Raw genomic sequence first — 121,896 nt, forward strand, 5'->3', positions numbered from 1 at the left:
AAAATGCATCATGTATTATTATTTTGAATTTTAAGTATTCTATGCTTCTACATCCCTTGTTGACTAGATAATAATAGAAAAAAAAAGCATGTGTCAACTTTGTGTCGACCTCGTGATGTTGTGTAGATTCTAATATACTCTTCTCACATAATAAATAATGGAATCTACATTAACATTTTCTCTCTTATTCTACCTTCTAACCATGTGAGTCTTGATGAGGCATAAAACACCCCACCTATCAGAGGCTGCCACGTGGCCGACCCGACCTCAGTCCGAGAATCGAGTTGGGCCGAGCATGAAATTGGGCCGACCCCATCTCCGATAAGTCACCTGACAAAGCCTGGTTTGGGCGAGCTGGCCGGTGGCTGAGGCCGAGATTATACGGGTCAGCCATAGACTCCTAGCCGAACTCGCGGCCGAGACCTCCTCCCGGGCCGACCTCCATTGCCGACCCCACGGGCCGACCTCGTAGGCCGAGCCCTCCTCCATTGAGGCTCTCATAGCACCCCACCGGGGATCTCCAGGCCCCGTCAGCACATCCAGAGAATCATGGGATAAGGACCGAGCCACGATCCCAGCGCAACACGGAATCACACTCTACATGGACTCTTACCTTAATAAGAGTCCGACCCCGAAAATAACTCTCCACTCCGCTCCACGCGAGAGAACCTTCCGAAAGAAGAACTCCTACCATACTAAGACTCTTCCAACCGTCTCATCCCCTCCTTACTCTATAAATACCCAGGTATGGAGTACTATTCCTCAGCTGGCTTTTTACTACACAGTTACGCTGTCGCGTTGAAGACCTGACTTGAGCATCAGAGAGTCTTAGGCCGGAGCCACACCGGCCCTCTTGCGCTCATTACTTGGTTTTTACAGGTTCATCCACGGGCGAACCAAGTACCGGAGGTTTTCACACGCAACAAGTCTCATATGGATCCATATGGATAATATCATTTTCCAAACCCTCATTGATGTACCCCTGATAATAATTAGTCAAGGACTCATGGTTGCAGGTATAGGACCGGTTGTTCTCAGGTCTTAATCTTAAAATGGTGGAACAATTAAAATCCGGACACATTGACACCTGTAATTATATTTTTTATTTTAAATTATTAAATTAAGAAAAAGAGGATTTGGAGGAAGCTTGCGGATCATATCCACGCGTAGTTTAAGGTACATTCCGGTTTTAAAATATAATAAAAAAAAGTACCCCTTCGACACTTGTTTTTTTTTTTTTGTTTTCTTCTTCAACCTTCTCTTCTTTTCTTTTTCCTTGTGGGATTTGAGAGAATAAAAAATCTAGTAAATCGTATACCATCAGTACAAGTTAGCAAATACAGTGAACTATAAGTAAATAATCTTCTTTTATTTGATTTCTGGGGAGGACCGAAGGACGTTGCGATGAAGGAGGACAGGCTCCTAATCCACGTCATTTTTCGACACGTGTACCTCAAACAATGTGACCAGACCCTCAGATATTTGCAAGCGTCAACGATTTAGACATGCGGGGCCGAACGTGTCGAAATCTGCCACCGTTACGTAGACGCTTTCAATTGGACAGCTGTAACGGAGTGGAATAAAGACAGAATAGTTAAATCGTATCGTAGATCCTCCCTAATACCATGATCTTGCATTTTATATTATAATACAATTGGAACAAAAAAAGCCCGCGAAAAAGCGAATTCCTGGAGAGGAGGGTTACCTAGAACCACATGCGTGTTAGAAAAGGAAGGTCCTTTCTTCTCGTCGTGTTGGATTGTGATTGGTCCACGTCTAAACGGTAAGAAATGAAAGCGAGATATATACGTGTTGTGCTATTATGTTGGAGAGAAGTGAGATGGACGGTGGAGATGAACTTGAGTAGGCGGAGAAACACTACGTCACACCGACTGTACCTGTCGAGCTGCCCGTGATGGTCACGGGTAGCTGCCCGTTTCTGGTTGGGGCCCAGTAGAAAGAGAAAGACCTTCTGCGTTGGAGACCCCATGGAGGTCCCCTCTCTGTAAAAGGTGCCCATGGGAGGTTCTTAAGGGGGTCCATATGAGCTTTTGATCGAAGAGAATTTCCATATAATCTCTTATTTTTAGGGATTCTTATTTCTTATTGTTTTCTCTGAATATGTTTTAGATTTCATATCGAGTTCGATTTCTTCTTTGCGCTTCGATTGTTGGAGGATCAGACGAGGGGAGAGATAGCAGTAATGGCGGAAATTTGTTGTGGAGTTGTCAGTGGGAGTGCTTCGGCAACGTCGTGTGAGCCAAGTTCACGAGCGGCGAGGCGACGGAGAATGGAGATTCGTAGGTTCAAGTATATCGCCGGCGTGGCTTTGCCGCAGGAAGATGGACGGAAACGTTTGAAGCTAGAGGTTTATCCGGATTTATCACCGCGTGAGTGCGAGAACGCTGTTGAGAACTGTGGTGGTGCTGTGGAGGTTCCGCAACATCGTTTGGATTTAGAGACGGAAGAAGAATCATCGGAAGCGAACGAGCTCTCCAATTCGATTACGAATGTGTCGCCGTCTCGGTCGATCTCAAGCCCTTGTAGTCCCCCGTCTACGGCCCCGATCGAGTCGGTAATGTTTGACCAGTGCCCCAAGTACGGCATCACATCCGTGTGTGGCCGGAGAAGAGATATGGAAGATGCAGTGGCAATTCACCCCTCATTTTGCCCGCGAGATAGCCTTAATCCGTCTGGATTGCATTTCTTCGGCGTTTACGATGGCCACGGATGTTCTCATGTATGCTTATTTCCTCTCTCTTGAACATGAACTATCTCTTTTTCTCTCTTGAACGTGAACTCTGTCTTTCTCTCTTGAACGTGAACTGACCTGATGGTATGCGGCTTTGGTTCTAGGTGGCGAAATCTTGTAAAGAGCGGCTGCATCAGATAGTGAAAGAAGAGCTGGAGAATCGGGCAATCACAACAACAGAGTGGAAGGAAACGATGGAGCGAAGCTTCTCTCACATGGACAAGGAGGTGTCGAAATGGAGTAACGGTTTACAGAGCACGAACTGCAGGTGCGAGCTCCAGACGCAAAAGTGCGACGCCGTTGGGTCAACCGCAGTGGTTGCCATCGTAACCCCGGACAAGATCATTGTCGCCAACTGTGGTGATTCCCGCGCCGTACTCAGCCGTGGTGGGAAGGCCGTTCCGCTCTCCAATGATCATAAGGTGAGAATCAAGATTTATGGAAGTTTATCGTAAAATCTCTTCATTCAATATCAATCAGAACTTAAAAGGCCACTATATAAAACTGAAAACAAACAGGATGAAGTGATTCCATGATTTAATGTGTAAGATTACTTGAGTTCAAACTTTAAACCGTCTTGATTCTCAAAACAAACCAGAAAAAAATATGGATTTGGTCGCCTATTTTTGTTCTGGATTTTTCATTTTCCTGAAATTGGGTTTTTTTGTGTGTGGTTTCACAGCCTGATCGGCCGGACGAGTTGGCACGGATACAGGAAGCCGGTGGGAGGGTGATATACTGGGACGGACCAAGGGTTCTGGGAGTTCTGGCCATGTCAAGGGCAATCGGAGATGATTACTTGAAGCCGTACGTGATATCGGAACCGGAGGTGACGATAACTGATCGGACGGAAGAAGATGAGTGCCTGATACTGGCGAGCGATGGGTTATGGGATGTTGTGTCCAACGACACCGCCTGTAGTATTGCACGGATGTGCCTTTCTGGCCAAGCTCCGTCACCTCCTTTGTCGCCGGAGAACTGTGTCGCCGGCGAGAATTCGTCTGACGCTTCCATGTTACTGACGAAAGTAGCCCTGGCTAGACATAGCACGGACAACGTTAGTGTAGTCGTTATCAATCTCAAGAAAGACACGTAGATTCTTCAGATCATCTCTGGCGTTTTTGTTTTTTTTTTAAAACTTTAATTTAATACCGGGTGAGGGCATTTTGTTTTCTTCACCAGTCTTATAGTTTAGGACTTTAGGGTTGTTTTTTTTTTTTATAAGTATTTCATTTTGGCATTCCTTCTGGTCTGGAATCTGGATTGAAAACTTGAGAAACTCCTCCGGGGAGAAAAAGTGGTTAAATTGTAATTTTGCAATAGAGAGATTTCAAATGGACAAAATCCATGGAAATAGAAATGAAATAGTGGAAAAAATAAACCTCTTATTATCTTATTGGTTTCTTATTATGTGGAAATTATGAATTAATTTACTTTTATAAAGTGTATTATTTGGCGGATTAGGTGGGAGTCAAACTCTTATTATTAGAGAACAGATCGTGGAACGTGAGTATATTAGGATTATATTCCAAAAATTAAAAAAGTATGTTAGGATTATAGTTCATAAATCATAACTAACCTTTTATTGTAGTTATTTTTAAAAAAAGTATTAATATGGTTAATTCTAGGTCACAATATGCCTATTGAGTGAAGTAACGGAATTTTTATCTGCTGCTGTAACTAGAGCATTGTTGTGTGCATTGTGTGGCGTAGCAATGGCCATGTGTGTATAACGGGTTCCATTATGCGTACATGGCCGTTGTTGTGTCGTATGATGCGCATAGCAATGCTCCAGTTACAGCAACGGCTAAAGATCAAAAGTAACGTTTCACTATTTGTCAAGTAACGCTTCACTATTTGTCATTTAGATTAGTGCGTGATAGAGGATCTTACATAATGGCTAAATTTTATCCTAAGTAATCAAGGAAAAGAAAGTTGTTCAATTTCTTATTTAAAGTTTTAGTAAATTTATCAAAGTCCAATCTAATGAACATGAATATGAAATATTATATCTTTACCAAAAAAAAAAAAAAAAGAATATGAAATATTATATTTGTGATTTTAGCTATTTTTTCTACTCATTTTAATCTTTAATTGTACCAATGAAATACTTGTTTGTCATAACTGTACGTGAACGTAGGAGAAAGACTCACAACTGTTAAGATGGAATCCACCCTATGGGACCCACATGGGGTGGATTCCATTTGAACGGTTGTGAATCGTTTTCGTACGTGATTGTGAGCCCAACTCATCTGCCATGGGGTAAATAATGAAGTCTTATAATTAAGAAAATCTTATTATTATCATGTGTTGGCATATGTACACGAGTGGGGCCAATGAGAGAGTGTGTTGGCAACATGCGATTTTTGTATTTTATGGGTGTGGGAGGGTCATTTTGACTCCTCCATGTCTAGGTGTGGGCGATACACTTATCCTATAAAAAACTTTTATTATGGGAAAAGAATGTTATTTGGTCGCGTGCGGCATGCAACTCCTATGCCTAGGCACAGGATAGTGTATAATGACCGTCGCACCCCCATGAAAAAGCGGAAATCTTTAAGGGTATGGTGGTCATTTTGTATGATCTTGTGTCTAGACGTAGGAGTTACGTGCCGCACACGACCAGGTAGCGTTTTCTTTCTCCCATTATTATTAAGTAATTTATATTTTATATTCATGTTCACCTGTGAAATTATCAAAACCACCCTTGTTTTTTTGTTGGACTGAACCCTCTAGCTCCCGCCACGACTGTAGAAGAACCACATTGCAATAATTAGGATATCAGGTATTGTACTGATACCGGGCCAATTTAAGATTAAAAAAAAAAAGTTACTTTTTGAATGAAAAAGATATTCATTTTTTGTTTGTATTCATATTGATATGAAATGGCATGAATTACTCTCATTTATTGAGAAAAAAAATATATGTTAAATTAAAAAGGGAAAAAACAAGGTTACATTTTGTTTTTTCTTTCACTAACCTTGATTACCACAAGAATTGCTTTAAAATATGCATAAAATACGCATAGTATGGTTGGATTATATTATGTTGTTTTATATACATATTATTTAACTACGATGTATGGAAAGTATATCTATTTTTTAATTCCACAAAAACATCATTCTAGAAAATTAAGTAATAGAATAATATAAAAATAAAGTTAAAACATCGTTTTAAAAAATATTTATAAAATAAATACAGGGCTCAAAATAAATCCCTTGGAAGTCTCTTTCACATTTTCATTCCAATGTAGGATTAAAATCAAAGTAAACTAAAAAACATGTAAAAAAAATTCGAATCAAAAGTTGAAAGAAAATGATGGATAACTTTAAAACTTGAACTGAATTAAGCCAAACCTACTTTAAAAGGAAAATTTATAGTTTTGAATCTGAAAAATACTAATAAAACATAATAAATATGTGCATTTACCTTTTTTATTTCATGGTTTTTTCAACCCCAAACCTTTAAAATTGTATTATTGTTTTCGATTGTATTTGTCTCTTTCGGAGTTTTTGTTCAAATTTTGGACCATTAAGTGCAAGTTCAAATCCGTTTTAAATCAATTGTATGAGTTCATTAAACCAAAATTACGGATAATAATAACTTAATGTTGAGACTAATTTTTTTTCTTCTAATTTTGTAATTTTCATCTTAATTATGAATTATATGAAAATAAGAATAAAACTATTTAAAGTGGGTCATGAATCGAATCAAGGGCAAAAATATGAGTAAGGCTAAGGCCTAAGGCCCCCCAAATCTCATATTTATTTGGCTGCCTGATTATGTTTGCTGATTTGGGGGAATTGGGAAGGGAATAAAAGAGGGCAGATGGCAAACCTTGATCAGATTTGAGAGGGCAATTATGTGTGCATGTTTCTAGTAAGTAGAGTGATTCATGACTTGTTAGTGGTCCACTTGGATTATATCTCATTTTGTTAGATGTGTATGAAACACCACCATTTTGTAAGCAATCAGGCATGGAATGGAATGGAATAGAAGCATTCAAGGCAATAACAACTCTCTATTTCCCCAATAAGCTAAGCCGCTTACAATTAAGTAGGATGGAGCTCTAGATGGGATTCACACTTAGCTTTGAATTGTTTATTTACCCACTATGATGGCATAGAGAAGAATTGAGTTTCAAAATGTGTTCTAGACCCAAAATCTATTATAAGAATGCATACCAAAAACAACCTTAGAGATTGTAAATAATGAAAAGGATAAGTAATTCAATATAATAGACTCAGCTCAACTTAACTGAATTCCATTTTATCCCAATCAAGGTTTAAGTAATTGGTATCAGGGCTAATATCGATCCAAATCGTCCTGTATCGGTCTAGATCGATCAAATTTACTCTTACTTTCTTCAAAAACATTGATTTTTTTTTTTTACATTGTTAACCTTGCTCCGTAGCGATCCACTGATACGGGATCGGCTAGGAATTGATATCAGTCTCTACAAATACTGATAACAATACAAATCGACCAATCCGATACCGTTTCTTCAAACCATGATCACAACTGAGTGAAATCCACTATAGCACAATACTAAGGACACACCCACTAAATACTTTGCTAAGCCATGAGTTTCACCATCGAAGCTGCACCTTACAATAACAAACCTATCAGCTAAGAAGATAATAGAAATGCTAAAGTATCTTCAAGCATAAGATAACACTCAAGTAGAATCCCAAGTTATACAAAAGCCTCCTTTGTAACAAGGACTCGGTTGCCTTCACCCTTGTGAAGGGAGAATCACTTTAACTATGGGATTTGACCCTCTGATTGGACTCGGGAATAGGGATTCAGTTCACATATTTGACAAAATATTTGATCGTCGCCAACAATACCAATATGGATGGCCATATCAGATCGGATCATTTCCCCTCTCTAAATTTCCCGTTGTCTTATTTTTAAAAGTTATTTAATTTAATTTTTAAAAAAGTTAAGATTATATAATATTTATACAAATGACAGAATTTACCTTCATTAAAAAAAAAAAAATTTGTATTATCTTAAACGGCAAAAAAATGAGACTACAACTGTTTAATTCATTATTTTAAATTAAAATTTTTCACTTTCCTTCCCGTTAATTCTCCTTGCAATCAAACGAAGCCAAAGATAAATTTTAGCCATCCTTTTTGACCACTTTTTTAATCTAAACCATCTATTCCCACTCAAAGCTGAGAGAATGCATACTAATTTTTTATCACTTTCGTTCCCTTTAATTCTCCTTGCAACCAAACAGAGCCAAATATAAATTTTAGCCATCCTTTTTTACCACTTTTTTAATCTAATCCGTTTGTTCCCACTCAAAACTGAGAGAATGCATACTAATGTTTAGAGTACCGAAAAACATGTATCTACATACACCAAAAAAATAAAAGATACAAATGTATGTACATATATGAGATGTGAACCAATACAAAGGTGGTAGTTGATTGAATTAGACATTAAAATTTAATATGGAAGTAGTTTTTTGTCCGAGAATGTCGCCTATGCCAGCATTCCCATGTGTCTATCTCTCTCTCTCCTCTTCAAAACAAGGGGCCAGAGGTGTCTTTTCATATGAAGATGAGAGAGATAGACTCATGGGAGTGGTAGCATAAGCCACACTCTTGGAGAGAGAACTTTCTCCCAATTTAACATGTGGATATACTAGATCATGTCCTATCTATCCAATGATCGAAAAGGACATAACATCTGTCAAATAGAGACCTTGTGGCTTGTAACATTTGGACAAATAACAGATCTACCTAGAGAAAAATACATCAAAAGTAATTATTAATTCGAAATCTCGACAACTGTATCAATGTATCAGATCGGTGTTGGAGTCACCCAGAAACGAGCCTATCTAGACGCATTTACCTTTACTTTTTAATAATAAAAAAATAAATCAATTTTTATTACCTTTTTACCCTAGGCTGTATAAGTGAATTAGTATCGGATGGGGATTGGTTTCAGCCGATACCTATCAAATCTGGCCAATATCGGCTGATCTATCTGATACTACGGTCTACGAAACATTGCTTAGAAGAGTCTCCAACTTTCCATGATATATATAAATGAAGGGGAAAAGACTGCTACACTGTTTGTACAGATTACTTTATACATTCCTCACATAATAAATAATGGGACCCACACTGAAAGTAGTCTCATACCTTTCCAAAAAATAAAATAAAAAAATAAAACAATTTTTTTTTCAATAGGAATATTTTTGTGCGTAGCTTTTCAACACGGATTTTTCCTATGGGAATCTTTTCCAAGATTTTGATTCTTGCACGGTTGCGCCAAATCCCTTAAGTCTCATGAGTGGCTCTCATCTAGAATCCCACACACCCTCTTCTTCTTCCAACATCTTCGCAGCTAGCCATACAATAAAACAGAACCTACGTGTCTCACCCAAAGCCAACAGCTCCCCTAATATTATTCCATACCTATTCACTAGCCAAACCATGTTCGAAACAGAGCCTTCGGTTGTGGAATGCTGTGAAAGTTACATTTCTCTGATATCTCTAGCATCATATTCTTTTGGTCTCTATTCAGTCAACTGACCACACAAACTACTGACCTAATTAAACTTTTATTTCCATTAAAGACCTCGACAAATTTCTACATTTCAGTTCATGGAATGTCCTGATGAACTTGATTCAGAAAAATGCTTCCATTCATGCCATGGGCAGGAGCGAGTGATCACAACATATCGACAACAAATTCTTCTTAAGATTTCACATTGTAGCTCACCTAAAATTACAACCTGCCTTCTACCAACAGAAAAGCAAATATTGAGCATGATAGGTGAAGGAAACACATTTGAGATGCCCTTACCCTGAAAACCAATTCTCTGACATCAAACCAGTCAAGAATCTCTTTGCTACATTTGCTTATCGCCAGCTTCAGCTCCACTACTCTTGATTGCCTTTAATTTTCTGTAACCCTTGTCTGTACCAAATATCCTGACAGCATATTACAGGAGCACAAAGAACAAGTCAGCACGGAATAAACTTCTTAAAACTGTAGTGTGCTGTAAAGGATCTACGGTAGTCAGCATCGAAGTCCATGTTCTGATTCTTAACAAACCATATTCCTAATGTTTCTCAACCAATAACATGAAACAAATGAAATGTGTGGCACTGGACAGTAACAATTGACAGATGTTGACGGAACAAAGCATATGACATCAGATATGTGTTGAACCCAATTCTCTAATATGTATATGCTGAGATAGGTAGAAAAGGAGGTACTTTTCATCCATAAAAGCATATGCTGAAATAAATACAGTTAAATCAAAGGCAATTAGTTTTTTCCAATTTAACTATCCCCATTGTTTATAAGGGAATAAACAAAGAGAAATCCACAGAATCGGATTCTAGATATAAGCCTATAACAGGGAACAAAGAATTATTTGGTTACTTTCTAACATCAGCAGAAGGGAAAAACAGTGTCATAGTTTTTTAGCAAAGCTCTGAAGGCACAATGTAAATCACTACCCATTCTGCATCTTTCTCCAAATTGACAGTTCTGTGCAACAAGTCATAAAGAGCATACATAGAGAATTATCCAAAGCTAAAATCCTCTCTGCGTTTGTGGCCCCAGTTAATTCTGAACATTTTATCCCCAAAAGTATCATATCTTCATGGTTTGTAGGAATATATTAGTGTCATTAGATCACCAATTTAGCAGCCCATAAAAGAAGACTAGGTCACAGGTTGACCCATCAAAGTCCCATGATCTCATGAACAAATTTCAACAGATGTTTCACATGAATCAAAGAATCATAAAGTGAATTGGTTGAACAGGCCTCCAAGGAGCTCAAACAGTTTGAATCATCCAACCTGGAACGGCCAATAGAGTTCTAATTTGAGTCATATTTTCTTGTGAACAGTGATTGACACAGCTGGAATAGCCACTTGGTGGTAAGTGAAACAGGTCAACACAGCCATCTCAAGCTGGGTTTCAAACCTTGGGCCCACACGACAGAGCCATCCTATGCCTTAAAATCACAGGCAAGCCCAAGACCAAAGAAACTTGAAGCTGTTCGCCAAGGAACATCCAATTCGTTCATGTCCAACACAAATGGATCCTGCCACACATAATAATAAAGCCCATTCCTGCAGGCCCATTTTAAAAGATCAGTTGAAAGCTAGATGCTACCAACAAGATCCCTCCAAATATGTAGTATTTCCCCTCTCTTTGTAAATTTTCCATTAATTGTTGCACAAGTTGAGGTTGAAAAACAACAGTAGCAACTACAGAAGTCTTTATGCCCCATTTTTAAATAAAGCTTGAAGAATTTCTACCCATCCAAACTGGCTTCTTAAGATGTCATTTCTCTTTTAGGATGGAAACGCACTTGTCCCTTCCATAGGGTAGGTCAAATTCCCATACAAGGGTTGGGGCTGGGTAGTGAGAGACCAAACACCATCCTTGGCTGTCCTCCCCCCCCCCCCCCACCACTCCCGATGTAGGACAAAAGTTTTACTTCAGCCGGTCTGAATTTCCAAGTTACTTTCCTCATGGGTTTAATTCAGCAGTTAACTAAACCAAATCAATGAGTTGGTGATAAATGCAAGACATGAAAGTAGCTTTGTACAAAGCATACTGACAAGCGCATAACATAAAAACCTAAATGCCAACATTTAAACCCAAATAGACCTACATCTGAAAGTAATACGAAGATATTACTAAAGCATACTTCTCAAGTGTCAACTAATACTTACATTCTTCTCAGCCTTCCTTACACTCAGATTATCCCCCCCGCCAAATACATTCACACATACATAATGTATTTATCCATAGATTATCATTCTTAACTTGTCTCCACCCCCCCCCCCCCCCAACCCCCACCCCCCAAAACAAGCAAATAATAGGCTATGGATACCAAGACGAAGAGCAACAACAACATGGGTATAATAGCAGTCCACACAAACTATGCATAATTTGACTGCTCCCTACATCCACAATAGAACCTTCTTTGACTACAGCCCTTTCAAAGCCTAGTGAGTTGTCCAACTATAACTCATTGAGGCGTTTGCCAATACCTGAGGAATAAGAAAGAGAAAAAGCTATTGAAACATGCAAAACCCAAGATTACCCTTTTTTAAATAGCTAGCTAGGCATACATTTTACCTCATTTTTAACAAGTGTATTTAAAAAAAAAATGTATTAGGCAAGTTTATTCTAAAGCATCCTTTGATACCATTGTATTTACCAAATCCCGTGTGTATGTGTTTAGGCAGAAATGAGCATGTGTCCCTGAACTCAAAATGAGGAAGGCCATGCACACATATCAAAATGGGGAAGATATAGGAGGGGAGAGAGAGAGAGAGATAACGGATAGGAATGATACAAACAAACAGAAGTGGGGAAAGACAGAATAGGCAAACAGAAAGAGGAGAACAACAATTGAGTTCCTGAAAAAATTCATCTGTTGTGATAAGATGGTTTATACCGGGGAATACTCTCACTAAAATGTCACATAAAAGCATCTTTGATGAACATACCATTCCAAGAACTATTAATTCCACCTTACCGTACTTTTTTAACCTATACTAGAAGATTTCTATTTTCCTTCGTATATCTTCTTGCACTCACTTCCACAGACTTTGTCAACTACCCTGACTGAAGGTGAGGTGGGCTATGTTGCCCTCTTATAAGTTCTTTAGACCTTTTCTTCTCATTAAAAAAAATGACATCATCAATTAGAACAGGGGAGATCCTTAAAAATTAAATTTTCCTGTTCATATGATAGTTCTTGCCAAGAGTTCACACTGAATGACCAACAAGAAACAAGATCTAAGTACTCAACCATTAAGAAAGTTTCAGAACTAAAAGCAATATGACTATTTAGTCCACAGCTTGCTCAAAAATAGGAATTGTTGGGAACAATCCATATTGACTAACTCAGGGACCTTTTATGACTTCATACGCCAATTGGGCCTATCCACTTCATAGCTTAAGCTTTTGGATTAGATACTTCAATATGGCATCAGAGACACCAGGCCCACTATGTTAATGATACGTTTGTGTATGGTCACCCAAAAGAGGGGCAATAAATGACATGCATTGCCACCGAAGAAAGGGGGCAACACATGAGGAGATGTGTTGGAACTAATCCCACATCAACTAACTTTGGAACGTTAGATGACTTTATATGCCAGTTGAGCCTCTCCACTTAAGAGCTTAAGCTTTGCGGTTCTTCAACAGGGGAGACAAGAATTACCACAAAACATGATATTATAACAGTGTTAGAAACAATAAGACTATGTACATTTACATGTCTAAGGAAGTATCATAAAATCTTAATTGTGAACATCACTTTGTGGGTTAGGACAAGATTACACCGTTTAAAAAGCATCTCCTAGCACAAAGGAAAATATAAGAGTCTCCAATAACTTACCAGTCCATGTAAACAAAAGTTGATGAGTAGTTACCGGACTTGGTATAAAGTAAACGATGATGATAGTCATGAAAATCAGCACTGTAGAATTAGGAGAACATTTCAGGCACGGCACCAAAGATAAAATAAAGAAACAACTAGAATCCTCACTAGACAGCAAGCAGAAAACTCACCCCCCATACAAAGGAAACAAATTTGAGAGGCACCATGGGAAATGATACCCACAATGTGCCTCAACCGTCTCCAAGACCCTTAATACCATCCATAACCACAGAGTCAGCAGATGAGGACCAGTTATAGCAGGACCAACAATGGTAGCAAAGCCAAGGAACAATATCTCAGCAGGGTGAGCATATTCAGAAGTCAGTCCAAATGGAGTAGCATATCTGTGCATCACAAAAGATAGCCTATAAGGGCAGCAAAGAAAGAAGGAACTGAAATGAACCTTTAATTAAATTTAGTGGTTGAGTTCCCTGTCTGGCTATGTAGCGTACGCTAGTGCCTCCCTGTGTCTATCTCTCTCCTCCCACAATAGGGGGCAGCTATGTCATTTCATAGGAGGGATTGAGGAGAGAGAGAGGGATGCACTTGCGTACGCTACACAGTCTGGTTGCGTTATTTTCTCCTTAAATTTATTATATGCAAAAAAGCTGTGCTACTTACTCATGATGAACACTGTGGACACACTTGTACAACCATTTTGTATGCAGAATCCTGTGGCCCCAGTAGAACACAAAATCCTCGATAATGAAGTAGAATAGTATTTGCAGCAAAACTACTTTCCTAAAAGAAACATAAATTTCTATAATCACTTCAAGCACATTGCTGAACTAAAAGAAGTGGAGTATTGCAGATTTTATAAACACCAAAAAAAGAATTGATACAGCTTGTTCAGAAACAATAAAGCATAAGCTAGAGTCCAATGCTTGGAAATTAGAAGATTTAGCATCTAAAGAACCTGAAAATACCAGGACGGCAATGGTAGAGTACTTCGCATGCCCATGTATCTGAAGACAGGATAGGACAAAATCATAAGCGGCAAGTTCACACAGAAATGATACAACAAAAGGCGCACAATACATTTCTCCTGAGCAGCGGGGGTGTTATTTTTGGACTGCAGATAACCACAAATCACTAATCAGACCAGAAATGTGGTTCATGGATACTAATATATTTACATAAAGAAAATGAAAATAAAAATATATATATATATTTATTTTTATTTATGAATCATGATGATTAGAATCTTAACATTCACAAATTGAATCCCGCAATGCAATCCAACCCAATCTTAACCTAATGTATCTGAATCCTAGGCACAAATCCTTTAAATAACTATATCACAATTTGTGACTTGAATCGTAAGTCCTATCAAATTCCACAACTTGGGTTTCACTTTGTAAATCAAAACATTCATATTTTCTTACAAATAACAAACAATTAACATTACCACAGATCATTTAAGTTTGTGTACATACAAACAACAACAAACATAAACAAAATATGCCAACTAATTTCTGAAAAGGTACTTAGAGGCTATCTCTGCAGTCTGTACACAAGAACTCCAGAAGCAATCATTACATTCCTCCTCAAATTTTTATATTTTCCAATCAATGCAACTGATTATTACTATATGTTGGCATCATTCACATTACATAATGTACATAATGTACATAATGCAGGTTCAGTTGGGCATATAAATTCATTTATTTCTAGAAGAGAAACATGACTCAGATAAATGGGAAAAATCTGTCAACGAACATGTGATAAAAAAAATAACCATGTGAGAGTATAAAGAAAATACTAAGAGAGAAAGAGAGCTAAGGTCTAGTAATTGGAAGAGTAGAAAAATACAATAGGAGAAATCATCCAAACCACATACAAGATCATTATGTAACAATAGCCCCACTATTGGTGAAGAAAAAAAGGACATAGAGCATACAGTAAGGGGGTAGGTGAGCTAAGTAGCTAACCCTATTGGATAAAGTTGACCCAATTTTGTCATTTTGACCAAAAAATAAAAATACAAAAATTTTGGTACACATGTCTCAACCTGGCTTCCTGTAAGCCTTCTAGTCATTGGATAGAAAAATAATAAGCTTTCCAAGAATCAAACATTGAAATTCCCATAGTTCAAAATTTTGCTGAAACCTAGACGAAATTTCACTAGTTTCGACATGCCTAACACGAAATAGGAGGCGAACCCCAGAAGCAGCCTAATTTTGGTCAAAATTTCGCTAATTCGGTCACAAAAATGCATTGTTTTGTCAAATTTTCAATCATTTCAGTTGAAATTTTTGGTCATTTCGGCCGTTTGCCCCCAAATTTTTTTGGGAGGCGTGGGACTTTGGGTGTCTATGTTAACTGTGCTTTTTAGTTTGTACTATTTCATAAATAATTAATCAATTATCAATATTATGTTTCTTCATTCATGGTGCATAATTTACTTATTTTACTTGCCTATTCTGTCTTCTAGTATTAAAACAATATGTATAATTAGAATAGGCAATATTACATAAGGTATACAATAGGGTTCGACATTTACTGCCAACCAAGGGTATAAATCTAAAGCACAACTTTGTGTGACTTTTCTTGTAATGTGAAGGTTTACATACGTTCATATAGTCTAAAACAATGTTTCCCCGAAGTATCAGAGACTAGTATCCATTTGTCCACCGCAATGGCCAATCGAAACAGTGCCAAAAAAATACACTGTTTCGGTGAAATTTCACCGAAATTTTGGTATTTCTCTCATTTCGTTCTGACCAAAATGGGCTACCAAAACGAGTTTTCGAACTATGAAAATTCCACGAGTATGAGCAAGGGAAGGGCAATCATGAAGGAGAGATCAAAAAGTTACGTAATGCTTAGACTAGGAAGTTCTTCCTAGAAAGCATAGACACAATACATATCCAGTTGCTCATTGAAAGGTAAGTCAGACCAGACCACATTGTTTTCCCATTATTTATGATATTCTTTGCACGTAAATTCAGATCTAATATCATGAGGACTCTTATGGGCAAATCAACTGTTAAATGGGAAGGCCCCAACTTGGATTCGCCAAATGTCGAGTTTCATAATAGCACTTTAAACCTTGTGTTTTTAGCAGTTGAACCAAAGTGCCCCCAAAGTTTCCAAAATTGAAATTTTAACTGATTTTTGGATCTATATCTCCATGCAGGGAAATGATACTGGCTGAAACTTAACAAACTAATATTAAGATAGTGTGGACAAGTCCACAATATTTGGCCCCAAAAGAGCTACATTTGGCAGCATTTTGTAACAAAAGTACAAAACCAAGATCTGTAACCAGTACCTACAAAGTAGAATAGAGAGAGAGAGAACCACTATAAATTCAACTTACTCTATCATGGACTACTACCGTAATTTATAACAGTAAAACAAATAAACTCCTAGTAGGAGTACACATTGGACAAGCCTAAGACTAACTACCAACTAATAAGGAAACACAAAGAGACAAAAGCATATCACGATAGGGACACTCCCCCTATCATGGTCATCAACTAATCCTAATAGTAATAGAGTACCGCAACTTAAAAAGGGCTGTAAAGAAGAGATCTGTTACAAACCATAAATAAAAAGCTTGTCCATGTGAATGATGGCAAATTAAGTACATCTAGACCATCACTAGTATGTAAAAGTTTTTAGTTGCTATATGTTCTCAGTTTAATTGGTGAGTTACTCATGAGATCATTATGCAAAGCCTCTGACACACAGCAGTTCATGTATGAGTCAAAATGATTTCTCTTAGTTTTAGAATATATTGGAAGATATTAAGTTATAATAAAATAAAATAGAAAGGACAACTCAAAGCACAAACAAATGAAGCAATTAAAGACTTTCATTAGACTGGATCTTGATCTGGATTCAATCCGTATCTGTTGTTGATTTGATTATTTGGGATTCAGTATTGACCATATTTGACCGGATAACCATTCAGTCCAATTACCATGACATATAAAACCTCCCCTAATCTAAACACAAAAGAAAGATAAACGAACAAGCTGTCAATGTGATAGAATAATTTAGGTTTTTTTTAAGTTATATGCTACTGCTAGCATGGTCTGGTGATAGCCTAAACTGATCTTTTTTCTCTCTCCCACTGTTTAACTTCAGATTTGAATTTCGTGCCCAGATATGATCTTACTATATTCTCTCTTCTATATTCTTATTCTTTTCCTTCATTCCTGCAATAGATCTTTTCCATAGTGCCATCTAGTTTCTTCTCCTTTACTTGCTTGTTATTGCTTCTGAACTGCAAATCTAACCTTCTGAGTTATCAGAATAGTTTCAAATCTGTTATATAGATCTGATCAATTACTAACTGACATTTTCCTCAGTTATTGGTTTCTATTATTACCTATCTACTCCATCCATATTCTGGCCCCCAATTATTTCTATTGATCCTGGACTGTTGTGATTCCAGCAGATACTTCTAGATTCTTTCTAGAACTCTAAACCACACCCCCACTCCCTAATCCTGATAGAAACAGTACCACAAGAAGTATAGAACTGAAGCCACACTCACACAACAGTCATTATATGGGTCTGAGTGGAGAAGATCAATTCCTTTTCTAATTTTTTATGGAAGTATGCATTAGTTTGTATTGCATAGAGGAAGAAGTGTGGTATTCAAGAAAGATCAAAGCACTGTAAAATCTAAACACCTTCCATAAGCACCAGGCTCTTCTATTACATAGCAATACTAATATTAAAGTCATCATAAAAGGATATTCAACCAGAAAGTAACACTATAAAGCTTGATATACATATGCATAGTGTTGTCTGTATTTGACTACAGAAAAATATACTACTACAGAGAGCATCAATAACCAAGTACTTAAAGAAATAACAATAATGTGCAGCAAGCGGATGTTTGAAGAGTCACCAGCTCTCTTTGAGGCATCCCCTCAATACCCTCTTGGTCTGTTCATAGAGGGGGCCAAACAAACAACCTGCCAATGAGGTGAAAACCAAACCACAGCTGATAATGGCACTAATAGCAGAATCTATTTCCAACCAAGTCACTGTTGACTCACTACCACATCCCACGCATTCAAGGGATTTGAGGAATCCCTCAAACAGGACTGGTCAAGAAACCACTCTATTTTTTAAATCATTATTTAGATATTTAGAAATATGAGAAAAGATAAAGAACCTGAATCTTGTACTTGCTCAAATATCCTGCCCTTTCAAGAAATATGAAAGGAAGTCCCGACAAGAAAAAGACACTTTCGTGAAGAAAGAAACTTCCCAGAGAAGCCAGTTGAAAATCACTGAAATGAGTGATCAGGTACTGTAACATACAACAAAAAGTTAACAATCAGATAATAAATATATTTCGTGACAATTGAAGTCATCAAAATATTGTAAATAAAACACATGACACCTATATCGAACTCAATCATCACAGCAGAGTGCAGATCCGCAAACATAAACCACTTTTCACTTAGGATGATTCTAAAAAGATTAAAAAAAAAATCAGCACTAAAAGTTCAAAAGAAATATTCTCTTCATGCGTCATCCCACCGATAAAGGATTTAAGTAAATTCTGATAATTGAATCAAACATAATCAAGGAGGGAGCTACTTGCAAATATTCAGCAAGTATCAATATCCTACTCCAACAGAAATAAGAAAAACAAACACGGGGGGAAAAAAAAATGCAAAATTAAAACAAAAAAAAAAAGGAGTAATATAACTAATTATCACAGCATGCAGATTAACCTGAATGTGGATAAATAGGGAAAAATGTCTCAAACTCCAGAAGATATGTTACTCCCTCTACTACTTGAACATGAAAGAATAATCAAGCCAAAATGCAGTAATATAACTAATTATCACAACATGCAGATTAACCCGAATGTGGATAAAAATGGGGAAAATGTCTCAAATTCCAGACGTTATGTTACTCCGTCTGCTAGTTGAAGATGAAAGAATAATCAAGGCAACATTTGTCGATTCTAAACAGTCTTCCAGCGTGCATTTATATCGACTCCTCTTCCAGTTAACAGAAAAATGAAGGTAGGAGAAGATCTCAACCAGAAATAAAGCAGTCGAATTCCTCTAGTCATCGAGAACTCAATTTAACATCACCATTGAAGAACGATTCAAATCCAATCACTTAGAAAATAAAATAAAATACAGCATGCCGATAAAAACAAAGCTTCTTGAAAAAATTCCCGAACATTACGCTCCAAAGTATGCACGCCTCTAATCATAATTCATATTGCCAACGGAAAAAAAATTTTGCGAGAAAGATGGACTGAAATCAAAACAGCATTGGAATATATCAAGCAATCCAGCATTCATGAGGCAAGAAAAAGACAAGATGAAACATATCACAATACAATATTTTCCCCTCTTGATTCTTGAATGTTAGAGAAGACACCAAGAATCCGAAACAGAACAAGTAAATACCTATAAACATAAAACTGTAAAGCTGGAAAAAAAATGCAATCGAATGTACAAGTATCAGCTGTAGAGATAGAAGTAGGAATGGTACCAGCCAGCCAGATTCAAGAACGGACGCCATTAGAAGAGACGAGAAAAGCTCGATCGCAGGCGAGTGAGACAGAGAAGATTGGGATTGAGAGAGAGAGAGTGGTGGGTGAAGGAGGAAAGAGAAGAGAGCTCGTCCGTGAGGTGAGCCCTATTTGAGTCGAAGACAGGACACCGCCATTAGCGTTACTATGGCCATGACAGACTGTCCATGTGGGGAATCGAGTCTTACTTGCTTCCCTCCTTTTAAATATACAGAATATCCTTGCCTCCCTTGACCCTCGTCATCTCTGGCTCTAGGATTCGGGTCGGAATAGGTCCTGCCCCATCGGAGCGGGTTTTCAAAGGTTTTTCTTAACTCTAGGGTTGTGAGCGATGCCGGTGCCGATTTTGATCGCTCATCTCCAATCCTAAATTCCCTCCATCCCTCCCTCCCCAAGGTTTTAAAACACGGAGTTGGGACAGAATTGGCCCTAATCGATCCTCAAGAACCCGGTCCTTGGATCAAAAAATAAAGAATCTCTAGGGATTTTGGGTGTAAATCTACGATGTCTGATCGGTGGAAATCGAGATCAGTGGAAACTGCTTCTAATTCAAATTAACCGATCCATCGATCCGATTATCGATTCATAAGACCATACTCCCCTCCCCCATCCAAAAAAAACCAAGTCCTAAACTTTTCGAATCCACAACATCTAGGGTGTCGTTCTCGACCAAAGCTCGGATCGGGACTGGATTGGAACCATTCGATTAAAAATTGCACCTGATCAAAATTGATTATTAATAGGTCCCCTCTAGTCCTAAGGAGTGATTTATATTCTAGAATTAGAATTAAATCAATTAATCGTTTATATTATAGGGTTATTATAAATTTATGTCGTTGAATCCACTTGTTTTATATTTTATAAGTTTTTATCTAATCTCATCATAAATTGCCAATGGTCCCAATATATAAGTTATTGATTAGAATTTTAGTTTTTGAGTCGATTAAAACTAGAACCGTATCATCCCATTATTAATTGATATCAGTTTCAATGTTTGGAACTAATAATTAATAAGAACGATTCTAATTCCGATCCCAAAAACAAAAAAAACAAAAAAAGGCAAAACCGATTAAGTACCCGATCCGATTAACTATAACCAACCCAAATGACACCCCTAACATCGCCAAAATACCACTAAAATCTAACAACAGCGTAGCAATCAAATCTATGAGCCAAGGAAATAGTAAGGGGTGGTTAGGGGTAACCACCTCGTGTGTACTTTTTGCACACCTGTCGATTAGGCAAGAGGGATTAAAAATTTAAAATCCTCTTGCAATGCGGGCATCTGGTAGTGCAGTGCAGAGCGGCCAAAGGACTTGAGTGTTCGACATGTTGAAGAAGCTTCATTCAACAGTGTGAGCTCGATGCAAGGCAGTTTTTTCTTTCTTTTATCTTTTCTTTCTTTTTGAGCTCAGCACCGTTGGATGTCGCATCTTCCACGTGTTGATCTTTAGACCTGCATTGTAATGCACTGCCAGATTAGGGCACTGCATAAGATTTTTTTCCCAAGCACAGGGGGTGCTCGAAGCCGTTCAATTTTTTTGCAATTCTCGTACGACCAATCAACCATTATAACATAAAATATTTTCCTTTCTCAATTCTCATTTTTCCTTATTTTAATCTTACTGTTTGATGAATGATTTTCTTAGGTGGGAAGATTAGGATTTCATGGATTGGCAATGCATTTAAGCATTTATTTCTTACATTCCAAAATAAAGTCTTAGATATTTAGTAGATGTCTAGATGATAGCAAATGTTCCAAAATGAACCTACAATACACTCACCTCCCTGAGAAAAAATACGGCATCCATGCGAATATGGTGATGCGACTTGTGTAGCAAGCGGCTTTTCGCACTGGAACTATCAAGTTCAGTCTATGAATCCCCCTACTACCTAAAAGGGGCACTGCCGGGATTCACACTTCGACAGATCGATAGTGCAATTAAGCCCTATGAAATTCTTTCTAAATCTTTGCGATACGTTAGGTGCCGAAGATTCACTAGCTTGCTACTTGGGAAGCTCCCATGCTATTCCTTCCGCCTTGGTTCAAGGCTTACATAATAGTGACAATAAAAGCTTAAAATAACATATATGAATAATTATTGCATAAATCTTTTTATTTTTTGGGTAAGAATGTATACAATCTTCACCAAAAGAAAATTGTATACAATCAAAGTATCGAGTGAAACTGTTGGAGATTTTCAATATAATGAAAACCATGACCTTTGACAATCCAGGAAGCCCTATGCATAAACAGTAGGTGTCTCTCGACTTGAACCTCCACTTAGTGAGAACACATCAAAGCAAATCAGGATAGCATAGTAGATAAAACTTTGAACTAGCATTCTATAACGATTAGCAGGACATATTTCACACATATGACTTCGCCTCAAAAACTTTCCATAATAGCCGACACGTTAACGGCCATGTGTCTATATCCCGGTATCATGAGCGCTTTTAGAGTTAAGCCCTAAACTCACAAGAAGCGGCCCCACTTCTCACTCACTTAGGTAGACTTATCAAAGATGCCCTGTAAATAACATCTCAACAAAAACGGTTATAAGTCTATTAAGAGTATATAACTCATCATCCACCATTCATACTCATTACAGGTGCCAAGCACTCCTCATGGGATGGAATGAAAATCCTTTTAGTGCTTGCAAATCATATCTTATGAAATACTTTACTCATTGAACTCAAATTTGATATTTCAAGTATTGAGTTGAGGTTCTTTCATTAGTGACCATCAATAGTGGGCTTGAGACCCATCCCTTTAGATGTCTTATTCATCATTTTCCTTGCAAGGCTTTTTGTTAATGGATCAGCCAAGTTCTGACTCGATCTCACAAAATCAATGGTGATTATTCCATCACTTATTAACTGTCTCACATAGCTATGTCTTAGACCAATATGTCTAGACTTTCCATTATAAATATGACTATATGCTCTAGACAGCGTAGCTTCACTATCATAGTGTAGTGAAACTTGTAACATAGGCTTGGGCCATACAGGAATCTCTAACAACAAATTCCTTAGCCATTCTGCTTCCTTACTTTCGGAAGCTAATGCCACAAACTTTGCTGCCATTGTAGAATTAGCAATACAAGTTTGTTTCTTAGAGCCCCAAGATACAGCACCTTCACCAAGAGTGAATATCCAACCACTCGTGGATGAGTGATCTTCACTCTCTGTTATCCAACTAGCATCAGTGTATCCTTCTAGGACCACTGGATATCCAGTATAACATATGCCATAATCAATAGTTCTTTTAAGATATCTCAATACCCTAAAAACAGCTTTCCAATGTAGATTACTAGGATTACTAGTATATCTACTAAGCTTTCCAATTGCAAAAGCAATATCAGGTCGTGTGCCTGTCATGGCATACATCAAACAACCAATTACACTGGCATAATCTAACTGTGACACAGCTCTGCCATCATTCAGCATTAATTTAATGCTGGAATCAAACGGTGTACTCACAATGGCACAATCAAAATGATTAAATTTCTTGAGTACTTTCTCTATATAATGTGATTGGGTCAGCATAATACCATCACAAGTTTTAATTATTCTCATGCCCAAAATGACATCAGCAACACCCATATCTTTCATGTCAAAATTTGATGAAAGATATTTCTTAGTATTTTCTATTTGTTCCATATCAGTGCCAAAGATAAGCATATCATCAACATATAAACAGATGATAACTCCTTTTCCATTAGAAAATTTGCTATAAACGCATTTATTAGACTCATGTATCCTGAATCCATTTGATAAAATAACTTTATCAAATTTCTCATGCCATTGTTTTGGCGCTTGTTTAAGTCCATATAGTGACTTAATCAATTTGCAAACTTTATACTCTTGTCCCTTCATGACAAAACCTTCAGGTTGTTCCATATAGATTTCTTCATCTAATTCACCATTTAAAAAGGCTGTCTTAACATCCATTTGGTGAATTTCAAACTTGTATATGGATGCCAATGCAATTAGTACCCTGATTGTAGCGATTCTAGCCACCGGAGCATAAGTGTCGAAGTAATCAATCCCTTCTTTTTGTGTAAAGCCCTTGGCTACTAACCTTGCTTTAAATTTCTCAACAGTTCCATCAACTTTCATTTTCTTTTTGAAAATCCATTTACACCCTACTGTTTTAGAGCCAGGGGGTAAGTTAACCAATTTTCAGGTTTTATTACCCATGATGGAATCCATTTCATCATTTATTGCCTCTTTCCAAAAGGCAACATCTTGAGACTTCATTGCATCCTCATAAGTTTTAGGATCTGTCTCAATATTTAAAGCAACTAGTATTTGACCACTTTGACATTCTCTTGTACCTTCAACTAGGTACATAAAGAAATCTGGACCAAAATCCTTTACTGTTTTCTTCCTCTTGCTCCTTATAGACTCTTCATTTGGTACTTGAGTCAAATCACTGACCCCTCTTAAAGATCTAGATTCTTCAAAATTAGGAATTGAGGTGTACCTCCGTTCATAAAAAATGGCATCCCTTGATTCAATAATAGTGTTTAATTCTATTGAATCATTAGGTTCAACCACCATGAACCTATATGCCTTACTATGTAAAGCATATCCTAGGAAAATGCATTCAACACCTCTTTCTCCTAATTTCTTTCTTTTCGGTTCTGGGACTTTGACAATAGCCCTGTAGCCCCAAACCTTAAGATATGCCAAATTTGGTTTTCTCTTTTTCCAAAGTTCATATAGAGTTGTAGGGTTCTTTTTAGAAGGAACCCTATTTAAGATATGACAGGCTGTTAATAATGCTTAACCCAAAAAACCACTACTTAGTCCAGAATTGGACATCATAGCATTAACCATTTCCATTAAAGTCCTATTCTTCCTCTTAGCAATTCCATTTTGCTGAGGGGTATACGGTGCAGAGACTTCATGTATAATTCCTACAGTCTCAAAATATTATGGATCATAAAACTCACCTCCTCTGTCAGATCTAAGACATTTTATTGTAGTCTTACACAAATTCTGTACTTCACTTTTATAAGTTTTGAAGTATTTCAAAACTTCATCTTTTGTATTCAAAAGATAAACATAACAGAATCTTATATAATCCTCAATAAAGGTAACAAAATATTTCTTTCCTCCTCTTGTAGGAGTTCCATGGAGATCGCACACATCACTATGTACTAGATCCAGAATACTTGATGTTCTATTAATTTTAGGAAAAGGCACTCTGGTTATTTTAGTAAGCATACAAGTTCTGCACTTGTCTATATCCTTTTTAACCCTTGGAATTAAATCCAGATTAACCATGTCATGCATTCTTCGAAAATTAACATGTCCTAATCTACTATGCCATAAAGAAAATGAGTCAATCATATAAGCAGAAACTTCTGTCTTATTGATAATATTAGTAACAACATTCAACTTAAACATACCCTCATACAGATATCCCTTTCCCACAAAAATACCACCCTTAGTCAGAATAAACTTGTCTGACTCAAACACAAGTTTGAAACCAAACTTATTGAGAAGACCACCAGAAACAAGGTTCTTCCTAACTTCTGGAACATGATACACATCCGTCAAGGTAAGTGTTTTCCCAGAGGAGAACTCAAGATGAACTTTTCCTTTTCCTTTCACAGCAGCAGTTGAAGCATTTCCCATATAGAGAATACTTCCATTATCCTCTGGTGCATAATCAGAGAACAGACCTTTGTCTTTGCAGACATGTCTAGTTGCACCAGAGTCTATCCACCATGCAGTATCATCTCCGAGGAGATTTGCCTCAGAAATCATGGCAACAAACTTCTGCTTATCAGAACTTTCATTTGATTTCTTTTCATCAGACTTCTCAGACTTCTTTTTCAGATGTCTACATTCCTTCTTGAAATGTCCCATCTTGCCACAGAAATGACAAGGACCCTTCTTCTTCTTATACTGGTGGTACTTGGTGGAATCAGATTTTGAGTTCCACTTTCTCTTTCCTTTACCCTTTGCAGGATTATCATTCTGCTTAGAGTTTTGGCCTTCCTCTAATACCAGAACCTTAGAACCATCCATGCCTTCACGGCTTCTGTCATCATCTTCAATTTTCAGATGGCTTTCTAAGTCTGCAAGAGTAATTTCCTCTTTTTTGTGTTTAAGGCTCTTTCTGTAGTCTTTCCAGGAAGGAGGCAATTTATCTATAATGACCGAAACTATGATAGTTTCGTCCATTTTCATGTCATGTTGTTTGAATTGATTGAGAATCTGCTTAATCTCATAAAACTGCTCAATGACCTTCCTACTATCAACCATTGCATAACGAAAAAACTTACCTGCCAGGAATTTCTTACTGGTTGCATCCTCTACCATATATGTGGTCTCCAGTGCATCCCAAAACTTCTTTTGCAGACTGCGTGTCATGATACATGTCGAACAGAGTGTCGGACATTGAATTGCAAATATGACCCTTGCAGCAATAGTCATCTTGTTCCCATTTCTGCCTGGTATGACTTTCAGCAAGCATTTCATTTTCACGTTCTTCAGGCTTAGGAGTAGTGAGAACATAGACAACACTTAGTTGAGTCAACAGAAAGTGCAACTTCTTTTGCCAACGTTTAAAATTGTTTCCATCAAACCGTTCGAGTTTGGTAATGTCTGCAGCAAGCGCCTTGAGTGACTGTGCCATTTGAACAGCAATTTCATCTTAAGATTGTTAGAACAGGAATTGGCTTGAACCTTCAAGGCACGTTACAGAGTTGCTTTCCTTAAGACGAAATTCGTCCCTACTTCCAGATGCAAATAGGTTGCAGACGAATTGTCTCCCAGGATACAATGAAGCCTCAAACTGTGTTGTTTATCCTGGCTGCGTATTGCACAAACGAAGCCTGGAAACGGTTTCGAAAAGCCTTTTGAAAACAAGAAAGCCAGTAGCAGAGAAATCTGTTTCCTGCAGCAAAACAGACTCTCTGCAAGATCACTCTGAGAATGAGGAGAAGAAGAGAACGTTTTTGGGATCTTTTCAAATTTGAAAATCCTCTGAATATTAATAAGCCACTTGGCATGTGGTCTCCAGTGCATCCCAAACTTCTTTTGCAGACTGCTTGTCATGATACATGTCGAACAGAGTGTCGGACATAGAATTGCAAATATGACCCTTGCAGCAATAGTCATCTTGTTCCCATTTCTGCCTGGTACGACTTTCAGCAAGCGTTTCATTTTCACGTTCTTCAGGCTTAGGAGTAGTGAGAACATAGACAACACTTAGTTGAGTCAACAGAAAGTGCAACTTCTTTTTCTGCTTGGTACGACTTTTAGCAAGCGTTTCATTTTCACGTTCTTCAGGCTTAGGAGTAGTGAGAACATAGACAACACTTAGTTGAGTCAAAAGGCTTTCTGAAAACGTTTCCAGGCTTCGTTTGTGCAATACGCAGCCAGGATAATCAACACAGTTTGAGGCTTCATTGTATTCTGGGAGACAATTCGTCTACAGCCTATTTGCATCTGGAAGTAGGGACGAATTTCGTCTTAAGGAAAGCGACTCTGTAACGCGCCTTGAAGGTTCAAGCCAATTCCTGTTCTAACAGAAACTGATATACTTAATATTATAATATAAAATAGGGAAGTAGCTTGATTAGGTTGTTTTCTTGGTGTCCCCATGCAGATCTATATCAATCCCAAAGGATTAATTTGAAATTTACTCTCAATTTTATGAAGAGAAAAGGTTGCCACGACTCAAGTTTGCCCTTTTCCTCTCCTATGAATTTTTGCATTATTTTTCTCAAAGGTATGAAAGTGTGGGTCTCATAAAAATGATGATACCTTTTTCATGACATCCATTGGTGTGGTCCCTTCTCGCGTTGGTCGCATGGAGAATCCTCTCTCTTTTTAAAATAATATGCCATCATGTCCTAATTCTGGATTGGTCAATTATATGAAAATAATGGGGACTGATATAGATTAATGGGGCACCCACTTCACATTTAATTATATATTCTTATAATTGCCATCCTCATGTCATCAAGTTTTATGGGCCAATTGGACTTTTCCATGTGTGAAATTATATATTAAAATTACGGTTAGAAAAATCAATTTACTTTGAAAAAAAAATACATTAATATAATACAGGGAGAAGGTTCCTCACACTTAGTATGGGGAGGAATCTACACACCACATCAATGGTTGTTCTGAAAAAAAGTATGAAAGGAAAATTATACCATGGCATCATGGGGAAATTTTTTCCTAAATTATATAAGGGAAAAAGTTCTCTGAGCTGCCAGAGAGGGTATGCTAGCATCTCTCTTCATCTTTCTCCCTCTCACATGAAATGATAGCATCATTGCCCTCCTTTGTACAAAACCATTCCCTCACACCTCATTGATGTGCTCCCCTATGTCACTGCTGCTTTTGGTTTTTTATATGAAGTTTGGTGATTAGGTATCCATGGCACGTCCCAACTTTGTAGCAAACTTCAACTGTAAAAGCCATGATGATTTGAAGGTGGGGGGGGGGGAGGCTCCTCCCATTTTTTTTTTTTTAATAAAAGGATTGAGTTTAAAAAAAGAGAGAATAACTTAATCCACTGGATCTGACCTATCAATGTAGATAACCTTGGATGAAGAGATTCGCTTCATCTTGGGTGGTGAAAAACTTTCTTCCTAGCAAAATACAAAAAGCTTTCTTGGCTATTTTAAGAGGAATCCTTTTTTGTGTTGTATTGAAAAAAGATTTTCTTTTCGTTTTTTTTTTTTTTAATGAAATACAAGAAGTTTTCTTGGCAATCTTTGGAGGAATCCTTCTGGGTTGGATGAAGTTATAGTAATAATCTTTTTTTTGTTAAGATGAGAAGAATGGTTTAAGGTGCGCACATCTAAACCCCTTGAAGCAGTATAATTGAATAAAACAAGGGGTAAGAGATCATTGCCTAATCGTATGGCCTGCACCAACGTGGGCTAATTAATGAGAGTGTGCATGCTCAAGGACATCAATATGAATGAGATATTTTATTTTACGTGAAGACGAAAGGATAACTTTGCTTGCTCTTGTGTCTGGTGCAAGAGCCACGTGACAAGGCAATTTTTTTTTTCTATAAATAAGATAGGTAAAAGATCCCCACATCATCAATGTGAGGATTTCCTCCCATGCCCTCTTTCATCCTTGACACTCTCTCTCCTCTTTGATAATGTGGGTCTTTACTGAACAAATAGATTCCCATGTCTTGATTGACATGTTATAGTCGGAGATTCTCCTCATGTTGTAGGAATTGAAACCCTCTCCCAATAGGATAATTGTTTTCTCAAAAATCATCTACCATTAATTTATGAATTGCACACTTAATTTAGAAGGGTGATATGGCAATCTCGAATGTTGGATATGTAGATAATGATTTTGGTTGCCAATATATCAATTTTAGACTAAAGTACCTTATGGATTGACATTTTTCCAATGTATTTTTATTCATCTATTTATTCTCCCTTTTTTTCCCCCCTTTTATAAATTACATATTTTATTAAGAATCACGAAAGCATCAGCCATCATCAGGAGGGGACCATTGAGACTAAAGCCTCATTTAAGTTTTTTTTTTTTAAGTTTTTTTTTCCCCTTCTTTTGATAAATAACTTTCATCATCAGCAAGAAAAGCAAAAGTATAGCCAAATAGCCAATGTTTGAGGCAAAAATTTTGATATTATATTTGATAATAGGAGGAGACGGTGGTTGTTAACACTTTCCAATCATTTGGATTGATACACATTATGGAATAAGAACAATGTGGTAGACGATTAGAGTCCATAGAGAAACAATCCATGATATGATTGAGATTGAAAGGTAAGAAATCATAGCAAGTGGAGAGGATTATAAACTATATTTTATTGGGATCTTTAGACATGATAATCAAATTTAATCTGTTAATAAGAATAAGTTACTCTCGATGGTCAGTCCTAATAGGTTTGTTAGGGCAGCCTAAATTTTTCCATGTTGCAGATCAAATGGGATCCAAATTTTATAAGTAAATAGATTTTAACGCCTTCAGTCCATGCATCTAGTATCTGAAACTATTGGGATTATAAGGATGTGTGGGTATACGTGGATAGCTGAAAATTAGGATGCATCCCAATACATGGCAGGGCGTTTGATTAAATTGGGTCTCTCATGTTTAACATGTGGCTAATCTTCCCCTAGACTTATCCATTTAATAGTCAGAATTGCCACATCATCTTCTAAGTAATTAAAATTGGCGGATGTTGTAATTTTTATGATTTTAAATTTGATGGTTCAAAAATTGATTTCTTTTCATAAAATTTTTGTTAGAGGTTTTTTCTAATAGTGATTAATAGGTGTAACCATTAAAAAATGTTTGAATGATTAGGAGACATGCCGTATAGAAAAGACATGGTATTTGGGCATGTCTTTTGGAGACAACCATTGGTAGTGTTTCTTCCTCTCTCTTATTCATAGAGAAGAGGTTAAACTCATTTCTCTAACTGTTTTGAGAGACAATCCTAAATTTTGTTTTCTCTTGATCTTGGCTGTCACTACTCTTGATTTTGTTATGTCTATTTGAGCACAACTCTAAAGTGTCCTAACATGACCCAGTTAAAAAAATGCAGCAACAACTACTGAAAGACCCTACGAAGCTGTTTTATCTTGAAGGTCGATATGTAAAAACCCGATTTACACCATAGGGGGTGTATGCAATCTCCAAAAAAAAAAAAAAAAAAGCCATGGTGCTCATATTTGGCTGCTAAGTACCTCTCCAATGGCGAAAAAGGATTGACCAACCCACCTCTTAAATATCCTTAATCTAGAAAGGTATTATTTGGTACAGAGAGACTTTCAGGCAGAACTTGGGCGTCACTTTGGTTGGGCAATTGTAAGTTGATTCACTTCTGGGATGATGTTTGGTCGTGCCACTCTCCTCAGATATGCATGCCAGAATTTATATCAATTCACAAAGTTCTCATGACCTCAAAGTGATAGACTACATTCCATATGAAGGAGAAAGAATTCTGTCTCTCCCTATTCAACTGCCCATCCAAGAGCATTTGGCTTCAGAATACTTGTTTTTCTTTTTATTTTCTATGGACTACATAAATCTTCTAACCCATAAAAGTGAGGTTGCTTTTCAAAATCTCTTTTGACAGCTTAATCTTTACGGTCAAAATTATTCCAATTATGCCTAAAAATCTCTTCAGGTGATCAAGAGGTGGCATGACTCAACTCCACTAATTTCTTAAGTTTATCCATGTATTTTCAGATTCGCGATGTCGTATTTGATATTTATCATTGACATGACCAACTAGGATTTTCTACGATACAAGATAAGTACTCACTCCCCTATTAATATTTTGAAGGAGCAATTACTATTACTATCGTATATTTAGCCTATATTTACTAAAACTACCCTACCTTAATTTTTTTTCTAATACTACCCTGTTTTTAAACTTTTACATCTCCCTCTACCCTCATGTTATTAAATACCCAGATTGCCCTTCCTTTTCACCAAGTGACTTGCTAATCTATTTAACCTACCATTCTTCTTCTATTTTCTTTACTATTTTTGTCATTAAATAGTAAAAAATGAAAACACCCACCTGCTTCTTCTCTCTCCTATTTTTTACTCCATTCGTTTTTTTTTCTTCAATTTTTTTATTTAATTAGTTTTTTTTCAGCATTTCACCCTCATCGTTCTTCTTCGAACAGATCATGGTTCTGAGTATTGGTATCGTATCATCCGTACCAGTTTGGCTAGTCACCAATACCGATATCGTATCGGTAGCACAGTACAGACAAGGGGTTAAATGGTTAGAAAACTCATTTTTTAAGGAGATTCATGGGTAATTTTGTCTGATACAACCGATCTAGGCCGATACCATATCGGTAACGTATTGGTTTTGCAAGTTACCTATACCGTTTCGATACCATGCACTAAAACCATGGAACAGGTCGATTCTCTTCAATGCACCTGACTTCTTCTCTCTCTTCCTCTTTTTATTCAATTTACCCTTCCGTGTTTTTTATTTTTTATTAACCTACAACATGATTCTCGAGTCGTCACTCTTCTTCTCCCTCTTCAAACTCGTAGAAGCAGAAGGCAACCCTCCCACTCCATTACAATTGATCTCTACAAGACCATCTTCATCTCTCCTCAACATCGCAACCATGGGATAGAACGGCACAAGATCAATCATCGGATTGTCTCTGCCTTCTTATCAATAATTTTTTAAATAAAAAATTGAAAAAAAAAAAAAACCGGAATGTAATAAAAAACTAGAGAGAGAAGAAGTGGGTGGGTGCTTTCAATTTTTACTATTTTAATGACAAAAATAGTCAAAAATAGAAGAAGAATGGTAGGTTAAATAGATTAGCAGGTTACTAGGAGAAAAGGAAGGGCAATCTGGGTATTTAAAAACATGAGGGTAGGAGGAGATGTAAAAGTTTAAAGGGAAATTTACACATACCACCCCTGAGGTTTGACTAAATTAAGGATATTTTCACCCCCCAATTTTGGAAAATTCTGTGTACCCCCTGAGGTTTGCAAACGGTAACAAATAAGCCCATTCCGTCAGTTCATAACTAACACTGTTAAAAATTAGACTTGAACTGACGGAATTGCCCTTACAAGAAAAAAAAAAAAGAAAAAACACCTGCAACTCATCTTCCCCAATCGATTGGGGAAGATGAGTTGCAGTATCCTTAGTAGGGAACACCATGGATACCGAGATGAGTTGCCGAAAGAACACCTGAGAGAGAGACTGGTTAAGGTGAGTTACAGGAATGATAGAAGAGGGGAAAGGATGGAAGGACATGTTGTTCATCAAGTTGAGATTAGGGTTTCGGATCGGTTGATAGAAGAGTTGCAGGTTAGATGGAGCTAAGATGAAAATCTCTGGTTCAATCTGGAAGGAAGAACATCCATGACAACCTTGTACAAGTATAAATGCTATCGGATTTGTCAATATCCTCATCCCATTCTCATCCCAGAAGAATCGTCGACGTGGTGGCGAGGACGATGGGAAGCAGCAGAAGCAGAATCGTCATCGCAGGAGGATGCAGATCTAATGGAGGCATTCAAGGTGTTCGACGAGAACGACGATGGAAAGATGGATGCGAAGAGATTAGGACTGTTGTTTCCATCTCCGATTGGAAAGATGCGGTTGTTTGCCCTAAACCTCGGCGACTCAGTGGCTTCAACCATGTGGTTCATGGCCCTAGGCCGTTGAGATGGCAGTTGAGGTAATTTCTCCAACCTTTTTACATCTCTTCCTCTGTCTGATTCACAAAATCTTTTCAAAATTCTTTTTTTTCTCCGATGTTATTTTTTCGAGATATAAAGAGTCATTTGAATAGAAGCTTCCGTATATAGCTTCAGATTCATCTTCAAATTATCTTTTTTGAGAAGATGCCTTCAACCTCCGCGGCAGAGGCTGCAAAACCAGCATTAGAAGCACCAAAAACCCCTGTAGAAACAGTAGATGTGTCGTTGAGGTCGAATCAGATTGAGTTTAACTTTCTTGTGAAGACGGATTATGCTGAGGCGGTGAAGACAGCGGTTGCTGAGGCGGTAAAGGTGGCGGTGGAAGCTTCAAAGTCGATTGTGGAGGCTCCAAAGGATTTGGCAGAGGTGGCGAAGACGGAGACGGCGAGTGTAGTGGCTAAGTTGGCCAATGTGGAGGAGGAAACAACAAAACTGGCTAAGATGCTGACGAAGGTGGAGAAGGAGACGACCAAGATGGCGAAGATGGAGTCCAATATTGCCAAACTAGATGGCGAAGATGGAGTCCGGATCACAACTCTTGTTCCTTTCTTTAATTTCTTTGTTTTTCCCCATTTATCCATGAATTAAAAGATCTTTTTAAACTTATTCTCCATAAAACCTACAACTCATCTTCCCCAATCGATTTGGGGAAGATGAGTTGCAGGTGGTTTTTTTTTCTCTTTTAAGGGTAATTTCGTCATTTCACCTCTTATTTTTAACATTGTTAGTCATGAACTGGCGGAATGGGTTTATTTGTTACTGTTTGCAAACCTTAGGGGGATATGCAGAATTTTTCAAAACTGGGGGGTAAAATTATCCTTTCGTCAAACCTCAGGGGTGATATGTGTAAATTTCCCAAGTTTAAAAGCAGGGTAGTATTAGAAAAGAAATTTAAGGTAGGGTAGTATTAAAAAAGAAGTTTAAGGTAGGGTAGTTTTAGTAAATATAGGCTAAGTGTAGGGTAGTGATAGTAATTGGCCCTATTTTGAAATATTTCCAAACATTATTAAGACTGTATAATTGTTTAATTTTTTGCAATTTTGTTTACTTTAATAAACCTGTTAAAGGTTGATAGGTACTGGAAAGAGAGTGTTTCTCTCGCATGAAACTCAAACCATTCATTTATGTTTGTGCCTTTTGTTTTTCAGAGAAAATGAGTGGCATTGGTCCAACAGATCATTTCTTTTGAAAAGTAATGATAGGAGGCAAAGCCTTCTCTTTATGCGGAGACAAATTGGTTCTTTTCTATGTATGCTTTTGAGGGCCGAAATCGATGGATCTATCTGGTCTAAATGGGCATTACTCACCCATCACCAAGTATATGAATGTTGTAAACGGTTTGGGTTTTTTGTATTTTTCCTTGGAAAGATTGATGAGTTCAAATTGATTGCCAAAATTATTGAGATTTTGACTGTGAGTTTCTAGTTTATATGATGTGGATACAGTGTTGAGGGTTCCAATTGTTCTTTTGAGAAGGTTAATTGTAGAGAAGGATCTCTACTTTAAAGGTTTAATCGGTAACAATATTATTATCCATTGTGGAATTGTTTATATTATTTAGGATTGAGTTTCCCTGAACATAATTCTTTGTACCTCTCGTCATTGATGCAGTTTATTTGGCTTGGTTTTGGCTTTTCAATCCAAGTAGCATATATACTATTTAATGCTTGTTAATTGGACTTTAGTTCGACTTTATGAATATCTATCTATAAGTATGTATGCCCATATGAAATTGAGAAATGCATGAAACTATATGCATATAACTTTTGCGAAGGGGATTGCTATCGGGCTGTGTTGTCCTACGCCAATGCGAAGGGTAATTTTAAGGTAATGTTGCGGCAATTATGCATGTTGGATATCTATGAGGTGATCTAAATAAGTCACGTGTCAATGTTAGGTAGTGTATCCATCATTAGCAACACAATTTTTTTTCTTCTTTTAATCCTGGGATGCTATGTTACGGTCTGGAAAAAAATTTACCCGAACCCTAACCCGAATCCGAATATAGATCCGGAACCCAAAGTCGTGGCATCGTGTACGTTACAGAGTATTGATTTTATGTTTGAACGGGTAAAAGATGAAGAAGGAATCCCGGTGGTAACCCGTCGCTTGTTGGCAAAATGACAGATACCTCCCCCGTGCGATTGTGAAATCCACACGTAGATGTACAACTCCCGATAAGGAACCCCAACCTCGTATTAGGTGTTTTTAGTATTATAAATATGTCCGTGTGGGTCCGCTTGCGAAACGTTTTAACTTTTGAATGTTCCGACACGGAGAAAACAAAAAATTGGATTCTCAGGTTGGTGTACTAGTTGATTACTGCATCAACCAGATAATCGTACCATCGTGAATTTTTGCTCTTGGAAGTGCAGGACCCAGTGTTTTGAGTCGGGGATCTCATCGCCACACCCCGAACTGCTGGCTAGGGTTTTCCCCCACCATTTTGGATACATGGGGCCCACCAATTCGGCTACCTGTGCTTGTGTCGGATTAACACATAAACAAATACAAACCTATTACTAAATGACAAATATGGTTATTAGTGTTAGTATTTAATTAAAACATAACAAATACAAACCATCACTAACTGACAAATATTTTAATTAAGTGATAGTGTCGGCCTATCTTAAGTTACAAATATTTAAATAAGCAAGTTTATTTAAAACTCAAACCAACTAATAAGTAAAAGAATTAATTAAACAATAAGCACCTTTTGAAATTGGTGTGGGGTTTGTGTGATTACACGTGGGTTCATCCAAAAAAAAAAAAAAAAATAAATTAAATAATGAGCAATCCGTTAACCACCTAACTAAAATAAGAGTTAATTAAATACAAACCTATCTCTAAGAACCCGATCACTCATTCTTTAGAGAAACAAATTGAAAAAGAGGGAAAAGAAGGGAAAGGAAAAGAAGAGAAAGGGGAAGAAGAAGAAAGAAGGCCGATTGAGGGGCTGCTATCTTGATAAATCCCTATTTTTAGGTAAGATCGTTACCTTCATCACCTCTAATCACCTTTGGTTATCTTTTATCATCCTCTCATGTCATCCTTTGCTGAATCAAAGGGAAAAATCTTCAATTTTCGATCATTATTGATGAATCCATGGTTGGATTCATTCTCTTCTCAAATAGACAACCAACCACATGAAATCCTACTCTTATAACTCTTCTCTTTTGAATATACCAAATCAGTTTTTGAAATTAAACCATGAGATGGTTTCTCTACTAGTTTCCACAATTAATTGGTTTAGAAATTTCAGCAATTAAACCAATTACTCCATGCATGATCTAAATCTAAACCTTAGCCCTAGGTTAGCCTGTTTACTGCCTAGTTCACATATCTACTACTGAAATTGAAGCAATAGAAAATTGTTTCAGCCATATGTGACTGTTTTACAAATTTAAAACAAGGAATTACAATCATGGTTGTATCCATCCTTAAGAACCCTGCTTTCCCCTGTAATTGGATCGTAAGATGGGTCCGCATCATGGCAATAGACGTGTGAGCAATATTCCCTGACCAAATAGATGGAATTCCAACCAAAATCCCATCGAAACCATGCAATTCTGTAATTCTGGGCTGCTGTTGCATCTCTGGTTGATGTCCGGGTTGACTGCTGCATCAACCTGAGAATGTTATCTCAGTCTTTTAAACCACGGCCATCTCTGATCGATGTCCCAGTTGACTGGTTCATCAACCATAGAATAACTGTTTCAATTTTTAGCCACTGTCATCTCAGGTTGGTGTCCCGGTTGATTGCCTCATCAACCTGAGATGTCGTTTCACTTGTAAACACATCCTAGACCTTGCCTAACTTTACCACGGGGTAACCCTAGGACTCCATGCAAGTTCTTAATGCTTTCTAACATCGGATGTGATTAAACATTAGTAGGACATTACCGTTCGCTCGTCAAGTCGCGCTGACCACCGACACCGAACAAAATCCAACATCACTAGCTCGATCATAACAAGGTAAGTGGGGTTAGGCTTTGATTTTTTTTAAAAGTGTTTATTTCATTATTATATGTATTTGCTAGGAATCATTCGCATATTTAAATTTATGTTTTATTTATGATATTATTGATTTCATTGTTTATAACTTATGGTTGTGAATGATATGATGTGAAATGGTTGGCAATATGAATTCTTGTGATAGATTAGATGCTGTAGTCGGCTTGAAAACGAGGTATGGTGTACCGTAGTATGGGATGCGGGAGCACTGTATACCTTGTACTATGCCATTTAGCGCATATGGCTAGGAATGTCATTCCTTAGTACTACAACCCTTACCAACAGGGGTTCAGGTGTTGGGTGATCATAGCTCCCTGTCACTGAGGAGTGTAAAGGACACCGGGATGGGGGTCTGGCTATGATTATCGAAGTCTACCCATGGGAAGGTATAAAATACCAACGACCACTGTGGGCTCCATACAACAGTTGAGGTTACGTCTCGGGGAGGTTAAGAAGGAACCGAGAAGGTCTCTCGAGTTGTTGTCGTAGCACAGACCCGACTTAGGCTTTTGTTTGTTAGGTGGATTAATATTAAAATTGAACCCATGCATTTATGATGCATGCTTGTGTGTGTGTGGTAAACCTTTACTTGTTGGGCTTAGTGGAGCTCACCACTGTGGAATTTTCTCTTTTTAGATGATCCTGCAGGCGAATGCGTTTGTGGCAGAAAGGACTACTTGGAAAATATGAACTGTTGATGTGGCATTTTCTTTTTATTTTCTTTTGTTTAGTACTATCCTTTTTTGTGGATGAATTTTCATTGTTTATATTTTAAAATAGTGGTGTATCGGCTCGATGATCGTGAACTTGGGAACATCGAGCTGTTGGAACTTTCAATGTAAATAATATGTATAACACTTATAGTACTTTACTTTCCCTGCACTCTGATCAATGTAACACGTGTTATCTTGAAATTGTGTTGTGCTTGTGACGTGTAATTACTGCATCTGGATCCTGGTGGTCTTTGAATACGTCGGGTATTCGGGTCAACCGTCAAATCCTCCCAGGGGGTCGTTTCGGGGTGTGACATGCTAAACTTTTGCAAAATTTTACATTATCTACATTAACCATCGTGATGCCATAAACAAACCACATGCCAAGAGGTACAGAGTGGTGAGCACCAACCCATTGGATTGTATGCCAATAGGCCCAAATGCCACCATATGACCCAACCCAGCTTCATTTGAGTTACTCAAAAAACCACTTTTGACTTGGGCTTTATTTGTTTTTCCAATGTAAGATCTCCTCCTCGTAGATTTTTTTTTTTTGTTGAAAAAAAGAACCCCCACATAAGTTGAAAATAAAAAAGCACATCCATAATCTATACACAAAATATTTGCTATATGTCCTTTTTAAATAGTCATGTAGTAGGAATTTTTCATATATTTAAAAAGGTGAAAGTTTTTCTTCATTGTGAGTGAGGAGAGTTCCAATGCAATAATTAAGGGTGTTCAGTTTCGATTCGATTCAAAATACATGTTGAAATCGAAATCAAATTGAACCAAATAGGAACCTGTTCTTCAAACCAAAATTCGAACCAACTTGATTCAATTTTGGTTCCTTATTTGGTCCATATTCACTATTTGGTTTTTTATTTGGCTTGTATTCGGTTTGGGTCCTATTTTTAAGTGTTCGGGAAAAGTTTTTATATCTTCATCAACAAAAAAGAAAAACCCTTTGTTTGTTAGGGCCATAATGTACTAAATTTTTTCCAAACATTAAAAAAGAATAGCTCCACCACCGTGCGTGTTTCTCTGTCCGCCTCCGTGCGTGTTACTTTGTCCACCATCGTGCGTGTTAGTTTTTCCTCTTTTACCATTTCTTCCTTAGCCTTTCCACCATGACCATCGGAACCCCCAATGAAGAAGATGCCGATGACAACGACGATCATCGTCCTCTATGGTCATCTCCTCTCCGCTCTGCGCCCATCATCTGGCCTTTCATTTCTCCTATAAACCCCGGTGTATCGCACCCCAACTTGTGTCATGGGAACGTTTGGGTCTGTGGCTCCTGAATATGCTTGCACTGGTGAATTTGGTGGACTGGTTAAAGACTATGGTTGGAAATCAGAAATCAAAGGAAGTAGTGGATCCTAAATTTCCCGAAATGCCTTCTTCAAAGGCACTCAAGCGGGTTCTTCTGGTTGCTTTGCAATGTGTTGACCCTGATGCGTAAAAAAGACCAAAAATGGGGCATGTGATCCACATGCTTGAGGCGGATGATTTGCTATTCATGATGAACGTCAAATTAGACGAGAGGGTATGCGATCTCATTAGGAATATCAATCCACAAATCAAGTTGTACCTAGACTGGGTGATAAACATGTAACCAAGGTAACCTTTGATACAAGTGAAGGAGAAAGCAGCTGGCATCCACACCCTTTCTGCCTTACTCCCTCCATGGCTGCCACCACCACTATCTCCTGCCATACCCCTTCCCCTCCCCCTCCCCTCAAGCTCCTTGTTGTGTGGGTTATTGGGGCTTTCTGCCATTGTCTAAAAATAATCCCCGATTTTTTTTATTCTAATGACTGTATTAGTTATTGGGTTCTATGTGAACAACACCGAAGGGAACCCAGTAAGGGGAAAATTTTCTTTTCACTTTTTTTTGTGTGTGTACGGGTGATGCCAATTCTGGTGCCGATGGCACCGAGGTTATCGTCGGCTTAGATGTTCCAACGGTCGTTTAATCTTTACCAACCCTTTCCTGTCACCGAACGAAGCTCCACTCGCTGATCCATCAGATTCTTGCAATTCTATCTGAAGGTAGGCTGTGGCAGCCACTCTAGTGGTCTTCTTGCGGTTAATCGAAGCTCCACTCGTCGATCCATCAGACCATTGCCTATCTGGCAAGTCTATTTGAAAGTATGTTGTGGCAACGCGTTGGCACGCATGGTCAGTGTAGCATTGTATTATTCAGCACATATGGGGACCCTTTTATTGGCATGTATGTGCAAGCGCTTACACTAAGCTGTGTTTACAACTTGTCTTCTAGGGTAGTAGTAGTGAACCAACCCCTAGTCTAGAGACCCAGTCAATGGCATGTGAGAGTAGGTCGATTTACACTCCTTGGTTTTGGATACCGTATATCCATACCTCGCGTTTATCATGTGATCTATCAATGTTCTATTTTTTGTTCTCCTTTGTTTGGCGTTGGACGCACATGAATGAATAGCCTTCTTTCTACCAAAAAAATAATAATAATAGACGGTATCAGATGTCTGTATGTGTTTTTTCCTCTTCCTTGTGAGTGTTGTTTTTCTCCTCCTCATGAGTGATTCATCATGACCATTGGAAGTCACCCACACGAAGACGAAGACAAAAACAAAAACTGAAGACGACTTCGTGATAAGGGACGAATTTGTAGACAACACTATCATAGCTTGGAATAATAAGTTAGTGGGTTTTTTCTTCTTGTTTGCACTTAACGTTTCATCTGTGCTGGTTCATCTCAAAACTACAATCCTTATACAATGTATATATGCAGTTCAATTAACTTATACAATACATGTGATGCCAGATCTCTATTAATATAACGAAGCTTCTTCGAGCTTTATTTCCAATTCGCCACAATTCCGGAGTTTGTGTTGAACTTGTTATCAAATATGAGGGGTTACCTGTGTACTGCTATTGGTGTACTATGTTAGGCCATATGGAATTGAGATGTGCTGCTCTTTACCACATGCCTGAACACACGGAGGACCAACGGTTAGAAATGCTGCTCGACAAGGCAGGTCTGAGTTACATGGACAAGTGCTCAATATGAGCTTGATAAAGAAAGCTCAAACCCACTATATTGGTGAATATGGGTATTGCAAAAATCATGGAGATCCTTCTTCGGCATCTACGCCAATATTGAATAATTCAGTTGTAGTAACCATTTTCGGAGAAGACGATAGTGCAGGTATTTATGATTCAATTGTGGAATAGCTATCGCAAGAAGAATCACTTTCATCCCAACAACATCAATAGGTAAGGCAACAAGGAAGACCAATGGAAACTATTGTGGTCGGAGAAAATGATCATTTTTTTTTATTAAACACGTGGTGGTTTCGTATTGGGGGTAGAGAGTGCTTCATTTTAGCCATCACACCCAACTTTTTTGAGTAGCAATCCATTTACAATAGCAATAAATTCCTTTTTGCCAGACGTTTACTCACTTCAATGTCCATCAATGCTTACATGTGACAAGTGACAACCAATAACATCTCAAATCATGCAACTCAATACAAGAATGAATGCATTCAATTTCATACAGCTAGACTTCGCTATCTCTCATTGGTTACAATGTCTACATTTAGTGCTCCTCCAATGTCTACACTTTGTGCTCCACAAACGTCTACATTTAGTGTTTATCAATCACCAATTGTGGTCAGCGGTTACAATCCTTCTCATACTACGATTCTATGTGGCAGTGAAGCTCTACAATCTTCCCATATTTATCCACCTCTAATAATGGCCAGTGGTTACAAAATTTCACACCATGTAATTCCGCGTTCGAGTAAAGCTATATTGGTTATGTCATTTAAAGCGCATTAGGTGCACAGTGGTTACTATCAAACAAGGATTTTTCTATTTTACCACTATTCCAAACATTCTTTCTTTATGGGTTCGTCTGATTTCTTTAAGTACAGTCTGTGATTCCGATTGGTTAGTATTCAGTGATTTAAGTTCTTATCTATCATGGCAAGTAAAGAAAGGTGGCAAGAATAGCAGTGAAGCAAATGTGACGATCCAGATTGTCAAGCTCGCCCCTCCAATACCTACAGTGGCTCTACCAAGTGTGAAGAATAGGTTTAATATATCTTATTGTTTTGCTTGTTGGACTTTGAACTTCGTTTCTAGATAATGGTTGTGTCCATTCCCTAGCTTGAAAGTTTTCATCTATGACATGTACGATAAGGCCATATTCCACTTCTTGGTTTCTAAACCTAGATGTTTTTGAAACTTTGTGTAGCACATGTCTTCTAGAATTTCATCTAAACATCAAGACCCATAAAAGTGACCATGGGTGAAGGAAAACTCAGTCCTAGTAAAATGGCTCCTACACTCTTCTAATGTGAACTTTTTCTATATATTGATTATAAATATGCCATGTGGACAAATGATATGACTATTTTATCTATTCAATAGAGAAGTCATGGTCTAGAATAGCCATGTGTAAACCATCATACTCTCATAGCCTAATTTAGTCAAATACCCTCTTGTTTATTGGCATGTACTCACATGTATGACCATGCACATTTATGTTACTCCAATCACTAGTCATTCTCTCATAACGTTGGATTTTCAAAATCTATTTTACCACTTGGCAAACTTGGTTAAGGATAAAACTTGACACGAGAGCCCTTTGTTTTGGAGGAAGAGTAGGAAACAATAGGGGGGGTGCATATAGAGTGGTAATATCTCCAGTGAGCCCAAGGTCATCGAACGACTTACGTGGAGATCAAGTGGAGAGCTCGGGAGCGAAGGGACAAGGCTAGGAGAGATCAGGTACGAGATGATTCTCATACGTGAACCTAAGCTGATCTCTAGAGGGACTCAATATATTAATATATCAACGGAGATGGAAGCTATGAACATTTGGAGGGACAGATGGGTGTCGGGTCTTCCTTAGTATAAAGTGCAGAATTTTAAAGGCTATGTAGGGCCTATTCAGCAGGTCGCGAACCCTATTGATGGAGGGAACCGAAGATAGAAGATGGAGATCATGGATAATTTGTTCACTCAAGGCATTAAGGAGGCAATTCTCAAGATTCAGCTTCCACTATTCCCATTGGAGGATCAACTGATCTGGAGGGGCATCGAGAAATGGGAAGTTCTCCGTGAAATCGGCATACCAATTGCTAAGCAACAAGGAAAAGTAAGTTCTCATAAGGAAGCCTTCCTCTTCATCAAAAGGTTCTTGGGAGTCTGTCCGAAAAGTGTTTGGAAGGAAATCTGGAAGTGTCATACCCTCCCCAAGATTCGATCTCTTCTTTGGTGGGCTTGTGCAAATGATTTAGCAATAGGGGAAGGGCTGCAGCAACGCAAGTTTAAGATTGAGAACCAGTGTGTAAGGTGTGGAGCCAACATGGAAACAATAGATCATATTTTCTTGCTTTGTCAGTTTGCTCAATCAATATGGTTTGGCTCTCAATTCTCCTTTAAAAGCTCAGTTGATCCTAATCTGAAGTTTTCCCAATGGATTGCGACCTGGAGGACCTTATTGAGGTTGGGTAAGAACGAAGGAGGGAAGCTCTAAGCCTTATCAGCTTCATCCCCTGGTTTATTTGGAAATCTAGAAATGATCAAGTTTTTGGTCGGAAGACCTGGTCCCAATTGGAGTTTCTTGAAGCTGCTTCAAAGGCGCACAAGGAATTTCTTTTGGCTCAATCTCTGGCTACAAAAACTGCTTTTAGTAGCAAGGCTAATCGGACTGGCCCTCCATCGAAATGGCAACACCCCCTCCTCAAGGTGTTTTGAAGATGAACTGTGATGTTTCTAAAGATCCTTCTAGTCAGAGATGTGGGAGTGGTGTTGTTATCAGATCATTGGTTGGTATCCCTACCTTGGCTATTTCAGACACAAGTTCCTTTGATGATGTTACTTTGGGAGAAGCACTGGCAATTCGATATGGTATCCTGGAAGGCATCGCTCAAGCCGTGGATGATCCCATTGTTGAATCAAACAACTTGGAGGTCATCTCATACATTACTGATCCATCCAGAGCAGCCCCATCCTTCATTCAACCTGTTGTGGACGACATAAAATTTCTTGTCACTTGTTTAGCTTCATGTAACTTCGCTTACATCCCTAGAGAGGCAAATGTTACAGTAGACTCTAAATCGAAAGGCCCTGTCAATTCAATGTAAGACAGTGTGGCCGAACTCCACTCCGTGGCTGAAGGAATCCTGTATCCCCTCGGCTGCGAGCCCTTCACTAATTTCTGAATAAGATCTCCGTTTACCAAAAAAAAAAATGGAGATAAAAGATTTTATTTTAGAGAATTTGAAATTACCTTTTTACCATTGATTTTGAGCTGTTAAGTGCTCATCAAACTTTTTATCACATGAAGTCAATAACAATTTATGGACATAAATCACAATTAAATCTTTACTTATTTATAAGTTGTAATTTATATTGATATATATTTATTAAAATAAAGGTAAAAATGATGCCAAAGATTTTTGAATTTAAAGTGGAATATCATCACATGCCAACGATTATTGCATTTAAAGTGCGTATCTAAAGGAAAGATTTTCCAGTCACAACTCTTTTTTCTTTTTTTTTGGGTAGAAAGTGCATCTATTGATTGAACGGTTACACTCCTGAGGTCTGTATTACAAGGTACAGAAAAACAGGGATCATGTTAGGCCAAACAGTCCTACCCATCATGGACTGAGCCCTCTTGGCCAAGGTATTTGCCAACTCATTGACTGCCCTTAAAATATAATGAAATGAACATTCATCAAAATCGAAACAGATTAGATACCTTGTTTTAGTTCGCTACGGGCGGTCAAAGCCATTTTTTTGAAGTCAGCCCTTGTATTGATAAAAAATTAAAAAAAAAACATAAAGGGGGAGGTTTCATACACGTCTCTATATGGTCGTACTTTCGACTGTTGGATGGGCATGATCATGTAAAATACATGGTCCCTCATCCCATACAATGGTTGCAAGCACAGTCGTGCACAAACAATTTTGCTAATAAATAAATATAAAAAAATAAATAAATTTATAAAAATGATTTATACATATTAGTATTGGTTGATGCGTCCAACATGATACGATGATGATCCTTGTGTTGCATCCATAGCTGAATGGTTAAAGCACTCAACTCATAATTAGCAAATTCGTAAGTTCAATTCCTGCTAAATGCATGCCAATGAGAATGTTCAATGTGGTAAATCAATGTATCAAGATGTCAATCTGAGAATGATCTTATTCGAATACCAACGATATTGATAGTTTGATATCATATACGGCCGAAATGATCCTTGCAAAGGTTGCAGTCATTCTAGAGTCGCCACTCTCAAGCCTCTGAGGATTTTGGTGCTCTCGGAGCCGCATAGTGTTTTGGGGGACCATAGAGCATAGTTTGAGGAATTGATATCGGATCGGCCGATTCGTATCGATATTGGTAGAGATTGATATCGATTCTGGACTGATCCTGTATCGGTGGATTGATACAAACAGGAGTAAAAATGTATAAAAAAAATAAAAAATTTCAAAAGAAACATGGGTAAATCTATCCGCCGATACGGATCCGCGGATACCAAATACCAAACCCTGTCGTAGAGTAGAGCCTAGACCCTGGTGGACTACAAAGGCATGCCTAAGTCCACTTCCTCCTTTAACTGTAAGGCCGTAAGGTCCATATTGGTGTGAATGCATTAACTTTTAGAAGTCAAGATGACTCAGATCGACTTTCTTCCTCGTAGTCACTTGCTCACATTCCTTTCATCGTTCAAAAAAAATAAAAAGCGAGCGAAGCGTCGGGCGGGGCCTCCCTGTGAGCGTGCGAGTTTAAGGCAGCTGCTTCCCAACGAAGCAAACGAACCATTTCCTGAAGAAGAAGAAGATTTTGAGTAGCAGTAACAGGTATAGAATTGAACTCCTGATACTCCATCGATCTTTGAATTCTGAGAGAAGCTACTCTTTCTGGCTTTCTGTTACTCGCTGTCACTTTCTCATGATATCTCTTCTAACTGACTTCCTTATATTTTGCTTTTGAATTATAATCCTCTTTTTGTTTTCTGATAATTCTTGCGATCGATCGAATCAATATTTATAGGCTTTTTTTATCTTTCTTTTTCGGAGATTGAAGTTCATCTGCATTGCGATCTTACATGCAAGAAAATTTGCTAGTTCTAGCCCAATTAGCTAAACAATGTGGCATTTCAAGATAGTATCTAGAGACATACAGAAAATCAACAGATTTAAATACACTTTTGAGAAGTTTCTGTTCCATGCGAGTTTAATTGTTTGGTTTTTCAACTAGTCCTGCGAGTAGAAGATACTAAATTTTCTGTAGAATTTAACGTTACTGTAGCATTTGTTCCTCATTGCGTGGTGATCAGGGAGTGTCTCACAATCTTACCTAAATATATGGATTGGTGCGCACTTGAAAGGTTCAGCTAGAAATTAATGATGCGGAGGAAGAACACTGGTAGAAGCACTATTATTTTAAGTAATTTAAGTTCTCAAAAAGAGGGAAATTGAATCTACAGGAACCACTTGAGTTTAAGGCATGCAAAGTACTTATACTTCTCATTTTTCCAATATCGATGCTTGTTTAAGAAACCCTTTTTATACCCAGGACCTCTGTGTTTAAAAAGTTACCTATTCTTTAGAATGAGGGGTTAAATTCACAAATTAGAGGGAAGGAATGACCAAGCTGACAGTGTCCAAGAACAACAGAGTGCACAGCTAACTTTAAACTGGTCTGAAACTCAGAATACACCCCCTCTAATTACTAATGATGGTCTGGTGACACAAATTGGTATTAAGTGATTTTAGACATAGAGTACTCAATTGATTTTCATTAACTGATACTTTTCTTTTTGCAGTATTAATATAAATATACTAGGGTATGAATACATATGCAATGACATAATTTCTGTTAACTTTGAATACACTGAAATGACTGCTGTCACTCTTATTGAAACAATAGCAATTCAGACAAGCTAAAGCTTCTAACCAGAAAGACAATAATCTGGCCTAAGAGAGAACTTAAATACCCTGTTATTGACATTTTGTTAGAGTTTTTTATTGGTTTTATTTTTTCTTTCCTGCTTATTCTCTATCTTCTGTATGCACTTAAACTTATGAATCTTTCAGTTTATATTTGAGCCTGTCACCATTGTTTCTTTTATCGCATGTTGCTTGGAGTGCACAATGCGTAATGTATATAGAAACCTAAAACTTTGTCATATTCCCATGATCTTTTTTTTTCCCAGTGAGATTTTAGAATGAGCACCTCCTATGATCCATATAAGATGTTGGAGTTTATTCTAGAGGACATCCTTTCTGCAATCAAACCTTCACAAGAGGACTGGTTGGCACGATTTCATGTCATTAATGAATTCCGAGCTGTGGTTGAATCTGTGGAAAGTCTGCGAGGTACTTGGTGCTGTTCATTTTCTGATGCATTGTTGATCTTATGCTTTACCTTGTTATTTTAAGTTATGCACTGTGCTTAATGAAATTTCCTATTCTTGCTTGACATCAGTCTCTCCTCCCCCTCCCCTCCACTCTTTCTTTGTTTCTCTTTGTGTTTAAAGTTGGCAGTACCACTGGGGTCTATCAATTGGAAGGAGAAAAAGAATAAGTTTCAAGCCTAGGGCAAAAAGTAGAACTCTAATCACCATGAACAACATATTGGGTTTGACCTGCAAAGCCTTGGTAGAAGTGGTTTCACCCTTCTTTAGAAATCCTAGGAAGAGAGCCTTCTCATTCCGTACGTAAAACTTAATGAAGGAAAAGCTGAAAGGGGGGTATAAAGGCCAACATCTGAACTCTTATCTTATCTAGAACACTAATTCACTCAATGTTTGACTCCTAAGAGAAACATAATCTAACGTAATTTTCTCTCGATACGAAATTCATAAGAAGGTAAATTTACCTTATCCCTTGTAAACCACGGGAACAGATTTTATGTCAAACCCACACCATTAGCATGATATTATCCACTTTGGCCCATGGGCCTCACGGTTTTAAAAGGCCTCATACTAGGGTGGGGTGCTTGACGTTATCAATTAATGTAGTCCTAGATATATAGGAGACCTACTAGGAGCCAGACAACCAGGACCTGTAGAACTGCTGGTTCGATGGGGGGCAGAATTGAGGTTTTAGGTCAAATTTAGGGTTAGGGTAATGGGGATGAGTCTTATATGATAAAGCTAGGCAGGTTTAGGGGAGTCTAATGAACTAGGTTTGGTTTTGGAGGAGTAGAAGTAGTTTAGATGTAACTGGCCAGCAATTAGGGTTAAGGTTTTGGGAAATAGGGAAGTGATAGAATCTAGGGTTTAGAGGTGGAGTTAGGGCAAGGGCTTTAGGTCAAGTGTGGGTAGGGTGGAGGGGAATATATGCTGAAAGTTACAGCTAAATCAGATGGTTAAATCTGGAGTTGTGGAGGTTTCCTAGTAGAAGTAGGAGAGAGGGGTAAAACTATAATTTCAGACAATCGGCTGGGTGGATGGTGCTGAAATTTGAATAGAGTCTCTCTTAGGGTTTGAGGAAGATTCGATCTAATTTTTAGCAGGTTCTAACGGTTAGATTTGGCTGGGCAGAATTCTCGTTAAAATCACCTTGCATTGTGATCTTCTAGAAGGGGAGAAGAATAATTGCAGGTTTTAGGTTTTTAATGGTGGATAACAAGGGGAATCAATGGGGACAGATAGGTCTTAGGTTGGAGGATGAAAAGAAGAAGGTTGAATGCTGTAACAGTAAACTACTTACTTGAAAACTGATCTTCAATGGAAATAGCAGCTTTGAAGATGGATAAGAGAGCCTCCCGATCTTAACAGATGCAAGGAATCGATTGGAGATCCACCAATCCCTTATAACAGATCCTCCCGGTACTACCAGACGCAAGGAGTCAACTGGAGATCCACCAGTCCTTTCACCTTGATATAAGTCACAAGGCAACACTCAACAGAGCAGAGCAGCAGCTATGGCAGCAAACAAAAGCTTTTTTCATTAATCAAATTCGTGTTCAATACTCGGCCCCCTTACAACCTTAATAAAAGATTCAAAATTAGACTCCTACACCAAAAAGGAAAGGCCTGACCCAATCGTTGACCTATTAGCTAACTTAAATTTACTAGGAAATTGAAACAACAACAACAACCATAACCTTACTAGGAAATTGAAATAGACTCAAAATAGAGTCCTAATCCAGCCCAACTAAACAACTAAAAGAAAACTAATAAAATCACTTAAATTGAACTACTGGTTCAAACCAACTTTGGACCGATTCAATTTAAAACATTAAAAACATGAAAATAAACCAAGTATAGGGCTAATCCCGTATGCAACCTATGTACCCATACTTTAGGCCCATTAAAGTGGCCTATTATATAGAAAACCCATGGGATCAAAGGCCCAACATGTATATAATCCAACCCTAGACTTATTCCTAATAAATTAAGCTCATTTGGGTGATGAATCTGCATCATCAATTGATCAGGAACTTTCCCCCTAGGCGATGTGGGACTAAAGTTTGTCTCCCTCAACGATCTCCCAACCCCCTAGTACAATACCATTTCTTAGTGGGGACCCCTCAACGATCTCCCAGATTGGCCGGCACTATGCCGTCTCTTGGGTGTCACATTCTCCCCCCTTTCGGGGACAGGGTCCCCGCTGTGGCCCCACATGCTGTCAGGGTCTGCTCTAATACCATTTGTGACGCCCCAGACCCACAAGACTAGTATGCTATTATTCGCTTTGGACCATGGGCTTATGGTTATAAAAGGCCTCATACTAGGGTGGGGTGCTTGAGGTTGTCAATTAACATCTTATCCAAATAATAAATTATTCTGCCAATACGACTTAGCTATAGTCATTAAAAGAAAATTGGAATCAAGCTGAACTTCAATATCAAATCAATACTTCTAGTATATGGTAATTGAGAACTCCCATGTACAGAAAAAGTTCTACTTTGATAGTTTAATTTTTAAAAAATCAAATACACTGAAAACTGACAGGGATGCCCCTGCATTGGTTTCATATCATATCCCTTTTTCATTTCTATCAACAATGACAACAGAAAGGTTCTAGACCTTTTAAATACAAAACAGATACATTTGGAACATGATAATGATGCAGATCGACCAGCTTGTACCTGGTCCAAATTCTGGGTTTATAATCCATTGATTTTTCCCCCAAAGAGAGATGTTGTCCTGCAGAATGATAGTAGGAGATCGATCAGTTATAGTTGGGAGATTTAATTGCAATCAAGTTTGCTGATTTGTAGGGGGAATATTTTCCAGATGTAATCCCACTTTGTTTGGGCCCCAAGGCCAGCTGGATGAGATCAGTTTGAAGACTAAATTGCCAATACGTGGAGGACTCCTACAGCTGTTTTAGATGGGTTTCTAATTAGGATATAATTCAGTTATTTGATGTAATTAGAGTTAGAGATAATTTAGGATTATTTTCTTTATTGCGGTAAAGACTAAAGAGGAGGTATCTAGTATCTACCCAGATTTGGTGGGACCATGACAGCTTGCATGGAGTACTTGGAATTCAAGAAGGTCGCTGCCTTGCTTGGGGTTTTAGAAGTTTATTATTTTAGTTATTTTCTAGATTAGGAATAGAAGTTTTATTTTAATTAGGATTTTTGTTTCAAGATATTTCTAGAAAAACCTAGGATGTAATCAGTTGGAATTATAAATAAAGGAATAGGCTGATAACCAGCCAAGTCGAGTTTGAGAAAAAACACAAAGAGAGTTTTGGTTGTAAACCATGCTATGCTGTGAGATGCAGTGGTGAAGGGTGAGATGCCTGTACCTGTGAGTAGGTGAGACACCCAGGAGAGAGTGGGATAGTCGATCCAATCCTATCCTTCTGTATTTTCTATTTTTCTCTTTTTCAATTGATTTCATTGTGTGATCTACTACAAATTCATCAATTGTTGCCCAGTATTTGAAGACCAAAGCAGTATTAAACCTTGTTCAAGAAAATCCTGCCTGAGGCTAGGTCCTTCGTGATCCAGCCTTTCATTACGGGACGAAGAAGTGGAAGCCTTGAGCTGTTGAATACGTTGAAATAGTTGGTTATAGTCATCTTGAGACACGGAGCTGATGGACCACCTCCATAATTAGAATCAGAATTGGCATCATTTAGTGACACCACGTCAGAACTCCCATCAGTTACTGCTGAGCCCACTCAGGTTTACCATATTTTGCGCAACACTTATCAACAGTGTGATTGGGATTACCACATAACTAGAATCAGAATTGGGGTCATTTAATGACACCATGTTAGAACTCCCATCAGTTATTGTTGAATTAGCCAACTGCTGAGCCCACTATAGATTACCCTATTTTGCCCACCACTTATCAACAGTGTGATTGGGATTACCACAATGAGAATATTGGCGTAAAGGAAGATGAGGCTTCAATCCTCACCCTCCCCCTGAACCTACCTCGACCTCGACCAATAATACCTGAGTCTCGTTCATGACCATAGCTACTAGTAACAAATGCAGAGTTATCCTTGGTCAAAGAGGAGGTTTCAGATTTGACAATGGAAGAAGAGAATATTCGTTGGATATGATAGAAGACCTCATTCACAGTGGGAACTTTCTCTCCCGTAAGAAACTTGCTCTTAATAGGCTCCAATTCTGAATCCAAACCAGAGAGAAACTTAGAAACTTAGAATTCTGCATGCTGAGATTTTAATACTTCAAAATCACAGAGAGTGGTTGATAAACATTCAACTCTTCCCACATGCACTTGAGTAAAGAGCGCACCCAGTGCACAAGGCTCCCGCCACTACGGGGTCTGGGGAGAGTCATAATGTACGCAGCCTTACCCCACATGCACTTGTGTGCATTATAATATTCAGCCACAGATTTTTCATTCTATTTGGAAGAAAAGAAAATCTTTTCATAAGGTCATACACTTGGACATGTTCTTGTCTTGAAAAAAGCTCTCCTTTAAATCATCCCAGATACTTTAGTGGCCACTGACGGTTCCATGTTATTCCATAGCCAGACAAGTAAAGTATCATTCTCATGCATCGATTCTTTATGTCCTGTATCATTTGTGGATTGTGGAGATGATAATCATAGAACTAAAACTCGCGAGATCTCGAGTGAGATCTCGGTTTTTCCAGACCTCGAAACGAGATCTCATGCGATACGAAAAAGTACCCCAACTCGAGTGAGATCTCGACCCAAACTCCTTTATATGAGTGCTAGGTATCGATCTTGGTGGGAAATCTTAGTATACAAACAACTATCTATGCAAACCTTGGTATACAAACACTTATTTATGCCAGAAACCAGGACAAACACTTATTTATGCCTAATATCATTTAAGTAAATGTTTTTGTATTTGTCCTGATTTCTGGCATAAGTAAGTGTCTATCCTGGTTTCCCACTAAGTGAAACTCCTATTTGGACTTTGTTTTTGCAAAATTTGATAGTGCCATTGTGTTTAAATGACCTAAAATAGACTGAGTACCAAGTTTCAGACCCAAACTAGGTCTAAAAACCACCGAAACCAGCCTTCGAGTTGAAAAAAAAAAAAATACACCAAATTGACTGAGAACTCGCGAGATCTCGAATCAACTCGGTTTTTTCCAAGGTTGAAACCTGGTCGAGTTCCGAGTTTTAGTTCCATGATGACAATAGATATTCAAATTTATCTTTGGCATTACTATATACCTTGACAACCTGTGCCCAAAGCTGATAACTGGAAGGACCAGTCAACTTAATGGAAGTAATTTGGAAACATTAACACTCTCCATGAAGCAATCTGAAAATCCAGATTAAGGATCTCAGATGCAAGTAGGCCCAATAATCAAATCTGTATTCAAATCTGACATAAAGGAAGCAACTGCGTTGTCAAGGGACGAAATAAGATTGATGGAAGGGGAGGGAAGAGAGATGAGATCGATCTTCTTGGGAGAAAGAAGAAGAAAGAAGAGAACAAAAGAGAAGAGAAGAGAAGAAATCAGATTTGGGACACCAATCCCATATGCACTGCTCAACAGCACCAAAACTCTATAAAAAACTCATATTCGTTATTCAAATCATCTCTAATTGATGTGAGAGGGGGGGGGGGGGATGTATGGCAGATATATATATATAGACCTTCTAAAATTCCTAATTTGACTCATAAAAGGACTCCTAATCACTCTAATACACTCAATAAAGTAAATAAACTCAAAAACAGAATTCTATCTAGCTATTAAGTATCCTAATCAAACTCAAACACTCAATTTAACTACTAATCCCGTGTACTAATACTATCCCCACTTTATAGGCTTATAAATTAGGCCCATTACATCAATAAACCCAACTATAAGAAGCCTAAGCAACCATGGGCCAAAATAAAGTTTTCTGAGGCCCAATTGACCCCATTGGACAATCTTAATTGCATCAATTCTCCCGGTGTTGAGAAAAACTCAATCTCGAGTTTTATAGAATGAAAGGATCAACACCACTCGATCAACATCTTTGATGGGGCCATGATCCTGCGCATCTCATGATCAACTGTCACGATCTTTTGATAGCCATTAGCAAACGACATCTCTTTGATGGGATCTGAATGTGGGGTTTCACAACTAAAATCGGACTGTCAATTAGTTCTTCAATTGCAACATTGATCAGACTGTTCACTTTTGATTGATCGCCACTTTCGTTGTCGATATTTCCTATCACCATTGATCCGTCCTCTAAGGATCAGTGTTTGGTACTTTCTGTGAGCTCTTGAAAATCTGATCGAAGATCCCGAAATCCGATTTGATATCCAACAATCCATCCATTAACCGCTCCAAAAGATTAATAAATTCATGGATGATTCATGATTGTTATCGAAATTAAAGGATTTCGACTTTGATACCAATTGAAGCAATCAGAAAATCCTGATTAAGGATCCCAGATGCAAGTAGACCAGTAATCAAGTCTGAGATAAAGGAAGCAACTGCGTTGCCAAGGGAAGAAATAAGGTTGATAGAAGGGGAGGGAAGAGAGATGAGATCAGTTTTCTTGGGAGAAAGAAGAAAGAAGAAGAGAACAGAAGCAATCAGATTTGGGACACCAATCCCGTATGCACTGCTCAACAACACCAAAACTCTTTAAAAATAACTCATATCCTTTATTCAAATCATCTCTAATTGATGGGGGGATGTATTACATATATGTATACCTTCTAAAATTTCTAATTTGACTCATAAAAGGACTCCTAATCACTCTAATATACTCAATAAAGTAAATAAACTCAAAAAACAGAATTATATCTAGCTATGAAGTAGTAATCAAACTCAAACACTCAATTTAACTACTAATCTCGTGTACTAACACTATCCCCACTTTATAGGCTTATAAATTAGGCTCATTATATCAATAAACCCAAAAATAAGAAGCCTAAAGTCTATAGAACCCAACCATGGGCCAAAATAAAGTCTTCTGAGGCCCAATTGACCCGATTGAACAATCTTTACTGCATCACTCCAGTTTAGAGTCATCAGTTGTAGCAATAAAGATAGAAGATCAGCAACCAAATCAATCACAAAAGCTGACAAAATTGTAGCGGACAGAGAAAAACCCTCTGAATCGCAGGATATAGACCACAATAGCTCAGTCCACAGGCAAAACCAGTAGCAATAATAACTGTGATCTAATCAAATCAGATCAGAGATAAAAATATACTGCAGAAGAGAGGAAGTACCATGCACAGGTAACCAGAGAACTTAAAATCACAGGGGGTAAACAAAGTCTGATCTCCCTGAAATTTATACCACGTGTGCTTTTGATAATAGAGAAAACTTCTGCATAATTCCACTGGAGTCTAATAAGAGGAGAAGGGTTTCTTGAAAAAACCTTCTAAAATTAGGGTTTCTCAAGAAAGTGAAGAAAAATAATATGATGATCAAGAAAGTAGATGTCACTTCAATATACTGAACAAATCATCATATGTAATCCACAGGAGAAGAGAAATCCAACAACCACGTTAAATATCAGTCACAGGGAAAGAAAACCCATGTACATGGAGAGAAAACCTTCTGTGCAAGTTAAAGAATCTCTTGCATAGTAAGGGTTAGGTGTAGAAATCAATACTTAAGGGTAGGCAGTAGACATCAACAACGTACAAAACCCTGGTTATTCATATTCTCCTAACTTGGGTTTCAGGTAAGACATGGCAGCATTGGTTGCTGCAAACCACAACAAGAAGAAACCTAAAAAAAAAAAAAAAAAAAAAAAAACTTCAGAACAAAGAGAATAATGCAAGAGCAAGTTCTAAACTTGCTCTGATACCATGTGGCAATATCTAAGAGGAAAAACCAATGAAAGGGAGAGAAGAAGAAGACGAGAGAATGGGGAAAACAGAACTACAGATGGAGAGAATGGAATGACTTCTCTACCAGTAGTTGTAGGGGTTATGTGTCTTTATTTTAATTGTTAGGATAATTTTAGTTATTATTAATTATTTATTTATATATATCGTGGGAGGGAGTTAAGGGATAATTGGGTTGTGTTGTACGTGGGTCTTGTGGAGAAGTTATAGGAGTTATAACTACTTCTTAGCCTATATAATAGGTAGATATTAAATGAATGGATATGATTTGAATCCCCTAATTTATCTCTTAGAGATGAGGTATGCTTCCTCACCCAAGCCAAACGCCATTGCTTCATCTGTAAAGCATATTCTCTCTCTCTCTCTTCCTCTTTCTCTCCCTAATATCTCTCTCTTTTATTTTATTTTATTTTTAGATTACATTGCATGTAGCAGTAGGGTTTTTATTAATTCAAGAAAAAATATGAAATTACACTGCTGTCCTTACTTACAATATTAACCCATGATAGACAATTCTATCCCTACTTACTAAAAGAATACCAAGTGTACCCCTACCGGTACTACTTAACAACTTAACATTGTCAATTGTCAATGATATACAGAAGGGTAGTGACTGTGCATCAGAAGAGAAACGTCAGGGAAACAGAGTAAAATAATTAAAATAATGTTCAGTTTCCTAGTTTTAAATTTGATAAAAAGAATGCTGGAACCTACTAGGCCCAAGAACAGGACTGATGACTATCCTTGGATGTTTGGTCCTTCAGCTTCCTCAAAGACTGATATTTATAAAGCAACCATATTGCCACTTTATCATACCTGAAATAAACGTTAAGCAACTTTCAAGACCAAGGATGGGTTATATGCTTGTTGGGGATGGTATCTGGACTCTTCAATATACCTAAAACTTTAACATGTGTCAGGATGTGAAGAGAGTTTAAGCAGTGAAAAACTCCACATCAACTTGAAGAATTGTTCTTTTGTAGCACTGAGTTGTTTCTTGGCTTTACTTGGACTTCGCTTGTTGAGAAAAACTCAAGAGTTAAATATATTTCGGTTGGCCACTTTTTCTAGAGTTAGGACTTTCTACAGACTAGCTTCTTCTTATAAAAAAATCTGTTTGCAGTTTAGCACAATGAAGACTCTTATAACCAGTTGTATGAAGAGAGTCTATTTGTGTATACAAAGATGGAAAGAAGGGCATTTGAAGATATCAAACAGAAAATAAATGACATGCCTATTTTATAGCTTTTGCTGCTGGATTTTGTCGAAGTATTTGAGGCTGCTTTTTATGTCTCAGATATGTACATTGGGGTGATTTAAGCTGTTATAAAAAGGGCGTACCCAGTGCATGAGGCTCCTGCCACTGTGGGGTCTGGGAAGGGTCAAAATGTATGCAGCCTTACACTGCCCTTACCCCCATTTCGTGGAGAGGCTGTTTCCCGACTCGAACCTGGAGCAACCTTACCATTGCGCTGAGGTCCGCCCTCTGATACAAGTGGCCTGATATCTGGGTTTAGTGGTCTAAGCATTTGGATCATTCTGGCTCTAAAACTGTTGGTATGACTGAATATAGATAGATGCTAGCTTATAATAAACATAGTTGCTTGATTTTTGTACTTTTTCTAGAAGTTCCCTTATTTCCAGTGAGCAATTTTAAGCATAATAGTTCAAGAAAGACTTTTGTCAAGTTAAAACTGTACCACTATATGAACTTTTCATGTGACTAGGAAACTTGGGTACTGTCTATGGATGATTTTTGGGATGTGGTCCCGTCATTCCCAATGTTCCCAGTAATGGGGGACCCTTCCATTTGGAACAATTCCATACTAGACTTAATTTTAACTTTATTGCACCTATCTGTTTGGGTACTCACATTTTCTTTATTTCAAGAAAATTGAGAATATAGATTTTGGTTGACTGCTGTTTCAGCTGATCTTTGGTGTTGTAAAACTCCATCTTGTGGAGCTCCTTGGCAGGTTTAACCCAAACTTGAGGGATCCGAACTAGTAGGAACCAATAATTAATCTTTATGTTTTAGTGAATCATTTTTTTACCATTTATATGGAATACTGGAATAGATTTTTTTTTACTCCTACACCTAATAATGCTGCAGCTTTTAATTTCCTAATAGACACCATAACTCTGATACTCTCCTCATTTTCTTCTCTTCATATTAACTCTATTACCAAAACCATAGAGGAAAAAGTTTTCAATTGTTAGAATCTGAAACTCTTCAAGACTATCAACTCTCCTAAAACCCTTAAATACCCTACTCTAAAAGTCTCTTCAGATCTAGCCTCTGCTACTGTAAGTTTCAGGCCTTAACCCTAAAAAAGTTCCTTTAATCACACAGGCACAGCCTTATATCATTGAAAGATGGGTTTTACTTCCACTAGAATACTAGATTATCTATATTGTTTCTTTTTCCCATCAGTAATAAATGATATTTAACTAGCAAAAGTTAGCAAGCCATCTCAGGGAATTACAATGCCAACATGTCAGAGTATAATGTGCTTCTGTTTGCAACTTTGATATTGAACCTTGATCCTGGTATTGTCCTGAGCAAAGTGCTTATGATGTGTATTTGAGAAGCCTAGATTACACTAGACTTTGAAACAGGGAAACATTGCCTTCGGAAGCTAAAGCAATTATTCCATGTGTGAATAATTATAGAAATTTATAGTGGTACTTTCTCACCTAATTTAGAATATCTACTGGCTAAAAGGCCATTACCCAGTGCTGGTCCCCGCCCACGCAGGGTCCTGGGATGGGTGAGTTTTGGAGTCAGTCCTAGCCTTTGGCATTTTGCACCAAGTGGCCCTCCTCAAGACTCGAACCCGGGCATTTGCCCTGGCAGCTCAAACCCTTTACTTGCTGATGATGTCATATGGTGGAAACAGTGCTATGCTTAAGCAATTTTATGATTGTTTTCTGTATTTTTCTATGACTGTGATGCAAACAGGTGCCACTGTTGAGCCATTCGGTTCATTTGTTTCTCGTCTGTACTCAAAATGGAGTGACTTGGATATCTCTGTTGAGGTTCCCAGTGAATCATCTGTTCCCAATTTTGGGAAAAGACGTAAGTTGAACTTGCTAAAGGATATACGGCAAGCATTGAAGAAAAGAGGTATTATTTTATATAACTTTATTTTTCCACCATTTTTTTTGTTGCATAGTTCCTTTAGCTTGATGTAACTTGTGTCCTTGAAGCATATTCAATCTCTCTCTCTCTCTTTCTGTTTGTGTAATGTGCAAAGGTTTTTTCTCTCTTTATTGCCTCACATCCTCGTAATTTTTGTTATGCAATATAATTTGCATTCACATCCCTAGTACTGCATTTTAAGTTCATAAATGGTATGGCCTTCTAAAATTAGAGGATGGAAATAGTTATTGACTTATTGTTCCCACATGATAACATTGGATTATTGTTGGGAATAATCTCACATTGACTAATTCTGGGACCTTGCATTACTTCATATGCCAGTTGGGCCTCTCCCACCTAACAGCTTAAGCTTTTATGTTGGATATTCACCAGATATACTATGAATTGTATCATATCCTATGAATATGGCATGGGTGTATGTAACTGTATTATTGATGTAGGATTATAGAACTCATGACATATGTAGATATTGAATTGTATCAAAAAAGAGGGGTAGAGGATTGAAGGAAATCTGGATATGCCATAAGAGAATTCATAGAGCGGTTGTATCTAATTGAGTACTCCATGCACTAGAGGGAATACATGCAACATATTTCTACTGTAGTCTTGCTTTACTATGTTATTGATTTAGCTGTCCAATCAACTGCTTGCCTCTTTCAATTGCCTAATTTAGCTCTTGAATGAACCTAAACATTGTAACCTGTTTTAAACTGTCGACTTAGGTCCTGAAAAATCGGCCTTAAACCTTTTCTGTCCCTAAATGCTGATGTATGAGGCAGGATGTAGTTCATCTAATGTTTGATCTGGATCATTGAACTTGTGCACCTAGGGGATATGGGAACTTTAGGTGACAATTTATGGTCACTTGTCTGTCTCATGGTCTTCTCTTATCTAATTATTAGGCTTCTTTTGGCTGTTCAAACACAGGCTCCACTATTCCATATAGCAAATAGCTGGGTATTATTAATGGGAGGGGAATTGCTGCCAGGCTGCGTGGCCCCTGCACAGCACAGGGGCATCCAACAGTGGTGGAATTTTTCATTTCACAGGGAAGGGGAGCAGTCACTTCACCCTTCCTGTGTCTTGGCGCATGTGTCATGCAGCCTGGCAGCCTTCTTTTTCCCATTATTTATTTATTAAATAAAGTATTCCCAAATTCTGGAAACTTGGTTATGCAAATTGAGGGTTTCTGAACCTATTTTTTGAGCATAAGGTATTTTCTGTAAAATATTGATTATGTTACTAATGGGGTTGTTGCATCAGTTTTATCGATATTCCTCCTATTTCTATTTGCTTAGGTAGTTGATCTGATCTTATGTTTGTGGTGCGCATTTCATTCTAGAAAATAATTTGTTTCAGGTGATGCTCATAATTTGCAATTTATTCCCAATGCAAGAGTTCCCCTACTTATATACGAGAGAAACCACAACCACCAGAATATCTCCTGTGATATCTCAATCAATAATCTGCAGGGCGAAATCAAGTCTAAATTCTTGCTTTGGATCACTCGGATAGATGATCGCTTTCATGATATGGTTTTACTGGTATGTGTTTAATATCATATGAATTATTTCTGGCTGCAGTTGTCATGGCTTTACTGGTATCTTTTATTATCATATGGATTCTGTTGTTAATGGTGTGTTTTAGTTACTGTATTTTGTTTTTTGATTCTCACTCACAGGTCAAGGAATGGGCCAAAGCACAGAATATAAATGACCCAAAGACTGGAACTTTGAACTCATACTCCTTATGTTTGCTTGTTATCTTCCATCTTCAGGTCATCTTCTCAGTTGTTTTAACTTATTTCTGTTATTGGTTGTCTTGTAAGTCGTAACTGATTAGCACATAGTATAATGAGCACACATTAACCATGGCTGTGACTCGTCACATACTACTTGATGTGTCCAACTGTATATGTGGGAAATGATAATGTTCATCAAGGCTAGTGAAAGTAATGGTCACTAGTTTCCATGAGGTAGCAATTGTAGGCATGGGTGGGTCCATGTTCTAAAGCACTCCAGAGTCATCTCATCAAGTCAAGCTTCAGCCAATACAAGAGGTCAACTCAAAAATGACAACAGCAAAAGTGCCAAGATTGTCAAGTGGAGGACAGTGTGTATTCCTTGTAACCTTTTACAACCTTGGATGCAGCTTTGACCCATATGGTGTAATTCAGGACCGGTTTTGTTTGGGTTGCGTCTGGTTTGGTTCAAATTCTGGTTCAAATCATGGCCTTGGTTTAAGAGAGAGTTCAGATATGGTTTTGTGAACCAAGTAAGATTTATCCAATACATGGGGCCCAGGTGGAAGTTTCTGCATAGCTTGCGGTTCCAAGGATTCTAGATTTCCTAGAACCCTATCTTCCCCAAAACCATGGGGCTTAAATGGAGTCTTACCTTTATTTTGTCATTAAAAGTGATTGTAAGGGTCTGTTTGGCAACATTTCTGTTCCATATAAGTACTTTTTAGTTGGAAGTATTTATTTTGTTTTTGGTATTAAGTATTTCTGCAAGTTTGTAATGTGTTTTGTTAAAAAAAATCTTTCTTTGTCTTGCCCCAAGGCTCCCAACTCTACAACTCTCCCACCCCTGCACATTGATGGGATGATCTGTTTTCCATTAGTGTCGCCATCAGAGATTGTCTTTTCAGTGGTTAGGTATGGGAGGGTGAGAGCCAAATCCGTGCACAGATGGAGAACCAGCTGAAGGCCACATTGGCACTTGAAGGTTTGATCAAAGAGCATCTTAGGTGGTTTAGCTCCCCGCTTCCAACAGAGGCATGAGCCCTTCGAGGCTCAATGCCCCCAATGGAGATGGCCTCCCTGGCCTGGCTCGGAGATTGGCATCAGTCTGCAATTCTCCAACTCCTCTGCTCCCTCTCTCGTTCATCCTTCTGCTTCATGTTTGTTTGATCCAAGAAGCAATGAGTGATGGCTGTCTCAACTCATTCATGACACATGCATTGAAGAGGCTGTGCTGCCCTCGCTGCTACAAAGGCGTTGCTCCTTCACATCCCTTTCTTTGGCTCAACAGCTACAAACATAGGTGCTATGATACGTGATCTGTTGCAGAAAAGACAGAGAAGTGAATGAGCACTGCTTCAAGGGAGCGTCGACCTCCTATACGAGAGAGAATGAGAGGATAATGCGTTCTTGCTTTCATTGATATGGGGAGGATATTTATAATATTCTCTTACATTCTGTTATACGCTAGTCAGAGGTAATCATAACAAATCCTAACAGAATTACACGTAATCCTTCAAATTGCCAGGCCTTGTCTTCTGTCTCATGCCTCTCCGTAATAGTAATGTCGTTTTGGATTCCTCTTGCACGTTTGCCATGCTGTCACCCTTCTTAGTAACCACCTCATTAGCCATATCATTACCTCCCGCTTCACAAAGAACCTTGTCCTCAAGGTTCAACTCAGGATATAATTGTTGCATTTTTGACAGATCCTCCCAAGAACCTTCTTCCAGAGGTAATTCATCGCATTGAATCAAAGCCTGTGCTACCTGACGACCGTGGGGTTTCTGATGACAATGATTCAGCACAGCAGCTAGAGTGGGCTGGGTCGAGAGAACAGAATTTGGTAGTGGCAAGCTCCCTGGTTTTGCAGAGTGATCACCGATGCATTGCTTCAATGAGAGATGTGAAAAACAGGGTGAATACGAGCATTATTGGGTAACTCCAGTTTGTAATCCACGGAACCAATCCACTCAATAATTGGGAATGGACCAAAGAAGTGACATCCAAGTTTCTGGTTAGCGCGCAACGCGACGGACTGTTGGCGATATGGTTGGAGTTTGACATATACCCAATCGCCTGGTTTAAACTGTCTGTCCACTCGTCCCTTATCAGCCTGGCATTTCATACGAGATTGAGCTCTGGTCAGGTTCAACTTGAGAACTCGAAGAATGGCATCACGGTTCTGAAGCTCTTGTTCTACCAGATCATTTGGAGAAGAGCCTTGTTCATGTCGGATCAGATTTGGGGTGGACGTTCGTATAGCGCCTGGAAAGGAGGCATGCCTGCCTAAGTGTGGAACGTTGTGTTGTACCAATACTCTGCCCACGGTAGGTATTTTGCCCACTGGTTGGGTTCATCCATTACAAAGCTGCGGAGATACATTTCTAAGCAGCAATTGAAGACTTCACTTTGTCCATCCGTCTGTGGGTGGTAGGCGCTACTCATGGCGAGGGTTGTTCCCTGAAGCTTGAAGAGTTCCTGCCAAAATTTGCTTATGAAGAGTAGATCTCTATCACTCACTATAGAGCGAGGAAGACCATGGAGTTTAACAATATCGCTGGCAAACACTTCGGTGACCTTCCGACTGGTATAGTTTCTCTTCAATACGCAAAAATGGGCATATTTAGTGAGGCGGTCTACCACCACCAGAATTGCTGTCTTACCTGCGCAAGGAGGAAGTCCGGTGACAAATTCCATCGCGATATCCTCCCAGACTTGTTGTGGAATGGGCAGAGGTTGCAATAGGCCAGCAGGTGAGGTGGTTTGAGCCTTGATTTGTTGACACGTTTGACACTTGGCCACAATTTTTTTTATGTGGAAAAGCATTCCTTTCCAATAAAGCCCTCCTCTTCCCTTACTCTTCTCCTTCTTCCATCCTTCTTCTCCATTAATCAAGTGTTCTTCTGAATTTTTTGCAATTCTTAGTCTGATCTGGAATTCATAAGCAAGGGTATTATTGGCATGAATTACGCTTGAGGAAATCTGGCCATCAAATCATCCTCAAATTTTGGGAAGTTGTTCTTAAACCTAAAGGAAGCCTTTCGACCAGATTTTGACATAGATCAGACCTGCTGATCTGGATTTATACTGAAATCCCTATTCTGCCATTATCTCTTGAAGTAAAGTTTTGTCCTCTGATTACTGAATCGATTTCCTGGCCTATTGTGATGATATTTATATCATGTGCTGAGAATCGATTGTTCATTATGTTTCTATTATATGGTTTCTATTTGAGTGGTGAATTTATGGATATGCCCCTCTTCTGGTGCTACTTGGAGCGACTCCTAACTTCTGATCCTTCTACCCCTTGTTTGCTGAACTTGACCCGAATTTGGAGACCATCTGAGCTCTTGATTTTGATTTATGTGACCTCTCCCTAATCTGGTTTTATAATCTCTGGAATTTGATTATGTTTGGTACTGTTTTGATTATTCAATTACAGTATTACATTACAAACAGACCCTAATTGGCTGGATTAGGGACAATGAGTCCATCCATAATTGAAGCAGTTTTCTTTTATGGGAGAGCTTGGCTGTTATCAGTTGTCCTTGTTTTTGGGATGTTTAAGTCAATCAAGGACTCTCCCAACACAGCCTAAGGTTGGAGATTCCTAGTTTGTATTTTCTTCTTTTATTTATTTTATTTTTAGATAAGGTTAGTTTGATTCTTATTAATATATGTAAGGCTTAACAACCCTCCGTGATTTAATGATGGAATAGATTTTTTTTAAGTGAGATTGAGATCTTCTCTCTTACCCATGTTTCTCTTCTTTATCCATTCTCATCATTGTGATTCCCTTTCTTCCCTATCCTTACAGCTCCATTTCTAGCTGTCTCTTTCATTGTTTCTTAACAGAAAACCCACCGCAGCAGATCCATCAATTTGATCGGCATCATGGTGTGCTTATTCTGGGACGAATTTTGACCCATGAGATGGGTCTGGGTTCCTCTATAACATGCTAATATAGAAGCGGTTCAACTAAGAACCACTCTACAGTAGGATCGATGACAGGTTGCAGCAGAACGTCATAATAGCAATAAAACCAGAGTTAGTAACTTAGGAGGTAGGGATCAAACCAGCCTGTAGAACAGTGTCAAACTTAGGTCGAGTGAAGATGGAGGTGAAGGGATGCACTCCAAATTTCAGCCCATTCCGATGGCTAAAAACAGAGATACGAAGGTAACACAAAATTAAAAGGTTATGGAATATCGTGCAAACCAGCACTGGGCTTGGGCTCCAAAGTGGATCGAGTATCAGCCTTGATGAGATGAAGTTTTGCTGCAAGTTTGGTTCAGTTCTGATGGTCAGAAGTGGAGATCTGAGTTGGTCTTGAAAATAGAAGGTAGGACTCAGAATTAGAAGGTGATGGCCTGCAGAGCAATCCAGCCAACAGCAGGGGCTGGAATTGGGATCAAGTGGGGTGGTTGGTGGTGTGAATCTATGCTCCAAAACCCAGCAGGTTCTGGTGGTGGATCATGAATGGTGATGTTATGGAATTCAGAAGTTGCAGCAGTAATTCAACTTGCAGGAACAACAGCAATCTTCAATTGATAGCAGCCACAGTCTTGAAGTGTTTGGGATTGATTGTAGCCTTCGAAGGATTCTTCACAGCACTTGCATTGGTCAACAGAGAAACAGCAGCACAAAGGATCGATTGAAATAGAAGAGGAGATAAGAGAAGAATGAGGATATTGGGATTCGGTTCTCATAGCCAGGCTCCTAACAGCCCTTCATGTCACAGCCATTGGACAAGAGAATTTTTTGCTTTAAAGCAATTTTTTTTCATTCAACTATTGAAATTGCGGGGAGGCTTCTAAAAGCCTTTACAATATATAGAGGGTCATGCTTGCGCCTCAAGTAACAAAGAAATAGAAACTATATATTACATAAGAATAGAAACTTAATATGCTGCAGTTGGGTTCTTCTTCACGTGGACCCCACTTGATGTCCTTCAATTCGGTGGCTAAGTCATGTGGTCCCCACTAAGTTTCGGCCAGCACTTGAAGTCAAAATTCTGTCAGTAAAAAAATTGACAGTAATACCCTTCACTTAAAGACTTGATGTAACTAATTATTAAAGACTGATCTGGCCCCCACGATCTTCTAGGATTATTCCCACCAAGTCAAATTTGGGGCTGTGACACCGTTCACGTGAACAGTAATGTGAACAGTGTATTGGCCTCTTCTTCTTCATGTTTTGATCAACATCTCATGCACCTGTGTCTGCCATTATTATGTGATATTTTTTCCTGACCATATGAAGAATACCATCAATAATGGACCTAGGATCATTTGATTTGATTGATCAGGCCGGAAGGATTTTGAAGTTGATTATCGAGGGTCTAAGAGCAACTGTCATCTATGTCATGTGTCTTTTGTTTGGGGGGGGGGGTGTTGCTATGTGAATTCTTGAGGATGTGAATTTTGCCTCCCATCCTCAAATCCTTACTTAAGTCTTTGCTGTTATTTATTATTTTGGTTGCCTCCATAGATTGCCTTTTAGCTTTTGTAAATTTCTTGGAAGCTAATGATGTTCTCTTGATTTTCTAAGTAACATACAGAACCCCATTATTACTATTTTTCTTTGATTTTTTTTTTTTTTGGCAGACATGTGTACCTGCAATTTTACCACCACTGATGGAAATATATGCAGGGAATCTTGTTGATGATTTTACAGGTGCGTATATCTTAAGCTTAATCATCTCATGAGCATCATTCCGGATTCTGAATTCTTTGCAGTACCTTGTAGAACTCAAAATTAATGTAAGAAAGTTTAGTCCAGCCTTCACCGTGTGTATGAATTTTTTTATCCTTCACCGGACATTATTGTCCGACTACTTTAATCAAGTAAACCGCACTTGTATTGGATACCACATATAGGGATATTGTGGTAAAATGAGTTCCTTTTTGTTGGTTCTGGAATGGTGGTGGAGAAATATGAGTTGGTCAAAAACCAAAAGGTTTTGGTTGTCTGACTACTTAAAGACTCTGAATACCACCACTCTGCTCTCTATGTGGCACATATCCATTGTAAAATTTAATTACCACCTATTCATTTGGGTTTGATGGATAATTCATCAAATTGATAGGATAAAAATGGGCTAAAGGAGCAAGGTTAGGGTTTGCAGCCAAACAATCAACACATGTAGCATGCTCATAATATCATGCTAGCTTATTACATAGCAGACATGGAGATATGGGGGTAGGGCCTGACTCCCATTTCACCCAAAACAAGTGCAGAAAGTTGTTGAAAAATGATTTTATGGTTACATAAATCATGAAAAATCCATTTCATGGTAATGGAATCTAGTTGCTTTTTTGTAATTTTTGTCACTTTAGACTCACTTTTTAAACACTTTCTGGCTTGTTTGGGGCTGAAAGCCTGAAACTTTACCACTGAGATGGGTGTAGATTTCCCTACCAGATGGAGCACACATGGTTTTCCACGTGGCATTTGTGACAGATGGATTTGTCACAAAGAGTTGTGACAACTAGGGGAATATTAAAGAACACAAGCCATATGTATATCTATGTGTTTCTTTTCTTGTATTGAAATCAATGTGCTACGAAGGGGGCTGGAAGCACTAGGCCAAAGTTTGGCTTGTTAAGTGCCTGGAGTGACTCCCCCCACTACCCCACCCCAATAAATTAATTAATTAATTAATTAAAACTTAGGTTTGCCTAGCGTTTTCATTATGCTGTTCACCACCATAGGGAAATTTAATGTTGAGGTCGCTCAAGAATGATGAACTTTTTCAAATGCAAAAACAAACTTTCCACCTATGAAGAAACTTTCAAAGGGAATTTCCATTCCTGTGTCCCTATATTAAACAAAACATCCCTTTTGTTAATTGCAATGGTAATTTCCCCTTAGTATCAGTAACACCTTTCCCTAGTTCAGATTAGTGGTAAGATCTTCACTCCTCCTTTCTCTATTTAAAACTTAAAAGGGAAATAAAAGCACCTTGGGGTGTGTTGAGGATAAAAGGGAAATGCAAAAGCTGGCAGTTTTCTGGTAAACAGGATCACTACTTTGCAGGTTGAGATTTGCTAGACTTGATTCTTTTCTTTAAAGGAGAAGCTAAGGCCTTTCTATGAACTTCTAAAAGATCGTTATTTATATCTCTAGATGGTTTTCATATCCATTTTTTTATTGTTTTCTAATCAACTAGTGTCGTTTTTTTCCCATCATTCTTCTTTGGTATTTTTTTATTTCAATTTTTTTACACTCAGACTTTGCCTGTCTTCCTCCACAAAGATAAAATGAATCAGAAACAACAGTGTGTTCATGTCTCAGATAAAACAAGATTTCTTTTGTTTGGGTTGGGTGGGTGCATAAGTAGAAATATGTTGAAATATGATATCTTATAAAAGTCAACATGGCACTTTGTAGATGATCCATTCTAGCTTTGTCTGTTCCATTGGAAGTCAGGTTTTATTATTTGTTGGTGTCATCCTTTTGCAGATTCAAGTTGAAATTTTTTTTATGAGAAAGAATTAGGGGGAGGAGGTTGAAATAGTTAATTCGTTTTCATTTCTTTCAGTATCAGTGACGTACGCTTTCTATTTGCGAATATTTCAATGCCCTTGTGTTTCCATATTTCTGAGCTTTTTGTTACCTGCCCAGGCAGGGCATCCCAATCAGCATGTAGAATTTGAGGGTTAAGAATCAAATTCCTGCAATTTGGCTTGTTGATCAGCCACCTAAAAAAGTGCTTCTTGCAATCTTAAGGAGAAATGTAAACTTCCATGTTTTTTATCTTTGCATATAAGAGGTAAAGAAGGAGGTTTGAGAAACTGCAGTGGTGACTTTCTCGGGCATTCCTCATATTGCCTTTTTATATTAATGTAATATGTTTTTTTTTTTTTTTGGTAAATAATGTAATATGTTTTCAACAGCATTTCTGTATAATCTTGTCATGTACATGATTAAACCTGCATTCATCATATTCTTTATGTAGGTGAGAGCATCACTACAGAGAGACGTATACAAGATACATGTGATGCAAATATAGAAAGGTTTAGTTCACGGAGCCTCCGAAGAGTTGTTAATAGAAGTTCACTGTCTGAGCTTTTTGTTACATTCTTTGAGAAGGTAATTGTTGCTGTGGTCCATATTAACTACACTTTGTTTAAAATGTGCAATAAGGACACTGGTCTTTGACAATTTTTTGTGCGTGCTGTCAGGAAAATGTGTTTGACAATTTTGATTCTTTGCATGGCCTCCATATAGAGGCCCTCCTATGTGGTCCATTATGCCACATGGAAGGGTGATGAGACAACAATGACCATTGGATAAATAGGACATGTTCTGGATTGTCCATATGTCAAATTCAGAGGCAAACACAATCATACACCCCTCTATGTATAGGCATTTTCCCCTGTATTTTCAGCCGTCCATTTGTTTTCAACCATTTTTTAAAATATTTCTTTTCCTAATAGATTTTTTAAGCTTTATTTTGCCATTTGGCCAACTCCTTATGGGCTGAAACTAAACATGTGAGCAGGCAAAATTTGGGACCCACCTTATATTCCATGTGGCAAATAATATGACTATATAGGAAGTCCTTCCTAGGTGGGCCGTGCAGGAAACCAGTGCCCATGAAATAATTATGCTTTTCTTCTCTCTAACTATTTCTGTAATATTGAATTCTAGCTTGTCCCTTGTATTCCTTTGCTCGATTAAATCATAATTTTGTATAATAGCAGTTGTAAATGGTAGCAATAGTAAACATAGTAGAGGGTAATTATTATTTGTCCTCCTGCTTTTGATTGCTCTGCAGTTTTCTAGAATCAACTCAATGGCATCAGAGTATGCAATTTGTACGTATACAGGACGTTGGGAGCACAAAAGGAACAATAGTAAATGGATGGAAAAAAAATCCCCCCTTCTAGTAACTCTCTCTCTCTCTCTCTTGCATGTGCGTGCACACACACAGACAAGTATGCACGCACACACCCACGTGCACAAGCATGCACACATACATATGCACGCACGCCCACATGCACTATGTTAGTCATTTAAGGGATCTCTCTATGGAGACATCCAAAGTATTCCTAAATCAAATAATTATTATTTCCTGGTTAGATTGAGGATCCATTTGAGCAGTCAGATAATGCAGCCAGGGCTGTTAGCATGATTCAGCTAACCAAGATTTCCGATGCATTTGAAGTAACCCACCACAGGCTGATCTCAGCCAATCATGACAAAAGTTCTTTGATTGCAAGTTTGATCAGACCCCAAATCAGATCAAAATTAATTGAAAGGACATCCCAAGAAAATTCAAGTTCGCGGAGGGGACATTACTTGGGATCTCATCCACCAAGAGCCGCTGCAGTGCCATCACCGAGCCTTAATCAGTTCCAGAACAATCCACAGGAGGCCCGCCCTTCCATCATTTTACCACATAATCAGTTCCAGGTAAAGCCACAGGAGGCCCATCCTTCCAGCATTGCTGCCCAGAGAACCAGGCAGGCATTTCGCGGCCAAGGCAGGATGGAGTGGAGGCCAAGAGGGACCACAGATAATGGATTTTAAATAAGATTCTGGTCATCTGGCCTTGGAGGAAAGCTGGATGTGCCTTCTGTGTCGGCTATCTGCTTGCATAGTTTGAAGTCCACACTCGCAGATAAAGCTGTATGCCTTTGGCAGTGGATGGAGTTTCTCTCCTTTTGGTGTCAAGGTGCTCCGCGAGACCATTTTGAACCATCTGGAGGATAGGATTTTGGTTGTGTTTGACAATGCTAATTTCAGTCTCATTGCTGATACTGTTGTTTGGCGAGGGTTGATATCTCATCTTTGGATATGATATGGGCACAAGTTTAATGCATGCTTTGACTTGTTATGCAATCCTAATTATGTATTATATCATCTATATGTTTGGTGTTGCCTTTCGTTTCAAAATGAAGTTAGTTTTCATTCATTTATCAAACTGGTATATACATTAGTAATAACTTGTCTTGTGCTTCTTGTCTTGCCAAGGGCTTTGATGTTCCAGCTTCTTGAAATGTAGTATACATTTGGTGAGACATTATGATGTGAGCTCTATGTACATCATAGAAACAGTCCGAGACAATATGCAACTAATTCGTAACTTGATGCGATTGGGTGGTCTGGAGCACTAGACCACGGAAATCGAATACCCCCCACCCCACTATTTGACGAACGGTTGATTATGTTTTCTCCATATTTTCCGCTTAAATATCCATGATCTGCACTTTTTCCCATAAAATGTACGTGTCTATGACAAATATGTATATTTAGCCGTGGTTGAATAAGGAGAAGAATCCATCCATATAATGGGGTTCATCTCCTCGTTGGGTGGCAATTTTTTCAGAAATCAAGATAATCTTTTTTTTTTAAAAAAAACATTCACAAACTCTCTTGAGTTTGTGTTATACTTGAGTAAAATAATCTTCTTTTTACACTTTTGCTTGGATTCGACTCCTCTCCTGCGAGTCCAACATCCAAGGAGTGCCCAGGGAGGCATCCAACGGTGCTAGGCCCCATGCAGGCACACATGCCCGTGTACTCAGATGGTAACAATTTAAGCTAACAGGAGAACTATCAGGGAAATGTAAGAGATGGGTCAAATAAACCTCGTATATTAGGTGGTTCCCATATCATCCTTACAGGAAGGAAATATAACATGAAGCATTGGCTTTGACTGGTATATTTCTTGTTGTCAACCACCAACCACCTCCCCCCCCCCCCCCCCCCCCCAACCCAAAAAAAAAAATCTGGGTTCAAAATACCATTAAAAGGTTGTGATAGCATCTAACAAGTGCACTTTGATGAAAAGGACCCAGTCTAGTAAATGGGCAAAGCAGAGAGAGTTTTCCACTAGTTAGTAGTTACTCATATTGAGGATTGCAGCCACTACAACAGAAACCAGGAATATAGGACTCAGACTCAACCATTGTGCCGATCCCAATCCATCCTGAGTCAACTGTGCAACCTTTTGGCCAGTATCAGCCTAGTTCGGACATCAGAGGGATTAACAGGGCTGCGTTTGCACTTCCTCTGCGCCATTAAAACTCAGATTAGAACTGGCTGATCCGAACTCTAGTCCTAAATCCATGGCTGAAACGGATCATACAAGAGGTTGACATGCAGTTGTTTATGACCAATAACCAATAGAAACAAAGGGTGGCTTAAGGAGGAATTCTCAGGAATTATGAAATCAGGGGACCCAAAACTGCCAAAAGGAGTAAGCTAATTATTTCATATTTTTCAAATAGGTACTTGCTAAATTCTATTGGAGTTGTTCACAAAACTGGTGCAGAGAAGAATGGGAGAAACATTTTGCCTCCTAAGATTCTTGTCAGGATTTTATAATGTTGACCTCCAAGACCATTAGACAAGGGAAACTATGTTGTGATCCTCCATCTTCCTTATCCCTAACCCACCTACTATGCTTGCACTGAAATAACTAGATGATTTTTAATCACTTGCTTCACGCAGTTATTTTTATAATTGATGCATGCTTGTAGAATGTTTTGGGTTAAAGACTTTTAACAAATCACTGTTAGCTAAGAAAACTTTTCAGTTGTAGACCTTACTCTGTGTGTGTGTGTATCGATCAAACAGCCAACGCTTCTACCATGGATGGAGTCCGTACTGGCAACCAATGAAGCACTCATTAGAGCAACTCAAAATAGAAAAGGACAGACGGATTCAGTTCCATGTTTTTGGCATATGCCCCTTCAAGATTCTTCCTGAGCAGTGTACTCAGTCATGGAGATGTTCACTAGGGACTTAATGTATTTCCTTTTGAATTCATATACCATAGTACCAACTAGAGAGTAGACCTTAGTGCAATGGTAAGGTTGTTCCATTGTGACCAAGTGGTCACAGGTTTGAGTCTCTGGAAACAGCCTCTCTGCGAAACAAGGATAAGGCTGCGTACACTATGACCCTCCCCAGACCCCGAAGTGGCGAGAACTTCATGCACTAGGTACGCCTTTTTTCATACCATGTTAGTACCAACTTCAGTGGCCACTACAGAAAACAATCAAGGTTGGACCATGAATCCTCCTGAAGATGTAAAGTTCAATCCAACTGGAAGATGACATAGGAAGGACAAGGCCAAGAATGGTGGTTTGTATGTGTGATCCTTCCATATGGTATCTAACATTAAGCCCACCTGCATGTCCACACACACACACACGCACAAGATACAGTTTTCCATTGGACCTTTGATCATCATAAATCTTGATCAAAGAATTGAAAGAAAAATAAATTTAGTGCTAAAAAAAAAGGGTTAGTGACTACGAATGTCGTGCTAACAATGATTAAAGATTACAACAACTTACATTTACCGGAACATTCAAAAAATAAAAAAGAATATAAAAAGGAAAACTTATGTTTACTTATTTTTTATTGGTGAACTTACAATGGATTGATACACAGGTTCCTGCTATATAGAATCTAACTCAATGCATCCTGGGTGTAGTTGGCAGGGAATGTCCTTGATGGAACAATTTTCCCCAGCAAAGTCTTGATGATTGTGAAGCATTACTTCGAGTCTGCTTGATCATTGCCTTGGAATTGTCCTAGTGGATGACAATTCACTTTACAAGCCTCACCCATTCAAGCACGCAAAAGACGTTTATCACATATCAAGATCTTCCAACTTGAATGCGGTCCCTCAGATGTGTCGCGTAGCATGGTGTGCCACCCCATGGCTTTTCCAACCTCCTGAACTTCATCTATGACTGATACAGAATCACGGATATATACATGCCCCCCAGGTCTCAGAATCCGATCCATCTCAAGCATGATTGTGGAGATGTTGCACCTGAAACACACATTAAAGGAAATAATTTGTTTGGAAGCGTCCCCACCCCCAAACCAAAAAATAAATGGAACCGAGGCAAAATGTGGAGTAGAAGTTAAAACCCTCCCAAACCAAGAATTGGGGACAATCTTGTGATTCCATAACTATTTAGCAAGCAGCAATTGAAGATGCAGAACATACCTCTTTTTCTCAACCGAGAAGAGACCGGCTGCATGTAAGAAGTCATAAGTTCTTGGATAAGTATCGAACGACTCACACCTAAGGGAAGGAAGTTTTCAGCATTAGATTAATGCCACAATAATGAAATTCTTTGGAGTAACAACCAGAATCAATGGATGGCACCACTTAAATGGACAATCTAAGTCTCTATAACTATTAGATGTTGGAGAAATCACAACATATCAAGCTCATAGTGTTGCATGCAATAGATAATTGAAGTCACAAAAGTTAAGTGTGTCAATAATGTCTGTGGGAAATATAATCAACACTCTTGGTTCCAGGATGCTAACAGGTGAATGAAATCTAAACTGCAGATTAAAGAAACTCCAGAATAGGATGGATATAGGGTACTGGATTGAAGAAACTCCAGGATTGGGGAGGGTATATTATGACCCTCCCCAGACCCCGGAATGGCAGGAGCCTCGTGCACTAGGTACACCCCTTATTGGGTACTGGATTAAGTGAGAATCCAAGCTACACCTTGCATCTAACTACAAACAGGAAAGATAGTTTAACTAAAACTTCGAGAAGCAAACTAAAGTGCAACAACTTGGTAACCAAGGTCTGTGGCACATATGCAAAAGGAGATGGTTAAGATTTCATGAAGAAAACTAAAGTGCAACCATCTGGTGGGTGCACTGCAAACAATGTCTGCTAACAGCAAATGTAACCATCCAATACGCCACAAGTCGGCATTATTTGAATCAGTCATTCAGCATATTATTCGTGACCTTGCAATGGAATACAATGGAATGGTGATTATCATTGATCAGACTGGCATAACACTACATAAGAGATCACTTATGTAGGACACTTGCCTTGGATAGACATCATGTAAGTAACTGTGTAATTGGTAAACCATACTTATCACTTATACTGGGTAAGTTCACTCGCATCCCACTTCCTGAAGTGTACCAAAACTACCCTTAACTCAATGAAGTTTGCAGTATGAATAAAATATGTATCAGCCTATAACATCAATGTACTTGCATACATTTCATGCACTGAAGAGCCTCTTCAGAATTTAAATCCATACCACAAACCCTTTTTTTTTCCCCCCAAGTGCTACTTAGTGTAATACAGATTATTTATCTGGAAATGTGACACTTGCAATGGTGATTACTCCATTTTTGCATGTTCAACAGTCAACAACGGCAAACTACAGAAACAATTAAAAAAAAAAAAAAGGTTAAAACATAAAAGTTACATGGGTAATACCAATCGTGCATTACTCCTACAAGTCCACGATCATAAATAACAGGCAATGTGTTGGACCCACTAACAGGAACAACGTTCAGCACCCAGCAATCAATCTTTTGGTCAATTAAAGCAGCTGCAAATCTGTCGCAGCATTAACAAAATAATCATCAAATGGTCAGAATGCAGTTCCACGTTTAATGAAAGAAAACAATAGTTTGCAACTGGAGATTTCAAAAATGCATAAGCAACAAGGACAGTTAACAAAGAAGACAAATAGAATACCCTCCAAACCCAGCTCTCATGTCCATCACGTTTCGGAATTTCATTTTTTTCCAACGTAAAACACGAACATAACTTTCTATTATATCATCCCAGTATTTTGATTCTGCCTTGAAGAGTTCATTTCTAGATATATAGGCATCCATTCGTAAGGTCTGAAGCCTATCTGGTGGAGAATGCAGGCGTGTAGGCCACATTGGGATACTTGCTTCATTTCCATTCTCTGGTAGTCGAGTGACGCATGCTTTCAGACCAGCATACCTACAAAAAACATGGTGACTCTTATATTTATATCTAAGTAATAAACTTTGTGTCACCAACCAGAAACATTAATTTTGAGATCAAATTCAAATTTGATGAATAACAACAGATTCTAGATCCAAAGAATTCCACCAGTGTTTTATGCTACCAGCCCCATGGTTTCGAGAATCGGGTTGGAATCAACCTACCCCAATTCCAATTAATGCTGATGCCTACAACCTGTTTTGGAATCGGCCATGAATGCTCTTTGATATTCATTTTGACTGCTTTTTTTCTTCTTTTAGCCAATAAAATTCAGGGGGGGAAAAAAAACCTTACCTCTTGTAGTTAGATCTACAAGATTTTCTAATCAGAAACTCCCAAAGATAAAGTGATCTGTGACAATCGTTGCTTCTTCTTCCTGATTCCAATTCAAATCGGAATTGGTGGAGGTTGAAACAGTGTCCAGTTCCAAGTTTTAAAACCTTGTCCCAAGCCTGGATAAAGGAGGAGGGTTCGTGCATCAGGTCAGTAGCCAGCATGTAAAAACTTTAGCCAAACCTTTTAGCATGGGTCCTAGAGTTTTGTTTTAGCTCCAAGGAAAAACCAAAAAAAAAAAGGATCCACAGGTTCACAACTCTCCAGAAAAGTCAAAGGAGCAGACTCATCAAGCAAAAGCATCAATTTGGTTGCAACAACAAAAGAGGTGCCCCCACCGGGTTAAAGAGGATACAAATAGCAGGAGCTGTTCCATTGGTTTGGTTGAATAGTTGCGAGCTTTTGTTTATTTCAATTTCTCCTAGTTTTGGGGTGGTCATGGGCCCACAAAAGCAATAAAGAATCAAAATAACGTTGTCAGTGGCAATTCTGTAATTTCTGAGAAAAGGCTAGAGACTCTATTGGTGAGAAAAGAGAATGTGGGGATACAACAGTAAACTAACTTGAAAAGAGGGATGTAACTGGAATTTGTAAAAGATGGGAGTAAGCAGAATTAACTATTGGAATAAGGGCTTAATTGTAAATAGGGAAAATTACACTCCCCTCCCCTGCATATTGACTAATGACACTCCTCCCCTAAGATTTAAAGATTCTATCAACCGTACCCATATTTGCTGACGGTGTTAGAAATGCAATGAAAAAGACAATAATACCCTCATCTCTAACCTCATACCCTTCATTCTTCTTTCTTTCTTTCTTTCTTTCTTTCTTTCCTCCTTTCTTCTTCTTCCTCCTGCACCCCCCCCCCCCCCCGCTCTGCACCTCTGAGTGACCAAATATCACCACCCTATCACCCTTGCTGACATCAGAGCACCGTCATCTACCTGTTAGCAGCACTGCCATGAGTGCAAGGATTCCTTGCTCGTTCCATGACAACTACATAGGTAGGAATCATCACAGAACCTCGCCCTGTTTACATGCAGAGAAAAAGAAGGAAGAGGAGAGAAAGAAGGTTTGCAGTGGGTAGATTTGATCAAATGTATTATTCCGGACATTGGGTAGGAATCGTCAAATCCCTTAGTCGATTAGCAAGGTAAGAAGGAGATCCGAAACTCATGTAACACTCAAACCATAATTTGAAAATCAAGATAAAGATGAACAAAAGCATCGATTATCTGATGTGACTTGCTTCTGAAGGTCGGCGACTGAGGCTAGGGATTGGAAATGAGAGACAAAGAAGACTGTAAGGATTAATATAGCAGTGAATGCATTAGAACAAGGGGAACAAAAGAACTCGCTGTTATTCTAATTACATGTGATTTGATTTTTCTATCATTTGATCAAATTTCTCGGTAAATCAAATTCTACTGTCAAGATTTTCTGCAACTCCCATATCTTCTTCTTCGTTTTTTTGGGTTTGGTCTTAGAGTTCGATTTTCTTGGGGTTTCAAAATGAAGAGACAGAGACGTTACGGAAAGGAAGAGTGAAACCGTGAGAGGAGAGAGATTCGGGAGAATCAAAAAAGAAAAAGGGCATGAAGAGAGATATTTTGGGGAAGAAAGAAGGTTTCAGGGGTTTGGTTTTCTTCTTAGGGAAAGCTTGAAGAGTGGATTGATCTTCTTTCTCCGAGTTTTTGTTCCATTTCCCGGATCTCACTCTGAACCTGATCCTTCACCAAAACCACCATTCCCGAGATGTGCTTAAGCAGCTTCAATTCATGGATCAGCTCGGGGATCTCAAAGGCCTCTGTTCTTTGCTGCTGCCACACATCGCCAGTGTTTGGGATTGCAAAGGAATTCCATAGCACCTCAAGAAAGGTTCTAACTCTCCGGTGTCACTGGTCATGTGATGCTTGCAGCATTGCAGCGATTCTGTCTGCATTTCTCTTATCACTTCTGCACTCCTCCGACTATCACCGTGAGGCCGAGTTCACTGCGATTCCCCATCCAAGCCTGTGGGGTTCGATGTCTGGCTCCTATCACAACTGCTGCAGTAGAATCATTTCTTGTTGCATAGCTGGCAATTCTCCTTCCGATCTCCATCCCTTCTTCTCCATCTTTCCTCAATGATAGCTTGGATCACCGCCCCACCTCTGGCCGGAAAAGCTTAGATGCACAAAAAGAATGCCTTTCAACAAATAATATGATGCCAGTTTCGCATAGTAGTTCCCATTCTGATGGAAGGATTTATGAGTATGTTCAAGTTAACCAAGTGGCTACCCCTCAAACTGCTGAATTAGCAAGCACGACGAAGATTATTGTGGGAGAGTGTTCGAACGAAGAAGAAAAACTTCCTCTTCGATTCACTTAGTTCTCTTATTATTAGAGAGAGAAATCTTGGAATATTACACTATATAAGGGTATTTTGGGTTTAAATGAATATATTAAGGCTGATGTCCTCACTTAACAGTGGTTTTTTTAACGGACTGGGTACAGTTGACAGAATAGGGGAGGGGAGTGTCATTCAAGCAAAGTACAGGGGAGGGGAGTGTAATATTCCCTTGTAAAATAATAAGAAAATAAATATTTACTGGCTAATTCGAAAAAACCTTCAACCTCTCAAGTCTCAACCACAATATGCCAGCAGAGGAGAGTCTCTTACGGTCAAGGTTTTACAAGACGGAATTGGGGCGGAATCGGTCCCCATAACCCTAGAATCGGCCCTCAGATCCAAAAACACAGCAATTCTAGGGTTTTTGGGCGTGAATCGGCCAGAATCGGGATTGATCACAGCCAATTCCGATCCAAATCGGCTGATTCACCAATCCAATTCCCAATTCTTGAAACGTTGTTTGCAGTTGAGAGAAATTTCTCAACTACAAGTCTATGACCCAATCAAACCAGGATCATAGGAGTAGCTTAGTAATCCTCAATCCAAGGGAATCCACCCAACAACAGGTTCGATGATCAACAGAAGAAAATGATAAAATTTTCTGAAACCAAGTAGTGAGGAGGTCTCAGAACCAGAAGTGATTGTCAATGTAGTTCTCACAATCCACGAAGGTACTGGTCACAAGACTTCACAGGTTGGGTCGCCCTAGGGTAAGTATCACCACACCAAATCTGAAAATGAAAGGACTAGGGATGAGATGAGGGAGATCGATCAAATCTCTCTCAGGCCTGTTGGTTTGGTAGTAGAAGGAAAAAGGGTAGCAAACAGGAAATAACAGGAAGAAAAGGGAAGGAAAAAGAGGAAAGAAGGAGATTCAGAAGAACTCACCCAAGAGGAGGGGAATCAAATGAGAGAGATTGGAAGATAAGAGGGAAAGCGGTCACCCGACCATCAACCATGCCACGGCAGTAAGAAAATCTCAATATTCTTTGGTAGAGGGCCGGGTAGGAAGAAGAAGAAAATCTGAGATGAGTCTTAGAGTTACAAGGGGGGAAGAGGAGAGCACAACCACACAGTCACATAGGGCAAAGCCAACTAAACTTCCATTCAATTCACTATCTCCATCGTTAGGTTACAATGCATAAATAAACAAAAATCAAAAGAATCCTAATGGCAATGTAAACCTATCTCCTAGTCCAACTCTAAATCATGGTTTAAGAACTCGGTTAAAACTGACAATTTCGACCGAGATATCTTGGTTTCGCAAGAAACCGAAACAAACCAAGGGTCGAAACCACATGTTGCATGGTTTCGATGGGTTTCGCATGGTTTCAACACTGTTTCAGACATATTTCAGTAATTTCGCAAGTTTTGACCTGAACACCTATATAAAAATTCATCTTATCCCCATCGAAACTCGAGAAAACCTGGCTCGAAACCAAGACAAACACTTATTTATGCCAAATATCATTTAAGAATGTTTTTATAATTTACTTAAAATATCATAGTTGTGAAGGCACCTAAGCAAACCAATGTGACACTAACAAGGCGACACCAGAAATCAAGGCGAGAGAAAGGCGCCTGGACGCCTAGACGATGCCTTGATAACTATGTAAGATATTATTCATAAATAAGCAAATACCCCCTATTTGAATCCAATAAAAATAGTTAAAAAATCAAATTCTAAAAGGATAAAAAATTAACCCCCAGTTCAAGAACAAAACTGGATTTTCAACAGTAGGTGCAATTTTCAACTTTTAAATACTAGGGTTTTTCTCAAAATCTAAAAATTCCATTAAGATAATGATAAAATATTGCTAAAAACTAAAAAAGCGGTAAAAAGTTCATTTGTTTTGATGTCTAAAAATTTATTTTCATTCAGAGCGATTTTAAACAGCAATAGCACAGACCAAATAAAGTTTGACCGAAACATAACTCCTTCAATATAAATCAAATTCAAGCAAATCTTGGATTTGTTTGAAAGCTTTCCAACAAAGCAATCTTGGATTTGTTAGAAAGCTTTCCAACAAAGCGGCAAGAACCCCAAAACCACAAGGTGCCCTCCGCTAATTTCTTGGTATTGAGATTGTTCGCAGTAAGCACGGCCTCAGTTTGTCTCAACGAAAGTATGTTTTTGATCTTCTAAGTGAGATAGGTATGTTAGGCTGTAAGCCTATTGATACTCCCAGTGAATCTTCATATTAAACTTGGAGCGTCTAAAGATAAAGAGTTTGAAGATAAGCATCAATATCGGAGACTTGTCAGCAAACTCATCTATCTTACCGTTACTCGCCCTGATATCTCATTTGTAATCGGAGTGATCAATCAGTTTATGTAGACACCTTAGCAAGTTCATTGGAACGCCACTTGTCGTATATTGAGGTATCTCAAAGTTGCTCCAGGGAAGGGACTTATTACCGTCGCCATGGGCACACTAGTATTATTGAGTAATCTTGATTGGGACGGTGTTGATGGTGATCAACGGTCCACTATTGGTTATTGTACCTTCTTTGGAAGAAATCTTGTTACATGGCGAAGTAAGAAACAGACTATTGTTGCTCGTTAGTGCTGAGGCGGAATATCGAGTTATGGCTCACACTGCTGCTGAGTTGATGTGGCTAAGGTTTTTTGTTCAAGAGCTTGGTTATTCTATCAACAATCTGACGAAGATGTTCTGCGATAATCAAGCTACCATATACATTGCTAACAATCTAGTGATTTATGAGAGGACGAAACATATTGAAGTGGATTGTCACTTCGTTCGGGATGCAGTGATGAAGAAGCTAATCTCCACTCCTTTTGTCAGCTCTCATCATCAACTTGGGGATTTGTTTACCAAAGCCTTGTTTTGAAGTGTTTTTCTTCAAGGATGTTCCAAGCTGGGCATAGGAGATGTCTATGCTACAGCTTGAGGGGGATTGTTGAGTTGTGTAGTCTCAGTTTACATGGGTTTTGGTCTATGTTTTGTTTTTATGTTCACAGGGGCTATTTTGGATATAGTTGAGTAGGTCGGTTGTTTAGTTAGCTGTTTTGTGTTTCACTTAATATAAATAAGACCCCCACCCCCACGGTTTGTGTATCTCACTCATATCTCAAACCGTGGGTGGAATTTCTCTATTTCTCTCTGTCTAGATCTCTTCTCTTCCTCTTCTTCATTGCTCTTCTTCTCTCTTACTACTGCTGGTCCTTAATGTACTGATATTGTCACAAAGAGGGGGGGGGGGAACCTCCAAACTAGGCAACTGGTGCTTTTCCTTTTGTCTTTTTGTAGAGTCCTAGCTACAGAGATCTAGAAATATAACATAGACACTGATTGATGAACTTGTATATCTTTTTTTCCTTTACCTTTTTTTTTTTCTCTTGAAAAATACTGGTTAATGAACTTGTCTTGCATGAAATATTATTCAAAATCGAAAAAAGTTAGGCAATGGAGATACCAAACATTGTCTGGGTCATCATCTGGATCACATAATGGAGGTTGGGCTCCAGAATCACGACTGACATAACAGCTGTTGTTTAAAGGCTTCTGCCAAATAGCAAGGTACCCCTCCTTCTTCACAAGGTCCCAACAAAGACGAGCAGTAAGGTCCACCATCTCTGTGAATAAAAACAAAGGCAATATCATGATTCGTTATAGTAGTAACTAGTTAGACAAAGCAACTGTCGAAAGCCCATGGTGTTGAAGAAGTTTGAAATTGAAGAGCGCTGTAGTAGTTTCCCCAAGTTATTCAAAAGCCCTTGTAGTCCATGACAGAACAAATTCAATACTGGTGTAGTGACAGTTTCTGATACAGAATAGGACATTACAACACAAAATGTGAACCTTCCTAATTGTGGATAAGCAATCATTTTAAGGGAATAGAGAGGAATTCTTTGGAATGTCATCCAAGTGATGATAATACCTTTCCATTGTTCTTCAAGATTCTCTTCATGTTTATAAACTGGCTGTGCTGCCCAAGCAAAGTAGCCTCCAGCCCTAAGCATCCTATTGGCCTCAAGAAGCAAAATTCCATCTTCACAAATGAAAGAAAGAAAAGACAATCAGGAATGAAATTCAGTGGTTGTCAACAAAATCCTACAAACAATCTCTGTAGTCTGTACTTTTTAAAGAACAAAGAAGTTGAGCTGATGATACTTCTGTTGGACTTAAATAGATCCCAAAAGCACAGCAGTTCTTTGATTTAAAAAGTAACAGATGGAAAAAATGTTTAATAACTTTCTAAAGAAATAATATAGAATATGTCAAAGCAAGGAAAATGTCTTTCAGTTCATTGTATAATGACTTGGTCTTTCAATAATCTGAAATAAGCAATTCTAAGGAGATAGAGCTTGTTTCTCTCTCCACCTGAGTCCTGAGTCCTGACTAACCCCCCCCCCCCCCAATAACAAAGGAATGTATACTAATCCTAGTGTTGCAACAGACTCCTCGAATTGAGCAATTCTAAATGCAAGGAATAAGATGAGCAAGAGTGAACCACAGAAAGGGGTAGGCTCTTCAGTTTTTTTTTTTTTCTTGTAGTAGGAGGGGAATATGAAAGACAGAAGAGCATACCATCACGGGTCCAATTAATTCTACATCTTGAACAATGTATCAAATCAAAAGCCTGGCTCGGATACAGCAAACGATGTGTTGCAAAAGCTGCCACCATGGCAGGTACGCCACGCTCAAGAGCAAATTGAATCTGGTTCTCATGAACATCTTTTGGAGCTATGGACATGGTGATCACATTGCGTGAAAGAAGATAAGCACCAAAGCTTGCTACTCCACACCCAACATCCAAGGCAACTCGAGTATGACGGCCAAATGTAATATCAGGAACCATCTGCTTATTCAGGTGAAAAAACGAGAACCTAACTTAAAAAGAGATGAGGCAGAAACAACTGAGCACTTTTCTCGCTCCACCAAGAATGAAATTCTGAAATGCAACAAACCTTTGCAATCTGATCCAAATATGGATCAGCCCCATGTATGAACTGGGTTCCACCGCCTGGAAATATAAATTTATCCTTCGCTCTTGAAATCCAATTCTGACCACCTTTATCTTCAACCAAACGTGTATGGGGTACGTTACTGAACCACACCTGTGATTTCAATCTCAGAGCTCAATTATGATCTTTACTTAGCTATTGATGCATGTGAAATAGTCATTATCCAAGTAAAAGCTTCAGAAAATAAAGAACCAGAAAGCAAAAGGCAAATCAACTACATACAGAAAACAATAGTTTACTCATCAGTAGAATCAAGTAAGCCAATATATAATTAGAACAAAACATAAAATACTGATAATATAACTTACAAAGGAAGCCTGTCATATAGCAATAACCAGATTGTCCACATCTATAAATTAGTGGGAAAATATGTAAGTAAGATGCTTCAATATATATGAAATAGTTTAAAAATGGAATTCAAGGCAGACAAGCATCAGAAACTTATTCTCATGCCATGCAAGAGGAGTTCAACAAGAATTAAAAGCTATGAAATTCCTTTTGGCCTTGGACTGGAAAGGTACAAAATGCGGCACAGGACAACAGCTAATGGTCAAAATTGGCACATACCAACTAATTTACAAATACCTGCATAACAAATGGTTTCCACATGTTTATACTTGTGCACTGGCTGTCCGATAATTAGGCATGCGACATGATTGCTCCACTAAGCAGGAAAGAATTCAGACCAGTTTAAGGAACCTCCAGTGTTCCTTATATCAAAGCAACATCGCCGAGGAAGAAAAATGCTGCAACAAAATAAGCTTTAACAGCACTTCCCGGATCTATTCTTGTTTCACTCTGTTGGAAACAAGTCCAGTGGCATTTACATGATGCAGTTGTTATTTAAGAAATAGAGCATCCCCAGATGCAGTATACTGGTTCCAATTATCAAATGTAGTACACCAGCTAGTAATTCTAACTCGAATTAACAAAAACAGGAAAATAGACGGATGAGGATAGAGGAAGCACCTCATTCCTGCTTCTCGGCCACGGAATTGGAGTCTTGTAGTCCTTCGGCGCCGGAACCAAACAATTCAGACTTCTCCCTTCTCCAGGACAGTGCCGCTCAAACCTCTCACCCCTCTCTGTCGTTTTTAGCTTCTTAATCTCATCGGCATTATCCAAACAAGGTATATACTCTCTCATGCTCTCCGGACACAATGCAAATCTCTTAACTCTAACCCCAGAACTCACACTTTGGCTCTGGCTCTCTTTGGTTTCGTTATCATTCCCCCAATTCTCAACCATATCAGGATCAAATCCACCGACCTCGAATTCCTCCGACATCGTCCCATTCTCATCCACAATCCCTAATCTCTCCAAAGATGCCGGCGGCGGCGGTGGAGGAGGAGGAGGAGGAGGAGGGGGAGACGGTGGCGGATCAGACGGTGGGGAACTCTCATGCAGAGTAGAATTCAAAGGAAGCGTTCTTTCGGGAACATTGTCGGTCTGGTTACCAATGAGAATTGATAGATCGAATTCCTTGTTGGCATTGGGCGAAATAGAGACTGAAAGGATTTGGTCATCACCAGTTGATTGTCGATTGTTGAAGAAAACTAGCTGTTGGTAGCCATCAGACCAATGCTTGCCGAAATAGAAGAACCCGACTGAGATGAAAGCGAAACCCAAGATCTTTACGAACAGTGGAGCTTTGAGGATATCTCCATTGTTGAAGCTTTTCATGCTTCCAGAATCGCAAAGTTACTCGATAGTTACGAGACTTGCATGACTCCGTCAGATCTGTCCACTCTCACTTCCCCTCCTGCCGATTCTTGAAACGACCTAATTAAGAAGTCGAAGAGAATCCCAAAGCGCATAGAGCATCAGAATCCTTCCGTACGCCGTATGCGTAGGTACTACGCTACTACTGCATGGCCTGTCTCTGAGGTTGCAGGACTTGCAGTATCTTTGACCGGTGGACATTTAAGAAAAGAAAAAATAAAATAATAAATACATAAAGGAGAAAGGCGATAAGAAACGAGGTAAAAGTGAAACTGGCCCGGGTTGGGCCAGGTTTTTTAAAACCCAATCCCAATACTGAGTCCTCTTAGTTCAGCTCAAGCCCAATATCTCAGCCCATGCTTAATTCAATCAGGCTCAGCCTAGCCTAGTCTGGCCCTGATTGACCCTAATAAGCCGGGTTAGCCTTAAGTGACCCTAATTCTATGTGTTAAAAAAAAAAAGAGACACGTGATTGGCATCATATTTTGAATACAGATAGTTTTGTGTCACAATTCTACAGAAAATGAAAACCTCTGGTGAGAATTGAGAACTTATCTTAAAGTTTAACAAAAAAACTTAAAATGTTAAATATTTTAGTCAAACTTTCGTTCAATAAACAATTATACTCTAAACAAAATTTGTAAGAGGTGAAGCATAACCTAACACAAGGCCAGGTTAAGCTCAGCACGAGGCATTAACCTTGGCCTGCCCCTACCTTGACCCAAGGCCTGTAAATTTCAGCCCTAAACTGCTCTTTGGGTTGAAAAATCCAACCCATACCATGTTCAGGCTCAGGGTGGGCTCAAGCCAACATGGCCAAACTTACACCCCTAAAAACCGAAATATAAATTAATGGGCAAGATATCGCTATTTGATCATGTAGTACCTACACCAACGTGGAGGCCAGTGAGTGTGCATGTAGGGGCATCAACATATATGTGGTTTTTTATTTCATGGGATCAAGGTGGTACTTAAATGCAAGCGTAGGAGCCATGCAACCAAGTAACATTCTTATTGCCTAAATCAATCAAGAAAGAGAAAACAACGCTTGGTTACGTAGCCCTTGTGCTAGCACAGGGGCCAATGGGAGTGCACGCTCAACCATCCAACATTGAGGTAGAACGGTCATTTCGCCAACGCTATGTCTAGGCGTAGGGACCCATGACCATGCACTGTTCTTTTCCAATCAATTATTACCTCATCATGAAATTTCATTATGGGGGAAAGATTGCTACACTGTCCATGCCCCTTGTGCAGATTCCTTTATATCCTACTTGTATAATTAAAGTGGGACCCATGCTGACATTTCTCTCTCTAACCATGTAGGTCCCACATGAACGATACCATTTTCCAACCCCTCATTTGTTGTAGTGTTCAGATTCTTTTCTTACACTACCCTGGAAGGAAATCCTCTGCCCTTGTTTTATTATGGTTTTTCTTCTCTTTTCTTGAAACATAGACTAAATTGATGCGTTATGCGATTTTCAATTTCACTCGGGGTTGAACAGTCTTTTCGCTGAAAAAGGCATTGGTTTGTGTCTAAGCGCGGAAACCACGCTAATCACGCGACCGGTTAACATTTTTTCTTCCTAAATTGAACTTATGATGTTTGGTATGATTTTCACCATATTTATGAGAAAGTGAATCAATTTCATCTAAAAATTGTGAAATAGATGAGGAACAATTTCAATATTGAAATTGGTTACAATGTCAAGCCTGTTTTGCGCTCCACTTTAATCAGTTTAATGAGCATATGTTAATAACATGGGTAAATGTATCCTTTTACATATTAAAAGAAATGAAAACAAAATCACTCTATTTCGTTCGCCACCACCACCACCCTCTCCTAAAGAAACATAGAAAATCTATTCTCAAAAGTTGTGCTACCAAATAGATCCCTTATAATTGAAATATTAAGATTGATGCAACCAAAACAATCTCAATTTATTGATTAACAATTATATTTGTTGATTATTTCATGAAATCAATATGAAATTGAAATCAAAATCATATCAGATCAGCCTTTTTTGTTTTTAATGCATACAAAAGACAAGTCAAACTAAGAAGAAAGGTAAGAGAATATCTAGTCTAGCTCTATTAGCTAGAAGATGAGCTACCATATAAGATCGATCTAGTTTGAGAAAATTTACAAACAACCCCTCTCCCCAAAAAAAATAATTGTGTTATACTAAAAAGGCAGTTATTACTATTTCATTATCACAAGGTGTCGTTGTTCTGCACATTCTTGAGGACACATGAAATGATAAGATTTATTTTCGTTGAAAAAAATGTGTTATACTCAAAAGGGAAAAAAATATAGTTACAAATTATTTGATGATTAGTGTCAATAAGAAATTCCCCAACTTAAAATGTGCAAATATAAAATTAATAACTTCAAATATAGCTTGTTTCAAAAGAATAAATAAAAAAGGAACCAATTTTTATGCACGACCTTGTATGTACACGTTGTGGCTTTCAATTATTGGATAGGGGTGGGGGCAGAAGTGTAATAACATATCCTCCTCTTTTCCCCATCCAACAGTTGAAGGCATAACCGTGCATAAAATCTTTTGCCGTAAAAAAAGAACAACATAAATATTATGGGCACAAAATTCCTAGTCTGATTGGTACACAAAAAAATATGTAGATCGATGCTTAGGTTTGCCATATGGTAGTTTAGATGGAGCCAAATTTTATGAACATGTACATCTCTTAGTTTTTGCTTACATGTTGATATCCAACCCTAAATAGAGCCTTAAAAAATAAATATTTGTGGAAGGAGGCACAACAGTAGCCAAAGTACCAATAAACATGCATGGACATACCCGATGATACACGATAAAGTATTTAATTGAATTATGACATGTGTCCTGTATATGTCCTCTCTATCAAATGGTCTAAATGGTCGTATCACTTTTATATGTATATCAAATGGGTGCAAGAGCAAATGGGTGCATTAGACCAAGTATTCTTCTTATTCCAGTTAGTAGAATAGTGTGGTTTTATTTAAAATTAGTATGTCACATCCAAAACCAAAACTCACAAATAAAATAAAGAAATTGGAATATTCTCTTAATATAATTTAAGGAAAAGTCTCTTTGAACATGAGGTGTAGGAAACGCCTGCACACATTGAATTTTTTTTTTATTATTTTGTTTCTCATTCTAAAAAATAAACAAATAAATAAATCGTTGTTACTAAGCGTATCCTACACCTAATGTTTAGAGAACTATTCCCCTTTAATTTACTTATACATTGAAACAGATGGACTCTCAAAAACATGCGGTGTAGGAGATGCCTACACACATTTTATTTGTTTATTATCATTTTCCCTCTCAAATCCAAAAAAAAAAAAAATCATTTTAGTAGGCGTATCCTGCACCTCATGTTAGAGCCATTTCCCTTTTTTTTTTTTCACGTAGCTCGATTTGTTTCGACGTAAAATGTTACCTGGAAATTTTTTTCACGGCAAATTTTACTTCGCAAATGTACAATTTTACATGTTGAAAAGTTTTTTAATGTTTGTTTCCATCAAAAAACAAACATTGTAACACTTTTCAACATTTAAAATGACATCTAATTTTCTTTTAAGTGAAAATTTTCAAGTAAAATTTTATGCTGAAACAAACAGAGTCTTAGACATTGAAAGTTTGAAACGGATTGACTATGAAAAACAATATATCTAAAATATTTGTGTTGTTGAAGATTTAGTGGGGACCAAATGTATGCACATATCATCAATATAATTTAAGGGAAAAAGAACATTGTGTAGTCATGTAGCCTCTACATCGAGATTTAAGAGTATGCAAAATTATTGCCCCACCCCATGAAAGAAAAATATATAATCCATGTTAGTTTACTAATTGTTTGAAATTTTTTTTTTTTCAATGATAAAAATCTTTTAATATTGAGTTGACATTATAAGATACAGAGGCAAAATTTGTTGCAAAAATTCAAAATTTTAAAAGTAGGACCTCGACCCATAGGGCACAAGACCAATAATAAGAAATCGAACCCACACTATGGGCACGGGAAGGCACCCCATCCGATGGCTCACCCGCTGGCTCAAGATTGTGGACCTGCAAAAAAGCAAAACAAGGCCTCACGTAAAATTGAGTTAAAATCAGGTATGAAAAATAATCCTCTCCAATTCTTAAAAGAGTGCAGTGCGGCACTGCTATTGCTTAATGTCTCCTATTTTTTCAGAAACTTACTTGAGCACCCTTGTATTTTACGATTTCTTTCAAGTAAGTTCTGTTCGTAGTTACTCACCCATGACGTCATGGATTAGAAAAATCTTTAATATCAAGACTATCCATTTAAAAGTAGTGAAGTGACCCTTTTACCCTCCTCCTCCTCCATCTCCTTCTTCCTGCAGCCCACCGCCCCTACCCCTACCCCTAGTCCCTACTGCAACCCAACTCAACACTAAGGGAGGCTGGGACCTGGGTTTTACAGAGGAGCTGGGGCGGGCAGGTTTTTTTTTGCTTCCATTAACTTTTTAAGCTTATTCTTGAGCCTTGAGCTACAAGGTAGTCTCGATTTCACTTGTACCGCCACCGCCGGCAAGCATTTCGACGGTATTTACCAGACCAAACCACTTGCAGTCATAAGGCCGACAGGCCCAGAAGATGTGGCTCGAGTGGTCAAGGTTGCTTTTCTTTCTTCCAACCTGACGGTCGCTGTTAGGGGTAATGGCCAAGCCATGTCTGATAGAGGTCTCGTGATAGACATGAGAGCTATGGATGATCTAATCAATGTGGTGAGCATCTGACCTCTAGACTTGCTACAATCATTAATCACCCATATTCTGGGTTTTCGAGTTCAGAATCAAATTTATTTGTTGCAGGTTGTTGGCTCTTCATCTGATCAGTGCGAAATTGTGGGGTTTATATCCCTTCTTACCCAACTATATATCTCTGGATTTGAGACCAATCAACAATTGCTTATATAGTTTTTTGGTGGATTGTTGTTTGCTGGCCAGAGATGATCGTACCTAGCTTTATCGATTTCTTGCTTTAATCTCCTCTGTTCTCTCTCCGTTCCCCTTTCTTCTTCTTCCTTTTTTTTTTTTTGTGGCTATTTTTGGGAATTGATTTCTTCCCGAGTTGATCCCCCCCCCCCCCCCAGGTTTCCTGTCCGGTACAGTGGTCCAGTTCCACTCATAGGGAGTCAAAAATAACGATATAACCCCTTGCCCGAATACATTACCAGAGGAACGTTAAAACATCATTTCTGCCTCCCTATGAGTGGAACTGGACCACTGTACCGGGTAAGGAATAGGACAGAAAAAAAATTCATGGATTGGTTTCTTTTTTGTTTCAAATCCTGTTTCTTTCTATGTATTTGTTGCAGATGCAGGTCAAGAATCAATCGAACCACTAAACATCCTTGATCCATCTCCCATGCTTCTTCGAAGTTTGTCTTACACTGATGCCCTATTGCTGTGTCCGTGAGTGAAAGCCATCTTCATGAGGTTTCTTGTAGCATTTTGATGGTAGAAAGCTAGACCAAGACCCGTGTTCTCGGGCAAGGCGCTCGGGCAAGGGTAAGGCGGACATTGTGTGCGGCACTCTGTCTGGGCCGCACAGGCTGTTACGGGCAAAGCACCGTAGAAGATCACGATCCTGTTTTGAACTACTTCCTTGGGTAGCAATGGATACCGATATTATAAAATGGAGCAAGATGTTGTACCGATACACAGAGAACATCGGTGAGTTCATTGGTGTTAGATGGTGTTGCGGTTGATCGTTGACATGGCTAGTAGAAATGCAACACTGAGGGCTGAGTTTTGGATTTTCAATTACATGTTTTTCTTGCTTTTTTACAGTTTAGTGGAGGTTATATAAAATGGACTTTTCCATTCAATCACTAACACACACCGTCAGGTTTAGGGTTAAGTAATCGGGCAATAGTACATGGGCTGTATAAGTAATTTTTCTCTTTTTTCTTTCTTTTCGAGTTTGGTAACGTTGAATGTCCGAGCTGCCACGTGTTGACATCTCCATCTGGCGCTACCCAACTGCACATTTGTAGGGAATTAGAGAAGATTAAAATCCTGTACGAGGACACTCCTCTAGACTTGACCACCACCCACATGGAATCTAAAATAGTTTTTATTTATTTTGTTTTCGATTTTTGTATTTTGAACCACCTGATCTCTTTTATAATAGAAGGTTACAATTACAAATCAATCAGTTGTCAGTTGATAGTTGATACCCTCCTCCAACTTTTATCATCTCCGTCGGTTCCATTTAATCATTTTTTTCCCGACTTCATTTCTCAAATCTCGAATTCTCAATTGCGCCGGACACTTCTCTGGTAGGGTTCGCGGCGGGCTATCTTCTCCCTGAGATTCGGGTGTTGGGCAATTGGGTGTCGTTTCTGCTGCAAAAAATCAAAAGGTTTCACTTTCCTCTTCGGGAAGATTCGACGATCTACTGCATTTAAACTTTTCCTTTTGGGTTTCCACGATAGAAAGTTAGGTCGAAGAAAGATCGACTTTCGATGCGAATTCGTAGATATATGCAGGTTCGGGTTTTAGTGTTTCGATTTACATGCTAGGGTTTGATCATTGCGTGAAAAGGTCCAGGAGAAAAAAGAAGAAAAATATTGTCTGAGGAGTTCGCTTAATTTGATGAAATCATGGCTAAATGTGAGTCCAATCTCTCTCAGAACAAACGCTCCTTGTCGTCCATATACGTTCCGTCGCTAGATTCGTGCTCCAAGTCCATCAACGAGACGGTGAATGGTTCGCATCAATTCACAATAAAGGGATACTCTCTTGCGAAGGGGATGGGTGCAGGGAAATACATATCAAGTGATATGTTCACCGTCGGAGGGCATCAATGGGCAATATACTTCTATCCCGACGGCAAAAATCCAGAGGATAGTTCCATGTACGTGTCTGTGTTTATTGCATTGGCAAGTGAAGCTACGGACGTCAGGGCGTTGTTTGAGTTGACTTTGTTGGACCAGAGTGGGAAGGGGAAGCACAAAGTTCATAGTCACTTCGACCGCTCACTCGAAAGTGGTCCTTATACTCTCAAGTACAGAGGGAGTATGTGGTATGTATATTGTTTCTACTTTTGATCATCGCCTTGTCCTTTTAAATCCTCCAATCTGTACTGTGTTCCTTTGCACTGATGCAGTGTATGCCTCTTTATTACATCCATAAAAAACAGATATTTGTTCAACACTGGTGTATACCTGTTGTAATCGGATGATCCCTCGTATGTCTTCATTTGTAAAATATTCCCTCATGCATCTCTCTTTGTCAATATCTAGTGGAGATCCTTCAGTCATCTGTTACCCACCATTGGTATAATCTCCAGTACATGTTCACATTAATGTACTACGTCAATCCATGCTCTTAACTAGGATAATCTGATGAGTGAAAATAGAATTACTTCCAGTGTGCCAATTCACTCACCCTAGGGTTGGTCCTACAGGTTGAAATTATGCTTCTTTGGTAATTAGCTAGATTCTTGAATAATGTTTCTAGTAGGGTTCCAGCATAACTAACCTAACAGCTTAGGAATTTCAAGAAACTCAAAAGGATTTCTTGTCCAGCCAATATGTGGTGCTGTTCAGGATGGGAGTGGTTTCTAGTTTTTTGAATGGTTTTAAGTTAGATGGGTGGTTCATTCAGGTTCTTCGCATTTTTACATTTCCTTTCAATCAGTTGGGTTAATGTGGTTTATATGCCAATAAGCTGGAGGGAATTGTTAAGGAATAGTGTGGGCTTGAGATTCGATGCAGTGGTTGATAATTGCAAGGTTTATGTAGTCTAAATGATGGCCATTGTTCTCAAGTTATGGATGATTGCAGAAAAAATATAATAAAGAAATAGGAAGAGCAGAACAGAAGGGAAAATGTAGGACTGCATCTTCATGCAGTGAGTCCACAATATAAGACATTTGACTAGCAAAACTAAGATTCATTTCTGTAAAAGTTAAATGGAAATCCTCTTTCATTATATTCCTAATTATCTAAATCTGAAATTAGCTGATAACAAGTAGATTGAAATGTGCTGGTGTGGAACAGATTCAGGGTGTTGCAGAGAACCCTAGTTCACAACATGCAGAGATGCCCATTTATGTATCTTATAGAAAACCATGGTCTCCTTAAGATGTAGCTGTACAAGTAAGTTGAATGCAAGGAAGAACAAGATTTGGCACCAAGCAGTGGACTTTGTCTTTGAAACCAACCAAAACATCAGAATTGAGATATTACACCCAATTTAAGGTGTATCTTAGTGTCTATTTTGGAATCTTGCTACAACTTAAACTGCAAAATATGTAAACCATACAATGGGAGATTATTTTTTCTAGTAGTTGACTGAAATAAATAACCTTATAAGACTAAAATGCCTATGAAAACTAATAATATCCAGTGGAAAAACATAATTTAGAAGTACTCCTGGTTCCTGTTCAAGGAGAAATTTAGAAAACTGATAAAACTAACTATGAGAAAATCTAAGAGTGTAGCCATACTATCAGAAAACCCTTTGGAGCTCCCCTTTTTTGGTAGATACCTTCCAAATGTAAAGAAAGAAGGCCACACTGTCTTCAGCTTCTTGGCCATTTGACAGCTTTGTGGAGATGCTCTTGCATCAGATGTTAATCTTTTAATTTGAACTTTTTCATTACTAGGTTCAAAATCCTTGCTGACTGTCCTTTTCGGTAGGGCATTGTGCTTCTTTGTATCTTTGGAGCCCAAATCATGAGTCCCCCTCCCTCTTGCCAATCCAATTGACATGATGATTTTATTAGCATCTCCCCCCTCCCTGCAGAAAAGAAGCCAGGAATCTTTTAGTGATGCCTATTAGAACTGAAGAATCTCACATATTCATTTTGCAAGAATGTTCCATGGGATTTGATTCTTATGTTCACTTAGAAAGGCTTGGTTGAGAGTCTTAATGATTTTGTTCAAGTTTAGGGAGCCATTGGAACCTATACCTAAGAAGAATGAAGAAATCAAAGAAAGGAAGTAGAACTTTCATTTGTAGAGGAGTCTTGATTGGTGATGTTGCCTTGATTTTTTCCCTCCTCCAATGCCTAGGATCGCCTAGGTGCCGTGACAACTATGGTTGTTGTTACTGTTAATTTGCTGCTGTTTTACTGTCTTTGCTGTTGTTGCTGTGTTTGGGAGTTTGTTCACTGGTTGAGCTTCTTCTCGATTGGTAGCAGGCTAGCAGCTAGTAAATTCTTCCACGTTTTTTTCGTTTCTGAAATTCAAATGGAGATGATCAACATGCTTGGGTGATCAGAAAATAAAATCTTCTGTTTCCATTTAAGTTATGTTGGAGTTACACATACAAAAGGTAGACATTACGGGGTCCTGAAATTCAGTCATGCCTTGGGGTGCCAAATTCTAGCTACCGTTCTCCGATTGATTTGAAATTTGGTGGTTGGTGTCTGTGATAAACCCTAGAATTGAAAGATTTTTGTGAGGTTGAATTGTATGGAATTTGAAGTATACTGCTTTTCTAAACTTAAAAGTGCATAGTTGTCTGACAGGGTTGTCTGTTTGACTCACCTATGGCTTGTTGAATCTATTATTTATATATTCACCTAAACGGCTTCTTGCTTCTTGTTGAATTGTCTTGATCACTTTAATGCCAAGTTGTTCATTTCTAAGTTCGATTTTTTCCTTAAAATTGGTGAGCGTTCTAGATTTAGGTTGTTGATGAACACTTTTGGGGGTCCTTTACCTACTAGAATTAGGGATTATTGGCCCATAGTTTCAAAGTCAATTTGTATGATAGTCAAAACTGGTCAAGGAGAGAGGAGGAAAACATAGTGCAAAAGTTGTATGGTTGTACTGATTGCGCTGTACTTTCTTTGTAGCTGATTCTTGGAATTTTATTGTGTTTGATCTTTTATTATTGTCAAATTTTATGGACTGCCATAACTTTGTGTGCAATTACTGTATATTGCATTCATGTGGTATTTCTGTTGTAATTTATTTATTTTGGATTTCCAGGGGTTACAAGCGTTTCTTTAGAAGAACAACCCTAGAAACCTCTGATTATCTGAAAGATGATTGCCTTGCCATGAATTGCACAGTGGGAGTTGTCAGAAACCGTATTGAGGGACCCAAGGATTATAATATTCCAATGCCACCATCAGATATGGGTCAGAACCTCAAAGAACTTCTAGCATCTGGCATTGGTTCTGATATAACATTTGAAGTTGGTGAAGAGACATTTAAAGCCCATAAATTGGTACTAGCTGCTCGCTCTCCGGTTTTTCGAGCTCAATTCTTTGGACTGATTGGGAACCCAAACATGGATAAAGTAGTGGTAGAGGATGTTGAACCCTCAATTTTCAAGGTATTGATTCTGTATCTCTTTGTTTCCATTAGAATATTTCTATTGATCTTAGATGTGCCTTTCATTGTTCGAGTGCATGACATCCAATCAATATTAGAACACCACAGTAGGTATAATGCAAAACCCGGGTCACAAAACCCTACTTGGGTTCGCTTATGGGTCCATCCAATTAACAAATAGCTCAAATTAAGAACCAGTGGTAATCTCGTAACAAACCAGAATTTTCAAGGGTTCACTAGGCAAGTAAAGAGGAGAGGAGGTAACATGGATTAGTATTTATTGTTCAGGGACAAACATGGATGTAATTCTAAATGAAGGACATAAGGGGATAAGAAAGGTAGTGAGGGGCATTAAAGGAAATTAACGGAATAAAAAAACAAGAGAAGCATGGGGGAGAGGAAGGGGACGTAGGCTGTCGTCAACCTTGAGTCACGGTAAGAAACAAAGAAGGCAGCAACCAGTGATGACTCAGTTGTGTTTCAGTCAATAGATTTCTTCTCTTACTAATCCAATCGACACAAAATCTTGGGTGAAGATAGTTAACACGTGGGTCTATTGTATGCATGCAGCTATCGAAACAAACAAGCAATAATCGAAAGAAATAACACTGCTGAAACTAGTCTTGGAGGCAGAATCCAGGACTGGTTTTGAGTTTGGCTTGTAGTCTTCGATTCAAGCAAGATTTTCAGCAAAGAAGTTGCAAACAGTGTCGCACTAGAGTGATGGTCGCCCAAAGTTATAGAGAGAGAAAGGAGGTGATGAAGGAGATCGACCTCAAATTTGAGGCCGTCAATATCGCTGGAAAATATAGTACCGTCAAGGAGATTTAAGAACTCAGGTAGGAGAAATGATAGGAAGAAGAATAAAGAAGGGAAAGCAGAAATTGTACCTAGGAATAGGAGAGAGAAAATCAGAGGAGGGGGAGAGAGGGAAGGGAGAGACTGAGAGAGCACACAATCACAGTTCTTGGTGGCAACACCAGACTGAAATTTCATTCAATATTCCAAATCCTACCTTTTCTGGTTACACCCATGTATTTAAAGACTAACAATCCTAATCCTTAACCAAAACTAAAACAAAACTTGACTCTAATTTGGACTTTAAAACTGAAATAAACTCTAAAACTAAAACATGGAAAGGAATTCTAGCCTAAGTAAAAGGTTATATGATAAAGATATACTCAAACAATAAATCTAAATAAATTATAATATCCTACTGGACCAAAACTTAATTTGGACATCTGGGCTCCCCACTGGGTTTGGGCCGGTTCAAGGAATTGCTCCTGCATCAAGGTAGCATTTGTTGCATGTTTAACCTTGTCTCTTCAAGTATCAGTTGAGATTATCTGAAATGTACTACTAAGTGCCATTATCACTTTGATCCATGGCGGATTGTTCAATTGTCTCAGTGGATCAGACAATCATCCTGATCCTCAAAACTAAAAATGATTTATAACCTCGATGTCAGATTGAGTATCGTTCCTGAGTGATACTAACTTGACTTATGTACCAGAGGTTCCAAATGACCAGCTGAATCCTGTGAGCGGATGCCCTATAATGGCAATGGGTGTACCAATCCAATGTGTATGATTAATAGGATTGGACTTATCTGATACCATTTCATATTGAGCAATAATACTGATCTCAAAAGCTATGCTCAAAACGGTTCAATCTAGGCGATCGTATCTCTTATGGCCACAAACCCAAGAAGCTGGTTATGTGAAACTTGATTGAACACGTGATACATATATCGTCGGTATGTTAGGCCAGCAATGAAGACATACAATAAGAGAAGTAAAGAAATTTAGAAATTTCAAAAAGTTAGGGTTTATGTTGACAGAATGGATACAAGAACGGGGAGTGTATAGTTTCAAGGCAAAGCGTTAGGGTTTGGTATGAAAGGAACATCCAGTGTTGGTAGGGAAATATAGCAATAGAATCAGGGTCTTGAAGTTGGACTTCTGGGTTTAGGGTGAGGGAGATTAGGATTTAGGATGAGGTTTGAATTAGGGTTAATGGAACAAAGTTAGGGCTTGAAGAATATAAAATTATAAGTGAATACATAATACTGTGAATGTTACTATGATTAGTAAATTTCAGTGATATCTTGAAGAGTATCCTGAATAGTATCTGTTGGTTAAAATACAGAGGTTTGAAGAGAAAGTTAAATTATGGTATCAATAAGAAATCAATTGACAGAAGCAATGAAGTATCAGGGAATTGCAGAATATTAGGAACAAGAAAAAAAAATCTTTAGAAGCGGTGGTCTATTTACTATGTTTAAGCTATAAATTTTCAAGTCAATTATGAATGGTTCGCCATCTACAAAGATACCACTTGTGACAGAAAAATACTTTGTTCCCCAAAGCTGTAAGTTATAAATTGAGTCAAGTCCACATCTCATTCTCTTACCTGGACTCATTAATTTGTGAAACTATTCAATACAATCCATCCTACCCAATGAAGATAAAAATATACCAAACTACATCAAACCCTATTACGACTAGCACAAACTCAAGCCCAAATAAAAAATAATGAGACATGCTAAAAACATGATGAGGCCAACCGCCCGCTCCAAAAAAATACTTGATGACTCAACTAGGCTGTCAATCTTATAATTGCACGTATTCTTCAACATGAAATTGTCAGCTGAACCCTCATTTGGTCCCAAGTGGGCAGCCTTATAATTGCACCTATTCCTCAACATGAAATAGTCAGCTGAACCTTCGATTTGGTCCCAAGTGGACTTCACAACATAATGGTTTGACAACCTCCATCAGTCTTCCTTAGAAGAACTCAACGTTGTAGAATTAAAAGCTTGTATGCATGTGATGCTTGTTGGTAATCTTAAACTAAGCACATCCTTGAGTTCTTTGAAACCTATGGACTCTTTTGTCAGAAACTTTGAGCATCCATATATTTCTTCTCCTTAAGGTAATTTTGTGACGTAACAATCTGAATGAGATGAACCAGCTTATCTCCCTGTAGTGCGTTTGATTTCTAAGGAATCAGAATAATTATCTCTTGCATAGATACCAAGACATAGAGTCGACTATGAATTCATGCTAAGTAACTCATTTGCTGGGTTACCAGGGTTAACGCAGTATGATATAAGCTTATTGTAACAGAAACATGTCATTACTTCCAACATTGCTCATCTGTATGATCTTGCATTGCAAAGGTTGCCAACACCTTTGCTGATTTTTGAACTTCTTTGAACTATCCAACCTAATCCTCGAGGCAGGGCTTGGGAGTTGAAAGGCGGTTCAGTGCACAACCTAAATCTGTCTACAACTTCCTTTTTGTGATGTTAGTCTTATGACTGCCGTCAGTGACTACAGATTAAAATTTCTACTGAAACTTTCCTTTTGTTGTGAAAACTGAAAACTTTTCACTTTTTCCAGTCTCCTTCAATCTTTAATCTTATGCACAAGCTGAAATTTAGCACTAATTCTTCTCATGCTGTTATATATTAATAGAACTGTAGCTTGAAGACTGAGGCTCTCTTTGGCATCATTTATATTTATGTTTATGTCCTATTTATGGGAAATCATTTGTGATAATAAGTTATGAACTATAAATAATAATAATCGTTTGGTAACTAATAGACAGAATATATTATAGAACGAAAAATAGGTTTGGTATACGTATGTACAGAATATATTTCTCCTCCATCGGAGCCATTGTGATCGATTCCCTCTGCAATCGTCCAACTTTAACTCATATTGCTCCCCATGTCAAGTTTGTGAATAAATTGGAATTAGAGATTGTACTGTGGGGCTACAATAGTTTATGTACCGTAGGGGTATAATTTTGTATGTATGGTTGAATGGGTAGCTGACCACGATAGGGGGAGTGTCCATTCCATGGTATATCTTTTCCTCTTTTAGGAATTAGGTTATTAATTGTTTTCTATAATTGTTAACGAGATTTAGTCTTGTACGCTATGTAGGATTTCCTAGATTTCTTTCCTATTGAGAGTCTGATTTGTAGTAGCAGCAAGGTTATAAATAAAGCTTGAGGAGACCATGATAGACATGTTGAATCTATCGTGGTTCAGCCTCTTCTTCCTTCATCGTCTTCTTCTCTCTCTACTTGTAGATACTGGTTAGAGGTCCTGGTTTGTCACATGGTATCAAAGCCGTAACCAGTACCTGTTTTGAGAGTCGTTCCAGTCTCTGGTTTATGGTGAAACCCTAGGTCATAGAAGAAGAAGAAGAACTAGGCTTTCGTATGGGTTCCGATGAAGATTTTTTACGAAGATCATACCAGTTACTGCCGATTGATTGATTATTGTAGGCTGCTATTGTGGTGCTACTATCGTGTTCTTTACGATTTTTGCTGCTGCCCTAAGGTTCGAAGGCTTGCTGGTTCGGAGGGGTACTTGGCTGTTGATGAATCGTAGACATCTATTTGTTGGTTACTTTGATCGAAGTCCATTGTCGCTGCTGCTGTGTGCTTCGATTGCTATCGAAGATTTACTTGCGGAATCAAACTCTGGTTTGCTGCTGTGAAATCAAACTCTGATTCTCTTGATCTTATTCTCGATTTGATGGTGTATTTCAGAGGATATTCTCAGCTACTGTTGAAGGTTGAAGAAGATAAGTCTTCAATTTGTTGCTGTCCAAGGTTGATGACCCACGATTTGTTGCTCTCTTTCCGTGGGTACCGCCTTGAGCTCCTCCCGTGGTTTTCACCTTAAAATTTACCAACAACCCCTAGGTTCTCGGAAATTTAAGGAAGAAAATGACTTCACTCCATCACGATAAGTGTCCTCTGTCTTTATTTTTTTTTCTTACATCCATAGTTGCCCCTACTTTTAAGAGTTAAGTCTGCAAATCGGTATGGGTTTCCTGCTGGTTGTGACCAAGGTACTAAAACTCGGGTCTCGGTACCAACTCGGCCCTTGGAAAAACCGAGTCGAGTCGAGATCTCGCCGAGTTGGTGCATTTTTTTTTCCGACTCGAAGCCTCAACTCGGTGGGTTTTAGACCTATTTTGGGTCTGAAACTTGGGATTCAGCCTATTTTAGGCCATTTAAACACAATGGCACTATCAGATTTTGCAAAAACAAAGTCCAATATGAGTTTCAATTCGGACCATAGGTTGGTAGGCGATGATGTACTAAAATACCCTACTCTACACATAATTTAGTAATAGAAAGCAAGCAAAACATTCAATTAATAGCTAAACAACTTAAATAAGAATCAGAAAGGTTAAAGTGATACATCAAACTGCTTAACAGTGTTACAACTATCATCACATAAAATGACTTTGAATCAAGTATTCAGTCCCCGCTAGTGTCACATAGACTTCCCATGATTTAGTGTTGCTGCAATGTTGAATATAGTGCTCCACAACAAGCATATAAGAGTTCTGTCGAGTTAGGTAAGTAAATACATAGTAGATGGGTCATTTCCATGGGTCAACCCGAGATCCGAGATCTCGCCGATATATGTTGAGTTCTGTCAAGTTAGGTAAGTAAATACATAGTAGAAGGGTCATTTCCATGGGTCAACCCGAGATCTCGGCGAGATATTGCACTTTTATGTATCGTATGCCATCTCGTCTCGGTTTCTCAGAAAATCGAGACGAGAGTCGAGTTCTCGCTGAGTCGAGGCGAGTTTTAGAACTATGGTTGTGACAGTCACGATATCTTTTCCTTGTTTTATTTTTTTAGTTTCCTTTAATGCCCCCCTAAATTGTTGGTTGCGGAGGTTGCAATTTCCTTTTACAAATGGGTTTCCTTTGTTGCTTTGTTTAGTTTCTCAAACCTCGTAATATTTCATGTCCCCCATGTCCCCCATGGTGATATCCTTTTTTTTTTTTCCGCTCTCTTTCAATCACATAATTTATCACTTTAGTGGGCGAGCCTTGGCTCAGCGCTTAAGTTGCACTATGCCTGTTGGTTGTTGGTTCAAAACTTGGAAACGCCTCTCTTGCACAACAAGGGGTAAGGCTGGGTACATTTGCCCCTCCCAGACCCTACAGTAGCGCTCCCTCATGCACTGTGTCTAGGGTTGCAACAGGGTCGGGTTGGGCCAGGCTTTTTAAAACCCTAGCCCAACCCTGAGTCCCCTTAATTGGGCCCAAGCCCGCCCTGACCCTGATTCAGGGCTTAAATACCCTAACCCTAACCCTGACCCTGACGGGCCAAGCCCAGCCCAAACCCGCCCTGATTGGCCCTGCAATAAGCAAATTAAAATAATAAGTCTCGGAAAGATGTGAAAGAGGAGGCTTGAACCCAAGACCTGCTGGTAGCAATTGACTTTTATGCACCACAAACTACCAAGTACACTAGGGACTTGTTTATATATAATAACTTATATTTTTTAATAAATAAAGAATTTTCCACATGGCCAAAATTCAGGGTCAAAATCAGGGCCGGGCTGAGCCCGAGGTCTCAACCCTGACCCGACCCGACCCTGACTCAGGGCCAGGAATTTCTGGCCCTAACCCGCCCTCAGGGCCAGAAATCTTAGCCCAAGCCCTGTTCGGGCTCAGGGCGGGCTAGGGCCGACAGGGCCAAACTTGCAGCCCTAACTGTGACTCTCTCTCTCTCTCAATAATTTCACTTTCCATAAATACCCTCATCTTTATGCCCAATTCAGCATATATCCATATTTCATGTTATTGCCTAGTCTATCCCCAAACAATAAATACTAATTCCCTTCATGTCCCATTGCTTCTCTATTTGCTAGTAGCCCCTTGAAAATTTCTGGTTATTTATCAAGCTGCCATTGCCTTTTAATCCTTGGAGTCTTGTTGATTTGGTGGGCCCATAAGCAATCCGAGCAGGGTTTTGGAACCCCGTATTGCATTATTTAGTATACTTGCTTGGGTGCTCTCATAAGTAATGTAGTCCTAGATAGGTAGGAGACCTACTAGGAGCCAAACAACAGGATCAAATAACAAAAGGTGCTGCTGGTTCAAATGGACAGCCTAGGTTTTAGGTTAATTCTAGGGTTTAGGATGGGAATTTGGGAATGGGTCTTATAGGGTTTTAATATGCAGGTTTAGGGGACTATTATGATATAAAAAAAACAGGATTTGGTTCAGTTTAAAATTCCTGCAGAATTAGGGTTAGGGTTTCGGGTTTTTAGAAATTAGGGAAATCACTAAAGCTAGGGTTTAGATGGATGGATAGGGCTGGGCTTAGGATCGAGTTTAGGGGACTGTGGGGGGAGGCTGTGGTCAAAGTTTGGATGATTTCTGATGGGTAAACAGATCTGGACAGAACTGAGATCCTCCTAGGGTTTATGAAAATAAAATAGAAAAATAAAGGGATCGAATGGGGAAGGAGAAGGAATGATAAAAATAGAAATTAAACTCAAGCTCACCACTGGAATCTACCGGCAGCAGCTTGAATGATGAAGGATGAAACCACCTTCAGAGAGAGATCCTCCCAGCCGTCATGGCGTAAGGAGTCGTAGGAATCCACCCACCCTTTCCACCTTGAAATCCACAAGGATGCACACTCAAGGGAGCAGGAACAGCAGCAGCAATCGGCCAGCAGCAGAAACAGTAATTTTTATTCAAATGTCAATGTGGGGAAGCCCTCCACGATTCACTATCTTTATAATAAGGGCCAAAGGCCAAGTCCTAATACAATCTAACTTCTTCTCCTTCTCAAATCGTGGAAGGGATAGAATCTAATCTAATTTAAGTAATTAAAACATGCAATGACTTAAATACCCCTACTTAACTTAAAATAAAAGAATCTAACTTAAAACAACTAATTTAAGTGAAGATTCCATACTAGCCAATAGGATATAAGAACCTATTAGCCAATAGGAATGTTTCACTTAAATTAGACCAATTGAACCAATTGGATGCAACCAATTTAAGCCGGTTCAATTAAAAACATAAAAATAAGACTAAGTATTGGGCTAATCCCGTATGCAACCTATATACTCCTATTCCAGGCCTATTAAAGTGGCCTATTACATAGAAAACCCTTGGGATCAAAGGCCCAACATGTATATATCCCAACCCTAGACTTATTCCTAATAAATGAAGCCCAGTTTGGTGATAGTTCTGCATCAATAAGTGTGGCTGAAATTTACAAAATTACCATCAGTCTTGTATTTTTGCAATTTTATTGCTTTGGTGGGTACTCAATCACATCAGTTTGGGGTTGATTTTTTTTTTTTGTTGCAAAATTGGTACTTGCATGGAGTGATGGTTGTTATTGCTATTGGAGATTATTGGGATTTTATTCGCAATTGCTCTTGATTATAGGATTTTTTGTGATGCTCATCCTTTGAGAGTCTGATTATTGGTTATTATTTGTCCACGTGTAATGCTACACGCGAGGGGGGAGATTGGAGATTATCATTATTATCTGCTCAACAGCTCAAGTCATCTGTTGAAGATTATCATTATTTATTTGTTTGTGTCCTTAGCAACAATTTTTATCTATGAAGATGGCATTCAACAACAATGCAATTTATTTGGTGTATAACGACAGCCTTATGCTGTCTAGTTCCTAGCAACCTGATGCTGACTTACTTGGTCCCCAACAACTTGATACTGGCACTGCTATTTGGTTTGTAGTGACCTATCCTGCACTTTTACCTAGTTCGCACTACCTGTGCTGCAAATTTTATGCGTGACCTCTATTTGGGGCTCATGAGTGAATCTAATCTTTACTAATCATGTGATACTAATCACATTGTTGCATATTTGCACTTTTATTAGTCTTCTTTGTGAAGCTTACTACCTGCCTTCCTTAAGAAGGGCTTATGATGTAGCTGTTGGATGCTGCATCTTTCTTGTGATGTTGCTGTTGCTGATATGATATTTTGGGTTGCGGATTGGTGGTCTCCACCATATATTTTGTTCGTTGTTGATGGTTATGTTGGGTTTATCTGACTCCGCAATTTTGTATGTACTGATGTTGCTGATGATTGGTGTGCTTGAGTTGATACTACTACCTAAATGAAGTTCTCTCTATGCTCACTGGCGTCAACAACTGCTATTTATGTTCAAGATTGGTGCTGCCTTTAATATATGTTCTTGTTGATCCAAGCTGGATCCGTTTTGCTATACTCCAGCTTGAGGGGGATTGTTAGAGATTATATCGTGGGGCTACAATAGTTTATGTACCGTAGGGGTGTATAACTTTGTATGTGTGGTTGAATGGGTAGCTGACCATGGTAGGGGGAGTGTCCCTATCGTGGTATATATTGTCCTTTTCTAGGTAATCAATTGTTTTCTATAATTGGTAACTAGATTTAATCTTGTATGCTAAGTAGGATTTCCTGGATTTATTTTCCAATTGAGAGTCTGATTTGTAGTAGCAGCAAGGTTATAAATAAAGCTGGAGAGGAACATGATGGACACATTGAATCTATTGTGGTTCAGCCTCTTTAATGTAGTCCTAGGTAGGACAAGTCCCACTAGGAACCAAGGTACTAGGGTTATGTAATAGGGTTGGCCGAATGGGACAGATTTGGTTAATTAGGACAAAATTTGGGGTTAGGGTTGATTAATGATATTGGGGTTTATAGGGTTTTAATATGCAGGTTTAGGAGGTCTTAATAATATAGAGAAGTTAGGTTTTGGAGAGGTTTTAAAATTCTTTGCAGTTGGGCAGAATCGGGTTGCAGGTTTTAGGGTTTAACGGAGTGAGGGGATGGAGGGGTTAGGTGGATACTATAGGCTAGGGTTGAGGTCGAATGTGGGGGTGATGTGGGGATTGTGGGCTGGAAGTAGGGTTCGAAGGTGAGGGCTAAATCTGGAACTACAAGGGAGTCCTAGTTGGGGTAGGAGTTGCAGGTTTAATGGAGTTTAGGGTGTGATGAATGAAAAACTGTAGATCAGGCTTATGTAGAAGAAGGTTAAAATAAAGTAGATTCAACTCACTGTAATGGCAGCAACTTGAATGATTTGAGATGACCTCCCGATCTTCACAATGCAAGGAGTCGTAGGAGTCCACCCACCCTTCACCACCTTGAGTTCCACAAGGATGCAAGCTCGCAGAGGAGCAGAGGCAGCAGCACGATGGCAGCAATCTCAGATTGAAAACAGGAAATTTTATGCAGAAAATTAGTCGGGGAGCCTGCTCACGATGGCTATTATTTAGAGCCCCAAATCAATCCTAGTCAGATTAGGACTAGTGATTCCTAATCTGATTCCTAATTACAATCAGCATACTTGTACTCTAAATAGGAGTACAAGTTTAAACAAACAAAACAACTTATCCCTCTAAAATCGTGGAGGGAATAACTAAGCAACACTTAGTAAATAAAAAGGGAAAAGACTGTTTTACCCCTAATAACTAAAACACAAAAAAAAACTAAGTATGGAAAATAAAGGCTCCAACGAAAATAAAGAACAGCCAAGTCATGGCTTCGGCTTCTTCTTCCTAGTGCTTGGATCCGCATCACTCTTCTTCCTCCATCGTCTTCTTCTCTTCTCTTCTCTTTCTCTCTACTTATAGGTACTGGTTAGAGGTGCTGGTTTGTCACAAAGTGAAACCGATAATACTGTTATCCTACCTCACTTTCAACAAGCAATTAATCCAATGCCTTCAAAAGGTAAGGGAACATTGATGATCCTAGCCTGTTCACCATTCGGTGAATAAAGGATGTGACAACCTGCACATTACAAAGCTATTATACAGCTATACAGGTAAAAGTGTAGTCAGCACAATATTTAGAACTGTGTCTCAAAGGACCCTTGAACAGTGGGATCAGACCATTGGGCAATTTAGCAATTTAATGGCCTTATAAATATAAGCAGTTGTGATGCCGGAGCGCTTCCATGGACCGAACCGAACCCATTTGGGAACCCAGACCGAGAACTGGGTCCAAATTTGGATTTTTGGTCTAGTAGGATTCCTAGGAATTTATTTTATTTAGTAGGATAATTAATGCAGACCCGGGTTGGAATAACTCTTATTGGGTTGCTTAAGGGCCCATCCAAGAAAAGAAGCACTCAAATCCAAAGTTGAATGGCAAACTAGAAGATAAATCAAGATTTATAAAGAGCAATGGCAGAATTGTAATTAATCTGAAGTTGTAAAGGAGTGGCAGGATTGTAATTTAATGGAATAAACTATATAAAGAGAAAACAAGTGAATAGGGGTATACTTGAAATGGGACACAAATTAAGGATAAGAAGTAATAGTGAAACAAAAGAAGGGTATTAATGGAAAAACCAGATTAAGGGTTTTTAAAACAAAAAAACAATCGGTCATCTCCTACCTTTGAACGACAGTGGTAGCACTGTAGCAACCAGCCGAAGGGGAGAGATTTGCGATGAGAAGAAATCACACATGCCAAGCCCAAACAAGCCAATATTCTGGAAACTGAATTACAATGCACAACCCTTCGAGATCCAAGTGTTAATCCAGCAAGGCAGCCTTCGATTCATCAAACAAAGATCCCTGAAATTATTTTTGGTGGAGGTTTTGAAGCAACCTGGTTTGCAGGTTTCAATTCATACAGATAATATACGGTTTTACTACCAAAGATCAACTGCAGAATCATTCCAGGGGTAAAGTTTCAGGGAACCAAAGTTCAGGTGGTAGAAGACAACACACGAAGGGGTTCAACTCAACAATATGGGCTGATTTTACCGCCAGAAACAGAGTAACAGTATAGGTCCTTAAAGAACAGAAATAAAAGAAAAGGAGGGAAACTAGAAAGAAGAAGAAGAAGAAGAAAGAAAGAGCTAGAGGAAGAGGTCGCACGACCATTGCTAAGTACCAAACGGCACCATAAACAACTCAATAAAATTCGTCCTTCAAATCTGATTATTGTTTGATTACACTGATATTTAAAAGAAAAACAATTAAAGACTCCTAATTAAACTCTAAAACTGAAATTAACCTTAACTCTAATGGACTCATAACTTTGAAAAAATTTTAGATAGACTCTATTACTAAATAACGTATTAAAACTAAAACAGAAAATTACATGATAAACTCACCAATAAAAACCCTTTTAAATAAATAAATTAAATACCCTATTGAACCCAAAGACCCAGTTGGTCCCGGTTCATCTTCACATGGATACCCAAATGGGTTTGGGTCAGTCCAAAGCAGTACACCTGCATCAATAAATATATATATATATATATATATATTTGAGTGAATAAAGATTCATTAACCATAGAGAGAAAGCCCCAAAAGGGGATACAAGAAGAACAAAGAAAGTTCCAAGAAATTACAAACAAAGAAAAGGAGCTAAGAAATCAACAAAATTACAACCCTTCAGAGGAGAAATTCTAAGAAACAATGTGTCTATTTCTGGGGGAGTCGATAAATCGAGAAGGAATTGCCGATAGTCTGCTTCTGATGTCAAAGGAGATTGAATCCCAAATCTGATGAAAAGATTTGGAGTTGGTAGTCCATCTTCTAAGGTTGCGCTCTAGCCAAATGTGGTGAATAGCATCACTAAAAGCAAGTTTACTCACTCGGTCACAAAAGGAGGAACCTCCAGAGGTCATATCAGCCCAAATCCATTCTCTATGGAATGGATCGATCTGCCGACGAACCGGCTAGAAGGAGGCAATGAGCCATGACCAGATCTTCGAGGAGAATGGGCAGCTGGAGAACTAGTGATCCACATCTTCCCACCCATTCTAGCAAAGGATGCAGTGGGGAGACACAGGGATGTGTCTACTAATAAGGAATGCCTGCGTGGGGAGACATCAGCGAAGAGCACGCCATAGGGTGAAGCTATGACAAGGGATGCAGCTTGGGACCAAACTACCTTGCACTAGATTACAACTTCACCACTGGATCTAATGAGGTTCCAAGCAGATTTCAGTCTGAAAATGCTTGATTGAGAGGCATTCCAAAAGACCCTGTCACCCCTGCCAAGAGGAGCTTTGCGGATGCTTGGGAGAGCAGACCAGATGAGGTCAAGCTAAGAGGGGAGGGGCAAGGGGAGACCCAAGAAGGTCCCTGGATTATGAGGGAGACCATGGCCAGTCTGTCAGAGTCTAAACCATAAATAGTTCTGTCCCCCACCAAATGAAGTAAAACACCAGCAGGGTGCTAGTGATCTAGCCAAAGGCTTCATCATCAGTCAAGGAAGTAACAGAACCGAGAGTAAGGGGTCTGAACTTTACAATCTTTCTCCAAATCCAAGAAGCATCTGGGGGGATAGGGACAGTCCAAATAGAGTTGTTTCAAAGATATCGTGTATAGACCCAGTCAATCCAAATACTTTTTTTCTTGGAGGCAATCTTCCAGATCAATTTTAAAATACCGGCTGAATTGGTGTCCTTTATACGCCTAAGACCCTAGCCACCCTCCGCTTTGGGAAGACAGACCGAGGCCCAGGAGGTAGGGTGAAGAAATCTGGAAGTCTCAGAACCCTTCCAAAGGAAAGAACACATAAGCACTTCCAACTTTGAGATGATCGATTGGGGGATACCAAAAATACCTGACCAATAAAGATAGGTGGACTGGAGGACTGATCTGATCAGTTCAAGACTTGCAGGATAGGAAAGGAGCTTGCCCTTTGACAGTTGAAGTCTTTTACGCATGAGATCAAGCATTGGGGTGCAGTGGCGCTCAGTCAATCTAGAGGGGATTTGGGGGAGGCCCAGGTACTTAACTGGAAGGGAACCAAGGGAGAAACCCGTAATCTCCAAAAGGGTAGCTTTAAGGTCCTGGATAATATATTTTATTTTATTTTATTCTGTTTATTTTAGAACGTTGGATACGTTTGCTAGTTTTAGAGTTTGTTTTTTGTTAGATATCTTAGGATGTTGTTTCCTTGTTAAAGTCTTTTTATTTTCTTATTTATATGCTTGTAGTCCAAGAATTTATTTAGTTGAAGATTAAAACTATTGAATTGAGATTTGGTTGAAGCCTGCGTGGCCAGTGAGTTTGTGTTCTCTCCCTCCCCCTCTTCCTCTTATTTTCTCCTTCTTCCTTGTATTTCTTTTTTATTTCCTTCTATTGGTGAATCAGTTGGGCTGAAAGAGATTCGATCAATTCCCCTCATTTCCTTTTCTTTCTTTAAAACTTCCAGAGCGGGTGTGTCCAACAGGGGCGATTCTAATCCTAGTTTATTTGGCCCTGAAGCAACCCTGCTGCGTGAACCCATCCTCTAATCAATGCTGAATTCAGTTCTACCGCCATACCTAGTTTCAGGAGTTGGTCTTTGTACTGATGCTTACCTGATGGTGTTTCCGTGATCTGGAATTGACTCGAAGCTTATTATGGTGTTTGGAGCTCGAGTTGGAGGCCTGTATCAATCGCAAGGGACTTCCTTCACCACTGGTTCTGTTGTGTTCAGAGGTTGAAGACAACCATTCCCCTTCCCACGATACTTACTCCTTTTAAGGTGGTCTTACGAAACTGCCCTCCCCTTAGTTCTTAAATCCCTTACTTTTCCTAGTTTGCCCCTACCATACAACTTCACTGTTATCCACATATTGTTCCTTTTCTTTGTTACTTTGACAATCATTAATCACAGATTTGCCATCCACTTGATTATTTATCTGGGTACCGGGTGGGGGCTCATAGAGAACCCGACTCAGGTTTTATGGTCCGGGTTCCGCATCAAGTTGATAGAGATGAAGTGCAGAAAATAAAGGATCAGTAAATATACCCACTGAAGCTCATTCAGCCAACTTATTTTCAACCAAAACAGAGATGAATGCCCAGTTGAGACGCATAATAATCTGGTTGTATCTGGCCGCGATGAATTCTTTCTTGAACCTGGTTGTATCTCAATGATCCATGAGAAGCGTGATAGAAAAAAAGAAAGCGAAGTTAGTTCAGAAGGAGAAGACAACGGGAAAAGTGAAGTGATGTGAGGAACATTAAAGGAACTTGGGAAACAAGCTCCGAAATTTACGCATTTTATCCGGATTTGGAAAACGATCACAGCACTAGTTCTGTGTGGTGGTAGATCATGGACTACAAAGACGAACTCAGTATGTGAGAGATCTACTAGCGACTATGAGCAACGGCCTTTGGTAGTTCGTGGCCTGCAAAGACGATGGAGGCAAACCGGTTTCTCTTGAACTCTTTCCCAGTCGTCTCCCTTTTCTGATCTCTGTGATTATGAACTCTCAACAGAGGAAGAGTGGAAGACGGAAGGAGTATTTCTTTTTTGTCACAATGGGTGGAGGTCTGGGAAGAGGGGATGGGGGAGTTGCAGGGGCGGAGCGGTGTTGCAGTTGGCGGGGTAAGGAGTTGTTAAAGGAAGACTTGGATAAAAAAATGACTGTTTTTACCATTTTACCCTAACTTAACGACCAATATAGCACGTGTTCATTAACATTTAGTGCTTAAACAACAATAAACAGTTTTATGTCAATAAATCATAAACACCTCCTCACCTCTTTATAGATTTAAAAAAAAAAAAATAGAAACAAGTACTATAAATCATACCAAACACCTCTATTTATGTTTGTGTCAGATAAACATAATAAACCATACCAAAGACAGCCTGACATTGTTCTTTTCATTTTTCCCAATGTGCCTAAATCCACCAACTTCCTTTAGTAAGACTTGGCACAGTATTTGAAGAAAGAACCTCATGTTGTCCAGAGTACTCTGTTGAACTTGGGGTGGCTGTAGATTCGATGACTAAAGCAATTGCAGTTATGGCAGATTGGACAATGAAATCATTGAGAGTATTAAATTTAGTCTCTGGGGCAGCTAAAAACTGTTTGATCTTTCCATGGTTTTGATAGAGGAATTTAGTGTTGCTGTTAACCCAACACTGGGAATAACTGAGGAAATGGAATGATTTGCTCTGATATCTAAACGACAGGCTACAAACCTGGGGAGCTGGTAGTGAAATTTGATTAAAACACTTGGGTGGTCTATCTTTTTTATTTTGGAGCAGCATTGAAGAACATATAAGAGAAGTGAAGTAACAAGCAGTACTCACTGCATTAGGTTTCAGTTGATAGAATCAGATATTCGGGGGGGGGGGGGGCGGGGTTAAATTTTGGTGGTTAATGGTTAGGGGTTTTGTATGGAAAAAAGGTGCTGTGAACATTGCCTGTAAAGAATACATTGGACAATATCCTTGAATATTATACCTATATTGAAGCACTGGTTTGATAAAAAGATGAGGGTATGAGTTATACCAATGGAAAACCAATTGACAGAAACAAGAATTATGGATTGCACGCACCTAGACTTGCACAGAAAAAAAAATTGCTTTATTTCCATGTCCTTTATTTCTCTTCACTTAGACTAAGTAATTTGTAAAGCTAGCCTATGTATTGCATCCTACTCTAATAACATAAGACCAACTACGAATTCCTTAAAACCCCTAAACATCTAGCACAACTTAGATCCAAATAAAAACTAATGACTTATGCCTATAACTAGATGAGGTCCACAATAAACTTTCAAAAATACCCCTTAAAACAAAACAGAAAAAAAGAGTGATGACTGTAGTTGGATAATGCGGCTATTGAGGTCCAAGGCAATAGAGAACCAAGTTTAGGCACCCAGACTCAAAACCTAAGGGCAAAATTGGGAAAAGTAGGAAATCGAAAGGGAAAAGGGAGGAGAAGAAGAGGGAGCAGCAGCTGCTGTTGCTACCACTTGTGGAGAAGAAGAGGAAGAAGATGAAATCAGAATCAGAAGTGACTGAAACTGTTAGAGAAACCACGCTGCCACCACTGGGAAGAAAAAGCAGATGAAGAGAGGCAGCAGAGCAGGGACTGGCGTCACAGCCACTGCTGGAGGAGGAGGGAAGGCCTTACTGTTTTGTGCTTGTCAGGACCTTCAATGATGCCCTGTTCCTAGGTTTGAAGAGGCAGTAGATATGCTCGAGTTGCAAAGGCGAAAGAGACATGGAGACTGGAGAGTGAAGGAGGGTTTGAGGTTGTCTATGGTGGAAAGCAAAAGAAATTGATGCAGGGCATCCACCGGCCAATAGTCCAGCACGCCAATTCTCCAAAAGTCACTTGTGCAGGCCCAAGCCGCCCAAGTCCAAGACCAGAACCATTGCCTAGCCTGGCCTGGTTCAGATCCAGCCATCCTCAGTCAAATCGTGGACTCCTGGAACAGTCGAATTCTGACAGATTCTTTGTGCCGTTTCAAATTCCAAGGCAGTATTAAGTATCTCTTTGGTTCTCCTAGTTTCTAGTGCTTGACTCTTTGTATTCCAAGGCATGTTTATGACCCTTTTCTTATTTCCTAGGCTTATTTAAGAGTCCTTTCATGTTTTTAGGTAGAAGTCTAATAGTCCCTAGTTATATCTTTGTTGTGGAATTCTTTTTTGTCTCATGGAATTCCTTACTATCATTTATTGTCTTTGATGTCATTAAGGTGGGCTTTTAGCCTCCCTATATAAGAGAACCGTGGGAGCCTCTCTTGGCAACCATGAATTGAAACAAGTTGCTCCCTTTGAGAACTCTTGCTTGTGGACTCAAGTGGCCAAAAGTGGATCTCTTTTGGCATGCCTAGGTGGGATTCCTATGGTGGGCAACTAGTGGGACTCTAGTTTGCCAAATTTATCATTTGTTTTTATCATTAAAATGCATCTTCTTTCTTATTCCCTTCAAAGCCTCACCCCTCACCCCTCACCACCATTACCAACGCCATCAACAGCCTTAAAGTCTTATAGCCTACCCTACTTTGGTCCTGCACAACCTGATTTCAATCTGGTTGTCCTCCAGAATCGATCCTGAAGTGCAGATCCTACACCAGAAATAAACAAAAATGTACTTGTTTATTATATAAATAAATTTCATTTTATGAATGAGGGTAGACAACCAGAACTACAGTTCATCAGTTAATATTAACGCAATGGAATTATTTTTAATAGGGGAATCAATGAAATATACTTACAATTTATAGGACTGCCTTATGTCATTAGATGACAGCTAGGCACCCACCTAGTTGCTAAGGCTCTTGGCTATTTGATCCTGCCTGGGATTAGACTTATTCTGGTTCTAGTCTTACATTATTTGGCATCAGAGCTAAGGAGGGGTGGTAGACACGGTCGACGGTTGCTGCATTCTACTTACAATTGAAGATTCATCATGCAAGTCGATTCGACATCTTTACCAAACTTGAGGATGAGTTTTTTTCAAGATGGGGAGAACTGATGTAGATCACAGGTCCATGTGTAGCCGCAGGAACAAGCCCCAAAACCAGCCCAGTGTAGTTGTGAGATTCAACTGCTGGGAGAGGCAGCCTGGTCTGATGACGTGGCAAGTTTTTGTTGATTTGATGGAGCATCTCTATCAAACTCGTGGACGAGTTTTTTTTTTTTCCAAGCAGGGGAGAACCATCCACCTGCTGAATCTCAACCAAAGATGCAATCTAGGGAGAGGCAGAAACAGGGCCATCACTTCCCTATATCCCTTCCTCCTCTCTCGCTCTCTCAACTGTCCTGATCATTGGCCCCAGTCACTCCCTTTTTTTCTTTCAATCCCTCCCCCCCTCTGTGTGTGTGTGGGTGCAATGTCCTAGAAGTCTACCACAGGGACCCCCCTCCTCTCCTTTCTCAGTTGTATTTGATAGTTCAAGTAATACTTCACTTCTATTTTCTCTTTAATATACAATGCAAATACGAAAAAACAACTATCTGTATTTGCTTTTGTTTTCTTTGGAGTGCTGAGGGAATATTGTTTTTCTATTTATCCTTTTCCTCGTCAATTTTTTGTATGGCCGTAAAGGAAAGGAAAATTTAATGTAATTGGGTTCTGATATTTTTTTGTCATGTAAATTACATGATGCAAAATGGTTCTCTAGTTGGCAGCATATAGATGGAGATCTACATAGGCGTAATGGATGGTTAGTTTTGCCATGTCAAGGTCTGGTGGCTAATCCAATTGTTCTAAAGACGGTGCATCCCTCAGGATTGTAGATATTCAAATTCCATTGCTCGTCTTGTTGTCCCTTCATGTGGTGAATTGTTCCCTTGTATTTTTATTTGTCAAATCAATGGAAGCTGATGTGGGTACTTCCAACTGTTGGATAAATAGGGGATCATCTTGGCTGGTCAGTCTTCAAACTTCAGACCAGAACTCAATCTTATTTTGACCAAGCATTCAACTTTTTTGCTTTTAAATTGATAGCTGTCCAAATCTTGTCCAAAATAGACATGCTGATCATGACGTGATAGAATAATTTTTAGGTTGGAATTTACTATGTGAATGTTGGCAGTTTGTCCAAAAGTATTGAGTGTCAAGTTGCCATGTGGCAGACACAAGTGCGCAAATGCACTTATCTAAATATCCCATTTTAGGGGTCTTCACTGAGAAATACCTGCTCTTGCAAGATATAGTGTATTTTAGAAGGGGAGTCAACTGCAGGGAATATGGTTTAAAGTGTTTCGTGTTCTTGCCTAACTTGAAAAAGATATGATAAATTATATTATATTTATATAATAGCAATATTTTGGTACTGAATTTTTTATATAGAAACTTATTATACTTTAATACCTAAATGCATCTGTTTCCAGATTTTTACCTTTTGCTTTTTTTTTTTTAACAAATTTTACGCAATTTATTTCAATATTTAAACTGTATTATGCCCCAATAAATTCCATACCATATTTCCCCCTTCCTAAACTTACTAATTGCCACCCCCATAATGGCATCCCCTCACCAACGGCTGCAGTGGTTGAAACATCTGATGTACTCCATCAATCCCCCCCTTTTTTTGAGTGATTGGAATTCTTGTATGTTTTTTTGAGTATGGCTATTTCTTTTTCTATTTCTCCTTAAGCTAGGGTTGGATTGTTTTTTCATTATTGTCAGGAAGAGCACCAACCAATTAGGGTTGGGGGTGGGGTCTCAAAAGTCAAAACCAAACTATGTGTTTGTTTATGCTGGTACAAATATTACTGTATTATAATCTAGGGTACACTACTCCTGTTCGTTGTGAAGGCTATTTGTTAATGGTACATTAGGTTTTATGATTGTTATGTTTCACACATTTTATCCAATGAAAAGATGTTTCACGAGCAAGTTATGCAGATCCTGGGGCTTCTTCAGGAGGCATTGGAGGCACTGACATGTCACCTCTCCTTTGTCTCTGCACCAGTGATGGTTTTTAGAAGTGGCAGTGCTTGTTTAAATAAAAACTTGTGAGCTGAGCCGAGGTTCAAACCATATCCTTGAACTGAACCTCCCCCCACGCAAAAAAAAAAAAAACATTTGGTTAATTTGCTAGGAGATTTATTTCCTTCATGATCAAGGTTCAGTGATTTTTCTGGCCTTGGATTTCTTTGGGCTGTTTAGGCCCATGCACTAGCTTTTGACAGTACTTTTCTGTGTGCCTATTCATGTGGTTGTGCATCTAAACAGATGTTCTGATTCTGCGATGGCCCTTTATCTTTTCCGCCTTGGTTCTTCTTTTATGTCTAAGAGTGTACCTCCCTTGTGTTGCAGGCCATGCTTCAATTTATGTATTCAGATGAGCTTCCTGATGTACGTGAACTCACAGGTTCAATTTCTATGTGCACATCAACAATTATGGTGCAGCATCTGTTAGCTGCAGCAGATAGATTTGGTTTGGAACGACTTAAGCTATTATGTGAAGCCAAGTTGTGTGAAGAAATTACCGTGGACACAGTGGCAACAACACTGGCCCTGGCAGAGCAACATCAATGCTCACAGCTGAAGAACATCTGTCTGATGTTTGCTGCAGGAAATTTGGGAGGTGGGTGTTTCCCATAGAACACAAGAGATGCACTTTTTATTTTATGAGAACTTCGAATATTTTTCTGATCTCTATAGGTAACTGCATAAAAATGATGCTTTTCAACTAAAACCCTAGCATATTCACAACAGTTGAAATACCTTTGATGTTCACACCCTAAATGTTTCTGGGTTAGCTTAGATTGAACCCACAAGTTCAAGTTTATGTTTCTGAATATGAACTAATTGAGCTATGGTGCAAGACCTAGGATCCTTTTTAATTTGTTGCTGACGTTTGATTGGATTTCAATGAGGCTATCACCATTATATTTTCCTGATCTATAGGTAGTAAGGTATTTACCTAGACTACTCTTATTTCTTGGTCTTTGGAAAGATTAAATCATCTATGCCTATTGTTTGTGGACTTTCTTCATTTGTTATACCTTGGCATGTGGACCCCTGGGAGAATATACTTTTAGATTCCCTTTTGCTTCTCCATGGTGTTTGGAAACTGAGTAAAGAAAAAGAAAAGAAAGTTAAGTACTTTCTTTTGTTTGGTTACATAGGGAAAATAGGAGAACACGATAGGAGAAATAGTTTCCGTTTTGAAACTTTAAAACAAAAATTATTAGGCAGCACTAAAGTGGTCTAGCTGAGGGCGGACCTCGGTGCAATGGTAAGATTGCTCCATTGCGGAGTCGGGAACAGCCTCTCCGCAAAGCGGGGGTAACGTTCTGTACATTATGACCCTCCCCAGACCCCACAGTGGCGTGAGCCTCGTGCACTGGGTACACCCTTTTTAATAAAGTGTTACAGCTGAAGTAGTAGGGTGGGACTGGGTTGGGTTGGACCTCTTTTTTTCATTTTTTATATTTTTTAGGAGGGGGGGGGGGGTTTGAAGAGACTGTAAGAGAGATGTCAGTTGGGTATTGGATTTTGTTTGAAGAGTCTTGATCGCTTGTCACCTAGCTCTTTTGGCCCTTTCACCCTTGGTTCTGTTTACATTTTAAAGCAGAAAAAAATCTAGTTCCAAAATTTGATTCTGGACTCTTCACTTTCTTACCATTTTAGTGCTTTCTGCAATCAAACGGTGGCAATTAGGTATATACGAACTTTCTTTTTTTTCCCCTCATTATCTTGGGGCTAAACATAGCATTGAGGAGGCTTTAAGTCTCAGACAAAAATACATCGAAATCTTTTAAATGTTTTTAGCTGGAAATGGGAATGAAATATCTCTGCGTATTGATTAATTGGAATATCTGTTGGCCCAAGCTTCACAGCCTTTGGCTCAGAGACAGCCATAATGATGGTGAACAGATGTGATATTCTACATTGGTAAATAAAGATGATGTATCTGCTCCCTCATCTATCCGTGTCTGAGAAGGCTGAAGAATTGGTCAACGCCACTTTATCCATTTTGATTTTATTAGATAGTTGTACCGTTATTGTCTCTCTCTCTCTCTCGCTCTCGCGCTCTCTCTGAGAAGGGGCAGCTGGAATGTGATGAGGATCCTTTGGATACGGAGACCTCAACCCTCAATATAATAATGTAGGGTTTAGGGTCACAAAAAGCTTGGAACATGATCTGCCTAAGAAATTATATACTCTATATGGATAGTATTAGGAAAGAAAACAAAATCTAAATGTAATAGGAATTAAGAGGGAGAAACAAGAAGGTGAGTCAAATCATACTCTACCCATAAAGAGTTTGAAACCTTCCATCAAATACTGAATACCTGCCATGACCCAAACGAGCTTCATCACTTGGTTGTTGAACAGTGTAGGTGTGATTTGATGCATGCATGTTGATAGATTGGAGAGATAATGGTTGAAAAGTTGACTAAATAATGGATCTTAAGTTTTACAACATATCAACTACTGAATTTATCTTTAATAAACAATTCATCCAAACCTTCACTTACATAAGTCACTGGGTACATGGTGATTATTTTTCAGGTTCATGTCATTGAAATAGGAAAATCACCAAGTGAAGAAATCTAAGTTCATTGTACAAGTGGAAGTGTTCGGAAGCGTGAACAAAATCTGTTGGACCCAGCAAACCCCAAAAAATAGGATATGGAGATGCCATATATTTTGAAGTCCTTAAATGTTTTATAACTATCTATAGTATAAAATAATCCTATAACTGCTGTCAAATTCTTGAACAGTTAGAGAGAATATTTTAATTTGCATGCATCTTTTTTTTTTTGGGGAGGGGGGTGTCCATGCATTAAGGTACATCTGTTGTCTCCCTGTTGTCCTTGTGGCTTGTAACGATTGGTTATGCTGCTCAATAACTCCATCCTTTAAGAGTTAAGATTTAATACCCCGCTTCCCCCCACCCAAAAAAAAGTCCTTTAAGTGGTTTTGCTCTCTCTCTCTCTCTCTCTCTCTCTCTCTCTCTAATTAACATATTACCGTGCATAATCTAGACACCTGAATAAATGTGGGTATCCAGAAGTGTGGGATGGGATTCCTATTTTGAAGTTTCTAAACAAAGTAGGATCTGTGTAATCCACCTAAACACACACTAACAAATAAGTAGGCCCTTTCTCAACTAATAATATTTAGTGGAAGAAATTTATTTATATAAGGGAATATTAGTTTAATTAAAGTGGAAAGCTAAATGTGAGGATGGTTTTTGAACTTTGTCTATATTACATGGTTATTATGGTTGCTTGCCATGTGGCAGACAGGGATTGGTGAAAGTGGGTCCATGTGATAGAGGACCCTGTGCCCATCTGAGTGGTCCAAATTTAGCCTGAAACAAGCAGAGAAAGTGGTTAAATCAGTTTAGGGTTTCATAGAAGTTCAAGAATGCCATTTCATGATAATGGAACTTAGTTACATTATTCTTATTTTTCTCTATACTCAATTTTAAGACACTTCTGCTATTTGTTTGGGGCTGAAACTTGACCAGATTTTAGAGGGCGGGGCCTTGGTGCAACGGTTAAGTTTGCTCCATTGTGAGCAAGAGGTCATGGGTTCAAGTCTGGAAACAGCCTCTCTGTGAAAGCAGGGGTAAGGCTGCGTACATTATGACCCTCCCCAGACCCCACAGTGGCGGGAGCCTTGTGCACTGGGTACGCCCTTTTATGTTTTCCATGTGGCAAGGGATTGTAACCTTGTTAGGGCAACAAAGTTCAAGAAACCACTAATCCGCCCACTCGCACACAAAAAGAAATGTTCACAAAGGTTCGCTTAAACCATGGAAAATGACCTGGAGGGACAATATGGAAGTTTCAAGGACATAAATGCACTGTCAAAGCTTTGTAGCAAAGTGACATCCTTGGGAGAAAATATGGAGCAATTTGTGAGAAATGAGATGCCCGTCCCATAGATAGCAGATTGACGGTACCTAATTATCATTTCACCTTTATTTAATGGCACTTTGTTTGTTACTTGCATGGTTTTGTTTCCAAAGATTTCCAAATTAACTGCCAAAAGCAATCTCAAATTTGGAAACAAGAGTAGTGTGATATGACCCAATGAGAATATAACAATATCTCATAACATCTACAAGGCAGCATCTTGTTTTGCATAGATTGGTCCATATTTTCCTCGGATTGTTACTGTGGTCCAAAGTTTTTGACGTAGTGCATTTTCTCATTGAAACTTTCATTCTTATTTCAGGTCACTTCCCCCCCCCCCCCCTTTTTTTTTTTTTTTAAGTTTACTAATACTATTTTTTGTAAAGACTTATCTCTCTGTACATATGTACGTACTAGGGAGGCAATCTTTTTCGAAAAGGTTAGACCACCTACTAAGCAAGTTGATGATACCTAAGGTACAAAAATATATCACACTTGGGAAAAGTGCTACCTGTTGAGTTGACGGTTGGGAAAGCTCCTAACGTGTTTACACGCATTGTTCTCTGTACATTGAAGTGTGTGTGATCACAATGATTATTAGTTGTATCTTCCACCAAGTTATGTGTTACTTTGCAGCTTGTCTAAAATCTCTTTTATTGCACCATTTGCTTGAGGATTCTCACTAATTTCTTCAGCGTCCCAATTTATCTCTTCATTCATTGCATAAAGTAAATTCTCGTATGCAATGAAATTCGGTCTCATAATAGTAATAGTTTTAGTAACAATAATAATTCCTCAAGTAAAATTTTTCTCGTACTTGATCATTTTTATACTTATGAAGCCTATCAAAATCTTAATCACCTTCTTTGAGACAACTAAGGAAAGATTGGTGTCTCACATTTGAATATTATACTCTGAATTATTCCATCACATTGCTTGTAGTAGTTGACCTTTTTCATACTTCTCCCTTGCATCATCTAAATCCATGGCATGTATTGATGACTTTAGTGATGTTTGAAGGCTATAATGATCTTGGTATCCATTGGTTATATCTTTCATGTTACAGTTGGTAGGGGAGAAGGGACTGAGAAACCATAATTTACAAAAGTATAAAAAATATTAGGTTTACTTGGCTTGGATGGTCTATAAATACATACATTAACTCTTATCACTGTAATATATCTGATCTTGTAATTAATAAAATATGGAAATCCCATAAAATTATTAGTTGAAAAAAGTGAAATTAGCTGGGTTCCTCAAAATAGTGTCATTTATGAGTGCTTATTTATCAGCTGCTGGTATTTAATAAGAAACTTCAAAAAAACCCAAAGACTAAAAACTGATCCTGTAATCAATTAAAAAGAAAAGAAAAACCTGTCTCTGATATTTTGTTGAAGGAAACTCTCTGGAATGCTACTGAAGATGCCCATTCATAACAGACATGTTGCCTGTTTTGGCAAAATAATTGTGTCTGGCCTCTTTTATTATCCCCTCCTCCCTACACCCTGTGCGTGTGGGGTTTCGGGGTATCTGTTGATGTCGGCTGAATTTATTGCTGTACCTTCTATTTCAGAAGACATGAAAATGCCTGTACCTCACTGACTTGGTCTATTTCTTCTGTTCAACCAGTGAATCCAACTATAGAAGCATTTAATGACAGATATTTTTACCTCTGTTGATTCTGAATCAATCCCTGTTTTGGAATACATTTATTTATATTATCCCGGCTAAGTTGGTAAGAGGATTTTGTTTTACTATGGAAAGCTCTTTGGATGTCATTGTATGTTATGAGTAAGCTGAATGTTTAGCTGGAATATATTATATTAATTAATTTGCAGGGCTTCTCTTGATGCAGGACATTTGGGGGCTGCTCCTACTAGCCCTAGCCCAGGCCCAATTAGATATTCCAAGAGATACCATCTCCGGCCCAAGCCCAAGCCCTATCAGCCCTACCAGCCCTGCATTTAGTTTTTATTTCACTTTATTTTACAGGAGCAGTTTCATTTTGCATGTATTTCAGTTTTCATTTTTTGTGGTAGTGTGGTGGGCAGTTATAACCACCCTACAAGAAGTATGTAGACATTTACTTTATTTTTTAGAAGGGCTACTGTAGTCTCTTTGAGGAGAGATGAATGATGGAATAGAGAAAAAAAAAAAAGGATTTTGAATCTTCTTCTTCTCCCCCCCCCTTTCTTCTATCGGGTTTCTCTCTCTTTAATTCTTTTCGTTCTTTAGATCCCAAATTCTGTTACTACATCTCCTGTCTTTGTTCTTCTCCCTGTTCTTGTAATCCACCCCCATCATCTCTCATCTGATCATTGCCATTGACAACTGAGCTGATGGAACTGGCGTTCATTTTTTTTTTTTCCTTTTGAAGGGGACAGGAGGCTGGTTCCTTCAGTTCTTTTTAATGATTTCTATAGGCAATGACCTAATTTCTTTTTATCATTGGAACAAAAGCAGTTCATTGGGTTGTTATGATTATCCTGTTGGGTGTAATTTTGGACAATAAATATGATACACTTGGTGGATCAATATGTAACACTTTACTTGCATGAACATGTTATAAGTTTCTCATCTCTTCTTTTCCTGTGATGTGAGAAGAAGATTGATTAGTTATTAGTGGAGGAGTATCACAGTTGTCAGTGATTCTGTATACTGAGATTCTTGGATTTCACCTCATACCTTGAAAATTTAGTAGTGTTTGTGATCTTTTTCATAAATTTAAGCAATGGTTTCACGAACCAAGTAGTTGAAAGCTGATTTGTTTAACAGAATTGATATCTATTTATATTTTTTTTTAACTTTTTTTTTTATTATTGAACTCTTCAGCTGAGACCATATATTTCCTAATGGCAGGGGTCATGCAGTCGGAAGGGTATGGATACTTGGAAGAGAGCTGCCCCTCACTGCTTTCTGAGCTATTGGCAACAATTGCAGTTGGGGACAAGGACTCAAGCTTGCTGTTGAGCAGGAAGAGGGGTGGTGGCACCAACACAGGGACCAGTTTGGCAGCAGAAGCAACCGTTGCAGTGATTGATCCTGACAACAGGCGCATGCGGAGGAGGCTCTAGTTGTCTCAAGAGTCAAAGATGCTTGCAGGAACATAGCCCTTGTAAGGGCTGGGCTGGTGGTGTTATGGTCATTCACTATGTTCCTGTGTGTTGAGGAAAGTGAAATCTTCTCTTGAGCTTTGAAGCAGTAGTCCTGTCAGCACCTTTCATTTGTGTTATGATTCTCATTCTTAAAGAAAGGAGTTGATGTGGTACTCAATTTTTTCGAGTAGCTCCTCTCTTTATCTACAAGAATAGTTAGTGATCCCAAACCTGTCTACTACTGGATCTATTAGCCAGTGGGAGTACCAGCAAAACAGTTGGGATGTGTGTGAAACTGACGCATGGTTGGATCAACTTGCGTCTGGTTTACACTTCGAATTACCATTCCTCTTATCTATCTAATATTTTGTGGGAAGGCAATGAAGACCGACTCCACAAAGCTGAGGTGTCTCCCCTTCTATTTGTAATGAAGGTAGTCCATCAAACCCTGGTGAATTCCTTTGATGGGGAATGCTCCTA

The 121,896-nt window shown here is 38.7% G+C and overlaps 5 protein-coding genes across 6 annotated transcripts; 3 read left to right on the top strand and 2 right to left on the bottom strand.

Moving 5' to 3' along the window:
- The first annotated feature begins 2,146 nt into the window (after positions 1-2,146).
- On the top strand, positions 2,147-17,100 carry LOC122671591 (probable protein phosphatase 2C 24). The gene is made up of 5 exons (XM_043868897.1): positions 2,147-2,740; positions 2,857-3,174; positions 3,435-3,868; positions 11,235-11,244; positions 17,088-17,100. Exons 1-3 carry the CDS (start codon positions 2,204-2,206, stop codon positions 3,846-3,848), a joined length of 1,269 nt encoding a protein of 422 aa, XP_043724832.1. The 5' UTR covers positions 2,147-2,203; the 3' UTR covers positions 3,849-3,868; positions 11,235-11,244; positions 17,088-17,100.
- Positions 9,320-19,823, bottom strand: LOC122671597 (methylsterol monooxygenase 2-2). Its single transcript, XM_043868910.1, has 7 exons — positions 19,677-19,823; positions 18,331-18,468; positions 14,120-14,265; positions 13,815-13,934; positions 13,325-13,537; positions 13,152-13,232; positions 9,320-9,708 (listed from the first exon to the last, which is right to left on the bottom strand). Exons 1-7 carry the CDS (start codon positions 19,704-19,706, stop codon positions 9,627-9,629), a joined length of 810 nt encoding a protein of 269 aa, XP_043724845.1. The 5' UTR covers positions 19,707-19,823; the 3' UTR covers positions 9,320-9,626.
- A 25,752-nt stretch (positions 19,824-45,575) lies between these two features.
- Positions 45,576-69,820, top strand: LOC122669259 (protein HESO1). 2 transcript variants are annotated; one of them, XM_043866348.1, is made up of 9 exons: positions 45,576-45,628; positions 46,893-47,055; positions 57,925-58,089; positions 59,485-59,669; positions 59,807-59,902; positions 65,476-65,545; positions 67,830-67,963; positions 68,652-68,762; positions 68,957-69,820. In XM_043866348.1, the coding sequence occupies exons 2-9, from the start codon at positions 46,905-46,907 to the stop codon at positions 69,404-69,406; spliced, it is 1,362 nt and encodes a 453-aa protein (XP_043722283.1). In that variant the 5' UTR covers positions 45,576-45,628; positions 46,893-46,904; the 3' UTR covers positions 69,407-69,820. The 2 variants fall into 2 exon arrangements, with proteins under 2 accessions (XP_043722283.1, XP_043723045.1); XM_043867110.1 differs by lacking the exon at positions 68,652-68,762.
- Positions 69,821-72,058: 2,238 nt separating this feature from the next.
- LOC122664212 (probable methyltransferase PMT11) lies at positions 72,059-84,118 on the bottom strand. Its single transcript, XM_043859941.1, has 9 exons — positions 83,335-84,118; positions 82,309-82,458; positions 81,929-82,199; positions 81,279-81,389; positions 80,814-80,973; positions 74,370-74,627; positions 74,106-74,228; positions 72,849-72,926; positions 72,059-72,668 (listed from the first exon to the last, which is right to left on the bottom strand). The coding sequence occupies exons 1-9, from the start codon at positions 84,046-84,048 to the stop codon at positions 72,461-72,463; spliced, it is 2,073 nt and encodes a 690-aa protein (XP_043715876.1). The 5' UTR covers positions 84,049-84,118; the 3' UTR covers positions 72,059-72,460.
- Positions 84,119-90,350: 6,232 nt separating this feature from the next.
- On the top strand, positions 90,351-121,598 carry LOC122664238 (BTB/POZ and MATH domain-containing protein 3). The gene is made up of 4 exons (XM_043859980.1): positions 90,351-91,154; positions 94,075-94,423; positions 114,762-115,032; positions 121,181-121,598. Exons 1-4 carry the CDS (start codon positions 90,733-90,735, stop codon positions 121,393-121,395), a joined length of 1,257 nt encoding a protein of 418 aa, XP_043715915.1. The 5' UTR covers positions 90,351-90,732; the 3' UTR covers positions 121,396-121,598.
- The last annotated feature ends 298 nt before the right edge of the window (positions 121,599-121,896 follow it).

Source organism: Telopea speciosissima, chromosome 1, assembly GCF_018873765.1.
Source record: "Telopea speciosissima isolate NSW1024214 ecotype Mountain lineage chromosome 1, Tspe_v1, whole genome shotgun sequence".
Lineage (NCBI taxonomy): Eukaryota > Viridiplantae > Streptophyta > Magnoliopsida > Proteales > Proteaceae > Telopea > Telopea speciosissima.

Bases quoted from the DNA above. Each gene is read 5' to 3' on its own strand.
- LOC122669259 (XM_043866348.1), top strand. From the start codon at position 46,905: ATGAGCACCTCCTATGATCCATATAAGATGTTGGAGTTTATTCTAGAG. The intron at 47,056-57,924 runs GTACTTGGTGCT...TGATGCAAACAG, and splicing joins ATCTGTGGAAAGTCTGCGAG to GTGCCACTGTTGAGCCATTC. The intron at 67,964-68,651 runs GTAATTGTTGCT...ATTGCTCTGCAG, and splicing joins TTGTTACATTCTTTGAGAAG to TTTTCTAGAATCAACTCAAT.
- LOC122671597 (XM_043868910.1), bottom strand. From the start codon at position 19,706: ATGGCGTCCGTTCTTGAATCTGGCTGGCTG. The intron at 13,935-14,119 runs GTATTTTCAGGT...TGTTTCTTTTAG, and splicing joins ACTCTACCATTGCCGTCCTG to GAAAGTAGTTTTGCTGCAAA. The intron at 13,538-13,814 runs GTAAGTAGCACA...TGTGATGCACAG, and splicing joins GTCCACAGTGTTCATCATGA to ATATGCTACTCCATTTGGAC.
- LOC122664212 (XM_043859941.1), bottom strand. From the start codon at position 84,048: ATGAAAAGCTTCAACAATGGAGATATCCTCAAAGCTCCACTGTTCGTA. The intron at 74,229-74,369 runs GTATTCTATTTG...ATGCTGCGACAG, and splicing joins ATGAGAGCTGGGTTTGGAGG to ATTTGCAGCTGCTTTAATTG. The intron at 72,669-72,848 runs GTATGTTCTGCA...TGTGTGTTTCAG, and splicing joins TTCTCGGTTGAGAAAAAGAG to GTGCAACATCTCCACAATCA.
- LOC122664238 (XM_043859980.1), top strand. From the start codon at position 90,733: ATGGCTAAATGTGAGTCCAATCTCTCTCAGAACAAACGCTCCTTGTCG. The intron at 91,155-94,074 runs GTATGTATATTG...TTGGATTTCCAG, and splicing joins AAGTACAGAGGGAGTATGTG to GGGTTACAAGCGTTTCTTTA. The intron at 115,033-121,180 runs GTGGGTGTTTCC...TCCTAATGGCAG, and splicing joins TGCTGCAGGAAATTTGGGAG to GGGTCATGCAGTCGGAAGGG.
- LOC122671591 (XM_043868897.1), top strand. From the start codon at position 2,204: ATGGCGGAAATTTGTTGTGGAGTTGTCAGTGGGAGTGCTTCGGCAACG. The intron at 2,741-2,856 runs GTATGCTTATTT...CTTTGGTTCTAG, and splicing joins ATGGCCACGGATGTTCTCAT to GTGGCGAAATCTTGTAAAGA. The intron at 3,175-3,434 runs GTGAGAATCAAG...GTGGTTTCACAG, and splicing joins CGCTCTCCAATGATCATAAG to CCTGATCGGCCGGACGAGTT.